The sequence below is a fragment of the Heterodontus francisci genome, chromosome 11, assembly GCF_036365525.1.
Source record: "Heterodontus francisci isolate sHetFra1 chromosome 11, sHetFra1.hap1, whole genome shotgun sequence".
Taxonomy (NCBI): Eukaryota; Metazoa; Chordata; class Chondrichthyes; order Heterodontiformes; family Heterodontidae; genus Heterodontus; species Heterodontus francisci.
Genome location: NC_090381.1, coordinates 93772161 through 93894056, shown reverse-complemented (window position 1 = coordinate 93894056; position 121896 = coordinate 93772161). Strand labels below are relative to the sequence as shown.

Genomic DNA, 121896 nt, shown 5'->3' with positions numbered 1-121896 from the left:
GACATTGATCTCCAGCACTATAAGCCCTCTGGATTCTCCATTGTTCTGACTGTGGCTTTTAGTGCATCTACCCCATCCCCTTGCCCTCTGTTCTCAACCAAGCTTTCTGGAATTCCCTCCCTAAACTCTCCTGCCCCTTCACCTCCCTCTCCTTTTAAGCCATATCTTTGACAAAGCTTTTGGTCACTCCTCTCTGTCTTTGGTTAGTCTCAGCTTATTTTCCACATGCCCGCTGAAGCCCCCTTTGGATGATTTCCAGCTTTGTAGATGCCTGTTTCAATGCAAGTTGTTGCGTTGTGATCTGTTTAATGCCACATTTCAAGACATACCCATTTCCGGTTTGTTACAGTAAAAAGATGATACACAGGGTAGGAATGTCTACGATGTATTGCCTTCTACATTGGCCAGCTTCTTAGCTTGGTGTAACACATGTTTCTTTTTAAATCAGGTCTGCTTTCACTTCTGTAACAAACAAAAAGTCAATTAATTTAAAATAGTATGAATCTTTGAAATACAACATTTACAATGATCAGAAGTTATTCTTGTAACTGGCCACTTGGTGGAGTGGCGAGTTTGGAATCATTTTTAGTTGGGCTTAAATTCATGCATGAAGTGGCTCAACAACAGGGTGTAGCGACCTGAGTCAGGTCCAACTCTCAAAGTTCGCCGCAGTAGCTGCTGGGGACAAATTGCCGATGTTACCATAATTCTACAACACAGAACAGAGTTCCAGGTAAGAGCAAGAGGGAGATCCACAGCTGGGAGAACTGGTGCAAGTATTTAGTGTGAAATGTTTGCATTTATACTGAACATTCCAGGTTCCCCGCACAAACCTGGAGCTGTAACTTAATATTGGCTACTTTGGTGATGCTGGTTCAGTCATAATCTTGTAGAGGATTAATGGCCTGGCCTAATCTCCATGTTGTGAAGGAAATCAGCTTTCGCAACAAGTCATCAAACAATTTTAAAAAAAAAAAAAAATTCTGTCCAATGTTCTGGGGTTCACACTAAGCAACACAATGCTAAGTTTTCCAGGTAGTATATCTTTGCATCAAATGTTCCTCCTCATTCTTTGTTTTCCATGTGCCTGAGGATTGCGCCATTACTAAATAGCAAGCAGGACCAATGTTACTTTCAAAGCTGTGATCCCCCCCCCCCCCCCCCCGCTTCCCACACTGCAGTCACAGATCTCAGTTCTTTCACTTGTATCATCAGCGACAGTTTTTCTGGCTACTCATTGCTGCTAGTGTCAGTTTCTGTTGGGTTACAAATTGCCATCGCTTTGAGTCTGTTGGCATAATCCCCTATACTATTTTTTTTTTTTAGTTACAGCTGTAATTTGATTGAATTAAAGACACCAAGTGTTATAAGACTATAGATTAACTTTTTAAATGTTTTACTGTGGAATCTCTCCATTTGCTGAGTCATTGCATTTATCCTTCTTATCAGGAGTAACTTCAAGGACTGTAAAGCCTGCCACACCTTTCCAGCTAGGCACACTGAGAAAGAATCAAGTGTTGTCAGATTATTCTTAAGGCCACAATGGCTCTATTAAATGTACAACCTCCAAACACCAGGAGTGAGCCTTTACAATTGGATTCTCCATCCAAATAACAGGTACTCCAGCCAGAAAGAAACTCTTTTAGTACTGTCTCTTCACAGAACTGACACAAAACCATTGGTCCGACTCTGTTCTGTCTCACTCATCTGAAGGTAAGAGCATTGGCCTAATCTACTTCTTGGAAGAGTGTCATAATAATTGAAATGGAATTAATTCTGTACAGTATATGAGCCTGGAGATTTGTAAAGGACTATTCTGACAATGGTTCCCTCACTGGTGAATAAAGCCAAACACTAAGATCAGTTGGTACCAACAGCTTGAGGTATTTTCAACTGAATGCAAGTATTGATTTAGTTGTTACATGTGGCATGTGAGGCTCTATCATGTGTGTTTAAACAATCCACAAAGTTGAAAAGCTTGGATATTCCTGCCATAGCTGGGTTTTTAAATAAAAAAATGAAAAATACAGATTTTTTGTTTAAATGCTGGAAGATTTATAGATTTCAGGCAGTATTTTTGCTGCGGTCTTCAGGACCCTGCCATCAAGCTCGAATGGGAGTCAGAAGACTGCACTGTGTGAGGGACGGTCACTCAGCTGTGATTTTTTTTCCCCTGAATTGACCAATTAGTGGCCAGAGGGCGAGCTTGCTGTCCAATTAAGGACAGTGGATGGGCTCTCAATGCTGGTGGGTTAGTAGTAGGTCCTTCAGCTAGGTAGGGGCAGAAACTAGCCTTTTGAAGTAAGCGAGGGATCTGGAGGCCTGCTGACCATAGACCTTAACAGGCCCTTAATAAGGTCAGTTGCCTACCTCTCGCTTGCGGGTGGGTAGCCCTACCGTGTATCCCCCCCATCCCTCCTCTGGGAAAATGGCCAGGGTGGAGCAGAGGAACTGGCACCTTCACCTGTCTCGGTGCCCACCCCATTAGGACCTAAAAACTCACACCATCGTCTCTAATCTCACTTTGCGAAAAAAAACGAGTATCTGTATTCAGTGACGATGGTTGTTGAAGGAAACCAGTATGGTACCTTTTTTTTAAAAAAAAAAAGCATAAACCAAATGTGAGTAATTATGACTTGGCAGTCTTTATTAGTCTTGAATCAACAATTAGGAAAATAATGGAATCTTCCCTCAGGAACAAGCTTAAAAAAGTAGTTATGTAGAAATGATCTAGCACACAGTGATGTCAGGCTGGGGAGATCGACTATCTCCCACTATTTCTAATCTATATCAGTCACCTGAATTGAAAACCATTATGGAAATTGATAGATGATATCAAATTAAAAGAGGAAGGTCAAGAGTGATGAAGCTCAGCTAAGGAAGTATGGCAGGATCTAGACGAAACTTGCAAATTGCCAGAATTCTGGCAGATGAAATTCAAATTCACATAAGTGGAAAAATGTGAGGAACATACAACACATTGTGTTGAACTGGCAGGAGAAACTAAGAGATCTGGGAGTGGTAGTGTACTTTAATACTTGGCATGTCCAGTCTTTGCAGAGTAGCAATCATCAAACAATGAGCTATATTGCCAAATCAGTAAAATAAGATTTGGTCTCCTTACCCAAGGAAGGATATACTTGCCTTGGGAGTGTTACAAAGGTTAGCTAGATTGACCCCAGTCAGAAAAATGAAAACCTATGGAATACAGGGGACTGTGGCAGGTTGGGTCCAAAATTGGCTCATGACAGGAAACAAAGGGTAGTAGTCGATGGATGTTTTTGTGAATAGAAAGCTGTTTCCAGTGGCGTTCGACAGTGCTCAGTGTTGGGTCCCTTGCTGTTTGTGGTATACATTAATGATTTGGACTTAAATGTGGGGGGCATGATCGGGAACTTTGCTGATGACACAAAAATTGACTGTGTAGTTGATAGTGAAGAGGATAGCTGTAGACTCCAGAATGATACCAATGGTTTAGTTGAGTGGGTGGAAAAGTGGCAAATGGAATTCAATCCAGAGCAGTGTGAGGTAATGCATTTGGGGAGGGCAAACAAAGCAAGGGAATACACAAACGGGAGAATATTGAGAGGGGTAGAAGAAGTGAGAGACCTTGGAGTGCATGTCCACAGGTCCCTGAAGGTGGCAGGACAGGTAGATAGAGTGGTGAAGAAGGCATATGGAATGCTTTATTGGCCAAGGTATAGAATACAAAAGCAGGGATGTGATGCTGGAACTGTATAAATCGCTGGTTAGGCCACAGCTGGAGTAATGTGTACAGGAAGGGCATAATTGCTCTGGAGAGAGTACAGAGGAGATTAACAAAAATGTTGCCAAGGCTTGAAGGTTGCAGCTAAGAGGAAAGATTGGATCAGCTAGGGTTGTTTTCCTTAGAACAGAGGAGGCTGAGGGGTGACTTAATTGAGGTGTACAAAATTATGAGGGGCCTAGATAAAGTAGACAGGAAGGACCTGTTTCCCCTAGCAGAGAGGTCAATTACCAGGGGGCACAGATTTAAGGTGACTGGTAGAATGATTAGAAGGGACATGAGGAAAAACTTTTTCACCCAGAGGGTGGTGGGTGTCTGGAATTCGCTGCCCAGATTGGTGGTGGAAGCAGAAACCCTCAACTCTTTTAAGTTACCTGGACATGCACTTGAAGTGCTGTAGCCTGCAAGGCTATGGACCAAGTTCTGGAAGTTGGGATTAGATTGGGCGGCTAGTTTCTTTGGCCGGCGCAGACACGATGGGCTGAATGGCCTCCTTCTGTGCTGTAATTTTTCTTTGGTTCTACGGAGAGAGTTGTCATTTTGAGGAGAGATTGAGTAGAATGGGCCTATATTCTCTGGAGTGTAGAAGAATGAGAGGAGATCTCATTAAAATATATAACATTCTTGGAGGGCTTGACAGGGTAAACACTGAGAGACTGCTTCTGCTGGCTGGAGAGTCTAGAACTGGGGGTCATATCCTTGGGATAAGGAGTTGGCCATTTAGGACTGAAATGACAAGAAATTTCTTCAGTTGGCGATTGCGAATCTTTGGAACCCCCAGAGGGCTGTGAATGCTCAGTCAGAGTATTTAGAAGACTGAGATCGATTACATTTTGGTGCACTAAGGGAATCATAGGATATGAAGATAGGGCAGGGAAGTGGATTTGAGGTTGAAGATTAGCCATATCTTCTTGAATGGCGGAGCAGGCTTGAGGCGCTGTATGACCTACTCCTGTTTCTATTTCCTATGCTGATATAAGTCTGAGGTGGTCATGCTGAAGCTGTATAGTTCTGTGTTCAGACTGTACCTTGAGTAATGTAATCAGTTCTGGTCACTGAAGTACAAGGGAAACGTTGTAAGCCCTAGAAGTGGTGCAGAGGTGGTTCTGGTATCAAAGGACTGAGGAAAGATTAGAAAATCTAAGAAATGAGCTAAATGTGAGGGAACGGAATAAAGATAAGATACTAAGTCGAACAGAAAAGATTAATTCTATGCATTAGTTCAAGTTAAACCATGTCTGTAGGACAAGGGAATATAAGTGCAAACTAGCAATGGGCAAGTTCAGGCTTGAGGTCAGGAAGCACTTTGGCGCACACAGTGATTAAGAGCTGGAATGGCTTCCAAGTAGGTTAATGAAGGCAAAACGCTGGTGTCATTCAAGAGGCACTTGTGTGTCATAGAACCATGGAACGAATAACCTGCCTTGTCTGTATTGTGTTGGCTTTCAGTTTAGTTAGAGAGTTAAACTGTATCAACTTGCCAAGACAAACTGTTTACTGTTGTGAAATATTTGGAATTCTCTCTTTTCGGCATTAGATAATGGATTTTGCAGTGCTTCACTGGAATGGTGTAAAGTACTCTTGTATCCATTTTCACTCATATTTTTTCTCTGGCTTAACTTTTGTTTAAAGGACTTGTTAAAAAGCCAAAAATGCAAAAACTATAATTTCAATGAAAGAAGCAAATAACAAAAATGAAAGCAGTTATTTTGCAGTTGCATATGTTGCATCATGGAAAACTAATTGTGAATGACTTCAGCTGTTTTTTGTTTGGAGTATTCAATTATTTACAAAGAGAGGAAATATCCACATGAATCAATTTGGACAAACAGCAACTGTTGGGCTCCACTTGAGTCTGGCTGGCAGTAAATATTGGCATCGCTAAGCATGCCCTAGACATGCTGTGACCTAACTGGCTGTGTTGTAAATGGGTCAAATGCTGCTTGATACTGGTTAGGTGCAGTTGTCCAATAATGCCAGAGATGGCAGTCCCACTGGTGAGATGTACTTCAATTCTATTCATCTGTGTGGGTTTGTTAGGAATTACTTATAGCTGTTTATACGAAAGCTGACTTGTGTCTTCTGTAGCTCATAAAAGGATATAATAGCAGGCTTCAACCCAGTTTCACTTCAATGCTTAGGCCATCAAATTGGATGCCTGATTTAATAAAGTGTTGCCCTGTTGATTTCCATTCAAAATCAAACTTAATTGTGAAGCAATACTTTGCATCAGTTTCAAACAGAAACAGTGATTCAAAAATTAACCAATTCTTAATTAAGAAGAAACTTCTGTTTTTGACAGATTTATTTCTGATATGTTACAGATGGTGAAGTTTGCAAAATAAATGAAATGCAACTGATGTGACCTACCAATCACTGATTAGGCGATAAAAGCAAAGTACTGCAGATGCTAGAAATCTGAAATGAAAACCGTGATGAAAATACTCAGCAGGTCTGGCAGCATCTCTGGAGAGAGAAACAGAGTCGACATTTTGAGTCGGATATGAAGAAGAGTCAACTCTGTTTCTCTCTCCACAGATGCTGCTGGACCTGCTGAGTATTTCTAGCATTCTGTTTTTATTTCAGATTCCCACCATCCACAGTATTTTGCTTTGATCTTACTGGCTCACACCCTGCTTTTTAGACTGGGGAACTATAAATTTAAGACACCTAATAAGTGGTAAAATGAATCATGTAGATTAATTGGTTTAACTAGAAAACTAGTATTCATGAGTCTAGCATTATTTTTTGCTGAGGAAAATGAAAGTAAAAAAACCCATCAGCCTGAAAGGTCAAAAAATATGCAGGGATTTAAGAAAAAAGCTGAAGGTACAAAATCTTACCAATGTGATCTGAGCATCTTCAAACATGGAAATAAATAACATCCCAAAAATTTCAAAAACCACAAGGGATACTGCAAATTGTTTTATTTTTGTTGTTTTAAAATGAAGGAAGATAGAAACTCCAGAATATTGAACTGTAACATCACAAAGTTGTGGAATAGAGGGTGAAAACTGTCCTCCATAGGGGGATGAAGGGAGCTTTCACCTTGGGCCCTTTTTGATGAATCAATAAGGGTGTCACTGGGTTGCCCAACGTCACCAAGCCAGAAACATCACAACAAGTGCCTCTTTTAGGGGACTACTAGTATATAGAATTTCAATCAAATCTAAAATGAGAAACATAGTGGGGCCAGGGCATGTGGTAGAATTCTGGATTGAGTCTGGAAGCAGTACCACTACAAATAGTTAGCGACTGAAATTTCATCAGTCTGAGAACCACTCCGAAATAATCAAACTGGGGAGATCATGCTGCAGACTGGTAAATCTGTAATCCTGGGCCCCAATATTTCTTGGTGGGAATCCAGATTTTAAAGGTGGGCTAATTTGCACAGAGGTGGTGGACGTATTATGAATGCAACGGTACTTCAGTGTCACCTGCCTTAAACTGCCAGTTGGAATGCAGGAGCAGCATTTGTTGCTCCAGTTAAGAGGACGTGTGGCAAGGGCCTAATGAAAATTCTGCTCTTCACCTCTTCTGTAGACATGCTACATTAGAAATTCTTGGGGAAGGTAACGGATCCCCTTTGTGATTGATTAATTGCCTTGCCCTAGTAATGAGCTGGTGTCTCTTAATGCCCTCAGCAGGACTTGTGTCTGCTCTGAATGAGTGAGAGTGCCGCTGAGGCCTATTAACTGCATTCCCAGATGTCCAAGACTCTTTTCTGGGAAGGGGAAGTCTGATGGAATATCTGCCCTTTACCCTTCCCATGGAATTTAAAAGTTCAGTGCAAATGGCAAAGACTCCCAGTTGAACTCCCTTCCACCCCACATCCTAGGCAGCCAAAGCTTCTGTTGGTTCAGCTCAGTGATCAGTTACACGTTAGATGTGTGATGTGAACCCAAAATGATTCTCCCTCCAATTGTTTTTGCCCCACGTGGTTGGGAAATATCGTTTTGAGGAAACCTGCAGTTTATAACGCTTTAATGTGCTTTGCCACCAAGTTGCCTTTTGTGTTCAAGTTTGCCTGAGATATCAGTGTGATTATGTCAAGTATTTGTTAACCAGAGATGTCAGAACAATGAAAGGAACCTATAGCAGGCATGTTGGCTACATCTCTTGTCACGGTGTGAGTTTGGGCTATTGGCCAAAACAATGAAGGCGCCCAGTTCCTTTTGTAATGTTAACTGCTGAACAGTGAAATCATCAAGACCGTCATTATGCAAGTCTGAAGGTGGGTGAGAAGGAACTCACTTCAATACACCGTCTGAGCATCATGTGATCACTCACAAAGAAAGGGTACAGAAATATCAGGAGACAGCCTTTTTTATTGGAGCTCACAACACGCAGGGCAGCTGGAGGGACAACACCTACAAATTTTATCATGTTGCCGTTTGCAAGAAACAGATTGTATGAATCTATTGTATAACTAATAGTTATTAGCATTATTGTATTATTCGTATTGGTGTTTGAGTAATAAACTTGCATTTGGACAACACACTCGAGCCTGAATTATTTAATTGCATTTTAAAGGATTTCCTAACATACTGGCATCCGTGGGTGGGATCGAATTTAAATTATTGAAAGAAAAGTTTTATTGCTATACATGGTTCTGACGGGAGGGATGTGGTTTGCAACTAAGTTAAATAATACGTGGACCACCCTTCATGTTATAAAAACAGGGTACGGTTTGCGACTAAGTGAAATAAATTAATTGAGTACAGACGGCAGGTGTCATGGCAGAAGAGTTAGTCAGTACTATTCAGAAATATGTGGATAAGAAGCTCAGCGTGCAAATCATTAGTTTGAGGTAAATAGTCTGGGAAAGCTGTCAAAATTACACAAAAGATTACGGAAGGAAAAGAAAATTAAACCGCATAATTGGAAATTCATGGTTATTCTGTGGCAAAAGCAGAAAATAACCAAATTAAAAGATGAATTAGAAACACAAAAGGGAGTGGTGCAGATGAACCAGAGTCAGTTGAGAAGCAGTTAGAGGACAAAAAGCAGCATTGTGAATCTCTGTCCAGATCACTTCTTTACAATTGGGATTGGTAAAGAGACCAGAAAATTGATGCAATTTCAGGCAAAGCTGGGAGAAAAGAGAGGGCTGGTAGAACAATACCAAAGAAAAAAATGATGAGATTAGTGCCATCCTAAGGGGTATTCTTGGGCAATGTGCGGAGGACCAGATAATTGCTGGAAAGGGAGCCAGTCTATCAAAACAGATTTGGGAGTTGAAGGCCATTTAGAGCAACAGTGGGGTCTAATATTCGCTGTATCGGGTGAAGGGTTGGGGGAACAGGGAGATTCTGTGGGAGAAAGAGTGCAATGATCTCGCACAGTCTGCATGGGAATATGAATGTAGAAGGGAAGAACAGGGCAACCTGAATAGGAGTTGTGATAGCTGTGACTTAGAAGAAAAGGTGGTGGTGATGATTCTTAAGGTGACAGAGATGCAAGGGGGGAGGATGTGGGAACCACCACAGTACCATTTGATGCTTCGCAGTTAAGAGATCGCTCAGATTATCACACCAATTAGACCGAGGGAGGACCCTAGTGCTATTATCTCTGCAGTAGAGCAAGTAGCTGACTTATAATTGCGATGAGGGAGAGTGGGTGAAATTGGTATAGCATGTGTGCCATCCAAATGTGTATAAGTCTCTTCCTACCTTGATTTAAGAAAGGCACTGAGACCTGGAGAGGGTTGAAAGAGGCAGTGTGGAAAGCAGTCATGGGTCAGCATCTGATCGCAGTGCCCTAAGGGGCCTGCTGGAATTCAAGCAGGAGGCTTGCGAACTCTCAAATGTATTTACAGACCAATTGTGGAATCACTATCTGGCAGCCTTTCCTGGGCGCGATTGTGATAATGACCCATTTGATGTCAAGCAGTAGCTTCAATACCTGATTGGGGCTGTGCATGAAAGATATAATGCAAGTAATGATGATTATGACCCCTCTAATGAAAATCACATTGAGGAGTGGGTAAAGGATGAAGAGAAAAGGGAACAAGTAAAATCTCAAAAGACAAAGATCCATGTGATCCAGCCCCTGGGTGTACATCCCACTGTGCCCCCATGGAGGAACAAGAGGCACCCAGTGTGGGCCCCTTGCTAGCACTCTCCTAAAACCCAGACTTTGTCAGCTCCAAGGTATTGTTTGAAGGTAAATCCACATGTGATATGTGGGAGGCTTTTAAAGAGAGGTTGATTAGCGTGCAGGAGAGACATGTTCCTGTGAAAATGAGGGATAGAAATGGCAAGATTATGGAACCATGGATGACAGGTGAAATTGTGAGACTAGCTAAGAGGAAAAAGGAAGCATACATAAGGTCTAGGGGGCTGAAGAAAGACGAAGCTTTGAAAGAATATCGGGAATGTAGGACCAATCTGAAACGAAGAATTAAGAGGGCTAAAAGGGGTCATGAAATATCTTTAGCAAACAGGGTTAAGGAAAATCCCAAAGCCTTCTATTCATATATAAGGAGCAAGAGGGTAACTAGAGAAAGGATTGGCCCACTGAAGGACAAAGGAGGAAAGTTATGCGTGGAGTCAGAGAAAATGGGTGAGATTCTAAACGAGTACTTTGCATCGGTATTCACCGAGGAGAGGGACATGACAGATGTTGAGGTTAGGAACAGATGTTTGATTACTCTAGGTCAAGTCGGCATAAGGAGGGAGGAAGTGTTGGGTATTCTAAAAGGCATTAAGGTGGACAAGTCCCCAGGTCCGGATGGGATCTATCCCAGGTTACTGAGGGAAGCGAGAGAGGAAATAGCTGGGGCCTTAACAGATATCTTTGCAGCATCCTTAAACACGGGTGAGGTCCCGGAGGACTGGAGAATTGCTAATGTCCCCTTGTTTAAGAAGGGTAGCAGGGATAATCCAGGTAATTATAGACCGGTGAGCCTGATGTCAGTGGTAGGGAAGCTGCTGGAGAAGATACTGAGGGATAGGATCTATTCCCATTTGGAAGAAAATGGGCTTATCAGTGATAGGCAACATGGTTTTGAGCAGGGAAGGTCATATCTTACCAACTTAATAGAATTCTTTGAGGAAGTGACAAAGTTGATTGATGAGGGAAGGGCTGTAGATGTCATATACATGGACTTCAGTAAGGCATTTGATAAGGTTCCCCATGGTAGGCTGATGGAGAAAGTGAAGTCGCATGGGGTCCAGGGTGTTCTAGCTAGATGGATAAAGAACTGGCTGGGCAACAGGAGACAGAGAGTAGCAGTGGAAGGGAGTTTCTCAAAATGGAGACGTGTGACCAGTGGTGTTCCACAGGGATCCGTGCTGGGACCACTGTTGTTTGTGATATACATAAATGATTTGGAGGAAAGTATAGGTGGTCTGATTAGCAAGTTTGCAGACGACACTAAGATTGGTGGAGTAGCAGATAGTGAAGGGGACTGTCAGACTACAGCAGAATATAGATAGACTGGAGAGTTGGGCAGAGAAATGGCAGATGGAGTTCAATCAGGGCAAATGCGAGGTGATGCATTTTGGAAGATCCAATTCAAGAATGAACTATACAGTAAATGGAAAAGTCCTGGGGAAAATTGATGTACAGAGAGATTTGGGTGTTCAGGTCCATTGTTCCCTGAAGGTGGCAACGCAGGTCAATAGAGTGGTCAAGAAGGCATACGGCATGCTTTCCTTCATCGGACGGGGTATTGAGTACAAGGGTTGGCAGGTCATGATACAGTTGTATAGGACTTTGGTTCGGCCACATTTGGAATACTGCGTGCAGTTCTGATCGCCACATTACCAAAAGGATGTGGATGCTTTGGAGAGGGTGCAGAGGAGGTTCACCAGGATGTTGCCTGGTATGGAGGGCGCTAGCTATGAAGAGAGGTTGAGTAGATTAGGATTATTTTCATTAGAAAGACGGAGGTTGAGGGGGGACCTGATTGAGGTGTACAAAATCATGAGAGGTATAGACAGGGTGAATAGCAAGAAGCTTTTTCCCAGAGTGGGGGATTCAATTACTAGGGGTCACGAGTTCAAAGTGAGAGGGGAAAAGTTTTGGGGGGATATGCGTGGAAAGTTCTTTACGCAGAGGGTGGTGGGTGCCTGGAACGCGTTGCCAGCGGAGGTGGTAGATGCGGGCACGATAGCGTCTTTTAAGATGTATCTAGACAGATACATGAATGGGCAGGAAATAAAGAGATACAGACCCTTAGAAAATAGGCGACATGTTTAGATAGAGGATCTGGATCGGCGCAGGCTTGGAGGGCCGAAGGGCCTGTTCCTGTGCTGTAATTTTCTTTGTTCTTTGTTCTATTGGAACTGTGGCCAAAGGGGCCATTTTTCCAAACAATGTCCAAATGAGGAATATAGCTGTCTTCTTTGGAAGGGCCTAATAGGAATAGGCTGATGAGGTGAATTTTTTGCTGAAAGAGGCTGAGGAATTAAAACAATTTGAGAGAATCTGGTGAGGTGGGGCAGGTGTATGCCACAAAACCTGGGCCAAGTAATGTTCCAAGTGCACAAGTATATTAAATACACTGTCCAGGGTCCAAGTGAAAAAATGCAGACTGGTGGGTCCATATTAACCAGCTGAAACTGTATAAAGGTCCTGTACCTAAGGGGCAAGTAGACAGTTTAAAAATTATCATGCTGGATAATGCTGATGAATGGTCGTCACATGATGAACCAATGGCCATTGCTGACAGGGAGCTGTGGCCCCATCCAACTACCCAGCCTTAGTGGGCACAGTCCTATGACTATAGCCCCAGGACCCCCTCCCTCACCTCCTGTTATCCTCACACCAGCCAAAACTGGGCTGAAAGCGAAGTGTGAAAAACCGTGAACTCACTGAGTAAATAGATACTGTGTTTCATCGCTTCCCAGGTATGGCGAGAATCATTGGGTGTATGCATGTGATAATCGAATTGAGCCTACTTCATATGTGCCACTCAGCAGTGATTTTAAGGGTTGGTGCCAGAGTGGCCCTCAAGATGAACAGTATAATTATAATCCGGCCAGAGAAGAAGAAAGGGTGAGAGAAATTGAGGAACGACTGAGTGCACTATAAGGGGAAAATATCCCGCCAATCTGATGGATAGAATGGCCTACTACTAATTCAAATGTTAAACTTGCCCCAGTTCTGGAGTAGACAGTGATAACATCCGTTCTGAACCAGGTGACAACTGTGCCTTTGTCAGCTTTCATGTGAGGTTAGAGGCAATTAGGAAACCAGGTAAAAATGCTGCCGGAAGTCCAGGTCCCATCTTCCTCCCTAATCCACAAAATAGATTCGAAGTGATGGAATCAGGCAATTTGCTATAGAATGATGTGCACTTTGAAATTGTTCTGGTTGTTTTTAATTTAACCTCTCTACATATGCCTGACAGATTGTGCCACAGTAGTTAGCTTAATTTGTTTCGCCTCCTGTTAATTGAAGTGGTAGGGGAGGTGTAAGCGAGGAACTGAAGGACAGATTGGAGGAGCCCTGACTCAAACACTGGTGAATCCGGTGAAGGACTGAAGGTCCGATGCAAATGAGGTTTAGCCAAATGGGTGGGGATAGGAGCTACCCCCAGCGTGGCCGGCTTGAATTGTATAGATGTCGAGTCTATGTGGTAACATGATGAAGTCATGCGGAGGCAACTGAAAGGGCTTTTAACAAAGCTAAATGACCAAAGTGGGGATCTAATCCATGAACAAGATAAAAAATCCTGTATTCCACCCGAGAGACTGTCGTGGCCATGCTGTCCGTTTCTGATCAGATCGATGTTTTTCCCAATAATCTCAATAAAGACTATGCACAGCAGAGTGTCTCCAAAGCAGTCACCTGTAGTAGGTATGGAAAGTTTGTGCTTACTTTATTGCAAAAAACAATTGTCTGACCTCAAATCTAATCATATTCCTGCTTTTGTCAAGAATTATCACTTGGCCACCTGGCTTGGAACCTATAAGACGGTAGAAGAATATAAACTTATCAGGTGGCATTTTTCGCCCTTCAAGCTCACACTCAGCAGTAACGGCCTGGTCCCAGCGATATTGGAGGTCCCGATCATCTTGCACTCCACAGCACCTCCTGTGCAGTTGTATAAGGTAGAATCCATAGGGGTTGTTGAACATTCCAATGACCATACTATCTTGAAGGAATTTCGGGACCATCCTCAATGGTTGATTATCACGAAGGACACGTGGTTAGCCCCAGACTCGAAGTGTTGCCAACAAGTTGGAAACTAGCAGGTAAGTAGGCGTGACATGTACCAGCACACTACTGCCATGTGTGGGTCCACATTGGAAGAGAATTCTCCAAACTGCGAAGTCACCATAAGCCGATGGGGTCCCAATCAGGTGAGAACTGCCTACGTGGGCAGGAAAAGGTACTGCGCATAACCAGTGCCTCAAACCTACACCACAGGGAAACCCCCTGCCCGCTTAGTAGCCCTATGTTCTTTTGAACCGGTCAAAGTCGAAGGAAAACTGTTATTATCAGTTCACCAGCACAAAGTTACAGAAATGCAGTTGGAGCTGCCCCTTCAGAGGTCAGTGGTTTGCTTTGGTCACCTGATTTTCTTTTCCTACCCTTTCCTTAGTTTGAAGTCAATCCTTCAATGTACAAATACCTTGCAAGAACATTTGGTTCGTATGCAGCAGGATAATAAAAGATATCAAGAAAGAAATCAAAACCTTTTACCACAAATGGTGGGAAACAGTATATAATGTGGCGCAATCTGTCTCGACTCTTATGCTTTCTTTTGTTTTCTTAGTTGTTCAATTTATGTTGACCATTACTGTCATTATTGGATACATATATGCAGCGTGCAGCGGTGGATGGAAGATCAGCTGCAGGTCTGGCAGGTCTGCCTCCTTATGGGGGCTATTTGGAGGATCCCCATGAGTAATCAAAGTTCTCACACAATTAGTAGAATTTCTTCAAAAAAATAGTAAATAAGTTGGTACTGTGTAATTCGTAAGTTTATAGACTCAAGGTGATCAGACTGCGAGCCAAACACACACATACATGAATGAACCAGAGTTTAAAAAATAAGGTTCGTTAGGGGGGATTGTGAGAATTTGCCTGAGATATCAATGTGATTATGTCTAGTACTTATCACCCTCTATAAGATCAAGGGTGACTGCAACAACTACCGTGGAATCTCCCTGCTCAGCACAGTGGGGAAAGTCTTCACTCGAGTCGTTTTAAACCAACTCCAGAAGCCAGCTGAGCATGTCTACCCTGAGGCACAGTGCAGCTTTCGAGCAGAGGATCCACCATTAACATGCTGTTCTCCCTTCGCCAGATACAGGAGAAATGCCACGAACAACAGTTGCCCCTCCATGTTGCTTTCAGAGATCTCACCAAAGCCTTTGACCTCGTCAGTAAATGTGATCTCTTCAGACTACTAGAAAAGATCGGATGTCCAACAAAGCGACTAAGTATCATCACCTCATTCCATGACCATATGAAAGGCACAGTTCAGCATGGCAGTGCCTCATCAGACCCCTTTCCTATCCTGAGTGGCGTGAAACAGGGCTGTGTTCTCGCACCTACACTGTTTGGGATCTTCTTCTCACTGCTGCTCTCACATGCGTTCAAGTCTAAAGAAGAAGGAATTTTCCTCCACAAGTTTAGAAGGCAGGTTGTTCAACCTTGCCCTTAGAGCGAAGACCAAAGCACAGAAAGTCCTCATCAGGGAACTCCTCTTGCTGACGATGCTGCATTAACATCCCACACAGAAGAGTGTCTGCAGAGACTCGTGGACAGGATTGCGGCTGCCTGCAACAAATTTGGCCTGACCATCAGCCTCAAGAAAACTAACATCATGGGACAGGACATCAGAAATGCACCATCCATCAGTATTGGCGACCACGCTCTGGAAGTGGTTCAATAGTTCACCTACCTAGGCGCAACTATCACCAGTAACCTGTCTCGATGCAGAAATCAACAAGCGCATGGGAAAGGCACCCACTGCTATGTCCAGACTGGCCAAGAGGGTTTGGGTAAATGGCGCACTGACACGAAACACAAAAGTCTGAGTGTTTAAAGCCTGTGTCCTCAGTACCTTGCTCTACAGCAGCGAGGCCTGGACAACGTACGTCAGCCAAGAGCGACGTATCAACTCATTCCATCTTTGCTGCCTCCGGAGAATCCTTGGCATCAGGTGGCAGGACCGTATCTCCAACGCAGAAGTCCTCGAGGCGGCCAACATCCCCAGCTTATACACACTACTGAGCCAACGGCACTTGAGATGGCTTGGCCATGTGAGCCGCATGGAAGATGGCAAGATCCCCAAGGACGCATTGTACAGCGAGCTCGTCACTGGTATCAGACCCACCGGCCGTCCATGTCTCCACTGTAAAGACGTCTGCAAATGCGACATGAAGTCCTGTGACATTGACCACAAGTCGCGGGAGTCAGTTGCCAGTGATCACCAGAGCTGGTGGACAGCCATAAAGGCGGGGCTAAAGAGTGGTGAGTCGAAGAGACTTCACAGTTGGCAGGAAAAAAGACAGAAGCGCAAGGGGAGAGCCAACTGTGTAACAGCCCCGACAACCAATTTTATCTGCAGCGCCTGTGGAAGAGACTGTCACTCTAGAATTGGCCTTTATAGTCACTCCAGGTGCTGCACCACATACCACTGACCACCTCTAGGTACTTACCAATTGTCTCGAGACAAGGAGGCCAAACAGAAGATGTTAACTAGAGATTAGTCAGAACAATGTAAGTAGAAACTATAGCAGGCATGTTGGCTACATCTCATCTCAAGGTTAGAGTTTCGGCTATTGACCAAAACAATGAAGGCGCCCAGTTCCTTTTGTAATATTAACTGTTCAACAGTTAAGCCATCAAGACCGTCATTATGCATGTCTGAAGTTGGGTGAGCAGGAACTCACTTCAGTACACAGTCTGAGCATCATGTGATAACTCACAAAGAAAGGGTGCAGAGATATCAGGAGACAGCCTTTTGTTGAAGCTCAGAACATACAGGACAACTGGAGGGACAATATCTACAAGTTTTATTACCTTGGGTTCGGAAGAAACCGGTGGTATGTATCTACTGTATAACTATAATAGTTATTAGCGTTGATAATGTTATTCATATTGGTGTCTGAGTAATGAACTTGCATTTGGACAACACACTTGAGCCTGAATCATTTGATTGCATTTTAAAGGATTTCCTAACATACTGGCATCCCTGTATCCATGGTTCTGATGGGAGGGGTGTGGTTTGCGACTAAGTGAAATAAATTAGTGGATGGTCTCTCAGTTAAAGGCCTGCTCGGGTCTGGAAAAAAAAAACCCAACCCGACCATAGTGCACTCACTGTACTTGCCACTTTTGGATGGATGGAATGGAAGGAAGCTGCACTGCTGCAGCATGAGCATGATGACGTCATTGAGATGCTCACTCGCTCACTGCGCAGAGTCAGAGTCTGCGGAGTACTGTGTGTGTTTGGCCCGAGCCCGAAAGCCAGACTTGGATGAGGGGAGCGATGGCATGGTAACTAAATTTGCAGATAACACAAAGATAGGTAGAGGACATGAAGTTGCAGACAGATTATAAATTGGCTGAGTGAGTGGGCAAAATCTGGAAGATGGAGTATAATGTGGAAAATGTGAAGTTCTTCACTTTGGCAGGAAGAATAAAAAAGCAGAGTATTACTTAAACGAAGAACGACTGCAGAATTCTGGGATGCAGAGGGATCTAGGTGTTTGAGTGCATGAGTCACAAGAAGTTAGTATGCAGGTACAGCAAGTAATAAAGAAAGCTAATGGAATGCTATCCTTTATTACAAGAAGAATTGAAAATAAAAGTAAGGATGTTATGCTTCATTTATAGAGGGCATTGGTGAGACGACATCTCGTGTACTGTGTGCAGTTTTGATCTCCTTATTTAAGGAAGGATGTAAATGCGTTGGAGGCGGTTCAGAGGAAGTTTACTAGTTTGATACCTGGAATGAGCGGGTTGTCTTATAAGGAAAGGTTGGACAGACTGGACTTATTTTCACTAGAGTTTAGAAGAGTGAGGGGAGACATGATTGAAGTGTATATAAGATCCTGAACAATCTTTACAAGGTGAATGTGGAAAGGATGTTTCTGTTTGTGGGTGAGTCCAGAACTAGGGGGCATTGTTTTCAAATAGGGGTCGCCCTTTTAGGACAGAGATGAGGAGAATTATTTTCTGAGGGTTGTGCGACTTTGGAACTCTCTGCCTCAGAAGGTGGTGGAGACGGGGTCATTGAATATTTTTAAGGCGGAGGTAGATAGATTCTTGTTTGGCAAGGGAATCAAAGATTATCTGGGTAGATGGGAATGTGGAATTCAAGACACAAACACATCAGCCATGATCTTATTGAATGACCGAGCAGGCTCGACGGGGCAAATGGCCTACATCTCCTAATTTGTATGTTTGTATGTAGAGGGGAAGAACAGGGCAACCTGAATGCAAGTTGTGATGACAATGGCTTCGAGGTAAAAGTCGTGATGATGCCCCTTAAGGTGACAGAGATGCAAGGGGGAGGAAGTAGGAACCACCACAGTACCATTTGAAGGTCTGCAGTTAAGAGATAGCTCAGAATATTCCACCGATTAGACTGAGTGAGGACCCTAGTCATAGTATCTCTGCATTAGAGTATGTAGCTGAGAGGGAGAGAAGGTGAAATTGGTACTGCGTGTGGTGTGCATTTGGACAACACACTGGAGCCTAGATCATGATGAATCATTTAATTGTGTTTTAAACGATTTTCTAACAGTTTGTGCGAAGTTCCTAGAATTGAGACTAACCATGGCGCCATAAATCATAAATTCCTGTAGATGTGCAGCCTGTGAGTGACTTCAGTACTGGCCAGCAACTTTTAAGAAATCAATGATAAATCTCTTTTTTTTTCTCTCCGGCCACTAAAATGACAGCACAAGACACAATAGCTTGCATTTACAAAGCTATGCCTTGTTTTGAAGCATTGCTATGGTAGTACTGGATGACACTTTGTCCCTTTTCTCACTGGTTACAGTTAAGAAAGTGATTGTCAGAAGATCTGACTGGTTTCTGGTTTGAGTTCAGTCAGCTCAGCTCAAATGGAGCTGAATAACCAAACTGCGTAAGATGTGCTCATCCCTGTTTTCAATGATTAATGTTACAATAAGCTGAATAGTCACCCAGAGGGATAAATCTGAAAAAGTTAAATCAATATCCTTGCTGCTTTTGGTTTCTTGGTGTTCCTTTTGCAAAGTCAAATTTAAGTGCCTGTAAATTCTGTTTATTTAAATATAGATTTATATTCTGGAGTCTGTTCTTGTGATCTTAAGGTTGCACTTCCTCTCATGGCATTGTCTGGGAGAAACTGGTGCAAAGCACATGAGAAGTGCATTCTGGCGCAACCTCTGGCTCCGTGCCTGAGCTTGCTCATGAGCCTAAATTAAATCAAGGAAGTAGTTACTGGGGACGCTTCAGAGTGCATTATTAGCTACAAGACGAAGTTTGGACAGTTCCTGGACCTTCAAGGAACCAGCACCATTTAAGAGGCAGTCACAGTTTAAAGCCCCATGGGCGAGCCAGAAGGAATTTGTTTTCTTGTGTAGACAGTGGGGCAGCAGGATTTTTGTCCAGAGACTTTCTGTTGCAGAATGGTCATTTCTTAAATTTAATATCCATAGCTGAGACTGTGACTTGTGTATTGATCGACTCAACATCTAAGTAAAGTTTTCGTCGCCTGTGAGTGAATTCTTGCCGTTGCTGGGACGGCAGCAGCATTGAAGCAATAGTCTGGGCCCTGCTGCAGTCTGCATTGCAAGGGAGCTGGAAAAAGGGTGGTACTATGATGAAAAGTAGTAGCAAGAGGAACAGGAAAAGCATGAAGAATAATGGTCTGGGAATAAAAGTAGGTACTCTTTTGACTGAGGGTTTTCTTTTTATTCTAGGTGGCATGGTCAGGGAGAGGACGGAATTTCTACCTTGTTGTAGAGAATCAGTTGTTGGTAACTCAGCAGATGTTGTTCACTTGGCCTCTACTGTCAAGTGGCTTTGTCCTCATTTGCCTCCAAATAAGCCAAATTGCAAGAAGAGGGATGGCACAGTACTGAAAGGATAACTATATTCTGCAACAGGTCTTGAGCTGAACCCCCTTTTTTTTAAATTTAAAAGCAAAAAGACATTTCTTGGCAATCCCAGCCTGTCCATTGGACTGAAAACAGCAGCGATGGAATCGGTAGCACTGGGTCTCTGAGCAGTTTGCCCATGATCTGCACCTTCTTGGAGGAAACCTGAGTGCAGAAGTTCCTAACATTCATTTGCACAAGGTTTACAGTTCCTGTTTCCCTCTTCAGGTGCAAGTGCCAGAAAAGCCATCGAGGATGTTTGTGTGCAGTGTTTGTGGAGTAAAGGATTTGTGCTGACTTTTTCCTCTGCATCCACCTTTTATTTTTCATCACAATTTGGGAACATGGCAGAGGAAATTTTTTTTTTTTGTCTTTCATGGGATGTGGACCTCGCTGGCTGGGTCAGAATTTGTTGCCCATCTGTAATTGCCCTTGAGAAGGTTGTGGTGAGCGGCCTTCTTGAACCACTGCAATCCATCTGATGCGGGTATGTCCACAGTGCTGTTAGGAAGGGAGTTCCAGAATTTTGACCCAGTGACAGTGAAGGAATGGCAATATAGTTCTGTGTCAGGATGGTGTATGGCTTGGAAGGGCACTTGCAGGTGGTGGCATTCCCATGCATCTGCTGTCCTTGTCCTTCTAGGTGGAAGAAGTCACAGGTTTGAAAGGTGTTGTCGAAGGAGGTGTGGTGACTTGCTGAGCGCATCTTCCAAATGGTACACGTTGCTTCCACTATATGTCTGTGTTGGAGGAACTGAATGTTGAAGGTGGTGGATGGGGTGCCGATCAGGAGGGCTACTTTGTCCTGGATACTGTCGAGCTTCCTGAGTGAATGTTGGAGCTGCACTCATTCACGCAAGTGGAAACTATTCCATCACACTGTTGACGTGTGCCTTTGTAGATGGTAGACAGACTTTAGGGAGTCAGCAGGTGGGTTACTCACTGCAGAATTCCCAGTCTCTGACCTGTTCTTGTAGCCACAGTGTTTATGTGGCTGTTTCAGTTCATTTTCTGGTCATTGGTAATCCCCAGGATGATATTGGGGGATTCAGCGATGGTAATGCCACTGAATGTCAAGGGGAGATGGTTAGATTCTCTCTTGTCCGTCATTGCCTGGCACTTATGTAGCGCAAATGTTACTAGCCAGTTATCAGCCCAAGCCTGAATGTTGTCTAGGTTTGCTGCATCTGGACACTAATTACTTCAGTATCTGATGAGTTGCAAATGGCACAGAATATCATACAATCATCAGTGAACATCCCCATTTCTGACCTTATGATGGAGGGAAGATCATTGAAGCAGCTGAATATGGTTGGACCTGGGGCACTGCCATGAGGAAGTCCTGCAGCCATGTCCTGGGACTGAGATGATTGGCCTTCAACAACCACAACCATCTTCCTTTGTGCTAGGTATGACTCTAACCGGTGGAGAGTATTTCCATTGACTTCATTTTGGCTGGGGCCCCTTGATGCCACACTTGCTGCCTTTAATATCCAGGGCAATCACTTGTCATCTCACCTCTTGAGTTCAGCTCTTTTGGCCATGTTTGGACCAAGGCTATACTGAGGTTGGGGGCCGAGTGGCCCTGGCGGAAACCAAACTGAGCGTCACTGAGCAGGTTATTGCTGTTAAAGTGGCACTTGATAGCACTGTCGACGACGCCTTCCATCACCTTGGCCCTCTCTGTTTCCTGTGGGTGCCTGAAATTGGGTTAAGATGTGACATGGCTCATTGATTGCTCCTCTTACTCAATTTCTCATTCCACTAGATGTTGTTCATAATGAATATTTCTAGATTGTGAAATGAATGCTTATACTGAACTATTTACTCTGAAATTGATCAGATGTACTGCAGTTGACTGGTATTATCTACATTTCATTAAATACAACCACTGCATCTCCGGTGTAAGGCTGAGGTCCAGAAGATCTCTTGCCTTTTGCTGCACTCTACTTTCCTCTCAAGATGCTTTTACAGTATTGACAGACATTTAGTTCTCACTCCATTAGCTGCACTCCTAAGTGCAAGCAGGCTGTGGTTTCAGGAGCTTGGGATTATAACTCAAAAATGCAGGTCGACAAATGATGAAGACCTGTTTTCGGTGAAGTAAATGTAGGAGGCCTATCACAGAATTCTTGCAGTGCAGAAGGAGGCCACTCAGCCCATCGTGTCTACATTGGCTCTCCGAATGATCAATTCACCTAGTGCCATCCGCCGCTTTCTCCCCATAACCCTGCACATTCATCCTTTCCACATAACTATCCAATTCCCTTTTGAATGACTCGATTGAACCTGCCTGCATCACACACTCCGGCAGTGCAGACCTTAACCACTAGCTGCATGAAAAGGTCACACTTTTGCTTCTTTTACCAATTTAAATCTGTGCCCTCTCGTTCTTGATCCTTTCACGAGTGGGAACAGTTTCTTTCTAGCTACTCTGTCCAGACCCCTCATGATTTTGAATGCCTCTATCAAATATCTCTCAGCCTTCTCTTTAAGGAAAACAGTCAGAGTCATAGTTATACAGCACAGAAACAGGCCCTTCGGCCCATCGTGTCTGTGCCGGCCATCAAGCACCTAACTATACTCATCCCATTTTCCAGCACTTGGCCCGTAGCCTTGTATGCTATGGCGTTTAAAGTGCTCATCTAAATACTTCTTAAATGTTGTGAGTGTTCCTGCCTCTACCACCTCTTCAGACAGTGCGTTCAAGATTGCAACTACGCTCAGGATGAAAAAGTTTTTCCTCAAATCCCCTCTAAACCTCCTGCTCCTTACCTTAAATCTATGACCTCTGGTTATTGACCCCTCCGCTAAGGGGAAAAGTTTCTTCCTATCTATGCCCCTCATAATTTTGTATACTTCAATCATGTCCCCCTTCTGCCTTCTCTGCTCTAAGGAAAACAACCCTAGCCTCTTCAGTCTCTCTTCATAGCTGAAATGCTCCAGCCCAAGCAACATCCTGGTGAATCTCCTCTGCACCCTCTCCATTGCAATCACATCCTTTCTATAGTGTGGTGCCCACAACTGTACACGGTACTCCAGCTGTGGCCTAACTAGCATTTATACAGCTCCATCATAACCTCCCTGCTCTTATATTCTATGCCCCGGCTAATAAAGGCAGGTATTCCATGTGCCTTCCAAACCACCTTATCTACCTGTGCTGCTGCCTTCAGTGATCTATGGTCCCAACTTCTCCAATCTATCCGAAGTTCCTCATCCCTGGAACCATTCTCATGAATCTTTCCTGCACTCTCCAATGCCTTCACATCTTTCCTAAAGTGCAGCGTCCAAAACTGGACGCAGTACTCCAGCTGAGGCTATCTCGCATGTTTGCACTCTAGGTCTCAGCATAAGATGGTGGCATCCAGCATGTTTATAAAAGATTGGTTGCCATAGGGCATGCAGCTTAAAAGCAAGAGAGGGCTGCATGAGATGTCTCCAGAAACAATACTTGAACCTGATGTTGCACTTTTTTTTTTCTCCATGTCTGGGCCTGTTCACTGTGTCTAACCCTACTCCTTTTGTATCTGTAGCTACTGCTTTGTCTTTGTCCCTTTCCCCATACGTGAAAACCACTAGCACATGTTCTACAACAACATCATAATTGGAAGGAAAGTGATGTCATAATGCTAGCAGTAATGATGCTGCTGCAGTAGCTACTTAATTGCTGTAAACGTTCGAGGTAGGCTGGCTTCAAATGGTAGGGACTCCTCACTGGGAAAGAGGTTTTACATTAACCCTAATGCTGATTTTAGATCTAAGCCTTACGAGTACTAAGTTTTTTTTTGCAGTTGAGAATTTCTGCTGATTGTTCTCACTGCTGTGTAAGTAGAACTGTGTCTAAACTGCCACCTAGCCTGTCTTTACTGGTATTGGTCCAGAGGCCTGTCAATCAAATATCGAACAACCCCAGTCATCACATGAGTATTACTGGCCAATGAAATTGCTGGAGAGTAACACCAGCCCTTAAAGGATTGAGTTATTTCTATTGGCCAATAAGCTGGCTCAAATGGGACAGCAGTGTCCAAATTAAGGTCCATGTTTTAAGTCTGATTAACCTGCCAAGGCTATCCAGCGCCCTGTCCCCCTCTTCCACTTTTGCTACTCCTGGGCTGTTAGCAGGAATTCTTAATTGCAATATTAAGAATTTTGCACTTCTAGGGTGCAGTATTATTTATTCAAGGAGCACTAAGCAACAGGACATAGCACTGGGATAAGAGCTGAGAACTATGCTAAGAGCAGCAATGTACCAGTGTAAAATTAGACAGAGGCAAGACAGATGACCAATAGTAGTGGAGGTAGCAGTAGTAGGCAGCTCTTGATATGACGCCCATGGGCTCCATGAGGAGAAACTGAGTTGTCCATAAAGAAAACATTTGGACACACCGACATTCAGATAAATCAGTTCTGTGGGAATTTCAGCTTTTTGAATATAATCTCAGTGGATGTTGTTGATATGATGCATATTTTCCCTTCCTGACAACATACAGTTAATTAAATGCTCAGTTGCATCACCAGGCTTTGATGTTGGCTTGAGCCTCTCCCTGTGAGGGCATTAGTGAAGGTAACCCAAAGCAGATTACAGCTGTAATAATGTGGCATTTGAGAACTGGTTTAGCAATATATTTCCATTTTTTTCCCCACAAGCTTCTTTACTTGCTGTATGTTGCTCAAACTCCAGTGGCTATTTAGGTCATAATATTTTTAACTTTTTTTTTCAGCTACATAGTAATTACTTTCATGCTCAAGAGACCAGGAGTAGAGCAATCGTAGTGTTAGCTAAAATCTACAATTTATATTTGATGTGCTTTTTTAAAAAAAAAGATCAAATCATTTTTTAAAAATCTAAAGGAAGTAGAATTTCACAATGCATACTGGTGTTGTGTATACAGTGCAACCCTGCAGAAATTTGCAGTCCTTCTGTTTCCATATTAAATATGTTCTGTAAACACCAATGACTGCCCATGTGACACAAGATTCTGTCTCTGGTTGTTGGTGCAGAAATAGACCGATTATTTACAGCGTCAGAGCAGAGAATTTTGAGGGACTTCAGCTTTAAGATTTTTGCTTTTCAAGGAGAATCTAAATGTTCAAACGTTTAATTCATAATTCAGTGAGAGATACAAGATCTGTATTGAATTGTATTTTGGCGAGCATGATCCAGGATTGCCTGTTTCTGTCAAATACTTCTACCTAATGGTGATGCTGCTGCCATCCTTTTTTTTGCACTGCATTTGTGATGAAGTACTGGATTTTTCGAACTGAGCTGTAAAACAGACTGACTGGACAGGAAGCAGTCAGCTTCAAGTGTGATGATGCCTGTTTTCCCATCACAGCAGAATTTGGTTGCACTGCCTTTATTTTTAATTTGATGATCGGGGCTGATCTTGCATCAGCAGTGCACGGCAACAGCGTTTTACTGTTGCCTCCTATCCATTTGAACCAGCACCATGTAGTTGACAGCTACTGAATTTAAGGTGAGCTGCCCCTCCCCCTCCATTAGCTATGGTGCAGTATACGGCAGAACTAAGCTTACTCCTGCAAACCAAAAATGGCAGGCAGGTTTAATGCTGCTTCTTTTCTGAACGTGCCATGTATTGATTACTGTGTCTGAAGCCTTGTGTTTCAAATGTGAGTATGTAAATACCATGCATATGTTGCCTTGACAGCACCGGTGAGAATAGTTAGGACTGCATTGCAACATAGATTATCCTTTTTAAAAAAAAAAAAAAATTGCTTCATATAGCTCGAAATAATAGATTACTTAAATACCGTTCAAGTACCTTAGTGAAGCAGTTTGCATTGAGAATGTTTTAAAAAAATAATTTGTTGCTTTGTAATGCCAGTTGGTGTTGCTGGACAATTCTCGGTCCAAATATCGTTTTCTTTTGCTGTTTACCAGAGTTTGGATTTGAATTTCTAGATCCAGGTTATGATGCAGATAACAGATGCAACAAATCTATTTTTAGCAATAAAATAGTGCACATTGTGTACCACCGCTTGTATATGTCTGACTGGTATTTTTGGTAGTGATATCATGGGTTGATTCTCACCTAGTGTGACAAGTGGCCTTTGCAGTGGTCAGCTTCAGGCTCTGAGCCTTGGGAGAAATGATCTTTGCGCAACAGCTTTCACAGGTTTGCAGACGGGGAATTTTTACAGAGCAGTCTTGTTGACGAGCAGAATTTTCAGGAACACCATTTCTTCGAGAAGTAGCACAAATGCGACAACAGCTTCCTGAGAACTGGAGAATTTTGATTTATTTTTTCAAAAAAAAAAGGTAATTAACAGCAGTTGTCCAGTGCTTGGTCTCACTTTGGTTGTTTTTTGCATGCAAATTATAAAAATATTATTGCATTTACTGCTTTTTTTTCTCTCTTCAGGTTTTAGCATGCATGGCGCATAATATTTTCCTGTTTTGATATCTGCGTACTGCTGGCATTTAAAAAAAAAAAATTTTTTTTTTTTGCTGTGTCCTTGGTAAAGGATGTTTGTTGGAAGAGTTTGATTGCTAGTCAGAATTGAGTTATTTATTCTAGACTGAGGTGCAACGGGCTTGGTGAGATGGGAGTGGGGAGGGGATATCACCCTTAACAGTAACAACAAGCAAGTAATGTATATAATTACATAGAGTATCTTGTGTTTGCTGGTGTGCAAAATTTTGGTATGCAGCATCTTTATCACAAATCTTTTGATGTGCCCTTTTTTTCTTTAAAAAGCTGGAGTGAATCTTTCAAAAGAGGAAAGCGTCTTGAAAAGAGAATTTTCCATTTTTGTGCAAAAGCATAATTGGCATTTTCTTAACCAAAGAAAATGCTTTTTTTGAAATGTTGCATTTCCAAAATATGAGCGCATCTGTGAAGCACAACCATTCACTCTTTGTATTTCTCAATGGGTCTGAAAAGAACATGGCACTATATTTAATAGAAAGCTTATAATCAGATTTGTGTGCTTATTTTAATTACTAATTGTGTTATTCTACAATTATTGTTCCCTGTCTTCCAACCGGCCTGCTGTTCTTCAACGACTAAATTCTAGGACGCAGAGGGTGCAAGTTATACTAAAAATAGCTGCACAAATGATTTGTCAATGAAAGACATTCTCTAATTTTGATGGTTTCTAATCTACATACCTGCAGCATGAGTTTACTGAATCAATTGCTTGGCAATTAGTCACTGAAAATGCTGAAAATATAATTTGCTTCCCAATAACTACTGCATAACAGCATGTTTCCTTGACAACCACATCCTGTCAGCATGAGCAGCAAAAACCTGCATTGGCATCCCAAGCCTGGGATTTTTCTTTCATCTGCATGTGTTTGTCACTACCTATTTTTCTTCTATGGTTTGACTTTATTCAGTTAGCAACATTTCTGCTCACCTTTGACTTGGCATTGCAACAGAAAAGCTGGTACATTACTATGAGTTAGTATTAGAATTTAATGAAATGGGTGAGCGTTGGGGAATGCTACCTATATATTTAATTAGGGGAATTTGAACTTCAGTAATTGCTGTGTCTGTGGTATCAAGTGTTTTATATAATGAAGTGAACAGCTTTAATTTAATGTTTAAAATTAATTTTTCACTTTGTACACAATGTTTGTTAATTGTGTTGGATACTAACATTCTACCGTTGATCTATTAAACTGCCAGACTAGCCTTCTGGATGCAATCCAATTATAGTGCTAAATGTTTGCAAATACAGTAGAATGCAGCGTGGCAAATACCATTCAGTGCTGATCACTGCTGAAAGTACTTGCGCTCAATTTCAATGTTTAGTACATTCAAGTGAGAAACTAACTGTACAATATAACCTATAAACGATGTGGTTTATAAAATCTGACCTCTGAAATGGTGTCTAGGGCACAATTCACTGAAATAAAAATTGCCCAATTTTACTTCTGAAGATATCCACGATTGCTGTTTGAATGGTATCAGTACTCCCGAATTGATATGCTTCCATTTAGCAGCCATTTTACAGGAGCTTATGCCATTCTGTTTTTCTGCAGTTGGTTTCAAAATGGCTGTTTTCTGTTGTGGTTGAGTGTTCGCAGCCTTGCAGCATAGCATTATGATGTGCTGCAAGAGGTAGAATTTGCTGCATTAGGTCATGGCAGGAAGAAGCACTGTAAAAACAATGTTATTTTTACAACTAATTTTGAAGTTTTGAACCAACACCAGTGATACTGTAATTCATGTCAAGCAGAATAATATGTTGCATTGAATTTGTATGGTATTTGAAAAATTAACGTGACTTGTTTCAAAGATTATGAAATGGCTGCAGACAACAGACTAGTGACTAGATGGTGCTGTCAGACTTGGCCAAATATTTACTTCATACAGGTATAAGGTGGCAAACATACTGATAATTGTCAGTGTTTTTGCAACATAATTGTAGCCCGAACAAAATACAAAGGAAAAGCTGATTAGATTGCATGCGCCCTTATGATCGTGGTAGCTGATCGTGGTAGCCAAAAATTAAATAGGCACTTTTTAATGTCCTTGCTGCTGCTTCGCAGTCACTTCAACATTCAAAATGTGCGTACAATAGAGTTGACTAACCTTTAACGTTTGAAAATAAATTTGCTTGAAGGAAAGCTGGTGAGCTCAAGGGGCAAGAGAAGTAAGTGAAGGGTAATACTAACTAAGTGATGAGTTGATAAGCATGCTTTATAGAAATCGTAGCTTATAAACCCAAACAATATATAAGCAGTGTTTGGACACTGATGGAAATGCTGAGTTAATAGCTTTGCAGCTTGTACAGTGGAACTAGGTCATGCGTGTGTGTGAATGTGTTGCAATGCTGTGCTGAGCAGAAGCACTTGCAGTTACACCAGAGGAGCATTCAGCACATTTTCAATAGCATTTAGACCACAATGTGAACTAACTCAAAGTCATAATTAACCTCACATGGTTTGACCTGTGCACATAAGACTGTATTTTGTATAAAAGGCAAAAAAGTTCCTTTTATGTGGGTTAATTATCTATTCTTCCACAACAGTCAAGTATGAATCTCAGTTGACACTATATGACTCAGTGTTAGTGGGAAAAGTCATAGTTGACTTCAAAGATGTGCATCAATAAATGGGTGGTTAATGGTCGGCACAGACTCGGTGGGCCGAAGGGCCTGTTTCAGTGCTGTATCTCTAAATCTAAAAATAGAACACTGCCCTTTTTAAAAAAAAAAAGAAAAAAGGATAAATTCTCTCTTTCACTCCCACTAATCTCCCATGCCACACATGGATTTTGGCTGAGGGGGAAGATGGGGTGACCTACACTTGGACATTCATCTGTGTTACTCTGAACCCGCCAATGCGAGGTCCACAGGAGCATCTTAGACCCCACTTCTTCCATATGGAAATGTTTCCCTCTGCTGCAGAGGTGCTGAATAGAAGCAGTTTCTTAGCACCAAGTGACTGAAGTTGGGGTTGGAGGGGAAGGGGTGCAGGGATTCAAACTTGCATTGATCTATGGGGCATTGCATCTATGTGCTATCTTAAATAAAAATACATCTTTAATGCAGAAAAATATGGCATAAAAGAGCAATAAATGGGTATTTTTGATAATTCAATAATTGTAGTAGTCGTTGTAAGAGAATGATGGTAACCTATTATGTGGGTGCTTTTTTTTTAAAACTTTCTTTTGAGGATTCATGTGTTAGAATTGTGGAGATGGATTAGAGAACTGAAGTAATTAGATGTTGGACTTTGTTTCTTAAAAGAGGTCGCCAGAAGGACACAGGTCTTGTTTGAAAACAGCCTTTACTGGAAGTCCCATGCCTTAAGCTCAATAAACAACAGAAACCTTGGTGACTTGATGTTTACAAAGAACCGACATGTCCCGATTTATGAAGGTCAGGACTTTCAGACTTGCTGTTTTTTTTTAAATTTCTGAAATATTGTTTTGGTTCAGTTGGGGCTGGACTGTTTTTGAAAGCAGTTGGAGATCAACCTACCAAGAGAGAAACACCCAGCTTGCCTCCATCTTCTTGTCTCTGTGAAATGCCACATTTCTCCTGAGGAGCTCTTGGAAAGCTTGCCAAATTAAATCTCTGCCACCTGAAAAGAACTGCTCCAGAAAAGAACCCAGTGACCCATCTACGTGTACTCAGATGCAAGACTGTATGCCATCCGTTTTCTTCAAGAATTAACAAGTATTTGGCCAAAGGTTTTTTTTTTTGGTTTTGGTTTTGGTTTTTGTAAAAGAGCTCTGCAGAGAAAATCTCTTATTTTTCGGTTAAACGGTATGTGTGTGTTGTGTGAGGGGCTAGGGTAAAAAGGGAACTTTCATATTTCAATCTGTTAATGCTTTGCTTCATTACTGGATAAGTCTTGTTTTATAATAATTTTGTTGTTTATTAAAGAAACTTGGTTGGTGTATTTTATTCGGGGGATAAACAGTATGATTGACTGTTTTGGTAATTGCACATACACTGTTTGGGATCTTCTCCCTGCTGTTCTCACATGCATTCAAGTCTTCAAAAGAAGGAATTTTCCTCCACACAAGATCGGATGGCAGGTTGTTAGACCTTGCCCGTCTTAGAGCGAAGACCAAAGTACGGAAGGTCCTCATCAGGGAACTCCTTTTTGTTGACAATGCTGCATTAACATCCCACAAAGAACAAAGAACAGTACAGCACAGGAACAGGCCATTCGGCCCTCCAAGCCTGCGCTGATCTTGATGCCTGCCTAAACTAAAACCTTCTGCACTTCCGGGGACCGTATCCCTCTATTCCCAGCCTATTCATGTATTTGTCAAGATGCCTCTTAAACGTCGCTATCATACCTGCTTCCACCACCTCCCCTGGCAGCAAGTTGCAGGCACTCACCACCCTCTGTGTAAAAAAACGCCTCGCACATCCCCTCTGAACTTTGCCCCTCTCACCTTAAATCTATGTCCATTAGTAACTGACTCTTCCACCCTGGGGAAAAAGCTTCTGACTATCCACTCTGTCCATGCCACTCATAACTTTGTAAACCTCTATCATGTCGCCCCTCCACCTCCGTCGTTCCAGTGAAAACAATCCGAGTTTATCCAACCTCTCCTCCATAGCTAATGCCCTCCAGACCAGGCAACATCCTAGTAAACCTCTTCTGTACCCTCTCCAAAGCCTCCACGTCCTTCTGGTAGTGTTGCGACCACAATTGCACGCAATGTTCTAAGTATGGCCTAACTAAAGTTCTGTACAGCTGCAGCATGACTTGCCAATTTTTATACTATGCCCTGACCGATGAAGGCAAGCATGCCGTATGCCTTCTTGACTACCTTATCCATCTGCGTTGCCACTTAGTGACCTGTGGACATGTACGCCCAGATCTCTCTGCCTGTCAATACTCCTAAGGGTTCTGCCATTTACTGTATACGTCCCACCTGCATTAGACCTTCCAAAATGCATTACCTCACATTTGTCCGGATTAAACTCCATCTGCCATTTCTCTGCCCAAGTCTCCAACCGATCTATATCCTGCTGTATCCTCCGACAACCACATCACTATCCGCAACTACACCAACCTTTGTGTCGTCCGCAAACTTACTAATCAGACCAGCTACATTTTCCTCCAAATCATTTATATATATATATATATATATATATATACTCCAAACAGCAAAGGTCCCAGCACTGATCCCTGCAGAACACCACTAGTCACATCCCTCCATTCAGAAAAGTACCCTTCCACTGCTACCCTCTGTCTCCTATGACCGAGCCAGTTCTGTATCCATCTTGCTAGCTCACCTCTGATCCCGTGTGACTTCACCTTTTGTACCAGTCTGCCATGAGGGACCTTGTCAAAGGCTTTACTGAAGTCCATATAGACAGCATCCACTGCCCTTCCTTCATCAATCATCTTCGTCACTTCCTCAAAAAACTCAATCAAATTAGTGAGACACGACCTCCCCTTCACAAAACCATGCTGCCTCTCGCTAATGAGAAGCGTGCCTGCAGAGACTCATCGACAGGATTGTGGCTGCCTGCAACGAATTTGGCCTAACCATCAGCCTCAAGAAAACTAACATCATGGGATAGGACGTCAGAAATGCCCCATCCATCAATATCGGCGATCCCGCTCGGGAAGTGGTTCAAGAGTTCACCTACCTAGGCTCAACTATCACCAGTAACCTGTCTCTCAATGCAGAAATCAACAAGCGCATGGGAAAGGTATCTGCTGCTATGTCCAGACTGGCCAAGACAGTGTGGGAAAATGGCACACTGACATGGAACACAAAAGTCCCAGTGTATCAAGCCTGTGATCTCAGTACCTTGCTCTACAGCAGCAAGGCCTGGACAACGTATGTCAGCCAAGAGTGAGTTCTTCGCTGCCTCTGGAGAATCCTTGGCATTAGGTGGCAGGACCGTATCTCCAACGCAGAAGTCCTGGAGGTGGCCAACATCCCCAGCATATACACCCTACAGAAGCGCAAGGACAGAGCGTTTGAGATGGCTTGGCCATATGAGCCACATGGAAGATGGCAAGATCCCCAAGGACGCATTGTACAGCGAGCTCGTCACTGGTATCAGACCCACCGGCCGTCCATGTCTCCGCTGTAAAGACGTCTGCAAATGCGACATGAAGTCCTGTGACATTGACCACAAGTCATGGGAGTCAGTTGCCAGTGATCACCTGAGCTGGCGGACAGCCATAAAGGCGGGGCTAAAGAGTGGCGAGTCGAAGAGACTTTGCAGTTGGCGGGAAAAAAGACAGAAGCGCAAGGACAGAGCCAACTGTGTAACAGCCCCGACAACCAATTTTATCTGCAGCACCTGTGGAAGAGTCTGTCACTCTAGAATTGGCCTTTATCGTCACTCCAGGCGCTGCTTCACAAACCACTAACCACTGAGGCGCTTACCCATTGTCTCTCCGAGACAAGGAGGCAAAAGAAAGAAATATGATTGGCCGTTTCAGTAATTGGGTAAACATTTAAAATGTGTTGTGAAATGTGAAGAAGTGGAACTAGAAAAGACAGTGCCCTCCTCCTGCCTCCGTTGTAACATTATAGAGAAATTCTGCAGCAATAAGAACAGTAGATGTAGACCAGAAATGTGTGTCTGGGCTCCTCTGTAAAACCTCTGATTTCTTGTCCAATAGTTTCTTTTCAAAAAAAAATAATTGCAGGTTATAATTGGAAGAAATCTGTTGGGCATTCAATCTGCAGTACTTAGAAGTGAAAAATAGTCAGCTAAAATCCAATTACTTCAACACTCTGGAACTTCACAATGTTAAATTCTGTCCAATGTCACTCCCTAGAATTACTACAGAACTGCAACAGGGGAACCTATTTACATTACATATTTACAGAGGATGTGTGTCCAATTATCTTAAGTCCTTGGGCCGAGGAAGGAACCAATTACTTTTTCAATTAGGGTGCTCCACTACATTGCTTTTTTTGTTGTTACTATTGTTAGAAACCTAATTGATTTTATGCATTTTTGTTTTTTTTAAGAAAAGTTGCCACACAAGAATCAATAAATGTTGTAAAATTAGTTGTCAAAATTTGATTGTAGGTTTTGACCTATTCTGTTTTAGCTACTGATCCATGGTCTGTGATAAGGTTCCTTTTTACCAAGGTGTGGTGGATAATAAGATGACCAGGGTAATTTTAATTTGGACAATAGTGGGAAATTGGCCACCCATTATGAGCCCAAACTAATTTTTCTTCAATATAAAAGGTAAAATTGGGTGTGGTGTATAGAATGGGTGGCTAATTCAATCCTGCTCAAAGTTGAAATTACTCCCAGTGTCTAAGTTAGCATGTATGTAAAGGGAAAATGCAAAACCTGTGCCAGCTGCACTACAGTGACATGCGCATAAAACCATTTCTGCTTTGGACCCCATATGATAGAAATTGATTCAATCATCACATCTCTAACTCCTTTTTTTGTTTGGCTTGGACAAAATTCACGACTTAAAAAAAAAGTAACATTACACCGACAAAAGCGTACAAACAAATAAGCAAACCTGTGCACAAGCTAACTTGTATGTGCTACTGTTCGAAGTGACTTGGGTGTGCTCGTACAAGGAATACAAAAAGTTAGTATGTAGGTACAGCAAACAATTAGGAAGACAAATGGCCTTTTGGCCTTTATTGCAAGGGGATTGGAGTACAGGAATAAAGAATAAAGTAAATTGGGCCTGTATTCTCTGAAGTTTAGAAGAATAAGAGGCGATCTCATTGAAACATTATACAAGATTCTGAAGGGGCTGTATAGGGTTGACGCTGAGAGATTGTTTCTGCTGGTCGGGGAATCTAAACAACGGGAGCACAGTCTCAGGATAAGGGGTCAATCATTCAGGAATGAGATGAGGAGAAATTACTTCACTCAAAGGGTTGTGAATCTTTGGAATTCTCTACCCTAGAGGGTTGTGGGTTTTCCATCGTTGAATACCTTTAAGGCTGGGATAGATAAATTTTTGGTTTCGCAGAGAATCCAGGGATATTGTGAGTGGGTGGGAAAGTGGAGTTGAAGCCAAAGATCGTACTGAATGGCTGAGCAGGCTCGACGGGCCATATGATCTACTCCTGCTCCTATTTCTTTGTGTGTGTATGTGTGACATTGTTAATTCAACATACAGAATGCTGATACTGTGAAAGTGTGATTTACCCCAAGAGCAACAGTATATCCTGGAAGTGTGGGCCGCCACTTGAGGAGGTGGGATTTTTTTTTATTGCCTTCTTGATCATACAGTTTACAAGTATTGGGAAATTATAAATTGGATGTTACAGCATATGGGATGCAAATTACCAATTTAAGGGATTGGAAAATTGTACTTTATTGCATTTATTTGTATAGACAGGATTGTTGGTTGACAAAATAATGAGCTACTGAGTGAACGTAATCCATGAGTGCCAAAGATGTGAATATTATGAGATTTCTGTTGTGTGATCCTACTTTGCATACTTAATTATAGCAGCTGCTTCATTAAGAACTTTAAAAGAACATTTACTGTTATGAAGTGAACTTAATTGGCAAGATGTGTTGTTCTAAGAATATATTAAATGACTTTGAGAATATCTTATGCGGCACACTGGGTGAAACTTGGAGCAACGAGAATAAGAACCGATAGCAACCACTGGGATAAATTTTGAACTGAGTACAAAAGACTGAGCAAATTTGTATGTAGATACTAAAGGCAAGCCTTGAACCTTCCTGGAGAAGAATAATGTTCCACCAACCCTGACTCTGCAGATTACCATTGACTGTTTCAATTTCTGCATTCATAGGACAAAGTTCAAGATGTAGAATCATCGAATTGTACTGTAGAGGAGGCCATTCTGCATGTGTCAACTCTTGAAGAAACAATCCATTCACTCCCATTGTCCTGGTCTTTGCCCATACTCATTTATTAGAAGAAAAATTGCCACTCCTTTTTAAAAAGATTATGGGTTCTGCTTTCAACACAGTTTCGAGTACACATGTCCTAGTATCTAAAAAAACTACCTTTCCCTTCATTCTTTTTGGTGGTGAGCTTAAATTACTCGATTCAGCGGCTAATGGAAATAGTTTTTTGCAATTCGCCTTATCAAAAACTCTCATAACTTGAAACGTCTATCATTTTTAACCTTTCCCTATTCTAGTGGAAAAAGCCCCAAATTTTCCAGCCGTTTATTGCAACTAAAGCTTCTGGTATCATCTTAGTGAATCTCTTCTATACTCTCTCCACACGCTTTTTAAAGTTGCCAGTCCAAAACTGGATACAGTATTCTAACTGGCCGAACCAATTTTTTTTTTATATATAGATATATGTTTAGCATTAACTCTGCTTTTGTACTCTGTGCCTCTCTTTATAAAGCCCAAGATCTCATGGGATATGTTTTCATCTTTTATTGCCTGACATGAAGCATCAGCTGGGTGGACTAGAGAGGAAAATTGAGAATCTAATACCTGTAATAGATCCTTCTTTCATTATCCTTCCATTTGTACATTTATGCAATTCTCCCTTTATCTATATACAAATTGTGTGCAATATTGGATAGAACCAAGGTTTGAATGTGTGCAAAAATAAACCAATGCACAACTGCAGAATTAGAGAGGAGTAGTAAATCTTGATTTCTTTGAGATTTAGAAGTAAAGAAAGGAGATGAGGAAAATGAATAATCTAGAGTGTGTACTCCTTTTTAGTGGTTCTATAATTGAATTGTCCCACCCTTGTATTGTTACAACGTTGTTAACTAAAACAGTTAAAGATAGTATCAAACTTGAAGAAAAAGCCCATAAATGCGCAAAGATGGGAGGCAGGTCAGAAGATTGGACAGAATATTAAAAAAACAGCAAAGAATGACTAAAGGATTGATAAGGAAGGTAAAATCAGAGTATGAGAAAGCTAGCTAGAAATATAAAGACAGATAGTAAGAGTGTCCGTAGATCTTTTTTTTTTAAATAGTTGACAAAGTGAGTGTTGGTCCTATAGAAAGTGAGTCTGGGGAATTATTAATGGATAATAAGGAGATGGCAGATGAATTGAACAGATATTTTGCATCGGTCTTCACTTTTAAGGATACAAGTAACATCCCAGTATTAGATGGAAGGGAGGGAGGAACTCGAGAAAATTACAATCACCAGGGAAGTGGTACAGAACAAATTGTTGGAGTTGTGGGTTGACAAGTCCTCGGGTTCTGATGGACTTGATTCTAGGGTATTAAAAGAAGTGGCTAGTGCGTTAGTTGATGCGTTAGTTTTAATTTTCCAAAATTCCCTAGCTTCGGGGAAAGTTCCATTCGACTGAAAAATAATGAATGTAACTCCTTTTATTCAAAAAGGGAGGGAGACAGAAAGCAGGAAACTACAGGCCAGTTAGCATAACATCTGTCTTAGGGAAAATATTAGAAGCTATTAAAGATGTTATAGCAGGACATTTAGAAAAATTCAACGTAATCAGGCAGAGTTAACATGGTTTTGTGAAAGGGAAATCATGTTTGACCAATTCATTGAAGTTACATGTGCTGTGGATAAAGGGGAACCGGTGGATGTATTGTACTTAGATTTCCAGAAGGCATTTGATAAGGTGCCACATCAAAGGTTACTGCAGAAAATAAAAGCTCATGGTGTAGGCGGTAACATATTGGCATGGATTGGCATTGGAGAGTAGGCATAAATGGGTCATTTTCTCATTAGCAAGATGTAATTAATTGTATGCCACAGGGATCTGTGCTGGGGCCTCAACTTTTTACAATTTACATAAACGACTTAGATGAAGGGACCGAAGGTATGGTTGCTAAGTTTGCTGATGACACAAAGATAGGTAGGAAAGTAACTTGTGAAGAGGACATAAGGGGGCTACAAAGGGATATAGATAGGTTAGGTGAGTGGGCCAAGACTTGGCAAATGGAGTATAATGTGGGAAAGTGGGAAATTGTCCACTTTGGCAAGAAGAATAAAAAAGAGGCATATTACCTAAATGATGAGAGATTGCAGAGCTCTGAGATGCAGACGGATCTGGGTGTCCTAGTGCATGAATTGCAAAAGGTTCCTATGCAGCTACAGCACATAATTAGAAAAGCTAATACTAATACCTAGAATGGGCGGGCTGTCTTACAAGCAAAGATTGGACAGGCTAGGCTTGTATCCGCTGGAATTTAGAACAGTAAGCGGCGACTTGATTGAAACATATAAGATCCTGAGGGGTCTTGACAGGGTGGATGTGGAAAGGATGTTTCCACTTGTGGGAGAATCTAGAACTAAGGGTCACTATTTAAAAATAAGGGGTTGCCCATTTAAGACAGAGGTGAGGAAAATATTTTTCTCTTCGAGGGTCCTGAGTCTTTAGAATTCTCTTTTTTTTTAAAAGGCGGTGGAAGTAGAGCCTTTAAATATTTTTAAGGCAGAGGTAGATAGATTCTTGATGAGCAAGAGGGTGGAAGGTTATCGGGGGTAGGTGGAAATGTGGAGTAATCAGTTCAGCCATGAACTTATTGAATGGCAGAGCAGGCTCGAAGGGCTGAGTGGCCTACTCCTGCTCCGAATTTGTATTAGACAAAAGTAACTAAAATTGGTTGAACAGGATATTGCCCTTTTCAGCTGGGGAAAAGAGTACAGGCAAGGTTGCTCTGTGTATTTGTTAAATCTGCTGCATTGTCCACCAGCAGAGCCCTGGAATTTCTGGGCCTCTAACTTTAATGTTGTTCAATTATGCTCCAAAGGATAAGTAAACACCACAACCATTGTGAAGTTAAAAAAAAACTTAAAGCTGCATTCCTTGGGGTCAGAGCCTTAATATTCAACTTGTGTCTACCCCTGTAAAAACTTTTCAATATTCTTGGTTGTGGATGTAGGGTGATTTTGTACGTCCTATTTGTGGATTCTAACAAAAATGCATCACATCCACCAGTTTTGCAAAAGCGGTTTAGATTGTTTCAGCAGATAAGTGCACTGGTATTATTGGCAAGGCCTGTTGCAGTAGACACTGAAGCTAGAAGCATGAACAAGATAATTTCATTTCTATAGCACCTTTCATGACCTCAGGACAGCCCAAAGTGCTTTGCAGCCAAAGTATTTTTGAGGTATAGTCACTGTTGTAAGAATTGTGATGCTTCAATGCTGCATTTCACGGATAGCATTTTTAAAATTCTGCCCTCCACTGCATGTCTTCATGTCAAGAACACTATTTGGGAATTCTTTGGACTTGAAAACAGCTAATGGTAAGTACGATGAATTATGTGCACATAGTGTAGTTTGGAAAAAAGTGTGTAAACTTACGACAGCCCAGCCCAGTTCAAATGCCACACTGCATATTAGACTTGTATGTCATGGTGGAAACCATTTCAACATTACATATAATCAGGCCTGCTTCAGCAGGCTTTATTCACATCTTGTAATTTTGTTACTGAACCGTAAAATCAGTGAGATGTATGTCCGTGTATACCTTGCAGTCTAGCTAGTGAGTATTATCTTACAGGTTTTGAGTTAATATATGATACCTTCGTTTTGTAGAGGACATTTTCAGGTGTGCTTTTTCTGATCCAGGGAATTCCTATTTACTTTTCACAAGGATGTTCCGAAATGGGCTGCATAGAACCATAGAAATTGCAGAGTAAGATGACTTCTACCATTGGTCCGGATTTTAACCTGGAGGCGAGTTCTGTGTTGTGGGGTGAGGGATGTTGCTGATGTGAGGTCAGGAAGCCCAGAAAATAAACAAATTGCAGGGCGGCACAGTGGTTAGCACCGCAGCCTCACAGCTCCAGCGACCTGGGTTCGGTTCTGGGTACTGCCTGTGCGGAGTTTGCAAGTTTTCCCTGTGACCGCGTGGGTTTCCGCCGGGTGCTCTGGTTTCCTCCCACAGCCAAAGACTTGCAGGTTGATAGGTCAATTGGCCATTGTAAATTGCCCCTCGTGTAGGTAGGTGGTAGGAGAATTGAGGGAAGGTGGGGATGTTGTAGGGAATTTGGGATTAATGTAGGATTAGTATAAAAGGGTGGTTGATGGTCGGCACAGACTCGGTGGGCCGAAGGGCCTGTTTCAGTGCTGTATCTCTCTATGACTCTATGGGTTGGGGGGAGGGGTCCTGCTGGATCCAGGTCATGGGGGAGTGGGGGTGATTGAATGGTGATCCAGAGGGTCCTGATTGCAGAGCAGAGGTGCTTGGGGGTTGCAAAGGCTCATACCTTATGGATTCAGCTTTTCACGCCTTCGTTAAGCTGCTGAATTTTCTGAGCCCGGGAAACTCAGCTGCCTGTTGTTTAAAAACAGAATGACTATGTACCTTCATTTAACAGACTTTATAATATTTAAATGACCAACCCACTTCCTGCAAGCAAATTGGTCACCCATCCCTCGTCCTGCCTTCATAAAAACCAGAAATGGGAGGGTTTGAGGCAGGTTGGGTTCCTGTTTCAGCTTTCTTGCATTTTGACCTCGGACATGACCCCAACCACCTATTTGTGGGAGTTAAAATTGTGTCTGTGGTGGGTTACTTGCTAGAGTATTGAATCTGCTACTGAATTTTATGTCCCCAGAGAAGGAACATCACACCATATAGATTAATGACTTGCTTTTCAAAGAATTCAAGGTGGTCAGTTTGTTTTAACATTACTCATCTACCCACAAGAATCTTTGCAAGGTTGTTTTTTGAGTCGGTCATTTTGTCTGACCACACTTGTCTAGCTATCTCGTCATTGTCCTAGTTTTATCACTATCTTTCGATTATTTGGCTTTTTGTTCTCTTTTATCATATAACTGCTTGGCTTCCATGAGGGTTACAAGGGTCAGTTATTGGTCAAAAGTTAACCATTTGAAATTCAGCAAAAAATGCATCACAGCCTATGGAGCATGAGATGGTTAGTAGCATTAAGAAAATTGTCAATATTCCCCTATTCGAGGTTTGAATGTAATAATGGGCTTTACTTGAGCATTGGTGTCACTCCATACAGCCGCCCAGGCATGCGCCATGGAGAGGTCACTCCATAGTCGCCTCACAGCGACCAAAGCAACACTGAAGGCAGCAGTTACGGGTTATAAGTCCAGCTCAATTGGCGTAGAGATTGGGTGCCACGGGTTGCCTTTGTTGGTGGGAGAGGTCATCGCATCTCACTGGACAGCTACCACCCACCTCAAACTGGGCAGCCCCTGGTCAGTAAGGTTCTGTCCCGCCACAGTCCACCTGCTACAATGGGTGCTTGGAGCTCAGGGTCATTGCCCGACAAGTAGACTGTAACATCGCACCAAACAGCACGACAAAAAAAGGAAAGAAGGTACCAGCCCTTCGTTTTGCAAGCTGGAACGTCAGAACTATGTGTCCTGGCCTGTCAGAAGACCTTACACAAATCAGTGATTCTCGGAAGACCGCCATCATTAACAACGAACTCAGTACACTCAATGTGGACATTGCAGCACTTTAGGAGACACGCCTCCCTGCGAGCGGATCTCTCTAAGAGCAAGACTACACCTTCTGGCAGGGTAGGGATCCTGAAGAACCAAGACAGCATGGAGTGGGCTTCGCCATCAGAAACTCTTTGCTCAGCATTTGATAGAGCCGCCTTCAAATGGCTCGGAACGCATACTATCCATCCGTCTGCTCACCGCCTCTGGTCCAGTACACCTAGTCAGCATCAATGCTCCAACACTCTGCTCCCCACATGAAGTTAAAGACCAGTTCTACGAGGAACTCCATAATATCATTAGTAGCATTCCCAATATCGAACATTTGTTCCTGCTGGGGGACTTTAACCCCAGGGTTGGGGCCGACCATGACTCATGACCCTCCTGCCTTGGGTGCTAAGGATGAATGAGAATGGACAGAGACTGCTGGAGTTGTGCACCTATCACAACCTCTGCATCATCAACTCGTTCTTTCATACTAAACCCTGTCACCAGATTTCATGGAGGCACCCAAGATCACGTCGTTGGCACCAGCTGGACCTTATCATTCACAAGGCGAGCCTCTATAAACAGTGTCCAAATCACACGCAGCTTCCACAGTGCGCACTTGTGACAGTGACCACTCCCTGGTATGCAGCAAAGTTGGACTCAAACCAAAGAAGCTACGTCACTCCAAGCAGAAGGGCCGCCCGCACATCAACACTAACAGAATTTCTTATCCACAGCTGTTACATAATTTTCTAAATTCACTTGAAAAAGCCCTTCAAAACACTCCTACAGGGGATGCAGAGACCAAGTGGGCCCACGTCAGAGATGCCAACTATGACTCAGCAATGACCACCTATGGCAAATGTGAAAAACAGAATGCAGACTGGTTTCATTGACATGCTGTTCTCCCTTCGCCAGCTACAGGAGAAATGCCACGAACAACAGATGCACCTCTACGTTGCTTTCATTGATCTCACCAAAGCCTTTGACCTCGTCAGCAGACGTGGTCTCTTCAGGCTACTAGCAAAGATCAGATGTCCACCAAAGCTACTAAGTATCATCACCTCTTTTCATGACGATATGAAAGGCATAATTCAGCATAGCGGTGCCTCATCAGACCCCTTTCCTATCCTGAGTGGCGTGAAACAGGACTGTATTCTGCACCTACACTGATTGGGATCATCTTCTCCCTGCTCCTCTCACATGCATTCAAGTCTAAAGAAGAAGGAATTTTCCTCCACACAAGATCAGATGGCAGGTTGTTCAACCTTGCCCTTTTTAGAGCGAAGACGGAAGGTCCTCATCAGGGAACTCCTCTTTGCTGACGATGTTGCATGAACATTCTACACAGAAGAGTGTCTGCAGAGACTCATCGACAGGATTGCGGCTGCCTGCAACGAATTTGGCCTAACCATCAACTTCAAGAAAACTAACATCATGGGACAGGACATCAGAAATGCTCCATCCATCAATATTGGCGACCACTCTCTGGAAGTGGTTCAAGAGTTCACCTACCTAGGCTCAATTATCACCAGTAACCTGTCTCTAGATGCAGAAATCAACAAGCGCATGGGAAAGGCGTCCGCTGCTATGTCCAGACTGGCCAAGACACAGTGTGGGAAAATGGCGCACTGACGTGGAACACAAAAGTCTGAGTGTATCAAGCCTGTGTCGTCAGTACCTTGCTCTATGGCAGCGAGGCCTGGACAACGTATGTCGGCCAAGAGTGACTTCTCAATTCATTCCATCTTCGCTGCCTCCGGAGAATCCTTGGCATCAGGTGGCAGGACCTTATCTCCAAAGCAGAAGTCCTCGAGGCGGCCAACATCCCCAGCATATACACCCTACTGAGCCAGCGGCACTTGAGATGGCTTGGCCATGTGAGCTGCGTGGAAGATGGCAGGATTCCCAAGGACATATTGTACAGCGAGCTCATCACTGGTATCAGACCCACCAGCCGTCCATGTCTCCGCTGTAAAGACGTCTGCAAATGCGACATGAAGTCCTGTGACATTGACCACAAGTCGCGGGAGTCAGTTGCCAGTGATCACCAGAGCTGGCAGACAGCCATAAAGACGGGGCTAAAGATTGGCGAGTTGAAGAGACTTCACAGTTGGCAGGAAAGAAGACAGAAGCGCAAGGAGAGAGCCAACTGTGTTATAGCCCCGACAACCAGTTTTATCTGCAGCGCCTGTGGAAGAGTCTGTCACTCTAGAATTGGCCTTGCTTCACAAACCACTGACCACCTCTAGGCACTTACCCATTGTCTCTTGAGACAAGGAGGCTAAAGAAGAAGACGATCTGCAAATTACTAACAATTGTGTTTTTCACGCTATGTTATTTTCAGCAAATTCTGGCTCAATTTTGAACATGTGCAAGCACTGCAGGACAGCAATTAATAGTCAGTGGAACACCAGAGTCAAAATAGTAGAACAAAAGCAAGAAAGTTTTGATCGATCTGTGCAGTGGTCTAGTCAGAATGCACCTTGAGTACTGCATCCAGTTCTGGGCACTGAGATGTAAGGGAAATGTTGGAGGCAGTGTAGAGGTGAGCCACAAGGCGGAACCTTAATGTCAGGGGTCGAAGTTGTCAGGAAAGACTAGAGAGGTTTAAGCCCTGATTTTTAACAGGAATTGTGCTGTGGGGAACTGAGGTGGGTGACCAACAGGCCCAACCTCTGCAGCATGAGGCATGGGATACTTGAACTCCTGGGCCTCATCTGCCTGCCCCCATTTATTTTTGGCAGAAAGTGACAGTTTGCTCTTGCCCATCAACCAGCTGAGCTATCAGGATGTTGTTTGCCGGAGCCCAAAGAAACATTTTTCTAACACCCTGGTCAAGTCGAATGTGTGAGGGGTTTCTTCCTGGCCCCACAAAGACTGTCAAAAAGAAAACAATTTAGCTTTTTGGCTCCTTCTGACTCATACTCCTTTCCCAGGTGGGAAAGTCACAACCACCTACCCACTCAGACCCACTGTTAAAATAGCAGTCAGGCCATGATGTCATCAATGTAGACTGATATGCATACTAACAAAGGATCCTACTGAGTTCCAGTGGGTGTCTCTCTCCTGCTCAAGACAGCAGGTTAAAATCTGGCATTGGTGTGAGACATCAGCAGGCGATTTCAACTGCCCGTCGGATCCTAGGAATTTGGATGCTCTTCAGAAGACCTTGGAGAAGATGCAAAGGAGGAGAGATGTCCAGGAGGCCATACAGCCACATGCTCAGAAGGCAGTGGGAGCAGGTAGCCATGGAGGTCAATCCCAGCAGTCAACCCCCGAAGACTTGGATGGCCATACTGCAAGAAGTTTAATGATCTTGCATGAGTGGTCAATGTCTTCAAATGCCTTATCTACAAACTTCACCACTAATCTTATACACTGCTCAATTCATTATACCACCATCACTCACTCACCTGTCAACAAACTGTATCAGGGCTCATACCTGATATTCCTATGCTGCATCGCACCCTCACACATTTAGCACTGCTGTAAGCCTCACTCTCTCGTCTCACAACTTGCTCACTGTCAGCTATTCTGCCATGACAGTCACATCAGCCAAACAGATTGCAGGACCAGGTGGTGCACAGAAGAGGCAACAGGATCCAATCAGAGGATGGCAGGTGTGCCTGCATATCCTGATCCTGATGGAGAAGATGGTGCTGGTGATTATTGGGATGCCTTTGAGGCCGTGGTCAGCAGAATTGCTGAAACCATCAAAGGTGCAGGCAGCGTTGTACCTAATCCTCATTCTTCCATCCCACCTCATCCCACACTTTCTTCTGATTTACAAGCTGAAGATGGTGTAAGCATGCACCTCCCCACACCCCCTGCGACCCTGCACTACAACCTTACCTTTTATGCCTTTTCTCCTGTCAGACACCCAAGAAATGCAGTCTGTTCAGGCAGTGGAGAAACAGCACAAAGACAGTGGTGATAAAAACGCACCATCACTTGCAGCCAACAGCTTAGATCCTGGTGCTGCACATAATTTAGAGGATATCATTTGAGGAGAGATCTACTTGTGTTGAGACACCTGGCAAGAATAGAGCAGGTGGCAGCTTGCCAGAGGATGAGGTCACACGTGTTCTGCTGCAGAAGACTCAGATGAGCACTTTGGGGCAGCAAAAGGCTGATGAATATGCACAATAAAATGGTTTATGCATTGGAAAGCCTGCAGTCAATGTCAAGGGGCGTGGATGGTCCCCAGCACCATCGGGGGATAGGGCTTTGAGCAGAACTTAGAGCCCATCCTTTCCAGCATTAAAGTGGTGGCCAAGTCCATCAGCACACTTGTGGATCCAACCATGATGCAGTGTCGGATGGCCAATGACTTTCAATGTCTTTCATTGCAGCACACACAGCTTCCACCAGAAGTCTGAGTGTCGTTATGCAAGCTCAGACTGCTGCCATCATGGCTGTGGATTATAGTGAGCAGAGGGGCTTGCAGGGTGTCACAGTAGCCCAGCAATCTATCCTTCACATTACTAGAATTGCTGAGGTGCCACCCCAGGGGAGTGGCAGTAGCTCTATAGAGCATGAACCTGCTGTTCCCCTCTCAGGAAGACAGCATTCATCTTCCTCAGCTGGGCCTTCTAGGCCCAGAATTGCTCCAGGTCATCCCCAAGGCCATCTGACGTCTCTTCCACTGAAACTCTGGTGCCTTCCACGCATGAGTTATCACTCCGCAGGAGCTAGGACAGGCAAAGCCACAGGGAAGACTGGCACTAAGGGAATGCACAAGGGTGATTAGTTGACTTTGTATGCAACATGGAATGATTTCATTTATAAATTTGGTTCGGAATGTTAGCCAAGTGCACGCTGTGATGTTCAGTAACAGAGGAAAAGTGTTGGACTGTTGATGAATGGGGAATTGGGGTTGCACTCCGAGTTCTTCAGACAGCCTGGGTAGAGGGGCTTATCAAGGTTGCCTCCTCCCTTCCTTTTTCCTGTCCCCCAAGCTGCTCACTGTATAGCTGGTGGCAAGGACTCTCCCATCATCATGGCGAGGTAGCACAGCACACGGCAGACTACGACATATGCTCTGCCGAGTACTGCAGGGCTCCTCCAGAGCGCTTCAGACAGCAGAAGTGTTTCAGCACGCCAATGGTCTGCTCCATCACAGTTCATGTGGCAGCATGGTTTTCACTTCATAGGTTGCACACCAGCGTCATCAGCCATGTGGTCCGTGCATAGCCCTTGTTGCTCAGTAACCTTGGTAGGTCAAATGCAGTTGTCACAGTGGACTGCTGTAGAATGAAGGGATCATGACTGCTGCCAGGATAGTGGGCACTGACATGCCTGGGATGGAACATTTAAGCTATGAAGAGAGGTTGGATAGGCTTAGGTTGTTTTCGCCGGAGCAGAGAAGACTGAGGGGTGACCTGATCGAGGTGTACAAGATTATGAGGGGCATGGACAGGGTGGATAAGGAGCAGCTGTTCCCCTTCGTTGAAGGGTCAGTTACAAGGGGACATAGGTTTAAGGTGAGGGGCAAAAAAAAAAAAGGCTGAGAGATGGCAAATGGAGTTTAATGCGGAAAGGTGTGAGGTGATTCACTTTGGAAGGAGTAACAGGAATGCAGAGTACTGGGCTAATGGGAAGATTCTTGGTAGTGTAGATGAGCTGAGAGATCTTGGTGTCCAGGGACATAAATCCCTGAAAGTTGCTACCCAGGTTAATAGGGCTGTTAAGAAGGCATATGGTGTGTTAGCTTTTATTAGTAGGGGGATCGAGTTTCGGAGCCACGAGGTCATGCTGCAGCTGTACAAAACTCTGGTGAGGCCGCACCTGGAGTATTGCGTGCAGTTCTGGTCACCGCATTATAGGAAGGATGTGGAAGCTTTGGAAAGGGTGCAGAGGAGATTTACTAGGATGTTGCCTGGTATGGAGGGAAGGTCTTACGAGGAAAGGCTGAGGGACTTGAGGTTGTTTTCGTTGGAGAGAAGGAGGAGGAGAGGTGACTTAATAGAGACATATAAGATAATCAGAGGGTTAGATAGGGTGGATAGTTGAGAGTCTTTTTCCTCGGATGGTGATGGCAAACACGAGGGTACATAGCTTTAAGTTGAGGGGTGATAGATATAGGACAGATGTCAGAGGTAGTTTCTTTACTCAGAGAGTAGTAGGGGCGTGGAACGCCCTGCCCGCAACAGTAGTAGACTCGCCAACTTTAAGGGCATTTAAGTGGTCATTGGATAGACATATGGATGAAAATGGAATAGTGTAGGTCAGATGGTTTCACAGGTCGGCGCAACATCGAGGGCCGAAGGGCCTGTACTGCGCTGTAATGTTCTAATATTCTAATAGTTTGCTGTCTTTGATCTCACACCAGCTGGACATTGAGGGAGTGGCATCCCTTTCAGTTCTGGTATAGAGCAGAGTTGATGTGACACCCGCAAAATGATGAGCATGCATCCAACCGCCCCCTGCACCATGGGGAAGCCTGCAATCCTCGCAAAACCATGCGCTTTTTCCATCTGCTTCTCTCTGACAAAAAAGAATGAAATGTGTTTAGTTCTCAATGAATGGACAGTGTCCGTGATCTCCCACACACAACAGTGGATGGCAAACTGAGATGTTGCAAGTATTCCCAGCTTCAGCCTGGAAGGAACCAGATGCATAAATGTTCATAGCCACAGTTGCCTTGGCAGCAACTGGCAATGCTATCCTTGCCCTGCTCTTAGGTTACACTTGTGACTGCAGCAGATGGCAGATTTCCATGAAGCCATCCTGGTGGAAGAGGAAACATCTCTCTTGTTGCACTTCAGATAGCCATGTGGTGAGGGACAGACAGAGACACACATTACAAACATGCACCTCTAATCTCCAAAACCAACCCACACAGTTTCAGTATGTGTTTATAATGCCCACCACCTGAATACAATTAAACACCCAAATAATGTATAATTAACATTATCTGCTGTTCCTTAGAACATAGAACAGCACAGTACAGGCCCTTCGGCCCACGATGTTGTGCCGAACCTTTAACCTACTCTAGGATCAAACTACCTACATACCCTTCATACTACTATCATCCATGTACCTATCCAAGAGTCGCTTAAATGTCCCTAATGTATCTGCTTCTACTACCACCGCTGGCAGTGCATTCCACGCACCCACCATTTTCTGTGTAAAGAACCTACCTCTGACATCTCCCTGAAACCTTCCTCCAATCACCTTAAAATTATGCCCCCTGGTGATAGCCCTTTCCACCCTGGGAAAAAGTCTCTGGATATCCACTCTCTCTATGCCTCATCATCTTGTACCCCTCTATCAAGTCACCTCTCATCCTTCTACGCTCCAATGAGAAAAGCCCTAGCTCCTTACTGAGGTTCAGGTAGGAGAATTGCTCTCTTAACACACTGTGCAGATATAGGGTCTTCTTCTGAGAGCCCTTCTCCCACTCCTTCTCCCTCTTCCAGCAGCTTGTCCTATTCTGCATGGCCTCTGTTCATTCTCCAAGTCATGCTGTATTCTAAGGAGAATGGCTACTCGTGCATCCATGTCTGGGAGCAGCTGATTTCTGCAGAAGCCTGAAATCAGTAAAAAGTACTTCACTTGTCACACCAGTCCCTGTAGACTTTGCAACTTGAAACAACTATAGAAAGCACCAAACAATTGTAGAATCATAACAGCCAGGAGAAGGTAACCAGCAACAGTCCCATAAGTAGTTGATGATCTGTTTTAAATAGCACTGGTGGGGGATCCTTTCTGCTGCTAACCACTTCAGCCAAGTGTGATTTAAGCTGCAGCATTCAGCTCCAAAATGACACCACAGGTGTCAAATCAGCATTGCAAGCCGATTTGACCTTGTGATGTGCATTATTTCAGCGGATGTTCACTGTGCAAATGTTAACACCCTCACCAATATGGTTTCCAACATCGGATGTTACCAATCCAAATTTTGCACCAGTGATCTTTAGTTGCACAACAACCAAAACAACTTGCATTCATATAGCACCTTCAACACAAGAAAAGATTACTAGGCATTCCATAGCTGTGTTTTTTGGACAAAAATTGACACCAAGCCAAAGGAGTTACATTCAACCCCATTTACACGAATAACTGATAAAAGAATAAATTGTTTTGAGAAAATCTCCATGCACAAATGCCTTTTCTATCTTTTGCATGGACAGCTGTCCCTGTTACATGAATACTGATAGATGAATAATACATTTGAATGAATTGCATAAGACTGAATTTGTTCATTAAAGTGCTGTACTGCCTCACTAAAGCCAATGCGTTAAGCTAATTTCAAAAGCATTTTTGTCTAGGTGGGAAAATTGCCTAATAACCATTTCAGTGATGTTTCAGAGCCTGTTTCAAGAGCTCAGGTTTGAGCACTTTGATCAATGTGACGCGCTTTTGTTGCTAAATGTTCAGGTTTTGTGATGCTTAGAACTTTCCCAGTTCATCTGATGTTTCCAACTAAAAGAATCACAGAATCACAGTCCAGAAGGAGGCCAGGCAAGCATAATTGCTGAAATAAAAACAAGAAATGCTGGAACCACTCAGCAGGTCTAGCAGCATCTGTGAAAAGAGAAGCAGAGTTAACATTTCGGGTCAGTGACCCTTCTTCGGAACAATTTAAGTCGAAATACAGCATAATTGCTGTATTTATTAAAAAAAAAATCACCACTGTGCAGTAAAGTAAATTTTTTTTTTCTTAATCCGAATCCTGCTTTTTAAGATTTCTTGTGCTGTATTATGCATTTTATAATGAAGCAAATGACAAAATACACTATTATCCATAACAACAACTCTGTAAACACATTGTAATTACGATGCTGTAATTACAATCCAATTTGCATTTCATCGTTGGACTTTTGCCAAATTTGATACTACAGTTAAAACCGATAAAAGGATAGTTAAGTGAATAAAATGACTTGGCAAAATCCTTATTCATTTAACCAGTTTGCACTGTATTATGAAGGGAGAATAAAAGCTTCAGCAAAGAGATGAGCTTTAAGGAGTACAAGGAGGAGAAAGAGGCAGATGGGTTTAGGGAGGAAACTCAAGATCTTGGGGCCTAAGAGTGAATGGTATGGACTGCTACTTTAAGTCGAACTGTAACAGTAGGTATAGAGGTTACAGGAGTATAGAGTTGTTTTGAAGGGATGGATTAAAATTGGCTGACCTTCCTCATCTGTAAATGAGGTGCCGGTGCCTGCATAGTAGCGCTGGACGCAGCTACCGGGGACATGGTGGCCGCTCCCACATGTCATCGGGGGCGGGTGCTCCGCCCTCACTATTTAAATGAGCCCCCGCGTGAAATATCATGGGGGCTCCTCAGTGGCCGCTGAATGCGGGAACTCCACTGAGTTTAAAGGGCGCCACAGCGGAGTGCGGCGCCTGAATAAAATTCAGCCCGTTGTCTTAAGGTGGTACAGGATAGTACCAGAGAACCATTATGAATGATCAAACCACAAAATGGTACATCACCTACAAGAAACAGTTGTTATGTGACCGAGTTGACCCAAAAGGAAAAAAAAAGTTACTGAATGATCTTTGTTAAAGCTTTTAAGAATAAAACACATTTCTGAAAATAAGTAACCAATAAACCAAAGTCATAGTGTTACTATAAAACACTACAAACATTTTGACCAGATAAAAGCTCACAACTTCAATTTTCAACAATTAAATAATTAAGAATAATAGTGAATGATACAACATTATAAGGATAATGAACGAGGGAGGAGCATACACAGACAGGTGACACCCACATTTACAAGGAATGGCCGAATCAGATTAGAAACAGTATTAATGTAGGAACTTAACAGTCGAAAAATTAGAAGTATTGAATTCCTCAACAATGCTTCTCACCTCATGGTAAAGGAAGCTAACTGCATGATAAGATAATTCTACTCTTCATCCAGGGGCTTTATCTTGCCAGGCAGGAGGCTTACTCGGGGAATTTAAGGTAACAGTGTACTTTGAATTTTGATGGATATTCTAAGATATTCTGCCAGAACATTGAGGTTGAATTTTTTGGATTCTATTTTAGAAATAAAGATTATGTTTCCATCTTTAAGTATATCACAACATTAAAGATTACTAAACTACTTAAAATGTATTGCATGTTCAATTCTTCAATAAATTTTGTAAATAAGTTAGTAAATCGTTTCATGTAGTATTCTGTATACAACTGCAAGAAGCCCTCTTTGCACACTCCTTAAAGTGGGGAGGTACATTATTGAAGAGAGAATCCCAGACCCTTATAATTTCTGGGATATTTATGACCTAGCTGATGCTTATTTAAAAAATAGGCAATCCGAAAGATGGTAATATTCTCTGTTGATTTCTTTCTTTGAGGGAGAGTAGGCCAGTTCTTCAGACCCAAACAAGTGTCTGAGATCTGTCTGGTTTAAACTTAGGTGAGCGTATTAATTGAGAAGTGCTCCTGATTTGGTTTAGCTCCTGTAAGGGGTTAAAGTCATAAATCACACGGCTCTAACTCGATCTTTGGCAGGAAACCATGGAACTCTTCGCCTGCCTCCGACAACCTTCAGGCTTTTAATATCCACTTATTCACTACTCCCAGATTTAAATACCTTTTCTCTTTTGCAATTGTGAACCCTTGCCGGTGCCCTGCACCTTGGTTTCTCAATTTTAAAAAACAACTGCCGAGGTTTCAGAATGAGTGTTTTAACTTCTTTAGCTGAATCATGAGAACAGTCCTGATCTCAATGGGTAATTTCAGGCGCTGTTTGACAACTGCCATGTTCTTCTTATAACCAGTGAGAACACCCTAATCTGATTTTTAAAGTGCCCTCAAAATGGAGTTTTTAGCAATCTGGCTGACGTCTGAGGAAACAAAAATAGCTAATGCTGAGAATCATGGATACCTGTAATGAAATGAGGAACTTTTCACAGTATTGGTAGCTGTAAGGGTTCATGTCTTCCACACATTCACTTTTTAATAGGTGGAAAATTATAGATGGGTGAACACAGAAGCGGAAAATGCCAGCCAAGCTGTCAAGGTCACAGCTTAAAAATAGCAAGCTGGGATTTTTTGTTTAAAAACAAACACCGTCACTTTATCTGGAATCGTTCAGTTGCTTTTCTTATCGAAGTCTGAGAAGTTAAGAAGTAAATTTGCTACCTAGCATGTGGGTTTTTGTTTCAGAATTAAGATTCTTCACTGAAAGTGAAGATCACAACTCCTTGGCAGGTGTTTGACACCTTAAGTGAATTCTTGCAGGGGATGTGTTACTGGGGTTGGTTAAAGATTAAATTGAAGTTTATTTGTGATCAAAGGTATAGTATTTTTGACACAGAATTTGGACTAGGTGTGGGACAGAGCTAGCACAGCAAAATTCCACTGAAAAATCAGGCCAAGGAGCCAGAGGAAAGATGGATATAACAAAATTTGAAAAAAAAGATAGAGATTGAGGGACTATACAAACCAGGCGTCCAGATGTTTTAAATGTATCACTTGGATAAATGAGAAGTTTCCTTGAGAATAAGGGAAGTGAGATTTGGACTACCTCTCCAAATATATCTACTGATGTGTAAGGTGAATCTACCCAGGAAACAGATGATCCAAAGGGGAACAGATACCACATCTGACACCCCATGAGGCTAGCACAAGCATCCCAGAAAAGGTGAGACGATCAACTCTAAGCAGCCGCGCTGAAGGATGAAGTTCCTTTAGTACATCAGTTTTTTTTTATTTGTTCATAGGATGTGGGCATCGCTGGCTAGGACAATGTTTATTGCCCATTCCTTGAACTGCTGAATCCATGTGGGGTAGATACACCCACAGTGCTGTTAGGAAGGGAGTTCCAGGTTTCTGACTCAACATCAGTGAAGGAACCGCAATGTAGTTCCAATTCAGGATGGTGTGTGAAGGGGAACTTGCAGGTGGTGGAGTTCCCATGCATCTGCCACCCTTGTCCTTCTAGGTGGTAGAGGTCGCAGGTTTGGAAGGTGCTGTCTAAGGAGACTTGGTGTGTTGCTGCAGTGCATCTTGTAGATGGTACACACTGCTGCCACAGTGCGTCGGTGGTGGAGGGAGTGAATGTTGAAGGTGGTGGATGGGGTGCCAATCAAGTGGGTTGCTTTGTCCTGGATGGTGTTGAGTTTCTTGAGTATTGTTGGAGCTGCACTCATCCAGGCAAGTGGCTACTATTCCATCACACTCCTGAATTGTGCCTTGGAGATGGTGGACAGGCTTTGGGGAGTCAGGAAGTGAGTTACTCGCCGCAGAATTCCCAGCCTCTGATCTCTTGTAGCCATGGTATTTATAAGTTGAACTAATTAGAATTTTACTAGATCAAATAGACTTCTTATCTAAAGCTGTTATCTTGGCAGCTCTATAAGGAGTCTATCCATAAACTAATAGTGCCGATTTCCTTCAGTCTTGGACATTGAGCTTGCATTCAACTTATTTAAAGTAAAACTCATTTGACGCTTGGTTACTATTTGAACTGCCTTCGTACCTTCTTTATTATCTGCCAGTTAACAATATCCACCTAAATAGTTTGTGCACTTTAGTCATTGTTATCATACAGGTGGTAGTCAAGAAATGTTCGTCCATGACTCGTAGTCTGACTTCCTCTTTAATGATTTGCCAGAAGGGTATAACTCCTTCACTTGTTATATGTATCCTAATAGGCAGTTGGTAGTCTAAACATTAATATAATCTGAAATGAAAACAAAGTGCTGGAAATACTCAGCAGGTCTTGCAGCAGCTGTGGAGAGAGAAACAGTTACCATTTCATCTTGAGATTATGGTGTCTAAACTATTAAGGCTAGAAAAAGCTGAATATGCTTATTGTAAGTATAACTAAGCAACAGGTGAAGCTAGCTGTTTCACTCTGCTACTATGCAGTAGCAACATGTGTGGTGTTCTCCACTAACAGGTTGCTACCGTCAAGCCAAAAAGGCGTTCTGCCTATCAATGCCAGTGTGATGCTCGGCATATAGGTCGTATGTCCCAAAGACTGGCAGATCGTCTCTGCCAACAGCAAAAATGACATGTTGTTTATGGGCAAGGTACAGGATGTACCCAAGCAGCCCGTGTTTGCTAAACTCAAAACACAATTCCAACATTAGATGTAATTCCGCGATTGGACAGCATTTGTTAAATTATCCTCAGTGTGCTAAGAATTACGCTGACAACCAATTTCAGATTGTTAGTCGGGCTCGCAGTGTGGTGCACTTGCATGTACTGGAAACTACATATATGAATATATAGGGCTGTGTACTTTACAGCCAGAAAGATCATGTACACACATTGCGCCTGTTTAAGCTAAACAGAATAAGTGACAGCCATTAGCTGGTTCATTCCTCAGGGCAATGCCTTGACCAATCAGTCAAGCTGCCTGGTTTAAATTTCAAACCAAGCTCGGCAGTTAACTGTCTGTCACCATAAACTGGTGCATTCTCCATAGTAACACCCCAACCAGTCAAAGTCCACTTGCCAACCAATCAGCATTCTCTTCTCATACAGTATAAATTTGTTGCTTCCCTTACATTTGTATTCTTGCGAGTTGTCCTGATGGGTGCAAGACTAAAAGCTTCGACAAAATGTCTCTATTTTCAGCAATACTAAAGTATAACTTTAGTGGAGGAAAAAAAGCTGACATCTTAATTCTGCAGAATGTAATGAAAAAAATTGGGATGAATTTTAATTTTTGGGCAGCTGATCAACATATCTCAGCAGACTACAACTGTTAGTGCCAGTACCAAGCCAGGGCCTTTTAAGGGCCTGGCTTCATTAGCATATACGCTGCAGGTAGAACATCATCTAGCAGTCTCTAGCCAGCTTAATATCGGGTGGTAGACTGGAGGATTGACAGCGGCCCATATTATTCATGTAGAGCCTGGAGGAGAGCTAATCCCAAAAAAATAAATGTTAACATTTACCTTTGTGAACTGCTTCTGCTGTACCAGCAGATTTTGCTGAGCAGAGTATCCACTGAGGACTGGCTACACAATAGGCAGTTAAAATGGTATCTGTGTCTTTAGTACACTGTGTAGGACCCCAGTTTCCACAGATTAATGAGGCTTCCACTTGATTGAGGCCCCAGAAACGATGGCAGAGCAGCATTGTGATGGCTAAGTCTACTACCTCTAGTTGAACTCCACTAACATCCCATTTCTACCAGGCGACAGGAATTAAAATTGAAATTATGCAAAAAACTATTTTAATGATTGAGGGCATCAGACCAAAAAACCTGAGGGGGAAAAAAAGGGTGCTATGATGAAGATATGCAAATTAAGAAGACTGAGTTGCAAAGGATCAATTGGAGATATTTTGATTTGATATGGGACCACAGAAGAATTGGAGATATTTGATTTGATATGCGACCATGATTTTAAGCTGAAAAAATAGCTTCAGGGAAGATGCAAGAAAGCATTACTTCACCGAGGAGGGTGGTTGGTCTTCAAAATAGTTTACCAAGGGAGGTTGTGAAAACAAGTAGCTTGGATCTCTTCAAAGTCAAATTGGACAAGTTTCTTGGGTGGTGAGAAGGGCCCTCCCTGTCCGATCCTTCCTGCACGCCCGAAGTCTCGCCCCCTCCGCGCAATGCTCCCGCGGTGGCTGTGGTGGGGAAGAGACGGTTGCCCACCTCCTCCTGGAATGTGTCTTTGCAAAGCAGGTGTGGAAAGAGATGCAGTGGTTTTTGTCGAGGTTCATCCCAAGCAGCTCTGTAACACAGGAGTCTGTGCTCTATGGGCTGTTCCCAGGGACGCACACCGAGACGAACATCAACTGCTGCTGGAGGACTATCAATTCGGTGAAAGACGCCCTTTGGTCTGCCTGAAACTTGCTAGTCTTCCAGCGCAAAGAGTTGTCCACGACCGAATGTTGCAGACTGACACATTCCAAGGTCCAGGACTACGTGCTGAGGGACGCACTAAAGCTTGAGGCAGCTGCAGCAAAGGCTCAATGGGGAAAGACCACAGTGTAAGGTTCCCCCACCAAGCTGAACTGAGGGGCTGGATCCATGGGAAACCCCTCGAACTGTATCGGGAAAATTTTGTGTGCTGTAAATGTAAAAATGTATATGGCATGACAATGAAATGGAAGGGTTGTGAGGCAACTCATGATTGTATTGAAGGAAACTGATCACCTTTGCACTGTTTGTATTTTTTGACTTGATGCTGTTTTAAACTGTTTGGGAATGTAATTTTTACAGATTTTTATGAATAAAGTATATTTTGGAAATAAAAAAAAAGTTTCTTGAAGTCAAGCACATCATTGGTTACAATTGCTAGGACAAAGCTTGGAGCAGCTGCTGCAAAGGCTCAATGGGGAAAGGCCACTGAGTAAGATCCTCCTGCCATAGTTTACCGAGGGGCTGGAACCTGTGTAAAACCCTTCAGGCTGTATGCACCAACAATGTTTTTGCTTTGTAATGCAAATGTACATTGCATATAAAATGGAATGGCCAGAGTTGTGAGGTACTTCATGTTCGGTATCGAAGGAATCTGATCTCTATTGTACTTTCTAAAATGTCAAATTTGAACTGTTTTTTGTTATGTATTTTTTGCAAATTTTTGTGAATGAAGTATATTTTGGGGGGAAAAAAAAGACAGGAGACTAAATGGATGTGTGGATTTTTCCAGCACTGAGATTTCCTATGTTTTGTTTTCATTAGTCTGGTCAGGTGCTGCACTCTGACAAGTGACCTTAGCTTCTGGATAAAACAAAACCTAGCCACCAGTTACTTTCAGGGACTGTGTTGTAATTTTGAGGGATTTATAGGTTGGAGGTGTGGTTAGAACTGCCTGCACTGAAGGCCTGGTGTGTTGCCTACTGGGACAGGTGTGTTTTACTACAGAAGACTTTGGGAAAATCTGCTGAAATATAAACAATACTTTTTCTAATAAATTCACTCTGCCTTCAAGCAGGGTGTAGGGGGCTGGGGGTGGTGACCTAACAGTGCTCTCAAATGCACTATGTTTACAAATCAGCTGTTGCTCAAAACTTATACGGATGGCCTAGTTCCTGTCTTTATTTTATTTGTTTTTCGTCTGGAAAATTACACCAGCTCACATAATGCAGAGGTCCTAGCACCACCTTGTGGGGGAAAGAGCATTTAAAAATGCTTAATGGTGAAATATATTTGAATCTTTGGGCTTACTGTCTGAAAAAGTTATAAATGTGTGAATATGGCACAGATTACAAATGTTTCAGATTTGTTTTTCGATTTCAAGAAAACTGATGTCAATTTGCGTTAAATAAATTGCCTATTATGTGAATTTCTACAAATAGGTAGACTCCGATGCTAAAATTAAATCATGTGTTTGACTTGAAAGCAGTTTAACTAATAAATCAGTTTGAGAATTTCTAATAGAAACATCACTTTTCTGGAAACCAGGCAAAGTAAGACCACTTCATTTTGTACTTGCTGCTTTGAAATGAGCCTCTGTTTTGTACCTGAACTATAGAATTCGTAATTTATTGTGACAAAGTGAAAAGTTTTACAAGCTGGTGCATCCAGCGCAGACCTTTACATGATGGGAATGCATATCAGGTGGGAGGGTCAGTGCTCTTTGTCATCCATTAATGGATGGAAAATCAAATGTGCTGGCCACCAAAGTTCCCTCAATTTTCTTTTGTCATGTGCGATACCTTTTTAAAAATTTTTTGCATGGCCCATCATGCAGCGTATCTTGCATGGAACTATTTGTCAGAGGCCTGCGCGGTACTTTCCAGATTGCTGCATGTCTGTGCAAGCGCACAGTTTAAAGGGATCATTGCTGGCCACTACACCCAAATTCTCCTCCCGTGTATTTATTTCCAGGACAGAACAGGATTTGGAATGTTCTGCCCCACTTGATTATTGAAACCACGCCAACCATGATATTTAAAGGAGAACTAGATAAAAGCTTGAAGAAAAATATTGGATACAGGGAAAGCTCAGGAAAATGTCATTCGAGTAAAATGTCTCTGTTTAGTGGGCCAGCACTGGTACGCTCATGGGCCATATTGTCACTTTCTGTTTAACATTCCTTTAATGATTTCTAAGATCTGGGGCCAAGACTGCAGTTTTTTCCTTCCCATCCCTTCATTTCTCATAGTCCCTGATGTCCATCTATTACTTTGTAATCCATACTTAAATTTACTGGGGGTAGAGGAACACTTTGATTAGTGTTAAAATCATCTTGGCAACACATTGCCTGGTTTCAAATACACCTACATGAAACTTACACATTCATTACCTCTTCTCGTGTCTTTCTTACAGCAATAGCTTTTAACCATGATGCTTATTGTAAAGAATCTGCTTTACTACGGTTTCAAATGACCGGCAACACTTGGTCCTACACATTGCAGCTCTAAATAGATTCCCAGCAACAGAAGTAATGTAAGATTAGTGACAACATTGCAATCTGCAATCAATGTCCATGCCAAATATTCTGTATAATAGCTGATTTAGACACCTCTGAAAACAAAGCAGTGCAGACAATATTTTACACAACTGTCAATATTCAGTACTAAATGTTCTGCTGCAGATATTGGTATTGCCTTCCACTCAGGTTATTTATTGTACAAAAAAATGTTAGAGTTTAAAAGAAAAACTTCTTCAGCTTGGATAACTTTTTTGAATATTTTATTTCAGTCTGAGCATCTGTCTGAAGGAGGTTGGCAGTTTATATTTTTAGGTAGCCTAATTCAAAACAAAATGTCAGTGACTTTTCTAGTAATCTTTTCAGTTTAATTTTAAGGCAGCCTGGTGCCATAGCATACAAGTGTAACCCTGAGATATGCCAAAGAATGACGTGACATCGCTGCGGCTGCAATTTACTCAGTGATTTTCCAATTTGGACCATCAGCAGGAGATGGTAAACAGAAGAATTCTTGACAAATGGGGAGGAAAATTGTTCATCCTAGGTCACCCTTGCCACTTTACTGGATGCCAGATATTGAACAGTATTGGCGAAGGCCTTTGAACAGTTTGTGTATCTGGCAGCAGATGAATATACTGCTGTCAGACTTGGGAATAGAAAATGCCTGATTTAAAGACAAGTAATATGAGTAAGTGTCAGGCAAACCACGCCCCCCCCCCCCCCCCCCCCCCACCACCTGCCAAGACTGAGGCATACATTATTTTGCCACATGAACAAAAACTTAACATTGCAAGCCTGGACTGGAAGGACATTTGCATAGTACCAGACAATGTTGAAATGATGGGGACCCAGCAGTTGCTTCTCCAATACACAGAAGTGGTCAGACCAGTTTTAGTCACATGACTACCTGGCTGTTGCAGAGAATTTGAACTTCCAACAAAGGATTTTGAAGAGATTGTTCCATATAAGGAGCTAGTCACATGACTAACCTGCTGGACAACCTGGGAGTTGTTTTGAATTTGAACTCCCAACAAAGGAATTAAAACACAACGCCCTGTGCTCATGGACTGAGAGCATCTCCTCTCCTGTCTGCCTGCCTTCATCTTTTCCCACGGAACTGAATCTCGTGAAGACACAAACTCAGAGGGAAAGGTTTCCTATGTGAATAAGGTTTTAAGATGACTACTGGGCCCCAATGAAATGCAAGACCATATCTTCAATCAAGAACTACAGTGAGCTCGAGTAACAGTAACAAGATATTGCCTCAAACTGTTCTACTAATCTCCTCTCTTTTCTGTCCCTATCTGTATGTTTATATTGCCTGTGCATGCTAGCGTGGGCGCGTCGTATATCCGTAAGCTGAACTGTACTAGAGTTTGAGTTTAAGGTTTAATAAATTACATCATTTTTAAACCAAAGAAAGCCTGTTTGTGTTTATTTCTTTGCTTTAGTTGTGAACAAGGATTCACAAAGGGGGAGCTCAAAACACAGTGTGTTTAAAATTAAACCCTGTTACAATAAGACCAGGTGAAGACAGCAGACGACCCCTAGACACATACCTGGTCGTAACAGGAAGGCTGAAATATATTAAGCTGTGTATGCTGTTAGATCCTGGATGGTGTTGCCATTAGGATCTGGGATGGCGAGAAAATTGAATCTGAGGCCATCAAAATGAAGTAAATTTGACTGGTGCAGTTAACCTCTCATTAGTGGGAATGCGTCCCTAATGTGCAATGTTTTGTTGTATAATCTTTCCTATTAGTCATTAAAGGTGGCAGGACAGGTTGAGAGAGCAGTTAATAGAGGCATAGAGTACAAGAGCAAGGAAGTTATGTTGAACTTGTGTAAGACACTAGTTCGGCCTCAGCTGGAGTATTGCGTCCAGTTCTGGGCGCCGAACTTGAGGAAAGACATGAGGGCATTGGAGAGAGTACAGAAGAGATTCAAGAGAATGGTTCCAGGAATGAGAAATTTCAGTTACGAAGATAGATTGGAGAAGTTAGCACTGTTTTTCTTGGAGAAGAGAAGGCTGAGAGGTGATTTGATAGAGGTGTTCAAAATCATGAGGGGTCTGGACAGAGTAGATAGAAAGAAACTGTTCCCACTCGTGAAAGGATTGAGAACGAGAGGGCACAGATTTCAAGTATTTGGTGAGAAGCTAAAGTGACATGAGGGAAAACTTTTTCACACAGCGAGTGGTTAAGGTCTTGAATGTGCTGCCTGAGAAAGTGGTGGAGGCAGGTTCAATTGAAGTATTCAATAGGGAATTAGATAGTTATATGAAAAGGAAGAATGTGCAGGGGAATGGGACTGAGGGAATTGATCTTTCAGAGAGCCAGTGCGGACACGATGGGCTGAATGACCTCCTGCGCTGTAACAATCCTGTGATTCATGTTGGACACTCTCAGTCCAATTTTATTGAATGCGAGCAATTGAAAAGGGAGAGCAGTCCAGCTTGGAAGCACCACTGCTCAGTCCCCAGCAAGAGCAAAGACACAGGAAGTTTAAGGGAACTACTTGTTCTTTTTAGCAAGAAGAAATACTGCTAACTGCCCCTCCCCATCTGTGGTATTTCTCCGCAGCAGCAAAAAAGCAGAAGCTTCTAGACTCTAACACGTGCAGACCCAAGTTGGCGGTGGGGGGAGGTCTGTCTGTCTCCTTTCCAGCTTGAAAGTTTCAAATGCTGCCTGTTGACTGACCACCTTTTGCATACTCTAGCTACAATCAGAAATCGTGTTGGAAATCATCTACATTGCTATCGCCAAGAGACTCACCGAACCAGTCATCTACCTGTTCAAACTAAAAGCCTCAGGACCACCAAATTCAGCTAGAAGTCAACCGAATCATGAAACACCACAGACTGTATATCCCCTTTTTTTTCAGTGGACTCTAACTCAACCAATCTATCTTTCCCCACTCTGTAACCTATTTGTGTGTATGTGTGTGAGCAAAAGTTGACATATAGTTTATTTTTATTTGTTTAGTTTAGCTACAATAAAGTTAATCTCTTTAACTCAAGAAAACCTGTCTCATTGGTTCTTGTTATGATTATAGCAAGTAAGTAATTAAACACCTACTGAATTGGCCACTTTAAGAAAAAAGAATTAAACCTGTTGTGGTCAAACCAGGAGAGGGAAAAGAGGGAAGCCCTTCAACCACTCCTTACTTGACTGTAACAGAAACTTGGGGGCTCACATCTGGGATCAAACATAGAAATATTGAAAATAGGAGCAGGAGTAGGCCATTCAGTCCTTCGAGCCTGCTCCGCCATTCATTATGATCATGGCTGATCATTCAACTCAGTAGCCTGTTCCCACTTTCGCCCCATACTCTTTGATCCCTTTAGACCCAAGAGCTATATCTAACTCGTTCTTGAAAACATACAATGTTTTGGCCTCAACTGCTTTCTAATCCAAAGACAAACGGGAGATTAGAAGTGGGAAACCAAATTAATTCCTAGCAATAATTTTAAAAACTTCAATACAGGTTTTCTTGTGTCTTTCAGTGCCAGAGTACTAAAATGTCCACATTCGTGGCCAGTACCTTCCAAGAACAGAGTGAAATAACTTGGGCCAGGTTAAAAGCTTTATCTGTTGAAGAGTTGAGGAAATAGCTGGGCAGTTAGAGATTACCATCCATCCCAAAGTTAGGTAGCCTGAAATCCTAAGAACCGGAGACAGGCATAGAATCTGAAACAGACAAAGTAATATTCGCTAAGATACAACTAGAACAGAGGAAACTGGAATTAGAATTTCAGGAAAGGGAAAAAGAGAGAGCTTTCTAGGAGAGAGAGGAGAGAGAATATCAGGAAAGGGAAAAAGGGAGGAAAGAGAAAAAGAGCTTTCCAGAAGGAGAAGGAGGAAAGGGAGTTAAGGTGGCTCGAACTAACTAGCGGAAGACCCAATACAACCAACTAAGGCACCACTAGTGAGGGAGATACCCCTAGCTCAGGACCAGGTGCTGAGCTCTTCAAGTTCTCCCAGTTGAATGAGGGGGATGTGGAAGTATTTTTCATCTCTTTGAAAAGCTTGCAAAACAGTTGAAGTGGCCAGTAGACAGCTGGATACTGTTATTGCAGAGGAAACTAGCAGGAAAAGTCCATGAGGTTTATTCACAATGTTCATCAGATTATGAGATGACTACAAATGCTATCCTAAGTGCATACAAGCTATAGTACTGGAGGCGTACTGCCAAAAATTCCAAACTCTCCGAAAGCAGCCGAAATAAACTTGCCTCGAGTTTGTAAGGGTTGAGCAACTCTCTTTCGACCGATGGATATGGGCACTTTAAGTCCACCCATGAAAACCTTAGGTAGGTGATCCTCACCGGAGTTCAAAAAATCACTTCCCCTTTCCAATCAGAAACCATGTGGAGGAACGAAAGGTTCCAAGAGCCAGGCAGGCAGCAATCCTGCCTGATGATTCTACACTTATTCACAAACCTTTGCCTCAAGGGAAACCCTTCCCTAATCACCTCCAAAAACCTGAAAAGGACAGGAGGTGGGAGGGTAATATGAGGATGAACAGCCATGAGCGAGAAGGGAGAACTGGAAACACAGGGGGCCCTCCCCAGGCCAAAAAGGAAAGTGCTGAGAACAGGAGTGACACTCGAAAGCCTCTATGTTGCCATTGTAATCAGACCGGTCACCTTCAAGCTGACTGCTGGAAGTTACATGGAAAACTTGTAGGTTTAGTCAGGGTACACCAGACCAGTGTAGCAGAAGGGGCCCTGATGGAAAGCACAGCAGACCAGGCTGTGGCTTTAACTGTAGCAGTAAAACCCAGTAAACCTACTGCTGAGAGTGCGGGAAAACTTAACACAATCCCTGAGAGTTGCCAGAATTTTGTGTCCAGAGGAAAAGTGACCCCATGCTCCTCGAGTGAGCCAAGTAAGCCTGTGGTCCCATTCCCTTCTGCTGGGAAAAGGCATGACCTTTCCCCCAGAGAGTGCATTGAATGCTAGAATGCTAGTAAAAGGTATCAGGGAAGATCTATGCCCATACCTTTTATACCGGGTGCACCTGGAGTGTGGCCTTGTTTCAGAACTTGTAACTGTGTGGTTTGTCCCTAGTTTACCTGTGGACGGGGTCGACCTGCTGCTTGGTAATGATCTGGCGGGGGCAAAGATGGTAGCTTCCCTAGTGGCTTTAGAGAAACTAAAAGAAGTCAGGGAGACAAGAGCCGTTACAGGAAAAGGTCCCTGGCATTTTTCCTGACTGTGTGATGATCTGGTCCATGGCCAAACAAGTTCTGTCAGAGGATGCTAAACTGGTCCTGCAGACAGATGACCCTACTGTCTGGTTATCTGAAACCATCTTTGGGAAGTTAAGAGGACCCAGAGGATGGGTTAAACAGATCTTCCTTGGTCAAGGCTCAGCAAGCCGACCCAGGATGGGGGAGGTGGTGGCGTAGTGGTAATGTTGCTGGACTAGTAATCCAGAACCCAAGCTAATGATCTGGGGACATGGGTTCGAATCCCACCATGGCAGATGATGAAATTTGAATTCAATTAATTCAGTGGAACACAGGTTTGGTGGTGGGGGGAGGGGAAGCAGTTAAGTTTTTCAGTGCAGGAGGGTGGGTAGCGTGATCAGAGTCATTTCATTTGTGTAGGGGATGGTGGGAAGGGGTAAAGTTTAAAGTTTGTGAACTTTGTAGGGGGAAGGTCAGGTGCAAAAGGCGAGTGTTTGTGGGGGAGAGAGCAGGTAGGTAATCCTATGATTTAAGGGGTGGGGGGGGGGGGGGAGATGGTCAGATTAATTATTAATTTATTTAATCTTTTAAAATCAATATCTCTAAATATTTAAATTGAAATGTAGGCTCGGAGCCCTTTAAAAATGCGTCAGCGCCTGCACAAAGGCGGCTGACGCTATTGCCGGAGACGGACCGCCTGCCCCCTTTGCGTCATTGGTATGGGCTGTCCACCCCGACTATTTAAATGAGCCACTGCATTTCATATCATGTGCAGGCGCGCGGGTAGACCGCCAGCGGAAGTATAAACTTCAGCCTCTGTGTGTTTGTGTGTATGAAAGTTGGTGCATTGTTTATTGTTTTTATTAGTAAGGTTTAAGTACAATAAAGTTAACCTCTTTCTTTGTTAACTCAAGAAAACCTGTCCAATTGGTTCTTGTTATGATCATAGCAGTAAGTAATCAAACATCACCTGATTTGGCCAGTACATCCACTTTAAGAAAGAATTAAACCTATTGTAGTCAAACAAGGAGAGGGAAGAAAACTAAGCCCTTCGACCCCTCTTCACTTGACCTCATACAAAATCTGTCCAGAGACTAACCGGGGTCTTGGTTACCATGAGAACAAGGAACCCGGCTGAAAGACCCTTTTGAAAGCAGGGTGCAAGGTTGAAACACCTAAAGGACAATGGGTTTCACTCTCCCAGACTCTGAGATTGTAAACAGGGAGACGGGGGCTCTAAAAATGCAGATTGGAGTTGCAATATTTAACACTTGGAAACAAAGGAAGGCCCGGGTGGTTTTGCTAGAGTCAGACTTATGGGGCTAGATTTTACCTTGGGCAAATGGGAATTCGTCACCACTGTAAAAATCAGTGGCGAACCTGCTTCCACCTAGACCGGGTCTCCGGTTTTAATTGTCCCGAGGCGGGACTTCTGCCCACTTGAGGGAGGAGGTCCCGCCTCAGTGAGCTGCAGGCCAATAAGCGGGCCGGCAGCTCTTAGTCCCAGTAGCGCCACTGGGAGCGGTTGCCACTGCTGGGACTGCAGCCCAGCCGACGACAGGGATCCAAGAACGAAGGTAAATTGGGCTTTCTTCACCAGGGAGATCAATCCCTCCTTGGTGAGGCTGGAATGGTCATTTGGGGGGAGGGGGAAGGCGTCTTGGGTCCTGGGGGTGAGTTGGGAGGTGGGGGCAACCCTCAATTGGGCACCCTGTGCCTGACTGCCCTGGCCCTGGCGCTTCCTGCACCCCCCCCCCAGGCCGGGCGGCCTTTCACATCCCCAGCACGCCCACTTGCCATTGGTAAAATACCTGTGGAGGCAGGCGAGGGCCCTCAAGTAGCCACTTAAGGGCCTTGATTGTTTTCAGGCGACTGCTATAAGGTTGACCGGAGGCAGGAGCGGGGTGGGTAGCTTTCTGGAGCCTCCTGCCCAATTTTACACCGCTCCCACGCCACCATCTGACCCACTGGGGCAGGGTAAAATTCAGCCCATGGTCTCTGAGGATTGTCAAAGGCAAACGCCTATTGATAAGGAACCAGTGGGCTGTTTCTAGGGAAACAGCTGCTCTCAGATCACTGAAACAGCAAAAGGTTGCTGAAATTTGAACCTGGCTTGAGGCTTGTGGAGGAGAAAAGACCAACGCAGTCACGAGAGCTTGCCTTTTAACAGAAGTGCAGTCGAATGTGCTCAGAAGAAGTGAGCAAAGAGAATGTTGGCTTTGAGAAGGACACTCAGAGATCCAACCCATTGCAGCTGTGAGGAGTTTGGGTCTTTTAAGTGCAAGGATACCTTTCGCTGAGAATACTAATACAAATGTGGTTTGGGGTTTTCGAGCACGTTAATAGGTTAATGGGAAATGCCTTTCTCTGTAATTTTGTTTATTAGCTACCTACGAAGTACTGTTTAATGTTGATTTTTAGTTTAGTTGTTCTAGTAAAAGCCTCAAAAAGTGCAATCTTGTGATTCTTATTCGGTCACTGGGAAGTTCATAACTCTTGTTTTTAAAGTTAGTGGTCTCTACTGAGATTGTAACAGTTGGAGAAACAAAAACAACAGAATAACATAGCACCTTTTTTGTATCAAATTTAGAATAATGTTTGTGTTCATGTGTGTCTTTCATATATAGCTACAGACATAAGATCCAGATAAATCCCTTGATGTGCATTTAGTCAGAACTGATTCAATTTCTATCACTGATTGAATTCATTTATTTTCTTTCCAGATGATTGTCATGTCTTCAAATACAGATATTATGGACATCTCCCACAGCCAGACTATCCTTTGTTGCTTGAATGAACAGCGCTCCAAAGGTATCTTCTGTGATGTTACCATTGTTGTGGAAGATGCCAAGTTTAAAGCACACAAAAATGTCTTGGCAGCATCCAGCGTTTACTTTAAGAACCTCTTTTCAAGCCAGGAGTTGTGGTTGGTAGGCCATGTCCTGGAACTGCCTGACCTCAAAGCAGATGTGTTTGCAGAAATACTGCATTTCATCTACAGTGCAAAGGTAGCTGTCAAAGGGTCTGAGAGTGTAAAAGACCTTGTCAATGCTGGGAAAAGATTAGGGATATCATTTTTGGAAAATCTGATGCCCATCCCTCAGCAACATGTTGGATCTGTCGATGCTCTATACAGCTGTTCACCTAATTCTTCTCGGTCAGTTTCTCCTGCTTCTTCTCTCTCCTTACCAACAAGCCTTCAGAATCTCAAAGCAGAGGTCTGCCATTCTGCGAGTGACAAAGGCAGTGAAGATTTCCATTTTGTAAATGGACCCCGAATCACAAATGCATTTTCAATTTTCGACATGCAGGCTGGCACTGACATGTATTTTCCAGTTGACTTAACAACTAATATCAACAAAAAAGCAACAGAATCTGATAAGCTGTCTATGGTATGCATTGCCCAGGTTGCAAATGGTGTACAGCAGATACCTGCTCATACTTTTGCTGAACATTCCTATGCTGTATCTTCTTCCAGAAAAGATCAGCAAAATGCTGATCCTCCTTATAGTCTTCAAGTACAAGAACCTATGGAAGAAAATGAAAAGCCTTTGTGCAATATGAATAGCAATATTGCTAGTTCTGGAGCTATACAGGACATGCATTTGGAAGACCAAATTTGCAAAGCTTCCCAACCGCCGTACACTGCCAACTCAACTGGCTTTAAGGTTCTACGATTTAACTTGAATGCATTACAAACAGCAAATGATAGTAGCCCAGTAAATTACGTGCCAGTTACTGGCCCTTTAAATGGACCTACTGTGAATACTGAGGAAACTGTAGGTGGAATCACTGATGCAGAGAAAGGTTCTCCTCCTATGGAAAACTTGAACAAATCGGTGCCTAATGCTCTTTGGTCTGATACAGTGCCAGCAGTCACACGCCAAACTGCTTACAACTGTAAATATTGCCCACGGTCTTTTAGCACTCGAGTATCATTGAATGTCCATTCCCAAATCCACACGACTCTTTTGGAAAAGCCTTTATCTTGTAGGCATTGTGGTAAACCATTTGTTCATCTGAAGAGGCTGCAGACTCACGAGCATCTTTGCAGAGGACCAGGAACAGTTGTGTCTAATCGTGAATCAAGTGGTGAGCAAGTGGAGAATTTATCCAGTGACACTGAAGTTGCCAGTGGCGAAGAAGATCCAAATTCGATTTCGTGTGCTTTGGAACTGGAGAATTCCAACAAGTGCTCAGTAAATTTGATACGGTCAAGGAGAGGGAGCAGCTCACCAGAACCAGAACACTTTGTAAAAGTTGTTGAGGGACACATTTTGTATTTTTGCAGTGTTTGCAAGCGTTCCTATGTAACACTGTCCAGCTTAAAGAGACACGCCAATGTTCATTCTTGGCGGAGAACCTATCCCTGCCATTACTGCAATAAGGTATTTGCATTAGCTGAATATCGTACTAAACACGAAATATGGCACACTGGAGAGAGACGGTATCAGTGCATTTTTTGTTTGGAGACCTTTATGACCTACTATACTTTGAAAACCCATCAGAAATCTTTTCATGGCATTGATCCAGGTCTTCCCACAAACAAGAAAGCAGCAAGTGGTGGATACAGGGCCAAGATGTATCCATTCAAACTCTATAGGCTTCTACCTATGAAGCTACAGAAAAGACCATACAAAACTTACACTCGGTCTTGTCCAGAAAACCGCAACAATAATCAAGTTATTGGAGTTCCTTCAACAGATGAAAACATGAATTCTCTTGATATCAGTAACTTTTCCATCAGTAATCTATCGCCTACTTCAGAGAGTTTGCAGGACAAGTTGCTTTCTTCAGAAACTATTCCTTCAGAGCAGTCTTCCCATTGTGCATCGGCATCCTTCACAGGTCAGGATGAACCAGCTGAAGAAGCTGCAAGGGAAACATGCCTCTCGGCTGAATGTATAGACAGCAGTCTTTCCAATGGCTGCCATTTCAATGATCCCTTGCTTTCTTGCACTTCAACAGAAAATGAAACCTCTGATGCTGATAACGGGCAACAAGTCCTGGCCACTAATGTGACCAATACAGGTCTTTCTGTTATTAACTATGGGCACACAGCTCCCTCTGTTATAATGCACAGTAATAGGGTTTCATCTGTTATAAAGCATGGGAATGCATTTTCTTCTGTCATTACATACAGTAGTGGAGTACTGTCTGGTAATGATGCTTGTCGGCCACTTCCACAGACCAATATGAACAGTGATTCTTTGGATACAAATCCAAGGAAAAATATTGTTAAAGATTGTGTGAAATTGCAGAATAAAGGTGCTTCTAAGAAGGCAACAGAAACAGCAAAGGGAAGTGGACAAGTCACAGGACAGGGGGCTACACAAAAGAATCGTTCTAGTACTTTTTCTGGAGGAAGCCGAACAGAAACCTATATTGCAAAGCCTGCCTTCCCTGGAACTTCCACAGACAGTCAGGTAGCTCCTCTTTGCCAAATCACAGTGAAAATTGGGGATAAAGCAGTTGTACAAAGACAGGTTACTGGTTCCAAACTGTTCCGTAAAAAAGGTAGAAAACCTAAATGCATGATTCAAAATGAAGAAAAGATGGCCCGGGATATTAAAACGGAAGAAAGTGAAGAACAAATTACCAAGTCACCTAGTCACACATATCCTGCAGGAAGTGTTGCAGATCCTGCTGGAGGCATTGAAACGTGCGATGAAATGAGTGATCATGATTCAAATGACAAACTTTGGCGACCTTACTATACATATAAACCAAAAAAGAGATCCAAAGGGTTTCATAAATTGAAGAAATCTAGATGGAAGAAAAAAGGTGGACACAAGATAATGAGCCATTCAGTTCCAGTTTCTCCTTCCAGAGAAGAACAGGATTTTGACATCGCAGAAGGAATTGCTATAAATAAAGTAAGTCATAATGGATCTCAAGAGTTTAACTGTACACTTAGTAACAAAATAAAATCTACTGAAGAAATGGAAAAGCATCTGAAATGGCATTCAACTACAAAGCCTTATTCATGTACTATCTGCACAAAATTATTTCCAAATTCTTCTACATTGAAGATGCACATAAGATGTCATACTGGTGAGCAACCTTTCTCCTGCAAAACCTGCGGTCGACGGTTTTCAGTCCAAGGAAACCTCCACAAACATGAACGCATTCATTTGGGTGTTAAAGAGTTTGTTTGCTTCTACTGCAACAAGGCCTTCACTTTGAGTGAAACTCTCAAAAAGCACGAAAGGATCCACACTGGGGAGAAGCGGTACCGCTGTCACTTCTGCCCTCAGCGTTTTCTTTACCTGACAACTAAGAAGAATCATGAGCAGAGACACTTGGAAAGAAAACGTGCTCAACAGGAAGGAAAGGAACATGCTTGTTTCCAGTGTTTTAAGGTTTGCAAAACAGCCGCTGGACTCGGTATGCACCGAAAAAAGCACTTAATAAAGCGTTCTGTCTGTGAGGATGCAGAAGGATCGTTGAACTACCATACAAATGATCCCCATACAAATGCGATGACTTGTCCAATGGTAACAGAATCCAAGCTTAAAAATAGAGCAGAGACAGAGAATAAACCAAAATTGCCATCTACTTCAGCTGATGTTGACCACATTCACTGTTCAGTCAACACAGAGCTCAGCCCTGATTGCAGCCAAGCTGAGCTACCAACCTTGCTACAGAAGACTAACTGTGCAAAATACCAGTGGTCACGTGCTAATGATGTGGGTCCAGATCTTTTCCAGAGAACACTACCACAGAACAATGAAAACATTTGGCAGATTCACCAGCAAAATCTAGACATTAATCTGCCTCTTTGCACAAATGTTTCTTACCAGTGTGAGAGTAACCACAGAGATGATGGCGGACTTGCTTTCTATCAACATTCTTCTAAAATGTTTTATTGTAATCAGGGAGAGGGGATGGTATACAAAGCCATGTGAAAGGCTCAGACTTGAGGATTTGGTGCTTCCTCGGACTACAGAATGTGGTGGGATATTATTGAAACCCAGAATATTTAAATTAAAAGCACATTATTGTGTTTAAGAAATTGTGCAGCAGGAGATTATGAAGGCATTAAAGGTCAAATTCTCAAGGGACATTGGGAAAGAAGTCAAGTTTCCTTGTGTTCTAGTTTTTTTTTATTTTCTTGAAGGAAATAGTTATCACATTTTCTCAAGTCCTGATCTCCTTTAAAAAATGTTGTCCCACGCATTAAAAGTGATATATTTTGAAACAAAAAAAGCAACTAATTTATTTTAATGTTTATGCATGTTTCCATAGCAGAGAAGCAAGCTCATACAGAATTGATTTAAGATGAAGCAAATGTTGGAAACCAAACTAAACATATTTTCAAAGGAATAAAGAGCAAATAATAGTTTTAATGTAAAGCAGCAACTGTCCAAGATATTTGACTTCTAAAACACCACACATACATGTATTGCAAAAAAATGTCATGACTACTGTAGTAGCAGTCTTGTGTGTGTACAGATACATATGTATATATACATGTATGTGTATATATCTGTCCCTTTATTACAGTAGGATATAGCTATAGATATATGTGTTGTATACTGTGCCCACGAGTAAAGGCCTGTTGAAAATTTCTGTTCTTTTTAAGAACCAATTTAGTTGAAACTTTTCTCTTCTGCAAAGTGGCACTTAACTGTATCCTGGTCATTGAGCTTTAAAAAAAATTATGTCCATTTGCTCTTTCCCAGGGTGTAATATGCTTTAATTTTGTATTTTTTTCCCAGAAAATAGTATGTTTGAAACATTTAAGGAATTTTCCTGTTGTACATATTGGCAATAACTTGAAATTCCATTCTGTAAACTTGTGACTGTTGTTGGATTAATGTTCCATGTAACTAAGTGTAAAGCAATTTGTTAAACCAAGGGTTACTTTTGTTTTTTTTTGGGGGGGGGGGGCGGGGTGATGTGGAGGGGAAAGGTACTTTTGGATAATGGTGTGAAAAAGAATGTGAACACTGTGGATGACATTGATGAAATTAATTTGTTGTAATAAAGCAAATTATACAATGTACATTTTTAGTTTTGCCTTGTTGAAAATGTATGACATTCTGATTCATTTTCCATAACCTGCCCTATCTTCAATACATTTTTAAGCACTATCTAAATGAGGTGTAATGATAGGCAGGTAAATCTTCATGAAGTATAGTCACGTCTCAATTTTCATGATAGCTGCTTACAGGGACAATCTAGTCTTTTTGATCTTGATATCCTTGAACTATTTTGACCTGCTAGCATTTCTATTTAATGTAGGGGAGTGTATAATTTATTTTGTAAGTACTTCTGTCTTCTCCATTTAAAAACAAATCTTTTAATTCATCCTTTTAACAACAACTTGCTTCCTTACAATGCCTTTGACATAGTAAAACATGTCAAGGCACTTCACAGGAGCATACAACAGTAAATTAACACTAAACCAAAGAAGGAGACATTAGAACAGGTGACCAAAAGCTTGGTCAAAGAGGGAGACTTTAAGGAGTATCTTGAAGCAAAACAGAGCGGAAGGGATGCAGTGAGGTTCAGGGCAGGAATTCCAGACCTTTGGGCCTAGACAACCTAAGGCAGGGGTTGGTAACGTTTTTACCTGAAGAGCAGCTTTAAAAAAAAAATACCCAAAATAAAACTATTGGGAGCTGCAAGATGAAAAAAAAATTAAGAATGGAGTAAAAGGTATAAGCATAGCTTAACAGGAAAAGATTGTTATCGATAATCTATTATGCGTTACACTTATGTACTTACTTGATTCTGTAAAAAGTAATTTGCTTTAATTTCTCTCAGACGCTTACAAGAATGACTGCAGGCACTACTCAATTTCATGTCATTTCAATCTTGTATATAGGTCGGGCAAAAACCCAGTTTCTACGTTCCAGGAATCAATAAAAACCATTATTTTTGTTTCAAAGTTGAATCTTGATGCTACCCAGATCCTAAATTTGCCTTCAGCTTTATCATTTTTTTCCTGGAGAATCATAATGGCATATTTTCTTTCACTTGTAGGTGGATATTTTTTGGAAAATGTTTTGAGGTTTGCTAACAATTGCGGGGCAGAATTCATTTTTTTGTTCTTTTGTTAACATGAAACATTTTATCCTATATCCGATATCCATGAGTTATTTTTGATTTGGCAGCAAAACTAAATCTGGTCATCTCTAAGCTAACTCAATAAGGAAAATTGTGTTGCCATCTAGTTCTTTTGATTTGACATTTTCTTGACTTTTTTTTTGGCTTTTTTTTATAATAACGCGATCCAACTGGAAAAGGTCGGGAGCCGCAAATGAGATGTTCGAGCCGCGTGCGACTTCAAAGCCATGGGTTGCCGGTCACTGGCCTAATGCATGGCCACTGACAGTGGGGCAAAGGAAGTCGGGGTTGCACAAGAGGCCAGAATTGGAGGAACAAAGAATTATTAGAGGTTATAGATACAGAAATAAAGATTCATTCTGTATCTTTAACTTTTCAGAACTATGGGTATCAGTGAAAAATAATTTAGTAAATATATCCTCACATTGCCAATCTCAAAACAGAACTTCTTTAGTAAGTGCTTGCATTAAATGTCTACTTTGTTTAATTCAAAGTATTGAAGTGGACAAAATGTATTAAAGTGGGCTGCAATTTAACTTTGCACTGAAGTGTATATAATGCAACACTTATCCACGCAGATTAATATCTCAAAAGTAAAAATCCACCTTCACAGCCCTCCAATTCCAAAATTTTCAGTTGTTTTTAAGATTTACAATAAACTGATTTTTTTCCCCCAGTTTTCATTTTTAAAACTCAATCTAATACCTAAATTAACCATCATGTAGGTGGCAAACATCTATAATGCTGCCTATCTTGAGGTTAAAGGTCAGGAGAGAGGCATAAAATTCCATATTACTTGCGAGTAATACCACACACAAGGCATAACCTGAACAGTCTGGTTTGATACAGTACATTGCTCCAGAAGCTGTTTATCAAAATATAAGCAGGTGATCTCAGACGGTGCTCCACATGGGGAAACAAGACCAAAAGTCGTCTCCCGGTTATGAGAGGCGAGAGGCGGGTAGATAACTGGATGAGGATGCCTATTTTAAGTAATATATTCTCTTTTATACTTTCACAACAACAATAAGTTACATTTATATAGCACCTTTAACATAGTAAAACATCCCAATGTGCTTCACTGGAGCATTATTGAACAAAATTTGATACTGAGCCGCATAGAAATGAGGACATGTGACCAAAAGCTTGGTCAGAAGTAGGTTTTAAGGAGCATCTTATAGGAGGAGAGAGAGGTAGAGAAGCTAAGCGATTTAGATAGGAAATTCCACATATACAATAGAATCTGCCTGTGTAAATTTGCTACACTAATTGCACTTTTCTGTCAGCGGCAGTCCTGGGGGATCTCCATTGGGGTTATGGTGTTATTACTGCACAAATAACTTATATAATCAGCTTCCAGTATATACATAGACAGTAATTGTTAGTGGAAAAAGTTGACAGGTATAGGTGCAAGTATAGATTTTTAATATCTGGATTTTCCCAATTTCCAGAGTAGTCCACCAAATGGAATTGGTCCCCTATGATCCAGAAACACTCTACCTTGTAATAACCTGCCCTTGCAAATGTTGCATAACCCATAGGATTAACAATGACACTATTTGTAGTAATTTACTTCACAAGATTGCTTTTAAAACCTTCAATTTGGTGGAATCTTGGACTCAATTGATTGTGACTTAAGTAACTAATCCTATTTAGTTATCGTGAAAATCTGAACTACAAATAATTTACAAAAACAGTAACTTGCATTTATATAGGATCTTTAATGTAATAAAACATCCCCAAGTGCTTCACAGGTGTGTTAGAAAATAAATTATCATACTGAGCCACAGGGAGATATTGGGGGAGATGGACAAAAAGTTTGGTCAGAGAGGATTAAGGAGCATCTTAGAGGTGGAGAGGTTTAGGAAAGGAATTCCAGAGCTTGGGGCCCATGCAGCTGAAGGCATTGTCACTAATAGTGGAGCAACTAAAACTGAAATGCTCAAGAGGCCTGAATTGGAGGAACACAGAGATCTTGGAGGGTTGTGAGGCAAGGAGGGACAAGGCCATGGATGGATTTGAAAAGAAGAATGAGAATTTTAAAATCATGGCGTTGTTTAACTGGGAGCTAGTGTAAGCCAGCAAGCATAGAGGTGATGGTTGAACGGGACGTGGTGCAAGTTAGGACACGGACAGCAGAATTTTATGACATCACGTTTAACCAAGGTAGAATGTGGGAGGCCAGTCAGGAGTTCATTGGAATAGCCAAGTCTAAAGGAAACCGGCATAGATGAGGGTTTCAGCAGCAGATGTGCCAAGACAGGGTGGAATCAGGCTATGTTACAGAGGTGGAAATAGGCAGTCTTAATGATGGTGTGGATATATGATTGAAAACTTATCTTGGGGTCTAATATGATACCACGGTTGCAAAAAGACTGGTTCAGCCTCTAACAGTTGCCATGGAGAGCGATGGAATCAGTGGCTAGAGATTTAGCAGATAATGAGTGTAAATATTAAAATGAGTTTTTGAATTATGTCCTGCAATAGATTAATTGTACTTTTAGATAGCTGTTATGACCAAGTGAGAAAGAGGTCTAGGATTCCCTTTCAACATTCACCTGGTCTTACTGTAACAGTTTAATTTTTAAACACACCATGTTTTCAGCTTTCCCTTGGTGAATCCTTTTTCACCGCTTTCCAATTATAAGGCAAAGAAACCAGCACAACAGGTTTTCTCAGGTTTAAAGAAGAAAAGTGAAATTTTATTAAACTTAAGCTCCAATTTGGTTAACGCCCACGGATACACGATGCGCCCACTCCAGCATGCATAGGTGATACAGACATGCAGATAGAGACCGAAAGGAAACAAGAAATAAAGTGGAAAAGTTTGAGGCAATATCTAAGGAAGTTTTTTGTGTTACAGTTCTTCGAGCTCACTGTAGTGTCCTTTATTGTAAGTAGATCTTGCTTTTCCCTGGGGCCCAGTATTCTTCTTAACTTTTTTGCTGTAGGAGACTTTTTTTCTCGTGGGGTTCATGTGTCTTCAATGGATTTGGAGTCCTGTGAGAAAGAGATGGGAGCAAGCAGACAGGAGAGGCTGTGGCGAGTCAGCCAGGAGAGATCTTCTCAGTCCAGGAGCATTCTGCTTTCTGCCAAAACTGTTTGTACAAATTCAAAAAACTCAGGTTGCCCAGCAGGTTAGTCATGTGACTAGCTGGTTTGACCATGTCTGTTTGTGTATTCGGCCATCTGAGCAGTCAACCTGGAATGTGAGCTCCCCCACCTTCAATGTCTGCTGATCAAAAGTCCATTGTGAGTTGAAAGTGTCAGGGAATAGTCCTTTGTCCTTTCCAAGCATTGTCTGATAATTTGCAAATGTCTTTCTAGCCAAGGGTCCGTTGTGGGTTGAATATGTCAGGGAATGGCTGCTTTATCCTTCCAAACACTGTTCATATGCAAATGTCTTTCCAGTCAAGAACAGGCAATTTTTTTTTAAAGCAAGTCCTTTCTTCACTCCAACAACAGTTTGAAATTTAATGTCCATGTGACAAAATTAATATGCCTCATGCTTGGCAGGTGTGGGCCTGCATGAAAATAGCCTATAATGGTGTTTCTTTTCTTTATTTCCAGCTTGTGCCTCTTGGTTTGTAATTGAAGAGTGATGCATGTAATACTAGTTCCATGTTACAGAGCATTTCCCTCTTGTTCTCAAGTGAACTGAACTCCAGAATTGCGGCTAATTCCTCTTCTTAACTAATCCTTTCCAAGTCTCTTTTTTGGCCAAATTTAATTAGATTAAAATTTATATGTACAATGTAATGATGCAACTCAACTGCATTGAAATATGTATATTTTATGCAAGTTTGTATAGCGGAGAAGACATTTTTGTTTGCAAAGCTGCCACTGCGAACAAATCCTTCCAGTAAAACTGGGTGTTGTAAAGAAAATACGCAATGGTCACCACTAGCTTATTTTGAAATAGAGCTGCTTCTGCTGTTTTCATTGAATATAGTGTTACACCAATGTGCTTTTATTGAATGATAATTTTCTTTAATCCACTGACTGGAGATCTGAATTTATATATTTTTTAAAAAGACACTTTTAAAAAGTTGACTGCTAGCAGCTTAGGATGGTCACCTAACTTGCAACACTGTATCATACATGCAAGGACTGTGAAGAGGGAGATGAAATGTCTTCTAATTCCCCAGTCAGAACCAAGACCCAGGAACTTTAAAGGAACTACCTGTTCTCTTTAGCAAGAGAGAAATACTGTTAACTGCTATGTTTTGAATCAGAGTGACTGTCATGTGAGAAGCCCCTCCCTATCTGTGGTTTTAAGCTGGTGTTTGCAGCAGTGTAGAAACAACTGGACTCTGCCATGTGCAGACCCTAAGTGGGGGTTCCCCCCTCTCTCTCTCTCTCCATTCCACCTTGAAAGTTTTCAAATCCTGTCTGATTACTGATCATCTTTGCATACTCCGGCTATCATTAGAAACCCCGTTGGAGGAAATCATCCACATCACTGTCTCCAAGAGACCCACCGAACCAGTCAACTACACATTCAAACTAAAAGACTCAGGACCACTGAGTTCAGCTGGAAGCCAGCTGAATCACCAAACCTCACAGACTGTATAACCATTTGTTTTATGGACTCTAACTCAACAAATCTACCTTTCTATTTGTGTGTATGTGTAATCTCCAGCGTGTGTGCGTGAGTGAAAGTTAGTGCATTGTTTATTATTTTTATTACTCTGGTTTAGGCACAATAATGTTAACCTCTTTCTTTGTTAACTCAAGAAAACCTGTCCGATTGGTTCTTGTTTTGATTATAGCAAGTAATCAAACACTTACTGAATTGGCCAGTACATCCAATTTGAGAAATAATTAAACCTGTTGTGGCCATGAAGGAGAGGGAAAAGAGGGAAGCCCTTCGACCCTTCTTCACTTGACTGTAACAATAGACAGTAGCATTCCAACACTCAGCAATATAATTCAATCAAAGAAAGCCCTTAATGGTTCTTCAGGTCAGCTGGCACTTAAAACCCGGAAAATTAATTTTTTTCAACATTGTTTACACTTTCACAAAGGAAGATAAATGCTACCATCTGCAAGATGCTGTAGGTAACAAACAATTCCACACTATCTATCAGGGCTGTTAGTTGATGAGGGGTCCCCAAGAAATTGTGGAAACTGAAAAATGCAGGGAACAAAGCAATTAATGAGGTACATTCTGATCTGCAGATATGCACAATGCAATACAGGCTACCAGGAATAATTACCTCAGGTGGATAGTAAAGGGCAACAGTTGTGCAGAAATGTGCAAGCTAACCCAGAACAAATGACAGAACTTTGATTCACCAACAGCCTCTGTTACAAGTTCAGGACTTGTGTATACAGTGGTGCTAGACACTGTAAATGGTCTGAATGTCTTATGTTTGGAACTGTACCTGTGCAACCCAGTATCTGAATGCTGGCGTCAGAGAGTTGTAACAACAGCATTCCTTTGTGAACTGAACATGATATTCATGTTTGCACATTTCCTTCAATTTCTCTGAAGACAGACAGAGCAAACCCTTAGATAAGGAAAGATATGAATCATAGCAAGTGCATGAACAGACAAAACAGTAATTATGATCAGATTCATTTGGTTCAGTCAGTGCAACTTGTCTTTTCCTTCCAATAGATATAATGAACATGTCACATTTCTCCACATTGGTACGTCATCTTTCTTGACTTGAACAAAACAACTTCTAATTACTGTCCTGTATTGTAGCCTTCTCGCAGCCTTTTCTGGGCCTGACTGTTTTGCAGCATTCTTTTTCTTTAAGCTGTCTCTCCATCTCTGTTTTATTAATCTCCCTCTGTTCACAGCCAAATTGGTTCAGTGACTTCCCAAAACAATGGGCTGCATTTTATTCACGTGGCGTGCTCTGCGGAGGTGCGCTTTGAACTCTGTGGCCTTCTGACACGGAAGTGCTGCCGAAGAACCCCCGCGATATTACGCACGGGGTCTCATTTAAATAGAGGGGGCGGAGCGGCCGCCCGCGATGACATGGAGGGGGTAGCCGCTGCCATGTCCCCGGCAACAGCTTCTGTCGCCACTACACAGGCGCCAGCACCATTTTTAAAAGGCTTCAAGCCCTTCACTTAAATTACAATGGTTAAAGTGGCAAGATTTGAAAAGTTATTGATAATATTATGCTCACTTCAAATCCCCTCTCCCACCCCCTCAGTGAATAATCAGAGTAATATTTGTCCAACCATCCCCCCCCACAAAAACATTAAAGTTGCCAATAACAACCTTTCACCACCCCCCCCCCCCCCACCCCACCGATCTTTATTTCCTTTAACCTTCAATGACTTCCCACCATCCCCTCACCGAATCGCATTTGTTTTTGCTACTCTGTTCCTCACCCCTCCCCACTAGGTTCTCGCCTCGGAACTCCATACGGAGTTCTGAAGACGTGCGAAGGATGAATGGCGACTGTAAAATCAGTATGGGACTGCCGCCGCCTGCAGGTAAGTTTGTTTGCATATCATTTAGGTTCATTTTAATATGCAGATAAAGGGCCGCCGCCAGGTGGTGGGTGGGCCGCACAGAGAATCCCCGCCCCACGTAATATGCGGTGGGCCCTTCTCGACGTCGTGGGTTGAAGCGGGCCTCTCCCTGCACAATTTTACTGCCGCGACCCGCGGCATTGAGGGGCTGGTAAAATTCAGCCCAATGGGTGTGAGGTGCTAATTGATTGCTGAGCTAGGCTAATGAAATGCTTATCATATACAATCTATGGAGAAATAATATCAAAGTTAGCTCATTTATATTTTAATCACCTACACTTTAAAACACAGTGGAGTAGATTTTTGTCTTCACTGCTTCTGTGATAAGTTATTGGAGCCAATCGCCCACTCTTTATAGAACCCACCTTATTTCCATTCCAAATGGAATACAATTAGGTGGGTTCTATAAAGAATGTGCAATTCGCTCCACTATATTACTATCCAGAAAAAGAGGGGTAGCTACCAAACATAAAACCATTTTCTCCAAACCTTTTTGTGGGCACAGTTTATTTAAAAAAAGAATCCTAAAACATGACTGTCAGCCTTCATAGAAATTATTTTAACTTGGACATTATTCCTCTGCCCAGCTCCCACTCTGAAAGCATTTTTAAGTTCACTTTATGAGCCATTAGCTGGCCAACCTATCTTGAGCTGCCAATGCACTAGTTTCCTGGTCTGTGCCATGCACACAATTACAAACCAAGCAGCAATGACATCTTAGTGCCCAAAGCAGTGGAATTTTATCTTTTTTGATCATTACTACTTGATTAAAAACCTCTTTCTTAACATTTTTCCTTTTGTTTCTTTCAGAACTCAACTCAAGATTCCTATTAGTAATTTGAATGATTTCCAGTCTTCAGAGAGGTGATACGCTATAAGGTATATGTTATGGTATGCAATCCTTTCTTTACATCTTGAGAAGTACTGCTTTTCTGATCCTTGTCAATATTTAGTGGAGTCCTCAGTTGCATTACAACAGTATTTATGTGTACTGTACTCACTATTCATACCAATACTAATTTGTGATATTTTTAAAAAGAGGTTTCCTGTCAAGTGGGCATTAAGACAGGTAGATAAGGTTTCATGACTGGATTCAATTGTTTCTTACAGTTTCAGTTTACAAATCATTCCTGACTTATGGTGCTAGGTTTCTACTGTTCATTGGCATCACTCTATGTTGAACAGCACTTGGAGGAAGCACCGAGGGTGGCAAGGGCACAGAATGTACTCTGGGTGGGGGACTTCAATGTCCATCACCAAGAGTGGCTCAGTAGCACTACTACTGATCAAGCTGGCCGAGTCCTAAAGGACATATCTGCTAGACTGGGTATGCGGCAGGTGGTGAGGGAACCAACAAGAGGGGAAAACATACTTGACTTCGTCCTCACCAATCTGTCTGCCACAAATGCATCTGTCCATAACAGTATCGGTAGGAGTGACCACCGCACAGTCGTTGTGGAGACGAAGTCCTGCCTTCACATTGAGGATACCCTGCATCTTGTTGTGTGGCACTACCACCGTGCTAAATGGGATAGATTTCGAACAGATCTGGCAATGCAACACTGGGCATCCACGAGGCGCTGTGGGCCATCAGCAGCAGCAGAATTGTACTCAACCACAATCTGTAACCTCATGGCCCAGCATTTCCCCCACTCTACCATTACCATCAAGCCAGGAGACCAACCCTGGTTCAATGAAGAGTGCAGGAGGGCATGCCAGGAGCAGCACCAGGCATACCTCAAAATGAGGTGTCAACCTGGTGAAGCTACAACACAGGACTATCTGCGTGCCAAACTGTGTAAGCAGCATGCGATAGAGCTAAGCGATCCCATAAGCAATGGATCAGATCTAAGCTCTGCAGTCCTGCCACATCCAGCCGTAAATGGTGGTGGACAACTAACTGGAGGAGGTGGCTCCACAAATATCCCCATCCTTAATGATGGGGGAGCCCAGCACATCAGTGCAAAAGATAAGGCTGAAGCATTTGAATCCATATTGAGCAAGAAGTGCTGAGTTGATGATCCATCGCAGTCTCCTTCTGAAGTCCCCAGCATCACAGATACCAGACTTCAGCCAATTCGATTCACTCCACGTGATATCAAGAAACAACTGAAGGCATTGGATACTGCAAAGGCTATGGGCCCTGACAATATTCCGGCAATAGTACTGAAGACCTGTGCTCCAGAACTTGCCGCGCCCCTAACCAAGCTGTTTCAGTATAGCTACAACACTAGCATCTACCCTGCAATGTGAAAAATTGCCCAGGTATGTCCTGTACACATAAAGCAGGACAAGTCCAACCAAGGCAATTACCGCCCCATCAGCCTACTCTCAATCATCAGTAAAGTGATGGAAGGTGTCATCAACAGTGCAATCAAGCGGCACTTGCTTAGCAATAAACTGCTCAGTGACGCTCAGTTTGGGTTCCGCCAGGGCCACTCTGCTCCTGACCTCATTACAGCCTTGGTTCAAACATGGACAAAACAGCTGAACTCAAGAGGTGAGGCGAGAGTGACTGCCCTTGACATCAAGGCAGCATTTGATCGAGTATAGCATCAAGGAGCCCGAGTAAAACTGAGGTCAATGGGCATCAGGGGGAAAATCCTCTGCTGGCTGGAGTCATACCTAGCACAAAGGAAGATGGTTGTGGTTGTTGGAGGTCAATCATCTCAGCTCCAGGACATCACTGCAGGAGTTCCTCAGAGTAGTGTCCTAGGCCCAACCATCTTCAGCTGCTTCATCAATGACCTTCCTTCAATCATAAGGTCAGAAGTGGGGATGTTCGCTGATGATTGCATTATGTTCAGCACCATTCGTGACTCCTCAGATACTGAAGCAGTCTGTGTAGAAATGCAGCAAGACTTGGACAATATCCAGGCTTGGGCTGATAAGTGGCAAGTAACATTTGTGCCACACAAGTGCCAGGCAATGACCATCTCCAACAAGAGAGAATCTAACCATCACCCCTTGACATTCAATGGCATTACCATCGCTGAATCCCCCACTATCAACATCCTAGGGGCTACCATTAACCAGAGACTGAACTGGAGTAACCATGTAAATACCGTGGCTACAAGAGCAGGTCAGAGGCTAGGAATTGTGTGGTGAGTAACTCATCTCCTGACTCCCCAAAGCCTGTCCACCATCTACAAGGCACAAGTCAGGAGTGTGATGGAATACTCTCCACTTGCCCGGATGGGTGCAGCTCCAACAATACTCAAGAAGCTCGACACCATCCAGGACAAAACAGCCCACTTGATTGGCACCCGATCTACAAACATTCAATCCCTCCACCACCGACGCACTGTGTCAGAAGTGTGTACCATCTACAAGATGCACTGCAGCAACGCACCAAGGCTCCTGAGACAGCACCTTCCAAATCCGTGACCTCTACCAACTAGAAGGACAAGGGCAGCAAATACATGGGAACACCACCACCTGAAAGTTCCCCTCCAAGTCACACCCCATCCTGACTTGGAACTATATCGCCTTTCCTTCACTGTCACTGGGTCAACATCCTGGAACTCCCTTCCTAACAGCACTGTGGGTGTACCTACCCCACATGGACTGCAGAGGTTCAAGAAGGCAGCTCACCACCACCTTCACAAGGGCAATTAGGGATGGGCAATAAATGCTGGCCTGGCCAGTGACGCCTACATCCCATGAATGAATTTTTAAAAAACTTGACTAAACATGCGATCTATTTTCCATGTGGCACATACAGCATGCAACAAACATTTGGAGACTTGCTCAAGGACATATCAAAGATGTGTCCTTCGACATCCTAGATCCTGTTAAAACCATTACTCTCTCTCACCTTGGCTGTTCCCCCTGCTACGGCCCTCATCTCCAATCTCTTAAGTCCAAGGGACACAGACTTGAACAGATATGGTGAAGAAAATGCCATTCACCACCAGATCTGTCTGGACCACATAAAGCAATATCTGCTGCTGCTCACATCTGCAAAAACTGCTCACTATTGCAAAGCTAACTCCCAGCTTCTTTCCTCTACTGCGAAACGTCTTCTTAAACCCCTCTCCCCTGTTTCTTCCACCCTCACCTCTAATGACAAGTGCGAGGAATTCATGAACCATCTGATCAGCTGCCTCTGTCACTTCCCTCCCTTCCCCTAGCCCACCAGGTCAAACTTCCTTGAAAGTTCCCCCACCCAACCCTCTAGCCTTGAATGTGTTTCCTTCTCTGGTTTCTCTCCTATCTCCTCCCATGCTCTCTCCAAGCTCATCTTGTCCATGAGACCCATCTCCTGCTCTATCAACCCTACTCTCATTAAATTAGCGATGACCCAACTTCTTCTCCTGGTGCCCATATTAACCGATATTGTTAACAATTCTCTCTCCTCAGGTCATGTCCTCTGTCCTTCAAATCTGCTGGTATCACCACCCCCCCACCCTCAAAAATCAAACCATTGACCCCAACCTTGCAAACTACTGCCCTATCGCCAACTTCCCTTTCCTCTCAAGTCCTTGAATGTGTTATTGCCTTCCATATTTATGCCCATCTTTCTCAGAACTCCATGTTTGAATTCTGCCAATCAGGTTTGCACCCTGCACAGTACTGAAACAGATCTTAACAAAGTCACAAATGACATCCTATATCACTGTGACAAAGGCAAATGATAACTCCTCACCCTTCTCGACCTGTCTTCAGCCTTAGACACAGATGATCACACCTTCCTCCTCCAATGCCTCCCCACTGTTGTCCAGCTGGATGCACTGCACTTGCCTGCTTCCATTATTATCCTTTTAATTGTAGTCATGGTATCACTTGCAATGGCTTTGCTTTCTGATCCTGCACAGTTACCTTTGGTGTCCCCCAAGAATCTATCCTTGACCCCCTCCTATTTCTCATCTACATGCTGCCCCTCGGCGACAGCATCCGAAAACACATCAGTTTCCACATGTATGCTAATGTTCTACTTCACCACCACTTCCCTTGACCTCCCTCACCATCTCTAAATTGTCAGATAGCTTGTCCAACATCCAGTACTAGGTGAGCAGAAATTTCCTCCAATTCAATAGTGGGAAGACTGAAGCCATTGTCTTTGGTCCCAGCACAAACTCTGCTCCCTTGGCGCCAACTCCATCCCTCACCTTAGCAACTGCCTGAGGCTGAACCAGTCTCTTCGCAATTTTGTTGTCATATTTGACCCTGAGATAAGCTTTCAACCACAAATCTGCACCATCATTAAGAGCTCCGTAACATTCCCTGTCTCTGCCGCTTCCTCAGTTCTTCTGCTGCGGAAACCCTCATCCATGCCTTTGTTACCTCCTGACTTGACTATATTAATGCACTCCTGGCCAGCCTCCCACATTCTATCCTCCGTAAACCTGAGGTCATCCAAAATTCTGCTGCCCGTGTCCTGACTTGCACCAAAGGCCATTCGCCCATCATCCCTGTGCTCACTGACCTAAGCTCGCTGCTGGTTTTTAAAAAAATGCCTCAATTTTAAAATTCTCATCCTTGTTTTCAAATCACTCCATGAACTAGCCCCTCCCCATCTCTGTAATCTCCTCCAGCCCTACAACCCTCTGAGATATCTGTGCTCTCTAATTCCGGCCTTTTAAGCATCCCTGATTTTAATCACTCCACCATTGGTGGCTGTGCCTTCAGCTGCCTAGACACTAAGCTCTGGAATTCCCTCCCTAAACCTCTCCACTTTGCTTTCCTCCTCTAAGACACTACTTAAAACCTACCTCCTTGACCAAGCTTTTGGTTATCTGCCCTAATATTGTCTTCTGTGGCTCAATGTCATGTCTTGTTTTATTATACCTCTGAAGTGCTTTGGGACATTTTATCACATTAAAGATACTATATAAATTCAAGTTTTTGTTCAACAGCTGTACAAATAAATCTGTGCATTCTGGTGTATCTATGCATAGATGGACTCTGAGGCCTTTCTTATGTTTTAGTTAAGACATTTTAGTAAAGCATGTCTGCCATCTGAAGTAATGTGAAATGTAAAAGATCCAATGGCAGTATTTGAAGAAGAGTGGGAGTTCTTCAAGTTTCTTGACTGCCATTCCTCCCTCAACCAACACCATCATAAAACAGATTTTCAGGTCATTCATTCATTCACTTATCATTTGTGGGACCTTGCTGTGCATAAATTGGCTGCTGCATTAGCCACATAGCAGTAATGACTTCAATTCAATAAAGATCTGTTGGCTGCAAAGCAGTTTGGGACATTCTGAGGATGTGATAAAGCACAAAAGAAATATGGCTTCTTTCTTTTCTACAAGTGAATCCCTAAGTCTTTCATCCATCCCAATCATCTGGAACAGGAAGAGTAAGACAGAATGAAGTCATACCCAGGGTAAGTTGAATACACATGTGTAATTATTTTCTTTGCATTACTCATTACTTGGGAATTGTGCTCTTTGAATACCTGTTTACTTAGATATGTAGTAGCTTTTTTTTTTAGAAAGATATGTTGCTGATGACACAGTACTCTGAAGCTCAACAACAGCATCAAACTCTGGATGAGCTTCTAGTACTCACTGCTTAGTCCAAAGAATTCTGTCTTCAGTAAAGCAGCTGTGACCTGCTGTTTGCATGTCAACATGGTTGATTGGTTCCTCGACAGTGCCTCAAAGTTGCCTGACAAATGTAAGGTAATAGTTATCACCTTCAACCTTCAAGGCTACTAAAATATCAGATTGTGTTTACTGAGCCTAAATCTCTTCCATAATGTTTTTCAGCATAATCTTGGGTGCTAACCTCACATTCACCTGGATTCTCATTATTCATTGGCAACTTCTGCTACCATATTAATGATCACTGTTTCTTTTAGAACTAGTTCTGGAAACAAGCTATGCTTCTGTGAGCATTTTTGAGACAATCTAGTGCCATTGCGGTCAATGTCAACTTGAAATAAGCAATGCAAAACTGGGCATCCATGAGGCGCTGTGGGCCATCAGCAGCAGCAGAATTGTACTCAACCACAATCAGTAACCTCATGGCTCGGCATATTCCCCACTCTACCATTACCATCAAGCCGGGGGACCACCCTGGTTCAATGAAGAGTGAGGAGGGTATGCCAGGAGCAGCACCAGGCATACCTCAAAATGAGGTGTCAACCTGGTGAAGCTGCAAGTCAGGATTGCTTGCATGCCAAACAATGTAACCAGCAAGCAATAGACAGAGCTAAGCGATTTCATAACCAACGGATCAGATCTAAGCTCTGCAGTCCTGCCACATCTAGCCGTGAAAGTTGGTGAACAATTAAACAACTAACTGGAGGAGGTGGCTCCACAAATATCCCCATCGTCAATGATGGGAGAGCCCAGCACTTCAGTACAAAAGATGAGGCTAAAGCATTTGCAACAATCTTCAGCCAGAAGTGCAGAGTTGCTGATCCATCTCAGCCTACTCCTGAGGTCGCCAGCATCACAGATGCCAGTCTTCAACCAATTCAATTCACTCCGCGTGATATCAAGAAACAACTGATGGCACTGGATATTGCAAAGGCTATGGGTCCAGACAACATTCCGGCAATAGGACTGAAGACCTGTGCTCCAAAACTTGCCGTCCCCCTAGCCAAGCTGTTCCAGTAAGCTGCAACACTGGAATCTACCTGACCAAGTGGAAAATTGCCCAGGTATGTCCTGTACACAAAAAGCAGGACAAGTTCAACCCAGCCAATTACCGCCCCATCAGTCTACTGTCAAGCATCAGTAAAGTGATGGAAGGTGTCGTTGACAGTGCTATCAAGCGGCACTTGCTTAGCAATAACCTGCTCACTGATGTTCATTTTGGGTTCTGCCAGGGCCACTCAGCTCCAGACCTCATTACAGCCTTGGTTCAAACATGGACAAAACAGCTGAACTCAAGAGGTGAGGCTAGAGTGACTGCCCTTGACATCAAGGCAGCATTTGACCGAGTATGGCATCAAGGAGCCCTCGTAAAACTGGAGTCAATGGGAATTGGGGGAAAACTCTCTGCTGATTGGAGTTGTACCTAGCACAAAGGAAGATGGCTGTGTTTGTTGGAGGTCAATCATCTCAGCTCCAGGCCATCAGTGCAGGAGTTCCTCAGGGTAGTGTCCGAGGCCCAACCATCTTCAGCTGCTTCATCAATGACCTTTCTACAATCATAAGGTCAGAAGTGGAGTTGTTCACTGATGATTGCAAAATGTTCAGCACCATTCGCGACTCCTCAGATACTGAAGCAGTCTATGTAGAAATGCAGCAAGACCTGGACAATATCCAGTCTTGGGCTGATAAGTGGCAAGTAATATTCGTGCCACACAAGTGCCAGGCAATGACCATCTCCAACAAGAGAGAATCTAACCATCTCTCCTTGACATTTAATGGCATTACGATTGCTGAATCCCCCACTAACAACATCCTGGGGGTTACCATTGACCAGAAACTGAACGGGAGTAGCCATATAAATACCGTGGCTACAAGAGCAGGTTAGAGACTAGGAATCATGCGGCAAATAACTCACCTGACACCCCAGAGCCTGTCCAGCATCTACAAGGCACGTCAGGAGTGTGATGGAATACATGGGTGCAGCTCTAGCAATACTCAAGAAGCTCGACACCATCCAGGACAAAACAGCCCACTTGATTGGCACCTCATCAACAAACATTCACTCCCTCCACCACCAATGCACAGTGGCAGCAGTATGTACCATCTACAAGATGCACTGCAGCAACGCACCAAGGCTCCTTAATTAGCAGCTTCCAAATCGGCGACCTGTACCACCTAGAAGGACAAGGGCAGCAGATGCATGGGAATACCACCACCTGCAAGTTCCCTTCCAAGCCACACACCATCCTGACTTGGAACTATATCGCCGTTCCTTCACTGTCACTGGGTCAAAATCCTGGAACTCCCTTCCGAACAGCACTGTAGGTGTACCTACCCCACATGGATTGCAGAGGTTCAGGAAGGCAGCTCACCACCACCTTCTCAAGGACAATTACGAATGGGCAATAAGTGCTGACCTAGCCAGCAACACCCACATCCCAGGAACTAATAAAAAAAATGTTATTGGAAATTGTCACTGCAAATTGCATGAGAATATTATTTCTGTCATTCCAGTTGCTAACTATGAACTCATGTGACTTCTGCGTACCCTTTATAGCACATTAAATATAACCACTAGTTATCATAGGAAGGTGGAAATATCTAAATAATCTTACCAATGATGCTTTTTAAGATAACACTTTTAATAGAAAATGCAGAATTGTAACATTTAAAGCCACACTCATTCAACTGAGAAAATAACTTTACAATCTCCCCAACAAAAAAATCCTTGGGAGAGGGAGGAGATTCTTTGGCTACAAGTAGATAGATAAGAATGGAACCAGGCAAGGGCAACAGAGCAGAGGCATTGCAGAAAGATGGTGACTCAAGCATGTCAAAGGCTTCAGAGGGCTCTAGAAGGACAAGGAGGGATAATATACACAATCATAATCACATAGGATGTCATTTGTGACTCTGATAAGAACTATTTCAGTACTGTGGCAGGGGCAGAAACCTGATTAGAGAGGTTTAAACATGGAGTTTTGGGAAAGATGTGCATAGATTTGGGAGGTGACAACACTTCAAGAACCTTGGAGAGGAAAAAGAGCTAGGTTGCAAGGACAGAGGAGTTAGAGATGGGTTTTTGAAGAGTGGGATGATTATAGCTGCTTTGAAAGGAGGGTGATGTATCTGAAGAGAGGGAACCATTTACAATATGAGCTAGCATGGGGGCCAGGAAGGGAAATTGAGTCATCAGTTTAGTGGGAATGTGGTCAAGACAGCAGGAGCCATAGACTAGGTGAACTCAGAGAGAGCATGAGAGGAAAGAGAAGAGGAACTAGAGAAAGATGTGAGTTCAGTGCTGTGGCATGGCAGAACCTTGGAAGAGGTTTGGCTTGTTGAGTAAGAGAATGGGGAAGATGCAGCTGAATGGATGGTCACAATCTTAGTGACAGAACTTCATAAGTTCCTTGCACTTGCTATTGGAGGTGAGAGCGAAGGAGGCAGGGGAGATGGGGTCAAGGGAGACAGTTCGTTGTGGAAAAAGAAGTCACGGCTATCTTTGCTTTGCATGATTATCCTGGAATCGTGAATGGTTTTGGAAGAGGAATGCAAGAGCTGATCTGGAACAATCCAACATAGCTGACTGAGGAAGATGAAGTTATATATTTGTCACAGGTCCAGTGGATTTGCATGCAATGTTAGTGATTGTGCATTGCACATTATGAAAATTGAAGCCTCTGCAGATTGACTGTGGGCGTCTTTATCTTTATGGGAGAGTGGCCAATCACATAGATGAATTCTGGAAATTAACAATGAAGCGAAACTGTTAATGCGTGCCCACCTGCCGATCTTCATCTTTGTAGAATGGATAAGCCTGTGTACCGTCTCCCACTGAACAGTATGCTAGTCAACTTTTGAGTGCACCTCTTGAACTCTTCAACACTTAAGAAATCTTTATTCCACTAGAGGTGCGATCCAGGGCACAATAGTTAATTCTTGCAGGCGCAGACACAGCAGTTCTGTTCACAGAGGACACATCCCAGGCATCTGTTGCCATTTGACAGACTTCAATAGTTGTCTCTCTAGAGAGCATCAATCTCCTTAGATACTGTTCAGATATGGTTTAGTCCTGAGTGCTTTGTCCTTAACCTTTCATTCATCCTTCAAAAGGATGCTAGCAGCAGCGAAAGCAGCAAATGATACATTGCTGCCCTCTTGTTGTGTTTGAAGTACTTATCCCATTGGCAACAGCCCTGTGTTTGTTTTTAGCTGGCATGTCTGTAGGCTACTTAGGAAACTGCAATGTGATTATACTTAATTGAATCCATTTGTCAATGAATAAACTTAATTGCTGTTTTTCTGACAGTATCAGAAATCTATTACTGTAATTTTAAATCTGTTTAAAAACTAGAAACCTCTTTCCAATTGAGATAACTGTTTTGTGGCACATTGGACTCATATTTCTAAATATAATTAGACCATTGGCAAAATTACAGGTACCAGAAGCTTACCCACCCACCCTATTTTTATATATTATATGTATATACATATATATAGCCTGCTTCATGAAGGGTTTTGATAGAGTAAATAAGGAGAAACTGTTTCCAATGGAAGAAGGGTTGGTAACTAGAGGACATGGAATTAAGGTAATTGACAAAAGAACCAGAGGTGCGATGATAATTTTTTTTATGCAGCGAGTTATTATGATCTGACATGTACTGCCTGAAAGGCTGGTGAAAGCAGATTTAACAGTAACTTACAAAAAAGAATTGGATAAATACTTAGGAGAGAAAATGACATGGCTATAGGGCAAGAGTAGGGCAGTGGGACTTATTAGGTAGCACTCTCAAACAGCCGACATAGGTACAATGGGCTGAATGGTCTCCTTCTTTGCTGTAAAACTGTGATATTCTATAAAACTATTTGTTCAACTTGAAGTTTTATTACTTATTTCAGTTTCAATCAGAAATTTTAAATACAATTATTTATGAAAATAGTGGTGATGATCAGTAGCAGTGTTAGTTTGATTAAGATGCTGTTTCTTCAATGACAGGAGCATTATATACAATCATGTGACACTACATTTTATTCTACTGCTTAGGAGGACCTGTATTTAACCTTAGTTTATCCTATTAATGCCGCACCTGAAGCTAAAGACCAGTTCTATGAACAACTCCATAACATCATTAGCAGCATCCCCAACACCGAACACCTATTCCTGCTGGGGGACTTTAATGCCAGGGTTGGGGCCGACCATGACTCATGGCCCTCCTGCCTTGGGCGCTATGGCGTTGGAAGGATGAATGAGAACGGACAGAGACTGCTTGAGTTGTGTACCTATCATAACCTCTGCATCACCAACTCGTTCTTTCACACTAAACCCTGTCACCAGGTTTCATGGAGGCACCCAAGATCACGTCGTTGGCACCAGCTAGACCTCATTGTCACAAGGCGAGCCGCCTTAAACAGTGTTCAAATCACACGCAGCTTCCACAGTGCGGACTGCGACACCGACCACTCCCTGGTGTGCAGCAAGGTTAGACTCAGACCAAAGAAGTTGCATCATTCCAAGCAGAAGGGCCACCCGCGCATCAACACGAGCAGAATTTCTCACCCACAGCTGTTACAAAAATTTCTAAATTCACTTGTAACAGCCCTTCACAACACTCCCACAGGGGATGCTGAGACCAAGTGGGCCCACATCAGAGACGCCATCTATGAGTCAGCTTTGACCACCTACGGCAAAAGTGCGAAGAGAAATGCAGACTGGTTTCAATCTCATAATGAAGAGCTGGAACCTGTCATAGCCGCTAAGCGCATTGCACTTTTGAACTACAAGAAAGCCCCCAGCGATTTAACATCCGCAGCACTTAAAGCAGCCAGAAGTACTGCACAAAGAACAGCTAGGCGTTGCGCAAACGACTACTGGCAACACCTATGCAGTCATATTCAGCTGGCCTCAGACACCGGAAACATCAGAGGAATGTATGATGGCATGAAGAGAGCTCTTGGGCCAACCATCAAGAAGATCACCCCCCTCAAATCTAAATCGGGGGACATAATCACTGACCAACGCAAACAGATGGACCGCTGGGTTGAGCACTACCTAGAACTGTACTCCAGGGAGAATGCTGTCACTGACACTGCCCTCAATGCAGCCCAGCCTCTACCAGTCATGGATGAGCTGGACATACAGCCAACCAAATCGGAACTCAGTGATGCCATTGATTCCCTAGCCAGCGGAAAAGCCCCTGGGAAGGACAGCATTACCCCTGAAATAATCAAGAGTGCCAAGCCTGCTATACTCTCAGCACTACATGAACTGCTATGCCTGTGCTGGGACGAGGGAGCAGTACCCCAGGACATGCGCGATGCCAATATCATCACCCTCTATAAAAACAAAGGTGACCGCGGTGACTGCAACAACTACCGTGGAATCTCCCTGCTCAGCATAGTGGGGAAAGTCTTTGCTCGAGTCGCTCTGAACAGGCTCCAGAAGCTGGCCGAGCGCGTCTACCCTGAGGCACAGTGTGGCTTTCGTGCAGAGAGATCGACTATTGACATGCTGTTCTCCCTTCGTCAGATACAGGAGAAATGCCGTGAACAACAGATGCCCCTCTACATTGCTTTCATTGATCTCACCAAAGCCTTTGACCTCGTCAGCAGACGTGGTCTCTTCAGACTACTAGAAAAGATCGGATGTCCACCAAAGCTACTAAGTATCATCACCTCATTCCATGAAAATATGAAAGGCACAATTCAACATGGTGGCTCCTCATCAGAGCCCTTTCCTATCCTGAGTGGTGTGAAACAGGGCTGTGTTCTCGCACCCACACTTTTTGGGATTTTCTTCTCCCTGCTGCTTTCACATGCGTTCAAATCCTCTGAAGAAGGAATTTTCCTCCACACAAGATCAGGGGGCAGGTTGTTCAACCTTGCCCGTCTAAGAGCGAAGTCCAAAGTACGGAAAGTCCTCATCAGAGAACTCCTCTTTGCTGACGATGCTGCTTTAACATCTCACACTGAAGAATGCCTGCAGAGTCTCATCGACAGGTTTGCGTCTGCCTGCAATGAATTTGGCCTAACCATCAGCCTCAAGAAAACGAACATCATGGGGCAGGATGTCAGAAATGCTCCATCCATCAATATTGGCGACCACGCTCTGGAAGTGGTTCAAGAGTTCACCTACCTAGGCTCAACTATCACCAGTAACCTGTCTCTAGATGCAGAAATCAACAAGCGCATGGGAAAGGCTTCCACTGCTATGTCCAGACTGGCCAAGAGAGTGTGGGAAAATGGCGCACTGACACGGAACACAAAAGTCCGAGTGTATCAGGCCTGTGTCCTCAGTACCTTGCTCTACGGCAGCGAGGCCTGGACAACGTATGCCAGCCAAGAGCGACGTCTCAATTCATTCCATCTTCGCTGCCTTCGGAGAATACTTGGCATCAGGTGGCAGGACTATATCTCCAACACAGAAGTCCTTGAAGCGGCCAACACCCCCAGCTTATATACACTACTGAGTCAGCGGCGCTTGAGATGGCTTGGCCATGTGAGCCGCATGGAAGATGGCAGGATCCCCAAAGACACATTGTACAGCGAGCTCGCCACTGGTATCAGACCCACCGGCCGTCCATGTCTCCGTTATAAAGACGTCTGCAAACGCGACATGAAATCGTGTGACATTGATCACAAGTCGTGGGAGTCAGTTGCCAGCATTCGCCAGAGCTGGCGGGCAGCCATAAAGACAGGGCTAAATTGTGGCGAGTCGAAGAGACTTAGTAGTTGGCAGGAAAAAAGACAGAGGCGCAAGGGGAGAGCCAACTGTGCAACAGCCCCAACAAACAAATTTCTCTGCAGCACCTGTGGAAGAGCCTGTCACTCCAGAATTGGCCTTTATAGCCACTCCAGGCGCTGCTTCACAAACCACTGACCACCTCCAGGCGCGTATCCATTGTCTCTCGAGATAAGGAGGCCCAAAAGAAAAGAAGGAGGACCTGTATTTAACCTTAGTTTATCCTATTAATGCTACAAAATTTAATTGCTAGACACATCCTGAAGTCAATTACAGTTTAATTAGAATTTGTGAGGCAAGTTTGTACATTAACAGTGGCTCATAAATTTCTGGCTCAAGAGCTGAAGAAACCAATATAAAATGATGAACTTTCTTTCTACTTCTATTCTATTTTTGGTACTTTGAAGTGCAACGTTGGAGATGAGGCATACTCCTGCTTGATGTGAGACTCATATATAGAATCAGCAGATTAGACAGATGGGCTGGTGGTTTATTAAATGATATTTGCTTTTCTATTTGTCTCATAATTGTGCTGACTCAGTTTTGTAGGCTTAGGCATTGTTTTTTCGCAAGTTTCAGCAAGCTTTTTACTAGTCTGAGTTTTGCAACTCAAACCAAGTGTTCTATAAATATAAAAGGAACTATCATGAACACCCTTTGGATGTGATACTTATCCATCAGATGGACTAGACTAATTAGATATATATTATGGCATTGGATTTGACAGCCATCTTTCCCCTGGGTCCATTTACACAAGTACCCTTGTGTTAAAAATAGTATAAATTTAAAATAAATTGATTATAGTAATACTGGGTACAATTTTTGTTTGTCTGCCATCTCTTTGTGCTTAAAATTAGGACAGTAATGGGACCAAAATAGCAGGTGGAATGGAACAGCCGGTGTTCCTGTTCATTCCAATTATCGGATGGACCTTGCGCTCCCATTGGAACCTTATTGTAATACAACAGTTGGGATGAAATGATGTAGTACGACCCCAATGCCATTTTCATCTCTGTCCGTGTTGTGGCTGCCTGTTCCTTCTCCTGCCGAGAAACCATGTCTGCTAACAGTGATATCTAAAGGAACCTCACTTACTCTCGGGTAAATAACAATTTAAATTTATTTAGTGCATTTAAGGTAGTAAAACATCTCAAGGCACTACAGGAAAGATGTGATTAAACTAGAGAGGGTGCAGAAAAGATTCACAAGGATGTTGCCTGGTTTGGAGGGCTTGAGTTATAAAGAGAGATTGGATAGGCTGGGTCTGTTTTCCCTGGAGCGAAGGAGACTGAGAAGGGACATGATAGAGGTATATAAAATTATGAGAGGCATAGATAGGGTAGATAGCCAGAGTCTCTTTCCCATGGTAAGGGTGACTTAAACTAGAGGGCATAGACTTAAGGTGAGAGGGAGGAGGTTTAAAGGGGATCAAAGGGGTAAATTTTTCACACAAAGAATAGTGGGTATCAGGAATGAGCTGCCTGGGGAGCTGGTGGAGGCAGGAACAGTAGCAACATTTAAGAGGCATCTGGACAGGTACTTGAATGAGCAAGGCATAGAGGGATATGGAATTAGTGCAGGCAGGTGGGATTAGTATAGATATGCATTATGGTCGGCATGGACGCGGTGGGCCGAAGGGCCTGTTTCTATGCTGTACGACTCTATGACAACAGCGACATCAATAAACAACAACAGAAGGAGAAAGCAGGAGAGAACAAAAGCTTGATCTAAGAAAAAGGTTTTAAGGAGCATCTTCAAAAAAAAAAGTAGTGAGGCACAGAGCCTTAGGGAGAATATTCCAGAGCTTAGGTCCAAGGCAGCTGAAAGCACACCGTGGTGGAGCAATTAAAATCAGGGATGCGAAAGAGGCCATTATTGGAACAGCAAAGAGATCTTGAATGCTTATAGGGCAGGAGGTGGTTACAGAGATAGAGAGGTGCAAGGCCATGAAGGGATTTGGATAAGGATTTTAAAATTGAGGCAGTGTCGGACCAGGAGCCAGTGAAGGTCAGCAAGCACAGGGGTGATGGGTGAACAAGGTTTGCAGTGAGTTAAGTTACAGGCGGCAGAGTTTTGGATGAGAACAAATTCATGTAGAGTGGAACATGGGAGACCAGGACTGCATTGGAATGTCAAATTTGGAGGTAAGAAAGACATGATGAGGGTTTCAGCAGTAGATGAGCTGAGGCAGGGTCAGAGTTGAGCAATGTAACATAGGTGGACGCAGGGAGTCCTGGTGATGGTGCGGATAGGCAGCTAGAAACTCATCTCAGCATCAAACACAACTCTAAGGTTGTGAACGGTCTTGCTCAAGTTAAGACAGCTGTCAGGGATGGAAACAGTGGTCAGGGGGCAGAATTGGTGATGGCGACCAAAAACAATGACATCAGTCTTCCCAATATTTAGTTATAGAAAGCTATGGAAGACAATTTTCTTATATTACATCATGCTTTTCTTCTGCAAATTAGACAGTTTCAAAGTCTTTGTGCTTGCTGTAGAATGTTCTGAACTTTTAAGTGGCTTCGGGTATTGTAATTACTTCTTCAGCGAGATAAATTTCACTCTGACGAGCAGGAGGAGGAGCAGTTGCAGAAGGATGGAGGAAACAGAGCTACAGCTAGAGGGACAACAACTAAAAGGAGATATCTTCACAGGGGTTCTCAACCCTCCCAACACAATTTATATGCACAGGACAACACACCTGCTGTTCTCAAGGGAACAGTGCATAATGACACTGCACTTCTCCAGGGAGGCTATGGGCCAAATTTTTAGGAGGAGCAGGAAGTCCCACTGCTGGGCTGAAAGCGGGAGCCGACACCGCTCTGGCAGGTGGTGGAACCCTGGGGAGGCATATTTCCAGCAGCAGGCTGCTGCAGGGGCTTCTGTCCAATTGAGGATGGTGGCCTGCCCCCAACAGCTGCTGGCCCAATCAGAAGTGACTAGTGCTGCATCTGCATCATTAGGGAGAGGGCGCTCACTACCCTTGAATCCATACAAGTTTCTTTGAGGAAGCCAGGGCCAGGCAGGCAGGCCCCAGTGATTGGGTTCTGGGGGGTTATTATGGCATCCCCGCCTTGGGCACCAGGGTGCCCGTTGAGGCCGGGGGCGGGAGGGTCGGCCGTCCGTGGGCCATGAAGCACCCAGTAATGAAGACCTCACTGGAGGCTGCCAGAGTTTAACTGTCCGTCTCCCCACATGGCAGCAGCCTTCCCGATGCGAGCAAAAAGCCCGCGGGGGTGGAAAGTGGCCATTAAGTGGCTCAATTGGCTGCCCAGTGGGTGGCCATGCCCCTCGGGTTCCTGCTGCTGGTAATATGCAATGGTGGCAGTAAGACGTTGAACTCCCCTTCCGACACCTTCCCCCGTCATATTGCCAGCTCTCCCATCTTCCAGCCTGTCTCCAATGGGACAAGAAACTTCAGTTGCATGATGCAGTATGTTGGCTCCTCAACCAACAGCGACCTCTGGCACAAGACTGCCTATTGCAGTCAGGGTTACTGTAGCCCTGAACGCATTTGCCTCCAGCTCCTTCCAGGTTTCCACTGATGATATCAGTATCATCTATACTTGCATTGAGCTAGAGCAAGCAGATTTATCATTTTGCCCATGAACAACAGGAGGCAACAGGATAAGGCTCTGGAGTTCACAGGGATTGTTGAATTCTCCAAGTATGCACTGTCAATTACTACATCCATGATACCCTGCAGGCTCCTTCACATAACCCCACTGCATTCATGAATCTCAAGGGCTTCCACTCTATTAATGTGCAGATAATGTGTGATCACCAACGACACATCATGCAGGTCTGTGCCTGCTTTCCTGACAGCTGCTATGTGTCAGCCATGGCTCAGTTGATAGCACATTTTTATCTGAGTCAGAAGGATGTCGGTTCAAGTCCAGTCAGACAGTCCTGTGTAGTACTGAGGCAATGCTGCAAGGTTGTGGAGGATGCAGCAGACTACAGCAATCTTGGAGACACGCTCTATAGGGGATTTTGGGGCTCTGCCTGAGCAGTCCAGGAAGCGGAACCAATGCTTAAATATGCCAATATCTGTTGCATGATGTTTCTGGTGGCAGCATGGCTTTCATTGTTCACCTGTTGTTGGCATGTAGTCGGGTAGCAGAGGTGGGTAGAGGGGATATCCCTTGTCCCCGAACAGCCAGCCTCTGGTTCTTCGTGGTGCCCTGAGGACAGCTGGAACGGAGACTGCCTCAGGATGAAGGGATCGTGGCTGCCACCAGGAAAGTAGGCATTCGTCGACATGATGGTTTGGGCATAGTTGCACATCAACTGCACATTAATGGAGCGAAACCCCCTTACGGTTCCTTTACCTCTCTCTGTTGGCATGTGGAGCCTGCAAAGCTAAGTGTGTGCAGTCGATGGTAGAGCACGGCTACCCAACATGTGTCAGGCTCGGGTCAGGTCGCTCTTTCGGGTCCGGCATTTGGGCTCGGGTCGGGCCAGGTCAGACCCAGTGACAGTCAGGACGTCAAGGTGGGAAACACTCTGCACTAATCAGTAGTGAGCGATTCCATCCAAGGTAGAGTGCAACCTCTTCAATAAAGTTGATTATATTCTGGTGGTCGGGTTGGGTTGGGTCGAGTGCAGGAAAAAATGAAAGGCCTCAGGTCAGGTCGGACGTGGTTCTGTCGGGCTCGGGTCGGGTTTCGTTTGCAGACCCGAGCAGGCCTTTAGTCGATGGCTCCCTGCACCATTGGGAATTCTGCTACCCTGAACAAAGCCATGTGCCTGCTCATCCTGTTTCTCTCTTAGACAGAAAACAATGAACTCTCCTCACAAAGTTGCTTGCTCCTGTCTGAAATGATCTGGTTGCGCAGATGTTTAGAGTGACGGTGCCCTTGATGGCAGCCTGTGGTGTGAGGCTGCATGTCCTGGTGAAGGGGATGGCAGTTCTCTACTCACCTCCTTGGTGAATCTCAAGTTCCTCAGGCATTGCTCCTGGCTGAGGTGGAGGTAGGAGAAGTGCTCGCTGAAAACCCATAGTTGGTAGGGCCTTCTATGAAGAGTACTCCTCCTCATCCCTCTGTACAGAGTATTTTCACTCTGCAGCCTCCATTGTCTGTCATGTTGCAGACCCAGAGACACTACAACTGCAGCCCCTATACCTGTTACAGCCTTTGTGTGGACGGGTCACCAAATCCTCTGCCCTCTCTGTGAGGATGCAGCAATGCTCCCTACCAAATCCAGCAATACACCTCCAGAATCACTCCACAGTGCTTCCACAAACTTTGCAATTGCAGAAGTAAATCAACAGCACCTCATCTGCAAGTTGGACGACTGACTTTTTCAATAGCAGTTATGTAAGGGTGTTCCTCATGCGTTCGGCTGAGGGATTAGCACAAGCATTCAGTAACTTCCGTGTCCAAGTTTCAAAAACGTGCATCAATTCAGCTAAACAGCTGTCTGACATCACGATCTCCCCACGCCGAAAGCTTCCAGTACACCCACGCTGGCGCCTTTTCCAGTATGGGGGTGCTGCATGGGTCTCGCTGGAAGTGGCCCAAAGCGCTGTTTTCTCACTTCGGGGTTTCCCAACAGCGCTAAGCAGCTCAATGTCTTTAAGAATTTCTAGCATAAGTGATGTCACGCTACCAGGTTGGGACCAAATATGATTCTCGTTTCCTGGACTATTATCAGGGGTTGGTTATGGGCCACTATATTTTAATGATTTACTGCAGCAAGGCATTTACTTTCTGTTATTCCATGGTTAAATGAATCCTTATTGCTGGTTACTAGTTTAGGTAAGTTACGTTTATTTTTGTTTCTTCTTTTGCCTTTAATATTTCCTTTTACATGAAATGGGTTGTCAACAGGATACGGGCACTGCACAAAACCTGTGTCGTACTTCTCTATTAATGATCATTATTGGTGCTACAGTTCCTAGTTATCCAAACATGATGTGGAGCCACGTCACTGTTGTTTTTTGGTTTTCATGTTGTATAAATATATACATTTGTGCAACAGCCCCAACAAACAAATTTCTCTGCAGCACCTGTGGAAGAGCCTGTCACTCCAGAATTGGCCTTTATAGCCACTCCAGGCGCTGCTTCACAAACCACTGACCACCTCCAGGCGCGTATCCATTGTCTCTCGAGATAAGGAGGCCCAAAAGAAATATATACATTCAATATAGAGTGCATCATTATGCCTAAACACGCCAAAACAGTGAATTACCTTTGAGAAGCAGTGATTGTTGGTTGTTCTTTATATAAACATGGCAGCCAATCTGCATCAATAATGTCTTGCAACAAAAGAGATGAATGACCAATTACTCTGTTTTCAGTGTAATTGTATGAACGAGAAATATTGGCTCTTATTCAAATGGAATCTTTAATACTGAGCAGGTGGGCAGAATCTCAGCTCGGTATCTTATTCAAAGGACAGCATCTCTCAGAGCAACATTCCTTTAGTACTGATTGTCATTCTAGTGTATGATCTCAAACCCTGATATGGAGCTTGTACCCACAGCTTTCTGATCTAGAGGTAAGAGTGTTACCAACTGCCTCAAGTTGAAACTTGCTGGGACGTCCAGAGGTATAAGGGAATTCTCCAACATCCTAACATTTTATTGCCCCGATCTCTCAGAATAATTTCCCGGGTATGTTAACAGTGCCTACACAAAGTTGCACACACTGGTGCTGCCATTGGTTTGTTGTTTGTCTTGACTGGGAACAGTTGGCCCTGACCATTCTCTTCTATTTTCCGCACTGAACCATAAATTCATTTGGTGTCAAGAAATAATTTTTGCTACCGTGAGAAAATGAACTGGAAACAGGAAAAGTCTGGCTTGTGTTGATCAGTAGTGTGGGAAGGTACAGCAGTTCCAAATGGCAATTATTTCAATATTAGTCCTCAATGGTCCAAAAGAAAACAAAAATGCTTCCTTTCAGTTCAGTCCTTTGCCCTTGGTTCTGAAAAGAATTTGACTTCTTACTGTAGCATTGATTCAGGTCTAGCATTTGCTAGTGCAAAAGCATTACCTCTGTAGACTTATACTCCATTTTCTGGCTATGCATACCCACACTCTATATGCTTTTTCAGTTATTTCCTGACTTGCCCCAACATTAAACGTGACATCTCTACTATTACATCCAGGTTTCCTTTCTAAGTCTCCTTATTATAATTCTATTCTCTTTATTGTCTACTTATATTACCATTTTTGCACAATATTAAATACTTTACATGTCAGTGTTGGATTTTAATTTTGGAATATGTAAGCTGCTGGCAAAACCCAGCATTTATTACTCATCTCTAGTTCCCTGGAGAAGCTGGTGCTGGATCTTCTTCTTGAACGGCTATCTTGTTATTCTTTATAGCGGTTTGATACAACTGAATGACTTGCAAGAGTTACGAGTCAACTGCATTGCATTGGGACTGGAGTCACGTATTGCCAGACTAGGTAAGAATGGCATGTTTCCTTCTCTCAAGAACATTAGTGAACCAGTTGAGTTTTTACAACAAAAGAATAGATTCATGGTCACTTTTACTGATAACAGCTTTTTAAAAACTGAACTCAAATTGTCAAGCTGGTGGGATAAGAACTCACATTATACTGGATTAGGGTTACTAGCCCAGTAACATAACCACTACTATACCATACCTTCTATTTTGGCATCCAAGTCATTTATGTAAATAAGAAACAACAGGGATGCAAGGACTGAGCCCTGCAGTTCTCCACTCAACGCCTTCCCTCCGTTTGGCATTACACTCTCATGATTACTTTCTGTGTCTTGTATTTCTTGTATCAAACTTCTAATTCAGTCCTGTGTTCCTCCCTGGATTCTCACAGTTGTTAATTTTATTAGCAGTACCTCACATGGGATCCTGTCAAAGTCTTTCTGAAAGAACTAATAAACTATATTAACTTATAATGTCTTCAAAAATCCACTACCAGGTCCAGACAAAAACCTTTCCTTTTTTGGAAGCTAAAATTCCTTGCATGGAAAACTCCACGCTTGTGAGCAATGGCTTAACTAAGTGGAATCAATAGGCTTCAAGCATGGGTAGTCATTCACACAACAGAATATGACATAATGAGCTGGCTGTTCTTGAGGCTCAGCCAAAATTTGTACCAAAGTTGGTTTAGAAATATAACTTATAGCAAGATATTACCATTTTCTCAGTCTCCCCACCTCAAATCCAAAGCAGAATATTTCAAGTTGTGGATACCAATAGGGTTCTGATGACAGGACCAACTTTACTCAATAAACAGGAAACCTCTTTTTGTTCTTTAAGATGCATATTCTTGGATCAGCTATCACTAAATAAAAACTGACAAAGTAGTTAATTAAATGTACCCTGCATTGCTAACACCTCAGCAGATGATAGACATAAAGCTATATTTTGGGCTAATTATCTTGCCAACATCTGCTGGCTGCCACTTGGAACAATTTTCAAAATCTATTAACGTTTGGATTTATCAAGGAGAGGCAATTTTCAATTTGGCAGAACAGTATAGACTCTGTTTTATGTCTCAGATGAAGGGCCATCTCATCCTAGGTACTACTGTGCTAGATTCCTAAGGTATGCAGAGGATATGGAAAAGAGGAAGAAAGAAAAATTATCTGGTTGTAGGGTCTTTCTCACTGTCCAAATGAAGCATCTTTCACACACAGGATGCCTTCCACCTAATCTCACGTTCCTTTCAGACATCATATTATATGTAGTTTTGTTTTAAATATTATTTACTGTGTTTCATCTTCATTGTTTTCGACCTGCTACGGAAAAAAAAAAGATATTTACACAGTGGAAGAAGAGAAAGAAGAAATGGGTTCCTTAAATCATGGAATCACCGATACCAAAAGAGTTTTGAAGAGACTGTACTCTTCTGATTCTCCCTGTTGATTTAATCGCATAGTATCTTCATTCGCAGAATGAGGATCACTTAAAGTAGGGCAATCTTCTTTTGCATGCTTTACTGGAGATAATATTACTCCATTTAACAAATTGTCTTGTGCTCTTTGACTCTCCTTTCCTGAAGGTGGACTGATGATAGTGTAGCTTTCCTCAGGTGCTGATGGTTTGACATGTGCACAAACACTTCCAGTCGTGGTCACTGTATAGAAATAGGTCATTTTCAATTGAAAATTTAAAAATCCTCTATGCTGAATTATTATCTTATATCTGCACACATTTGGGGGGCGGGAGAGGGGGTGGTGGTGGGGTGGGGCAAGTTTTCCCAGCCAGTGGTAGGTGAGTTTGCGTGCATGTAGGGTGTTAAATCCCCTGAAATTGATAATGAGTTGGGGTTCCGACGTCATCCCGCTATCTTCCTGGTTTCCCCTGACGGGTTCCGATGCCAGCAGGCAACCCCATGGGATCTGGTGGGAAGGCAATTAAGAACTTCTTTAATAAAAGCAAAATACTGCAGATGCTGGAAATCTGAAATAAAAACAGAAAGTGCTGGAAATACTCAGCAGGTCGGTTCTGATGAAAGGTCACAGACCTGAAATGTCAACTCTGCTTCTCTCTCTTCTGACGCTGCCTGACCTGCTGAATATTTCAAGAACTTCTTTAACCTTGGATTCTGACTTTCCCAGCCAGGGCACCTGTTTCCCAACCTGCCAGCAACTTGCCAGGGTCACTAAGGCAAGTGCACAGCAGGGAAGAGCTTCTTCAGTGAAACTGACAGGCTGGGAAGCCTTTGATCAGTGAAACTGAAGAGTTCCAGCTGTGGACAGGTGAGAAACTGCTGTTCAAAGCACTTCTTCTGTCAAAGAGTGCTTTCGCTGCTTGACAGTTGATTACCAACTTCTTGGAACTTCACCTTAGCACTTTACTCACCTTCAGCCAGCCCTCAGCTTATGCAGTTCCACCTTGCACCTCTGATGAGGAACAAGAGCAGAAGCCACACTACCGCCAATATCACAGCAGCAGCAACACCAGTTGCCTTCTCCTCAGTTGCATGTCTCTCCAAAGGGAATGTGTTCTATTCCAGAAAGTTTATTGTTAAAGGATGATAGATTCTTGATAAACAAAGGGATGAAAGCTTATCAGGGGTAGATGGGAATGTGGAGTTGAGTTTACAATCAGATCAGCTGTGATCTTGTTGAATGGCAGAGCAGGCTCGAGGGGGCCAAGTGGCCTACGCCTGCTCCTAATTCATATGCTGGAGTCAATCTTTACTCAGTCTTACATTTATTTTGCAGAGTAAAAAAAAAATCACAAACATGTAGCTCCTTACTCAAACTTTCACTCAGTTTCAGTAAGTGTCTCCTTATATGTGCTCAAATAAGACCCTAATTAACACCCTCCCACCTGCATATAATTATACACAATTGATCTACAATTAACAGGATGGACACCAAGATCCAGCTGGAAGCAGGGCAAGACCCCCAACACAGGGTCTACAGCCAAAGGATCAGCTCTCCTAACATGTCTGAGCACCAGTGCCTCAGGAGACTTGGGCTCTCATGGCAGGTAACTGTTGACATCTGTAGCCTCCTGCAGCATGACCTTCCCAGTGGATTAGGTGGTCACACATTGCCAGTGGCCGATAAGGTGCCCGTCACTGGAGGACCACACCACCACCCCCCTCCACACCCCGGTCTCTGCCTCTCGCCAAGATGAGGAGGTGGCTGGAGACAGAGGAATGAGTGGAGCTACAAGGTGTGCTGTTCTGAGGAGAGTTGTGCAGAAGAATGCGGGAAAGCCAGAGTGTGGGGCTTGGCACCTAAAAGTGTTATGTCACTTACCTGTCAATAACCTCCTAAGGTCATGGATCCTCTTGATGCACTGTCTCCAGGTTGGAGGGACCACCCTGCTGCTGTTGACTTCCTTGGTCACTTCCATCCATGTCTGCTAGGTTGGAGAGGTTGTCTTCTTCCTCCTGTCCTTGGGAAATGTCACCTCACTGCAGCCTTTCAGACCCTGCAATAAGACCTCCAGGTAAGTGGGAGAGACCCAGGAGCAGCCTTCCCAAATCTCCTCTCCATTCCTGTGGTTGGTGTAGCCTCAAAACTCCAAGTGCTGGTGAGCCCTTGTAATCCATGATGTGGTTCCTATAATTAGCAACCGTTCCTTTGACTGGATGCATGCATCATTTCTCCCACCCTCCCTGAATGGTTGGGGAACCTGGAGGCGGGTGCTAATGCTGTTGCTCTGGGAAAGAGCCTCTGCTCAGCCCACCAATTAATAAATCAGGCTCCCGACCCACAAATGGTCTCGCCATTCGGCAGGAACTAAGTGCAGAAGATTCCGCTCTTGCTGTCAGTAAAATCTTACTTATGGTCATGTTTTTGTCACACTTTTGTATCAACACCTTTTAATTGTAAACATTTATGATTGAAACTGCTTCTGTAAATGTCAAGCTATAATTACATCCTCCCACCAATGGTGCTGCTGTAGCCCCTCATGTTTCCAACTCAGACTGTACTGCAGAGAAACTGCTGTTCCAAACTCTGCATCCAAATTTGTTGCTAGTTTTTCTATTTCACTACAACAACTTGTATTTATAAAGCAACTTTACCATTGCTATTTAAGTAAAATCATATAAATTAAAGTATTGTCTAAAAATAACACCAGAAATTGTGGCTTTATAACGGGACTGAATTCCATCTAGGCACCTTTGTCTCTGAAGATCACACTTTGTCTGGACTCTGTATGCAATGCGAGATTGATATTTATGTATTTGTGAGATTATAAAGTCAGGTGACTTAGATTAATGACTTAATGAAGGGACTGAGTGTAACGTATCCAAGTTTGCTGACGATACAAAGTTAAGTGGGAAAGTTAGCGGTGAGGAGGATACAATAAAGCTGTGGAGGGCTACAGACAGATTGGGTAAGTGGGTAAGAACTTCGCAGACAAAACACAATATGGCAAAGTGTGAAGTTATCCACATTGTTTGGAACAATAAAAAAGCAGAACATTTCCTAAGTAATGAGAGTCTGGGAAATGTTTGCATTCAGAGGGACCAGGGTGTCCTTGTACATGTATCACAGAAAATTAACATGTAGAAACAGCAAGCAATTAGGAAGGCAAAAGGTATATCAGTTTTTGTTAAAAGGGATTGGAGTATAAGAGTAAGGAAACCTTATTACAACTTTACAGGGCATTGGTAAGACCACACCTGGAGTACAGTGTGCAGTATGGTCTCTTTACCTGAGGAAGGGCATACTTGCCCTAGAAAGAGAACATGAAGATTTACAAGACTGGTTCCTGGGATGGGGAGATTATCCTATGAGGAGAGATTGAGTAAAAACCATAGAACCATAGAAAAATTATGGCACAGAAGGAGACCATTCGGCCCGTCATGTCTGTGCTGGCCGGAAAAACTAGCTGCCCAACTTAATCCCACCTTCCAGCACCTGGTCCACAGCCTTGCAACACTTCAGGTGCATGTCCAGGTACCTTTTAAAAGAATTGAGGGTGTCTGCCTCCACCACCGTTCCTGGCAGTGAATTCCAGACACCCACCACTCTCTGGGTGAAAAGGTTTTTCCTCATGTCCCCTCTAATCTTTCTACCAATCACCTTAAATCTGTGCCCCCTGGTAATTGACCTCTCTGCTAGGGGAAGCAGGTCCTTCCTGTCTACTCTATCTAGGCCCCTCATAATTTTGTACGACTCAATTAAGTCACCCCTCGGCCTCCTCTTTCCTAAGGAAAACACTCTAGCCTATCCAATCTTTCCTCATAGCTGCAACTTTCAAGCCCTGGCAACATTCTTGTAAATCTCCTCTGTACTCTCTCCAGAGCAATTATGTCCTTTCTGTAATGTGGTGACCAGAACTGTACGCAACAGTCCAGCTGTGGCCTAACCAGCGTTTTATACAGTTTCAGCATCACATCCCTGTGTTTATATTCTATACCTCGGCCAATAAAGGAAAGCATTCCATATGCCTTCTTCACCACTCTATCTACCTGCCCTGCCACTTTCAGGGACCTGTGGACATTCATTCCAAGATGTCTCACTTCTTTTACCCCTCTCAATATCCTCCCGTTTATTGTGTATTCCCTTGTTTTTATTTGCCCTCCCCAAATGCATTACCTCACACTTATCTGGATTGAATTCCATTTGCCGCTTTTCCGCCTAGTCAGCCAAACCATTGATATCTTTCTGGAGTCTACAGCTATCCGCTTTACTATCAACTACACGGCCAATTTTTGTATCATCAGCAAATTTCCCAATCATGCCTCCCACATTTAAGTCCAAATCATTAATATATACCACAAACAGCAAAGGACCCAACGCTGAATGCTGTGGAACTCCACTGGAAACTGCTTTCCATTCACAAAAACATCCGTCGACTACTACCTTTTGTTTCCTGTCCATGAGCTAGTTCTTGATCCAACTTGCCACATTCCCCTGTATCCCATGGATTTTCATTTTACTGACCAGTCTGCCATGTGGGACCTTGTCAAATGCCTTACGAAAGTCCATGTAGACTACATCCACTGCACTACCCTCATCAATTCTTCTTGTTACTTCCTCAAAAAACTCAATTAAGTTAGTAAGGCATGACCTTCCCTTAACAAATCCATGCTGACTATCCCTGATTAATCCGTGCCTTTCTAAGTGGCAGTTTATCCTGTTCCTCAGAATAGATTCGAACAATTTACCCACCACCAAGGTCAGACTGACTGGCCTATAACAAGGTGGCCTATCCCTCGCACCCTTTTTAATGGTGCAACATTCGCAGACCTCCAATCATCTGGTACCTCTGCTTATCTAATGAGGATTTGAAGATAATCCTCAGCGCATCCACTGTTTCCTCCCTGGCTTTTAACAAGTTGGGATGCAATCCATCCGGCCCTGGCGATTTATCCAGAATTTTCAAGAATGTCAAACCTTCTAATACTTCCTCTCTCATTATGCTTATTGTTAGGACCCAGTGAGAAAGAGGTCTTGGGTTCCCTTTCAGCCTTCACCCGGTCTTACCGTAATAGGGTTTTAAACACACCGTGTTTTTAGCTCCCCTTTGGTGAATCCTTGTTCACCGCTTTCCAATTATAAGGCAAAGAAACCAGCACAAGTTAAAGAGGTGGTGGGCGGTCGCCTCCTCATAGCAGATGTAACGTACAACAACGCTCCGCTCCGGTTGATCAACGTGTACGCCCCGGTTCAATGCAGCAAGCGGCTGACCATCTTCCAGCAGCTCCCACTGCTACTGGCGACGTCCAGGCCGGTCATCCTAGGCGGTGACTTCAACTGCATCATCGATGCAGCTGGATGATCCGGCAGAGACGACAGCAAACTAGACGCTACCTCCAGATTCCTAATAGAAACAGTAAAAGATGCCAAACTGCACGACGTCTTCAGCAAACCTGCAGACGGAGCGCAGCGTAGATGTACATGGTCAAGATCGGACGGGTCTGCCCGTTCCAGGATTGACTTCCTGTTTGTGTCCTGCGCTGTCATGGTTGGATCCACCGACATCAAGCTGGTGTTCTTCTCCAAACACTGCCTCTTACTGGCCGACTGTCACTTACAGGATGATCAGCGGGTTGGCAGGGGGACATGGAAGCTCAATGCTACACTGCCAACCTCAGAGAACGTTGAGGAACTCAAAAGGGATTACAAAGGTTGGAGGACCGTGAAACCCCTCTTTGAGTCTCCAGTTCACTGGTGGGAAGCGATGAAGGAGAACATCAAGAGGTTCTTTATCCTCAAAGATGTTCAGAGGGCGAGAGAGAGACAGAGGGAAATGTCCCGACTCCAGAAAAGTACGCAAAATCAGCTCCGGCTGCAGTCGATGTGGGTCGAGGTCAAGGAGGACCTCCAAGAGGTGAAGAGCCAGCAGACCTCGCTCTTTGCCACGGAGGCTTCCAAGATCATCTTCCGGTCCAGAGTCCGCTCCATTGAGCAGGATGAGACATGCTCGCGTTACTTTTTCCAAAAGGTACACAGAGAGAGCTCTGTTATCAGCAGCCTGAAGGAAGAGGATGGCTCGGTAACGTCTTCACAGTCCGACATACTAAGGATCAGCAAATCCTTTTATGCTGGGCTGTATGACGCGAAGCCCACGGACAGCAGAGCCTCCCAGTCCTTCCTGTCATCTATCACAGAGGTCTTAGATGACAGCACGAGGGAGAGACTGGACAAGCCGCTAACTCTGGACGAGCTGACAAAGGCCGTCGAGTCCTTCGAGACGAGTAAAACTCTCGGAAGCGATGGCATACCGGTTGAGTTGTACTCGGCCCTGTGGGACTGGGTCGGCCGGACCTGCTGGAAGTATACGAGAGTATGCTCCTGGCCGGCAGCATGTCAGAATCCATGAGGAAAGGCACCATCATCCTCATGTACAAGCGGTAGGGGGAGAGGGCAGAAATCAGAAATTGGCGGCCCATCTCACTGCTTAATGTTGACTACAAGATTCTGTCCAAAGTCATAGCCAGTCGAGTCAAGTCTGCTCTGGAGTTGGTGATCCACCCTGATCAGACCTGTACTGTACTCGGCAGGAAGATCTCCGATAGTCTCGCGCTACTCAGGGATACGATCGCCTATGTACAGGACAGGAGGGTGGACACCTGCCTCATCAGCCAGGACCAGGAGAAGGCTTTTGACAGGATATCGCACACCTACATGATGGACGTGCTTTCCAAAATGGGGTTTGGGGAGGGAATCTGCAATTGGATCAAACTGCTCTACACAAACATCAGTAGCACAGTCTCAATCAATGGGGGGATATCGGAAAGTTTCCCAATCCAATCTGGAGTCAGACAGAGCTGTCCTCTCTCCCCAGTCTTGGTTGTTTGCTGTATTGAACTCTTTGCTGAGTCTATTAGGAAGGATGCGAGCATAAGAGGGGTGACAATCCCAGACAGTGGAGGCACTCAGGTTAAAACCTCCCTGTACATGGATGACGTCGCCGTCTTCTGCTCGGATCCGCTGTCTGTGCATGAAACAGATGAGCACCTGCGACCAGTTTGAACTGGCCTCAGGAGCCAAAGTTAACCACGGCAAGAGCGAGGCCATGTTCTTTGGGAACTGGGCTGACCAATCCTTTGTCCCCTTCATCGTCAGGTCAGACTACCTGAAGGTGCTGGGGATATGGTTCGGAAGGGCCGGGGCGTGCACCAAAACCTGGGAGGAGCGAATAGCCAAGGTACAACACAAGCGGAGCATGTGGGGGCAGTGATCTCTCTCCATTGTGGGTAAGAAGTCATCAGGTGCTAGGCGCTCATGTTGTTGCTGTACGTGGCGCAGGTCTGGCCCATACCCCACTCCTGCGCTGTGGCGGTCACCCGAGCCATTTTCCGCTTCATCTGGGGATCTAAAATGGACCGGGTCCGGAGGGACATGATGTTCAAACCTCTGGATAAGGGCGGGAAAAATGTACCAACGTTGCCCTCATCCTGATGACCACCTTCGTGTGCGGCTGCATCAAGATGTGTGTAGACCTCCAGTACGCAAACTCCAAGTGTCACTACGTGCTGAGGTTCTATCTGTCCCTGGTGTTGCGAAGGATGGGCCTGGTCACATTGCCGTGGAACGCTCCATCCAGTTGGACTGTGCCGTACCACCTATCCTTCGTGGAGCAGTTTCTGCGGGAAAACACCTTTGATCACTGATCCATCAGACAGTGGTCTGCACGGAATGTCCTCAAGACCCTATGGGAAAAGGAGACAGTGGATCCTGTCGGATGGTTGCTCGAGCCAACCGCCAAAGTCATTTGGTGGAATGCCTCATCACCAGAACTTTCAAACAAGCACCAAGACGTAGCTTGGCTGGTGATGAGAAGAGCCCTCCCTGTCAGATCCTTCCTGCAGGCCCGAAGTCTCACCCCCTCCGCACAATGCCCCCGCGGTGGCTGTGGTGGGGAAGAGACTGTTGCCCACCTCCTTCTGGAATGTGTCTTTGCAAAGCAGGTGTGGAAAGAGATGCAGTGGTTTTTGTCGAGGTTCATCCCAAGCAGCTCTGTAACACAGGAGTCTGTGCTCTATGGGCTGTTCCCAGGGACGCACACCGAGACAAACATCAACTGCTGCTGGAGGACTATCAATTCGGTGAAAGCACCCTTTGGTTTGCCCGAAACTTGCTGGTCTTCCAGCGCAAAGAGTTGTCCACGACCGAATGTTGCAGACTGGCACATTCCAAGGTCCAGGACTACGTGCTGAGGGACGCACTAAAGCTTGGGGCAGCCACAGCAAAGGCTCAATGGGGAAAGACCACAGTGTAAGGTCCCCCCACCAAGCTGAACTGAGGGGCTGGATCCATGGGAAACCCCTCGAACTGTATCGGGAAAATTTTGTGTGCTGTAAAATGTAAAAATGTATCTGGCACGACAAATGAAATGGAAGGGTTGTGAGGCAACTCATGATTGTATTGAAGGAAATGGACCTCCTTTGCACTGTTTGTAATTTTTGACTTGGTGCTGTTTGAAACTGTTTTGTAATGTATTTTTTACAGATTTTTATGAATAAAGTATATTTTGGAAATAAAAAAACAAACAGGCTTTCTTAGGTTTGAAGAAGAAAAGTTGAAATTTATTAAACTTAAACTTTAATTTGGTTAATGCCTACGGATACACGATGCGCCCTACACCAGCATGCATATGCGATACACACATGCAAATAGAGAAAGAAAAGAGAAGAAAAAATGAAGTGGAAAAGTTTGAGGCAATATCTGAAGAGTTGTTGTTACGGTTCTTTGAGCTCACTGTAGAGTCCTTGATTGTAGGTAGATCTTGTTTTTCGTTGAGGCCCAGTATTCTTCTTAAACCTTATTCGCTGTTGGTGACTTTTCTCTCTTGGGGTTCATATGTCTTCAGTGGCTTGTGAGACAGAGATGGGAGCAGGCAGAAGAGATCTTCTCAGTACAGGAGCAAACAGCTTTCTGCCCAAACTGTTGGTACAAATTCAATAAACTCAGGTTGCCCAGCAGGTTAGTCATGTGACTAGCTGGTTTGACCAAGTCCATTTGTGTATTCGGCCATCTTAACAGTCAACCTGGAATGCGAGCTCCCCCACCTTCAATGTCTGGTGATCAAAAGTCCATTGTGGGTTGATTGTGTCAGGGAATGGCTGCTTTGTCCTTCCAAACACTGTCTGTTACTATGCAAATGTCTTTTCCAGCCATGGCTGATCTGTTTAACAAGTCCTTTCTTCACTCCAGTAAAAGTTTAAAATCAATGTTCATGTGGTGAAATTAATATGCCTCATGCTTGGCAGGTGGGGGCCTGCATGACAATTATCATATTTCACACTCCTCTTTAACTACAATGTCTACATCAACCCTCTCCTTTGTGAAGACAGAGACAAAAAACTCATTAAGAACCCTGCCCACATCTCCATCCTTGTTTCCTTGTACATCTCTGATAGGCCCTACCCTTTCCTTAGTTATCCTCTTGCTCTTAATGTATTGATAAAACATCTTCGGATTTTCCTTGATTTTACCCACCAATAATTTTCATGTTCATTTTCAAAAAGACAGAAACGCAAGGAGAGAGCCAACTGTGTAACAGCCCCGACAACCAATTTTATCTGCAGCACCTGTGGAAGAGTCTGTCACTCTAGAATTGGCCTTTATAGCCACTCCAGGCGCTGCTTCACAAACCACTGACCACCTCCAGGCGCTTACCCATTGTTTCTTGAGACAAGGAGGCCAAAGAAGAAGAAGAAGAATTTTTCATGTCCTCTCTTTGCTTTTCTGTTTTCCTTTTTTACATCACCCCTGCACTTTCTATACTCCTCTAGGCTTTCTAAAGTATTAAGATTTTTGTGATCGTCATAAGCTTTCTTTTTCTGCTTTAACTTACCCTGTAAGCTTCAAGATAACCAGGGGACTCTAGATTTGGCCGTACCACCCTTTATCTTTGTGGCCTACACTGTGCCTGTAGTATCTCACTTTTGAATGCCTCCCACTGGTTTGCCACTGATTTTCCTTCAAGTAGCTACATTCAGTTCACTTTCACCAGGTCACCTCTGAGTTTCTTAAAATTTGCCTTCCCCCTCCCCCCAATTTAGAACTTTTATTCCTGTTTTATCTTTGTCCTTTGATTATGCTAAAACTTTACTGTATTATGGTCACTATCTCCAAAATGGTTACCCACTGTTACTTCCTCCACTTGCCCAGCTTTATTACTGAAGACTAAATCTATAATTGCGCCCCCTTTCATTGAGCTTGTTACGTGCTGGCCAAAAAAGTTCTCTTGAACACAGTTCAATAATGTTGTCTCCTCTGTTTGTATTCCAGTTGATATTGGGGTAATTAAAATCCCCAACTATACTTGCCCTATAATTTTTGCACTCAGAAATTTAGCTATATATTTGTTCTTCTAGCTCCCTCTCACTATTTGGGGGTCTATAGTACACTCGTGGTAGTGTGGCTACCCATTTTTTATTTCTGAGCTCCACCCATATGGTCTCATTTGATTCATTTAGCATATCATCCCTTTCTTAACTAATAATGCTACACCCCCTCCTTTTTTATCTCCCTCTCTATCCCATCTGAAAACTCTATATCCAGGGATGTTGAGTTGCCCATTCTTGCCCCTCTTTAAGCCAAATTTCTGTTATAGCAACAATATCGTGTTGCCGTGTGTATATCTGTGTCCTCAGCTCATCGGTTTTATTTACTATACTGCTTGCATTTAAATAAATACCCTTTAACATTGCCAAATCCCTGTGCTAAACTAGATCTATATTCCTTCAGAAGAATGAGAGGTGATCTAATTGAAATACATAAAATTCTTAAGGGGTTTGAGAGGGTAGATGTTGAGAAAATGTTTCCCCTGGCTGTGGAATCAAGAACGTGGTGTCACAGTCTCAGAATAAGCGGTCAGTCATTTAGAACTGAGATGAGAAGAAATTTCATCACTCAAAGGTTGTGCACCTTTGGAATTCTCTAATAATAAAAACAAAAAATGCTGAAAATCTGTGGCCTTCTTGAAAGGTCACTGACCTGAAACGTTAAATCTGCTCTCTCTCTGTGGATGCTGCCAGACCTGCTGAGTATTTCCAGAAAATTTTGTTTTTATTTCAGATTTCCAGCATCTGCAGTATTTTGCTTTTATGTTGGAATTCTCTACCCTGGAGAGCTGTGGTGCTCAGTGGTTGAGTATATTCAAGGAAGAGGTGGATAGATTTTTGGGTCCTAAGGGATATGGGGACAGAATCATCGAACCTAGAGCACGATCTTATTGAATGCTTGAAGAGCCAAATGGCCTACTTCAGATCCTAGAATCATAGTGTAGTTAAAACATAGAAGGAAGCCATTCAACCTAGTGACCAAACCGATTCTCTGCAAGAGCAACTCAACTAGTCCCGATACCCCGCCATGTCCCGCAGCCCAGCTTTCCTTTTGCTTATAATGTCATGTGACAGAGGGTTAGTTACCTACGCAAAAATGTGCATGTATCTGAATTGCACTTAGCTGTTTTTGCCTGCATTCAATCCTCTGTGGGTGGTGGTTTATGGGGAAACGATGACGCCTCTGTCAGCCCACTCTCCCGCCCCGGGCTGACGAGCATGCGCGCCCGACCGGCCTTCACTTTGGCCCAATAGGAGAGCGAGCGGGAGTGACGCGCACGCGCGGCCCGGGCCCGCCCCCTCCGACTGCCCGTCAACGGATGTGAGGGATGCAAGATGAACAGTAGGCGAGCGCTGGCGGCGAGTCATGGCGGAAGACGCTAAAGCGGTTCGCATCTTACAGAGCCTGAGGGGCAAAATCTGTGAGTTGGCTTTAATTTCTCCCCTTGTTTGGTCGTGTTGCCTCTTCTCCCCGGCCTGCGGGGATGGATGCTAGGGCGCCGACATCGGAAGGTGAGGCACCGCGGGGCAGCTCGGAGGGTCGGTTCAGCGACTCTCTTACCCCCTTCACCCCATCCCCTCACAGCCGGTGAGCCGGGAGGGGGTGGGTCTAGTGGCGGAGCCGCCCCGCCCGGGGAATGTTCCCCTCCCGTCGTTGATGTTGAAGAGCAGCGCACGGTGCCGGAGTAAGGTGCTGCTCCTGGGGTTTTGGGAATTTTCTTGCTGCATTTTACTGCATATCTTTCCCTCCCGCAAAGTGAGGAAAGGAGTGTCCGGGCATCCCCCATGAATTTACTGGAATAAAATTGTTTGTGCGAAAGGCCGTCAAGTTGGAGTGTATGTGCCCATTTAGCCATCTTGGATTGATTAGGTTTGACACCTGAAGTGTCAGTTGCTTTGAGCAAAAGAATGCAAATGAAACCCAACCTGAGCCTACGTCCGATCAGTATTATTTCCATAGGACGATACAAGTGGTGCAAGCGTACTTAGTGAGCATAGTTTATATGTTAGAATAAAATCATGATTACAAATTTGGGTGCAATCTATTTTTTTTAATGTATATTGGCATCGTGTACCTTATAGTTGAGCATTAAGTTCAGCTAGTGGAAATGGTGGTAATATCGAAATCATTACTCTTTTGTGATAAAATATTTTAGAAACCGATTTTTCTTCTTTACTGTAGTAAGCTTGTTTTTCGTACTCAAAATTAACAGCTCCTTGACTGCATTTGTGCCGCAATTAGAGTTGTTTTCCTAATCAATTATTGTGAGCAGTGCGTATTATACTGCAAAGATCTGGTTACTGTACTCAAACTGATTTTAATTTTTTATACTGCTCATTGAGGTTTACGGCAGTGGGTTTTAAGTTTTGTGTGCTATTGATGTAACTGTTTTCTGAGTGTGCTGTCAAACTCAAAACCTTTTTGAATCTTCCATTCAAATTCCAGTGTTTGTCCCTCATTTACACCACTTTTTATATCATGGCTATCCTAAAGATAAACCAATTTTTGTGTGCAGAGCGTTATTAGCTTCTCTGGTCCTGAAGATAATCACAAAAGTTAGAATGCATATTTCTGAAGCCCTGTTGTTCTACTGCAGAACTATTTTAAACTCTGCTAATGCCTGAAAGTATGGTGCAGTTCTAACTAGTAGATTTTAATTGCACCTCCTCTTTTGCAAAGACTTAAAATTCATTCACACTTTTGGCATACTTGTGAGTTTGCTGTAGTGTACCTCTGCTTTTACTGACACACGTAATTGAAATTTGTCATTATAGCTCATTAGTTATTCTGTATTTCTTCACTATAAAAACTATCCTCTTGCATTAAAGTCGGTCAGGAAATATGTATAAAGTAAAAGAGATTTGCATTTATGTGGCACTTTTCATAATCTTGGGACATCACAAAGTGCTTTACTGTGAAGTACTTTCTGAAATGTGGTCTCTGTTGTAATGTAGGCATCATGGCAGCCAATTTGTGTACAGCAAGATCCTACAAAGGACAATGACTTTTTTTTTGTGGTGATGTTGGTTGAGAGATATATATTGGCCAGGGCACTGCGGAAAACTAATTTGCTCTTCAAAATGGTGACATGGGATTTTTTTAAGCCCAGCTGACAGGGCAGATGGAACTTTAATATCTTGTCTGAAAGACGGCACCCGCTTTGGTACTGCACTGCAGTGTCAGCCTGGACTATGGCTCAAGTCTCTGGAGTGGGACTCGAACTTAAAACCTTCTGAGGCAAAAGTGCCACAGCTGGCAACTACAGTATCTTTTATTTCATGTCCCTAGATGTCACCAAGATGTCACTTTTTCACTAAGATTAAGACCAACCACTCGGCTGCCTCTGCTGCTTCCCTCCCTTTCATTAGCCCATTGGGTCAAACTTCCTCTAAAGCTTCCTCTGCCCTCGCCCTGAACTTGCATCTTTGTCTAGTTTCTCTTCTATCTCCCCTCATGCTCTCTCCCAGCTCATCTTGTCCATGAGACCCACCTCCTGCTCCCTTGACCCTATTCCGAAGAAACTGCCCACCCAATCTTTCCTTTTGGTGCCCATGTTAGCTCTTCAGATGCTGTCCCTCCTTTAAATCTGGCATCATCACCCCTCTCCTTTATATAAAAAAAAGCCACCCTTGTAAACTTCCCCATCTTCAACCTTGTTTTCATTTCTAGTCCTTGAATGTGCTGCCATCTCCTAAATCTATGCTTATCTTTCCCTGAACTCCATTTTTGAATTCCTGCAATCAGGTTTCCATCTCTGCCACACTACCAAAATGGCCCTTATCAAAGTCACAAATGACATCCTATGTGACTGTAAATTATCTCTCCTCATGCTTCTCGACTTGTCTGTAGCCTTTGACACAGTTGGCCACACCATCCTTCTTCAGTGTCTCTCCACTGTTGTCCAGCTGGATGGGACCACACTCGCCTGATGCATTCTTATCTATCTAATCATAGCCATAGTATCACTTGCAATGGCTTCGCTTCCTGCTCTGGCACAGTTACCAGAGGTGTGGTGCCACAAGGATCTATCCTTGACCCCCTCCTATTTCTCATCTACATGCTGCCCCTTGGCGTCCTTATTTGAAAGCACAATGCTAGTTTTCATATGTACGCTGATGACACCCAGCTGTACCTCAACACCACCTATCTCGACTATTCCACTTTTGCTAAATTATCAGATTGCTTATCTGACATCCAGTACTGGATGAGCAGCAATTCCCTCCTATTCAATATTGGGAGGACTGAAGCCATTGCCTGCAGTCCCCACTCCAGATTCTTTTCCCCAGCTCCCAACTCCATTCCTCTCCCTGGCAACTAGCTGAGACTAAATCAGACTGTTGGCAACTTTAGTGTTATATTTGACCTTGAGATGAGCTTCCAAGCACATTTGTGCCATCATTTAGACCGTCTATTTCCACCTCAGTAACATCGCCCGACTTCACCCCATCTCAATTCATCTGCTGCTGAAACCCTCAATCATGCCTTGTTAACTCTAGACTTGACTGTTCCAGTGCATTCCTGGCTGGCTTCCCACCATTCTACCCTTTGTAAACTGGAGGCCATCCAAAACTCAGCTGCCCGTGTCCTCCTGCACCAAGTCCTGTTCGCCTTTCACCCCTGTGCTAGCTGACCTACACTGGCTGTTGGTCATGTAACAGCTTGAATTTAAAATTCTCTTCCTTGTTTTCAAATTCCTCCACATCTTCGCTCCTCCGATAATCTGCTGCAGCCCTACAACCCCCCAATATCTGTGCTCATCTAACTCTGACCTCTTGAGCATCCCCCAATTTTAATTGCTCCACCATTGGTGGCTGTGCCTTCAACTGCCTTAAGCTCTGGAATTCCCTCCCTGAATCCCTCTGCCTCTCTCTTTCTTTAAAACCTACCTCTTTGACCAAGCTTTTGGCTATTTACCCTAATATCGGTGTCTAATTTTGCTTTATAACATTCATATTAAGTGCCTTGGGACGTTATATTAAAGGTGCTATATAAGTATAAATTGTTGTCCCTGCAGAAGGATAAGCTCAAATAAATGAAACCACTGGTGGAATGTGTTTTTTTTATATATGTATGTATGTGTGTATATATGTATCTATATCCAGAGTAATGACTACTTAAAATAAATATTCCACCATGTTACTTATGATCTGTGAACTCCTCAGTGCTAATTGTATGGATGTTGAATAATTTCTTGAATCAGCATTGTCTGTTGAACATGCTGAGGTAGTTGCTGAACAACAGTGGGTGCTTTATTTGGAGCCCTTTTGTAGTAATATGGAATAAATTCAGATGTAGGATCTGGTAGGTGATATGGGGTATTAGGCTTGCTGCTAGATGGTGATTTGGGTTTCTATGGTTTATTTTATTGCAAGATATGCTTTTTACTGTGGTGTTTTCAATCAAAAAGCTTCTTTCTATCTCTACAAGGGCTGCAAACTTGAATGTTTATGGCAGATAACTGGTTTAGCCGTTAATTGTTTGATCTGACTGGACCACATAAAGCATGACCTGGTGCTGCTGTCATCTGCCAAACCTGCTTACCATTCCAGAATCATCTGGAATGCAAAGATAACTCCTGGCTTCTCTTACCCACTACAAAGAATAAGGTCGTCTTAAACCCCTCTCCCCTGCCTTCCCCTGCTCTCATGTCAAACAAGCGTGAAGAGCTCATGGATTTCTTTGTCATTGAGATCATTCATTCAGCTGTCTCTGCCTCTTCCCTCGCTTCTCCTAGGCCACCAGGCCAAGCCTTCCCTAACATTCAACCCTGCCCTACCTTTGAATTTGCTTTATTCATTAGTTTCTCCTTATCGCCCCTCGTGCCCTCTCTGAGCTCATCTTGTCCATGAAATTCACCTCCTACTCCCTTGACCCCATTCCCACCAAACTGCTGACCACTCAACTTCCCTTCCATGTCCCCCATGTTAGCTGATACTGTTAATGGCCCCCTCCCCTCAGGTACTATCCCCCGCACCTCCTTCAAATCTGCCATCATCACCTCTCGAAAAGCCCTCCCTTGACCCCTCTGTCCTTGCAAACTGCCGCCCCATCTCCAACCTCTTTTTCCTCTCCAAAGTCCTTGAACATGTTGCTTCCCAAATCCATTCACATCTTTTTCAGGACTCCCTGTTAGAATCCCTCCAGTCAGGTTTCTGTGCTGTCATGGTACTGAAACGACCCCTACATCCTATGACTGTTACCATGGTAAATTAATCCTCATCTTTCTCGATCTGTCTGCAGCCTTTGACATGATTGACTACACCATCCTCCTCTAACACCTTTCTGTCATCCAGCTGGATGGGACTGCCCTCGCCTGATTCCATTCTTATCTAGTCATTCGTGGCCACAGAATCACCTGCAATGACTTCCTTTCCCATTCCGTTACCTCTGGAATCCTCCAAGGATTTATCCTTGGCCCCCTTGTATTCCTTATCTATGTGCTGCCCCTTGGTGACATCGTCCAAAAACACATCAGTTTCCACATGTATGCTGACGGTGCCAGCTCTACCTCACCACCACCTCTTTCGACCCGCAACACACTCAGGTTGGTCCCAATACTTGTCTAACATCCCATAATGGATGACCGCAAATCTCCTCCAACCAAATATTGGGAAGACCAAAGCCATTGTTGTTGGCCCCCACCTCAAATACTATCTCTCTCCCTGGCACTACCACCTGAGACTGAATGAGGTCATTCACAGCTTTGGTGTTTATATTTGAATGTGTAACGAACTTCATACCACAGAGCTGTTGTTTCACAACAATCGCCTATTTCTACTTTCATAACATCACCTGACTCTACCCCTACCTTAGCTCATCTGCTGCTGAAACCCTCATCAAAGGCTGTTGTTAGATCAAGACTTGATTATTTCAATGCTCTTCCAGTCAGCCTCCTATCTTCCACCCCACATAAACTTGAGCTCATCCAAACCTCTGCTGCCCATATCCAAACCTGCACCAAATACCATTCACCCTTCTTTCCTATGCTTGCTGCCCTATGCTCCTGGTGCAGCAGTGCATCGATTTTAAAAGTCTCATCCATGTTTTCAAAGTCATCCATGGCCTCTACCCTTCCTCTCTCTAGCTCTACAACCCTTTGACTGTGTCAGCTGTGGCTCAGTTGGTAGCAACCTTGTCTGAGTCAGAAGGTTCTGGGTTTAGGTCTTACTCCAGGGCCTGAGCTCAAAAATCAAGGTTGACACTCCAGTGCAGAACTAAGGGAGAGCTGCACTATTGGAGGTACCGATTTTTGGATGAGACGTTAAACTGAGGCCCTGTCTGCCCCCCCTCAGGTAAAAGGTCCCATGGCACTATTTGAAGAGCAGGGGAGTTATTGCCAGTGTCCTGGCCAATACTTACCCCTCAATTAACATCACAAAAAAAAATCTGGTTATTGCATTGTTATTTATAGGAGCTTGCTGTGTGCAAATTGCTGCTAGGCTTCCAACATTACATCATGTTGGACGGCACAGTGGTTAGCACTGCAGCCTCACAGCTCCAGGGACCCGGGTTCGATTCTGGGTACTGCCTGTGCGGAGTTTGCAAGTTCTCCCTGTGACCGCGTGGGTTTTCACCGGGTGCTCCGGTTTCCTCCCACTGCCAAAGACTTGCAGGTGATAGGTAAATTGGCTGTTGTAAATTGCCCCTAGTGTAGATAGGGAATATGGGATTACTGTAGGGTTAGTTTAAAAATGGGTGATTGTTGGTCGGCACAGACTCGGTGGGCCGAAGGGCCTGTTTCAGTGCTGTATCTCTAAATAAATAAAAAATCAGTTACTACACTTCAAAAGTACTTGATTGCTTGTAAAGTGCTTTGGGACATCTGTGGTCTTTTTCTTTTTTTCTAGAGATCTCTGGCCTCTTGTGAATCCTCTAATTTAATCGCTTCGCTGTTGGTGGCTGTGCCTTCAGCTGACTAGGCACTAAGCTCAGGAATTCTCTCCCCAAACCTCTGCATCTGTAACTCTTTCCTCTAAGATGCTGCTTCAAACCTACTTCTTTGACCAAGCTTTTGGTCGTCGATCCTGATATTTCCTTAAGTGGCTCAGTATTAAATTTTGACTAATGCCCCTGTAAAGCACGGGATGTTTTGCTACCTTAAAGTTACTATATAATTGCAAGTTGTGTAAGTATATCATATCACTACATTTTTGTTAACAACTAGTGCACAGCTCTTCAAACAAAAAAAGTTTGCCAAATACTTTTCAATGAATATAGAGCCCTGTCAAGGCTGCAACAGCAAAATACTTAACAAAAATTATTTTTTAAATGTGAGTTGCAGGGAAGACTTGCAAGAGATGACTGCATCCCTCAACTTTGCTGATAGCACTAAGACAGTCTGGATTTAAGGCGGTTGTGTTTTAGTTGTTCAGATATGAAGAAAGTTGTGATAACAGCAAGAAAATATTCGAACAGAAAATTCGAGTCTAAGGTCTGCATGGAGATTGACATGTAGATTGGGTTCAGCAGAATAAGAATAGGTGAGGGTAGGCATGATACCTGAAAATAGTCCATGGTTGGCACAGAAGTTTAAGTGCTCGGTGGGCCAAGGCAATAACAGCATGGGGAGTACAATCTGAGCAATGGAGAGAGATGTGCCTGCAAATGTCTTCCAACCGAGACCAGCAGCAGGGAAAACCCACTCTGGAGGATTTAGGTTGCAGTCTTAATATGAACTCTGCAGTGCATGAACCAGAAGGCTAAGGGGAGTGCAGGCCTTGTACCCTCAGTTCCTCAGTGTAAGGCTACTAGCTGTTGCAGGCTGCCTCGTTTCATCTGGTCCCTCGGGAGTTTGGGGAAAGGAATTGCTTTGCAGGACAACAGGTTCTGTTTTGAGTTCGGACTGCCTGTTGAAGGTCAGCCCGCCCCAATACTATTTTAAAACTGTTTGAGTGCCGATCCTGCTCACTGGTTTGAGCTGAAGTCCAAGTGCATCTGCTTATTCTCATTCCCTGTGTTTTCGCTCTGCCTGTGTAATGTTTCCACTATTGGTGACTGCCTATTTCGCAGCTCAGTTACTTTCCTTGGTACTGTCTGAGGGAGAAAGAGGAGTGGCCATATTGTGAAGTACTGTGCAAGTTCTCAACCATATTATTGTGATGTGTTGAATTGGGCTGATATCTTGGAAACACTGCATGTTTTTTATTGTGTATGAGGTTCTTGGTATTAGTAACTCTGACTGTATAGAAGGAATTTTGGCTCGAGTTTGTTTGATTATATAGTCCTCAACCTTTCCCTGATCCTTAGCTGTAGGTGTTGTGCCCTGAAGAGAGAAATTTCTTAAAATTCCTCAGATATGAGACCAAGAGGGTACCTGAAAGGTTTTAATAGTGTGTATGCAGGCAGGCTTTTCATACCTTTTATAAAGTTAAGCTGAGTTCAGTAGACATAATGGGTAAACTTACAACGTGATACTGAGCCAGAGTAGAAGGTCCTAGGTCTGTGCTTAGCAAATTGGGTACACTACAGTGGCCTCAATGTACCAGGTTTAAGAAAGGTGAGGGGAAGTGCAAAAGGCTGCCAGGATCATTGGTCCTTATAGCTCTCTGCTGAACTACAGGCAAGTGTGGATGTTGGGTGAGGGCAAATTAGTCTTAACTGTAGTTCAACTGTCGAGAGCAGTGGAGGCAGGGTCATTGAATATTTTTAAGGCAGAGGTGGATAAATTCTTGATTAACAAGGGAGTCAAAGGATATCCG

General features: G+C 43.4%; 1 protein-coding gene across 6 annotated transcripts; it reads left to right on the top strand.

The window, feature by feature from the left end:
• The first annotated feature begins 647 nt into the window (after positions 1-647).
• zbtb38 (zinc finger and BTB domain containing 38) lies at positions 648-70978 on the top strand. 6 transcript variants are annotated; one of them, XM_068042537.1, is made up of 3 exons: positions 697-733; positions 1618-1713; positions 65843-70978. In XM_068042537.1, the coding sequence occupies exon 3, from the start codon at positions 65843-65845 to the stop codon at positions 70025-70027; it is 4185 nt and encodes a 1394-aa protein (XP_067898638.1). In that variant the 5' UTR covers positions 697-733; positions 1618-1713; the 3' UTR covers positions 70028-70978. The 6 variants fall into 6 exon arrangements, 5 of the variants coding, with proteins under 5 accessions (XP_067898638.1, XP_067898639.1, XP_067898640.1 ...); XR_010975995.1 differs by lacking the exons at positions 1618-1713; positions 65843-70978 and adding an exon at positions 1450-1551 and having other exon boundaries at positions 648-733; XM_068042538.1 differs by lacking the exons at positions 697-733; positions 1618-1713 and adding an exon at positions 24838-25301.
• Positions 70979-121896: the final 50918 nt, after the last annotated feature.

Excerpts from the sequence above, each read along its gene's own strand:
- zbtb38 (XM_068042537.1), top strand. The coding sequence starts at position 65,843 with ATGATTGTCATGTCTTCAAATACAGATATTATGGACATCTCCCACAGC.